The 144,179-nt window shown below is 44.0% G+C and overlaps 2 protein-coding genes, 2 long non-coding RNA genes and 1 pseudogene across 4 annotated transcripts; 3 read left to right on the top strand and 2 right to left on the bottom strand.

Moving 5' to 3' along the window:
• Window positions 1-23,853: 23,853 nt before the first annotated feature.
• Window positions 23,854-28,198, bottom strand: LOC109781514 (HIPL1 protein). The gene is made up of 7 exons (XM_020340110.4): window positions 27,716-28,198; window positions 27,452-27,618; window positions 26,201-27,004; window positions 25,902-26,118; window positions 25,256-25,434; window positions 24,671-24,912; window positions 23,854-24,498 (listed from the first exon to the last, which is right to left on the bottom strand). Exons 1-7 carry the CDS (start codon window positions 27,873-27,875, stop codon window positions 24,099-24,101), a joined length of 2,169 nt encoding a protein of 722 aa, XP_020195699.1. The 5' UTR covers window positions 27,876-28,198; the 3' UTR covers window positions 23,854-24,098.
• A 12,327-nt stretch (window positions 28,199-40,525) lies between these two features.
• Window positions 40,526-43,053, top strand: LOC109781503 (ent-kaurenoic acid oxidase 1-like). Its single transcript, XM_020340102.3, has 5 exons — window positions 40,526-41,141; window positions 41,757-41,906; window positions 41,978-42,499; window positions 42,586-42,704; window positions 42,812-43,053. Exons 1-5 carry the CDS (start codon window positions 40,542-40,544, stop codon window positions 42,906-42,908), a joined length of 1,488 nt encoding a protein of 495 aa, XP_020195691.2. The 5' UTR covers window positions 40,526-40,541; the 3' UTR covers window positions 42,909-43,053.
• Window positions 43,054-46,365: 3,312 nt separating this feature from the next.
• LOC109781515 (uncharacterized) lies at window positions 46,366-48,503 on the bottom strand. The gene is made up of 2 exons (XR_002237317.3): window positions 48,020-48,503; window positions 46,366-47,923 (listed from the first exon to the last, which is right to left on the bottom strand). It is a non-coding gene; the product is annotated as an uncharacterized lncRNA (long non-coding RNA).
• A 22,032-nt stretch (window positions 48,504-70,535) lies between these two features.
• On the top strand, window positions 70,536-73,700 carry LOC141022252 (uncharacterized). The gene is made up of 2 exons (XR_012183543.1): window positions 70,536-71,360; window positions 73,081-73,700. It is a non-coding gene; the product is annotated as an uncharacterized lncRNA (long non-coding RNA).
• A 9,030-nt stretch (window positions 73,701-82,730) lies between these two features.
• Window positions 82,731-84,083, top strand: LOC109781505 (1,4-dihydroxy-2-naphthoyl-CoA thioesterase 1-like; annotated as a pseudogene).
• The last annotated feature ends 60,096 nt before the right edge of the window (window positions 84,084-144,179 follow it).

Raw genomic sequence — 144,179 nt, forward strand, 5'->3', positions numbered from 1 at the left:
GATACTTATTGATACGTCTCCAACGTATCTATAATTTTTGATTGTTCCATGCTATTACATTATCCTTCTAGGATGTTTTATATGCATTTATATGCTATTTTATATGATTTTTGGGACTAACCTATTAACCTAGAGCCCAGTGCCAGTTTCTGTTTGTTTTCCCTTGTTTTTGAGTATCGCAGAAAAGGAAAACCAAACGGAGTCCAATTGACCTGAAATTTGACGGAGATCATTTTTGGACCAGAAGAAACCCACGGAGTATCGGAGATGGGCCAGAAGAGTCCCGAGGCACCCACGAGGGTGGGGGCGCGCCCTACCCCCCTGGGCATGCCCCCCTACCTCGTGGCCGCCTCGGAGACCCTCCTGACTTGTTCCCGACACCAAAACCTCTTATATATACCCAAACTTCTAGAACATAACCCAGATTGGGAGTTCCGCCGCCGCAAGCCTCTGTAGCCACCGAAAACTAATCTAGACCCGTTCCGGCACCCTGCCGAAGGGGGGAATCCCTCTCCGGTGGCCATCTTCATCATCCCGGCGCTCTCCATGATGAGGAGGGAATAGTTCACCCTCGGGGCTGAGGGTATGTACTAGTAGCTATGTGTTTGATCTCTCTCTCTCTCTCTCGTGTTCTTGAGGTGGTACAATCTTGATGTATCGCGAGCTTTCCTATTATAGTTGGATCCTATGATGTTTCTCCCCCTCTACTCTCTTGTAATGGATTGAGTTTTCCCTTTGAAGTTATCTTATCGGATTGAGTCTTTATGGATTTGAGAACAATTGATGTATGCCTTGCATGTGCTTATCTGTGGTGACAATGGGATATTCACGTGATCTACTTGATGTATGTTTTGGTGATCAACTTGCGGGTTCAGTGACCTTGTGAACTTATGCATAGGGGTTGGCACACATTTTCATCTTGACTCTCTGGTAGAAACTTTGGGGCACTCTTTGAAGTTCTTTGTGTTGGTTGAATATATGAATCTGAGATTGTGTGATGCATATCGTATAATCATACCCACGGATACTTGAGGTGACATTGGAGTATCTAGGTGACATTAGGGTTTTGGTTGATATGTGTCTTAAGGTATTATTCTAGTAAGAACTCTATGATAGATCGAACGGAAAGAATAGCTTTGTGTTATTTTACTACGGACTCTTGAATAGATCGATCAGAAAGGATAACTTTGAGGTGGTTTCGTACCCTACAATAATCTCTTTGTTTGTTCTCCGCTATTAGTGACTTTGGAGTGACTCTTTGTTGCATGTTGAGGGATAGTTATATGATCTAGTTATGTTATTATTGTTGAGAGAACTTGCACTAGTGAAAGTATGAACCCTAGGCCTTGTTTCAACGCATTGCAATACTATTTGTGCTCATTATCATTAGTTACCTTGCTGTTTTTATATTTTCAGATTACAAAAACCTATATCTACCATCCATATTGCACTTGTATCACCATCTCTTCGCCGAACTAGTGCACCCATACAATTTACCATTGTATTGGGTGTGTTGGTGACACAAGAGACTCTTTGTTATTTGGTTGCAGGGTTGCTTGAGAGAGACCATCTTCATCCTACGGCTCCCACGGATTGATAAACCTTAGGTCATCCACTTGAGGGAAATTTGCTACTGTCCTACTAACCTCTTCACTTGGAGGCCCAACAACGTCTACAAGAAGAAGGTTGTGTAGTAGACATCGAACAGTTTCTGGCGCCGTTGCCGGGGAGGTGAGTGCTTGAAGGGATATCTTTAGATCTTGCAATCGAATCTTTTTGTTTCTTGTTTTATCACTAGTTTAGTTTATAAAAGAAAACTACAAAAAAATGGAATTGAGGATGCCTCATATGCTTCATCTTTTTAATGTCTTTCGTGAAAATAAGGATTCCGATAATTGTGCTCAAGTGCTAGAGAGAATGAAATTATTGAAACTGATAATATTGATGAAAGTGATGATGAAGATTCTCCCCCTAGATATGAATAGCCTATGCGCCTGAGGGTTATGTTATGGATGAAGAAACTGCTAGAGATTTTCTTGCTTGCAATGATAGATATGATCTTAAGAAATTATTAGCTAAGCTGAAAGAAAAATCTTTGAATGCTAGAGTGAAATATGACCCTGGTTTTGCTACTTCACCTATCTGTGTTACTGATAAGGATTATGATTTCTCTGTCAATCCTGAGATAATTACTTTGGTTGAATCTAATCTTTTTTATGGCTATGAATCTGAAACTGTTGTGGCACATCTTAATAAATTAAATGATATAGCTACCCTATTCACTAATGATGAAAAAATTCGTTACTATTATATCCTTAAGCTATTTCCGTTCTCATTAAAGGGTGATGCTAAAATATGGTTTAATTCTCTTGATCCTGGTTGTGTGCGTAGTCCCCAGGATATGATTTATTACTTCTCTGCTAAATATTTCCCCACTCATAAGAAACAAGCTGCTTTAAGGGAAATATATAATTTTGTGCAAATTGAATAAGAGAGTCTCCCACAAGCTTGGGGGAGGCTTCTCCAATTACTTAATGCTTTGCCTGATCATCCTCTCAAGAAAAATGAAATACTTGATATCTTTTATAATGGACTAACCGATGCTTCCAGAGACCACCTGGATAGTTGTGTTGGTTGTGTTTTCAGGGAAAGAACAGTTGATCAAGCTGAATTGCTATTGAATAATATGTTGACTAATGAAAATAATTGGACACTCCTGAACCAACTCCTAAGCCAACTCCGAAGAAAAGGGGTATTCTATTTCTCAGTCCTGAAGATATGCAAGAGGAAAAGAAATCTATGAAAGAAAAAGGTATTAAAGCTGAAGATGTTAAGAATTTACTACCTATTGAAGAAATACATGGTCTTGATAACCCGACACAGGTAGTAAAGGTAAATTCTCTCTATAGATTTGATGAAGGTGATATTCCTCGTTATAAGTCTGCTAGCCAATGCTTAGATGAGTTTGATAATTTTATTGTCAAACAAGAAAACTTCAATGCTTATGTTGGTAGACAATTGAAACGAAATGCTTATATGATTGAACACTTGAGTGATTATATGTCTAGAGTTAAAGGTGAACTTAAACTTATTAGTAAACATGCTTCTATGGTTACCCTCAAGTAGAACAAGTGCTTAAAGCTCAAAATGATTTGCTTAATGAACTAAATAATAAGAAAAATGATAATGTTGTTAGAGTTATGACTAGAGGGGGTAAAATGACTCAGGAACCTTCGTATCCTGAGGGCCACCCTAAGAGAATTGAGCAGGATTCTCAGAGAACTAATGTTGATGCGCCTAGTCCTTCTAGAAAGAAGAAAAAGAAAAATGATAGCACTTTGCATGCTTCTAGTGAACCTATTGTAGACACACCTGAGAATCCCAATGATATTTCTATTTCTGATGCTGAAACACAATCAGGTGATGAACATGAACCTAGTGATAATGTTAATAATGATGTTCATGTTGATGCTCAACCTAGCAATAACAATGATGTAGAGGTTGAACCTGCTGTTGATCTTGATAACCCACAATCAAAGAATCAACGTTATGATAAAAGAGACTTTGTTGCTAGGAAGCACGGTAAAGAAAGAGAACCATGGGTTCAGAAACCCATGCCCTTTCCTCCTAAACCATCCAAGAAAAAGGATGATGAGGATTTTGAGCGCTTTGCTGAAATGATTAGACCTATCTTTTTGCGTATGCGTTTGACTGATATGCTGAAAATGAATCCTTATGCTAAGTATATGAAAGATATTGTTACAAATAAAAGAAAGATACCGAAATCTGAAATTTCCACCATGCTTGCTAATTATACTTTTAAAGGTGGAATAACTAAGAAACTTGGAGATCCAGGAGTACCAACTATACTATGCTCCATTAAAAGAAACTATGTTAGAACTGCTTTATGTGATCTTGGAGCCGGTGTTAGTGTTATGCCTCTCTCTTTATATCATAGACTTGATCTGAATAAGTTGACACCTACTGAAATATCTTTGCAAATGGCTGATTGATAACCCACAAGTATAGGGGATCAATTGTAGCCTCTTTCGATAAGTAAGAGTGTCGAACCCAACAAGGAGCTAAAGGTAGAACAAATATTCCCTCAAGTTCTATCGACCACCGATACAACTCTACGCACGCTTAAAGTTCGCTTTACCTAGAACAAGTATGAAACTAGAAGTACTTAGTAGGTATTTTTGGATAGGTTTGCAAGAATATAAAGAGAGCGTAAATAAAAACTAGGGGCTGTTTAGGTAAAGAAGCAATAAAGTTAGTATAGCGAGTGTGGAAAAGTGGTGGTAGGAGTTGCGAAATTGTCCCTAAGCAATTGACTACGTTACTAGACCGATAGCAAGTTTTATGTGGGGGAGGCCACTGCTAGCATGCCATCCCTGACTTGGAATTCTATGCACTTATGATTGGAACTATTAGCAAGCATCCTCAACTACTAACGTTCATTAAGGTAAAACCCAACCATAGCATTAAGATATATTGGTCCCCCGTCAATCCCGTATGCATCAATTTCTATGCTAGGTTGAAGCTTCTGTCACTCTTGCCCTCCAATACATAGTCCTATCAACATACAACTAACTCTATGGTGTGATCCACGCGCGCGCTCATATGATGGGCACCAAAGGACAGCATAACCACAAGCAAATTAAATCAACCATAGTAATTCACCAATCACCGATAGGACATCAAAAATCTACTCAGACATCATAGGATGGCAACACATCATTGGATAATAATATGAAGCATAAAGCACCATGTTCAAGTAGAGGGTACAGCGGGTTGCGGGAGAGTGGACTGCTGTAGATAGAGGGGGGGAGGTGATGGAGATGTTGGTGAAGATGGCGGAGGTGTTGGTGTAGATCGCGGTGATGATGATGGCCCCCGGTGGCACTCTGGCGCCACCGGAAGCGAGGGGGAGAGAGCCCCCCTTCTTCTTCTTCTTCTTCCTTGGCCTTCTCCCTAGATGGGAGGAGGGTTTCCCCTCTGGTCCTTGGTCTCCATGGCGTGGGAGGGGCGAGAGCCCCTCCGAGATTGGATCTGTGTCTCTGTCTCTCTCTGTTTCTGCGTTCTGGGATTCTGCCCTTTCACCGTTTCTTGTATATCCGGAGATCCGTAACTCCGATTGGATTGAAACTTTCGCCTAGATTTTTCTCCGAAAATTAGCTTTCTTGCGGCCAAAGAAGAGCAGCAACCGCCTTACGGGGGGCCCACGAGGGTCAGGGGCGCGCCCAGGGGGGCAGGCGCGCCCCCTGCCTCGTGGCCACCTCGGGCACCGTCTCGCGGTTATTCTTCTTCCCATATTTCCCAAATATTCCAAAAATATTCTCCGTCCATTTTTATCCCGTTTGAACTCCGTTTGATATGGGGTTTATGCGAAACATAAAACATGCAACAAACAGGAACTGGCACTGGGCACTGGATCAATATGTTAGTCCTAAAAATAGTATAAAAAGTTGCCAAAAGTATATGAAAGTTGTATAATATTGGCATGGAACAATAAAAAATTATAGATACGACGAAGACGTATCAGCATCCCCAAGCTTAATTCCTGCTTGTCCTCGAGTATGTAAATGATAAAAAAGATAATTTTGATGTGGAATGCTACCTAGCATAATATTGATCATGTAATCTAATCATGGTATGAATATTAAGACACGAGTGATTCAAAGCAATAGTCTCTCATTTGACATTAAGACAATAATACTTCAAGCATACTAATAAAGCAATCATGTCTTTTCAAAATAACATGGCCAAAGAAGGTTATCCCTACAAAATCATATAGTTTGGCTATGCTCCATCTTCACCACACAAAATATTCAAATCATGCACAACCCCGATGACAAGCCGAGCAATTGGTTCATACTTTTTAACGCGCTTCAGCCTTTTCAACCCTCACGCAATACATGAGCACGAGCCATGGACATAGCACTATAGGTGGAATAGAATATGATGGTGGAGGTTGTGTGGAGAAGAAAAAAAGGAGAAAGTCTCACATCGACGCGGCTAATCAACGGGCTATGGAGATGCCCATCAATTGATGTCAATGCGAGGAGTAGGGATTGCCATGCAACGGATGCACTAGAGCTATAAGTGTATGAAATCTCAAACTAGAAACTAAGTGGGAGTGCATCCAACTTGCTTGCTCATGAAGACCTCGGGCATTTGAGGAAGCCCATCATCGGAATATACAAGCCAAGTTCTATAATGAAAATTCCCACTAGTATATGACAGTGATAACTCAAGAGACTCTCTATATGAAGAACATGGTGCTACTCTGAAGCACAAGTGTGGTAAAAGGATAGTAACATTGCCCCTTTTTCTCTCTTTTTTGGCGGGCTTCTTTGGCCCCCTTTTTTTATTTAGGCTTCTTTGGCCTCTATTTTTTTCTTTGGGGCAATGCTCTAATAATGATGATCATCACACTTTTATTTACTTACAACTCGATATTACAACTCGGTACTAGAACAAAGATATGACTCTATATGAATGCCTCCGGTGGTGTACTGGGATGTGCAATGATCTAGCGTAGCAATGACATCAAAAAACGGACAAGCCATGAAAACATCATGCTAGCTATCTTACGGTCATGCAATGCAATATGACAATAAATGCTCAAGTCGTGTATATGATGATGATGGGAGTTGCATGGCAATATATCTCGGAATGGCTATGGAAATGCCATGATAGGTAGGTATGGTGGCTGTTTTGAGGAAGATATAATGAGGCTTACGTGTGATAGAGCGTATCGTATCACGGGGTTTGGATGCATCGGCGAAGTTTGCACCAACTCTCAAGGTGAGAAAGGGCAATGCACGGTATCGAAGAGGCTAGCAATGATGGAAGGGTGAGAGTGCGTATAATCCATGGACTCACATTAGTCATAAAGAACTCATATACTTATTGCAAAAGTTTATTAGCCCTCGAAGCAAAGTACTACTATGCATGCCCCTAGGGGATAGATTGGTAGGAAAAGACCATCGCTCGTCCCCGACCGCCGCTCATAAGGTAGACAATCAATAAATATCTCATGCTCCAACTTCGTTACATAACGGTTCACCATACGTGCATGCTACGGGAATCACAATCCTCAACACAAGTATTTCTACAATCCACAACTACCCACTAGCACGACTCTAATATCACCAACTTTATATTGCAAAACTATTGCAATGAATCAAACATATCATATTCAGTGATCTACAAGTTTTATGTAGGTTTTTATGACTAACCATGTGAATGACCAATTCCTGTCATCTCTCTAAATAGATATAAGTGAAGCATGAGAGTTTAATTCTTTCTACAAAAGATATGCCCACGCTCTAACAAGTATAAGTGAAGCAAAAGAGCATTCTACAAATGGCGGTTTTCTATATGAAGAGAAACAGGCAATCCAAACTTCAAATGGTATAAGTGAAGCACATGAAGCATTCTATAAAGCCATACTCAAAAGATATAAGTGAAGTGCAAAGAGCATTCTATAAATAAACCAAGGACTATCTCATACCAGCATGGTGCATAAAAGAAAAAGTGAAAACTAAAAGCAAAAGACGCTCCAAGATTTGCACATATCGCATGAACGAAACGAATCAGAAAACTTACCGATACTTGTTGAAGAAAGATGGGATGCCTTCTGGGGCATCCCCAAGCTTAGACACTTGAGTCTCCTTGAATATTTACTTGGGGTGCCTTGGGCATCCCCAAGCTTGAGCTCTTGCCTCTCCTCCTTATCCTCATATCGAAACATCCTCGATCTTCGAACACTTCATCCACACAAAACTTCCACAGAAAACTCGGTAAGATCCGTTAGTATAATAAAGAAAATCGCTACTCTAAGTACTGTTGCAAACCAATTCATTTTTTTTTGCATTATAGCTATTGTAGTATAACTTTTCCATGGCTTAATCCACTGATAGGAATCGATAGTTTCATCAAAACAAGCAAACTATGCATCAAAAACAGAATCCGTCTAAAACAGAACAGTCTGTAATAATCTGAACATTCACCATACCTCTGGTACTCAAAAACTTCTACCAAAATTAGGAAAAATAAACAATTTGTATAGAAAGACAGTGCAAAAAGTTTCAGAACCATTTGATGTTCCAGTAAAAAATGTAAAATCGCGCACTACAGCCAAAGTTTCTGTCCACCGCACAACCCAACAAGCATTGTAAACATCCTAAAGGAAAACCTTGGCACATTATTTTTATAATACAATGGAATTGTACAAGGGGATAATTATTTTTTTTGAAAATTTTCTATAATCAAGATTCACAAAGTTTCCGTGAGCATGAACAAAGTTCAAGGAGCTCCCCCACTTCAACAATGCTTGTCTTTCTCACTTTCACTTTCCTTTTTGAAAAGTTTTGGGTTCCCCTCTTTATTTTTTTCTTTTTAAACTATATAAAAGCACACAACAGAAATAAATGACTCTCTAAAACTTCCGGGTTGTCTCCCTGGCAGCGCTTTCTTTAAAGCCATTAAGCTAGGCATATAGTGCTCAAGTAATGGATCCACCCGGATCCCAAGGTATATCAAAGCCAATTTTAATTAATAATGATTTGTGATTTAGTAGTGAGCACAAAGTAACATATATCATGCAACAACGAAGTCTAACTCTCTTCCTATGCATCGGCATGTCATAAAAGAACAATTCATGCGCACATAGTAAAGGCCAATGCATAGTATAAACAGTTTCTTGCAATTTTATCATATTGGAAACATAGAGAGGTGGAGATAGAGTTCCTCTCTCATAATAATTGCAAGTAGGAGCAGCAAGCACATGCATATTATATCTATCAAAATCATCATGTGTAGTAGTAAAACGCAACCCATCAATATAATCCTTAATAAAGGCAAACTTCTCCGATATAGTGTAGTTTGGAGAATTCAAAAAGATAATAGGACTATCATGCGTGGGTGCAATAGCAACAATTTCATGTTTAACATAAGGAACTATATCAAGTTCATCTCCATAAGCATAATTCATATTGGCATCTTGGCCACAAGCATAGCAAGCATCATCAAAAAGGGATATTTCAAAAGAATCAACGGGATCATAACAATCATCATAGCATTCATCCTTCGGTAAGCACGAAGGGAAATTAAACAATGTATGAGTTGAAGAGTTACTCTCATTAGAAGGTGGGCACGGGTGATCAATCCGCTCTCCCTCCTTTTGTTTTTCGCTCTCCTCATCATCTTTTTCATCCAATGAGCTCACAGTTTCATCAATTTCTTCTTCCATAGACTCCTGCAAAATATTAGTCTCTTCTTGGACAATGGAGGAGTCCTCAACATATGGTTTAACATAGGCATTAGAAGCATAATTATCATAACAATATTTAAGTATGGCAAAAATTTCAGATTTATAAAGAGTATCATCATATTTTTCAATCAAAGAAGCAATTTCATAAGCACCCTTAAAAGCAACAAATTCTTCAATTTGTTGAACATCATAGTAATTATAAACACCCTTAGCATAGAAAGATACGATTCCATTATCACTAAACTCACATTGGTAGGGAAGGTGTTTCTTAGGGTTTTCAGAACAACAAGTAACATCATATAGTTCACATAAATTCCAAGCATAGCATTGCAAACGATGAATTTGATCTAGTAAAAGTTTCCTTTTTTGAGATAAGTGGTGTCGCACATAACAAGCATGCTCATCTAAAGATTTGCCCTCAACTAAGCTAGTTGGGGTTTCGGCACGAGCACATAGGGATAGAAGATGATCCAAGTAAAAAGCATCAGGAGTGTGATAGATTTTGAGTGGTTCTTCAACCATTGGTTCAGTAGGTACAACTAATTTTTTTGGTATTTTGCGTTTCCTACCCATAACTAAAGATAGAAAACAACTTAGAACAGCAAATAGAAATTACTTAGTGATAAAGCAAACAAGCACACATGAGAATATTCACCCCACGGAATGACTCCCCAGCAACGGCGCTAGAAAAATGTCTTGATAACCCACAAGTATATGGGATCAATTGTAGCCTCTTTCGATAAGTAATAGTGTCGAACCCAACGAGGAGCTAAAGGTAGAACAAATATTCCCTCAAGTTCTATCAACCACCAATACAACTCTACGCACGCTTAACGTTCGCTTTACCTAGAACAAGTATGAAACTAGAAGTACTTAGTAGGTGTTTTTGGATAGGTTTGGAAGAATATAAAGACAGCGTAAATAAAAACTAGGGGCTGTTTAGGTAAAGAAGCAATAAAGTTAGTATAGCGAGTGTGGAAAAGTGGTGGTAGGAGTTTCGAAATTGTCCCTAAGCAATTGACTACGTTACTAGACCGATAGCAAGTTTTATGTGGGAGAGGCCACTGTGAGCATGTCATCCCTGACTTGGAATTCTATGCACTTATGATTGGAACTATTAGCAAGCATCCGCAACTACTAACGTTCATTAAGGTAAAACCCTACCATAGCATTAAGATATATTGGTCCCCCTTCAATCCCGTATGCATCAATTTCTATGCTAGGGTGAAGCTTTTGTCACTCTTGCCCTCCAATACATAGTCCTATCAACATACAACTAACCCTATGGTGTGATCCACGCGCGCGCTCATATGATGGGCACCAAAGGACAGCAACATAACCACAAGCAAATTAAATCAACCATAGTAATTCACCAATCACCGATAGGACATCGAAAATCTACTCAGACATCATAGGATGGCAACACATCATTGGATAATAATATGAAGCACAAAGCACCATGTTCAAGTAGCGGGTACAGCGGGTTGCGGGAGAGTGGACCGCTGTAGATAGAGGGGGGAGGTGATGGAGATGTTGGTGAAGATGGCGGAGGTGTTGGTGTAGATCGCGGTGATGATGATGGCCCCCGGTGGCACTCCGGCGCCACCGGAAGCGAGGGGGAGAGAGCCCCACTTCTTCTTCTTCTTCCATGACCTTCTCCCTAGACTGGAGGAGGGTTTCCCCTCTGGTCCTTGGTCTCCATGGCATGGGAGGGGCGAGAGCCCCTCCGAGATTGGATCCGTCTCTCTGTCTCTCTCTGTTTCTGGGTTCTGGGATTCTGCCCTTTCACCGTTTCCTATATATCCGGAGATCTGTAACTCCGATTGGATTGAAACCTTCGCCCAGATTTTTCTCCGAAAATTAGCTTTCTTGCGGCCAAAGAAGAGAAGCAACCTCCTTACGGGGGGCCCACGAGGGTCAGGGGCGCGCCCCCTGCCTCGTTGCCACCTCGGGCACCGTCTCGCGTTGATTCTTCTTCCCATATTTCCCAAATATTCCAAAAATATTCTCCGTCTGTTTTTATCCCGTTTGGACTCCGTTTGATATGGGGTTTCTGTGAAACATAAAACACGCAACAAACAGGAACTGGCACTGGGCACTGCATCAATATGTTAGTCCCAAAAATAGTATAAAAAGTTGCCAAAAGTATATGAAAGTTGTATAATATTCGCATGGAACAATCAAAAATTATAGATACGACGGAGACGTATCACCGATAAATCAACCGCTATACCTGTCGGTATTTGTGAGGATGTGCGTGTTGTGGTTGCAAATGTTACTATTTTAACAGACTTGGTTATTCTTGATATTCCCGAGGACGATAGTATGTCGATTATCCTTGATAGACACTTTTTGAATACTGTAGGGGCTGTTATTGATTGCAACAAAGGCAATGTCACTTTTCATGTTAATGGTAATGAGCATACGGTGCACTTTCCGAGGAAACAACCTCAAGTCCACAGCATCAATTCTATTGGAAAAATTCCATCGATTACTATTGGTGGTTTTGAATTTCCTCTTCCTACTATCAAGAAGAAATATGATATTCTTATTATTGGGGATGTGCATATCCCCGTTGAGGTAACCTAGTGTTATTCAAAATTTCTCCGCTTCCATGTTATTCGAAAAGTGTTGTTAACAAGACTTGATCAACCTTGTTAGTGGATTCCTTTTGATGAGCATGAGATGGATGAAGTTAGAAAGCACAACCTTCTGTACCCTCCTTTCACTTTCTGTTATTTAGATTAAATAAAGCAAAAATAGTATTTTCTGTCTGTTTTCTGAATTATCCTTGCAATAAAAAATACCTTGAAAATAAAAGTTCTCCAAATGCCTAGAAAATGAAATATGATTTTTTTCTAGAATATCTGAGAATATCTGGCACTGAGAACACATCAGGGGGAGCCAGCACCTGGCCACGAGGGTCCAGGGCGCGCCCACCACCCTAGGCGCGCCCCCTGCCTCGTGGGCCCCTGGTGGCCCCCCTCCACTTATTCCAGCACCCACACACTCCTTCCTCCCAAAAAAATCACCAACCAGCTCAAGCACGAGTTCTAGCTCATCTTGCTGCCATTTTCGATCTCCTTGCTCAAAGCTCCACTCACAAAACTGCTTTGGGGGATTGTTCTTCGGTATGTGACTCCTCCAATGGTCCAATCAGTTTTTGTTCTAGTGCTTTATTCATTGCAAATTTTTGCTGCTTAGGTGACCATGTTCTTGAGCTTGCATGTCAAATTTAATTGGTCCCAAGTAGTTCTAATGCATGATATAGTCTCTAGGCACTTGTGGGAGTAGTTGCTATCAATTTTGTTGAGTTTGGTTCACTTCTATTCTGAGTTGCTAAAAATTTCAGAAATTTTCAGAAAATGGTGAAGAGATTATTGAGGGGCTCTTCGAGCCGAAGCTCGAAGGATAAGCAAAGTGAAGAGGATAAGAAGCCCAAATATAATCTCCCTCGCACCGCGGAGGTTCGGCCGTGTGAATGGCCTTGTGATGATTTCTTAAGAGCAGCCGGGATTCATGATGATTTTTGTTATTTGGCTGAGAATGCAGGCCTCACCGACTTCCTTCACGACTAGCTCGATCAGTATCTCCTACTCACTAATATTTTTGTGAAAAAATTTCATTTCCATGCTAGGAGATCACCACCTTCGGTGGATTTTTATTTATATGATGAGTATAAGGAGATGTTACTTTATTACTTTTGTGGGGTTTGCAAGTTGCCCTTTGAGGGCAGCATAGAGGAACCACATCGTAACGATGTGGAAGGGTTTACTGATATGATTGTTGTAGGGGAGACGAGGAAGGTTTCCGATGCAAGAATTACTAGCATACACTTTCCTGTTCTACGTTACTTTGCAATATTTGCTAGTAGATACTTAATTGGTCGCGGGAACTGTGGAAACCTTAGTGCCCCTGATATTGTTATTTTGTGACATGCTTTGTTTCGTGATAACACTTTTAGATTAGGCGCTATTGTTGCCAAGCGGTTAAATCTGAACCGTGCGAAGGGTCCCATCTTTGGAGGTATCTTTGCTTCACGGCTTGCTAAATATTTTGAGATACCTATTAGACACTCTGAGAAAGAGGAAAAGTTGCTGCCTCCTATTTTTCTAGACTATAAGAGTATGGTAGCACATGATTTTCTTGTTAAGAATAAGAAAAGGATGTTTAACTATAGACTGATATTTGATAAAAATTACTTTGAGACTATCACCTTGCCTGCTCCTTCTTTGTTCAACTTATCTTCAGGCATGTACCTTGTCCTGCCGGAGGCCATTCATGCCTACCGGGGCCTAACACTAGCTCCAGAGCCCGAGCCGGATCCACCACTTGATCCACACAGTCAGTCTATTTATCAGTGGGATCCGGAGGAGATCACCAACCAGTGGCACCCCGAGCATCCTCCTCAGTACACCGGAGAGAGTAGCTTTGATCCTTGGGCATAGACCAACTTAGGCCAAAAGCCTAAGCTTGGGGGAGTACGTATTTCTCACCGACATTACATTCATGTTCACACACTCATTCTAGTTGTCGGTGCTCATACTTTTTCATTGTAATATCCATGCTAGTTTATTTTCCTTTTTCTAGCCTTCTTCTTGTGTGTTTGAAAAACCTAAGAAAAAACAAAAAAAATTAGTTGTAGCTTTTAGCTAGTTTACTTTCCATGCCTGTAGTAGTAATAACTAAAAGAAAACCCAAAAAGATTTCTCGTTCTTCTTTTGCTTGTTGGGAGCTTTCCCGTGTCAATAGTTTTATTTATTTCCTTTCTTTGGGGGTCGAGATGAGAAGACCATAATTAAAATGTTAAAGTGGCTCTTATATGCATTATTGTTGATTTAACCAAGAGCCCATATTATCTTGTCTTCTCCTTTCTATTGAATGCCTGCAGATTCCAGCTTAGTCCAATGCACGTGCACTATTATTATTATCCACATCGTTCAGTCGTGCAAGTGAAAGGCAATAATGATGATATATGATGGACTGATTTAAATGAGAAAAACTGGTATGAACTCGACCTCTCTTGTTTTTGTGAATGTGATTAGTTCATCGTTCCTGATTCAGTCTATTATGAATGAAACATGTTTGCAATGACAATTAGAGATTATAGTTGCTTATGCCATGCTTAATTTTCTATGAGCTTATAATGGTTTACCTTGCGTGCCAACATGCTATTAAAATGGTTGTGATGTGGTATGATAGGGTGGTATCCTCCTTTGAATGATTCGAGTGACTTGACTTGGCACATGTTCACACATGTAGTTGAAACAAAATCAATATAGCCTCCACGATATTTATGTTCATGGTGCATTATATCCTACTCATGCTTGCACTCAATGTTTATTAATTTTAATGCATGTTCATGACTGTTGTTGCTCTCTAGTTGGTCGCTTCCCAGTCTTTTTCTAGCATTCACTTGTACTAAGCGGGAATACTGCTTGTGCATCCACTTCCATAAACCCCAAAGTTATTCCATATGAGTCCACCATATCTTCCTATATGCGGTATCTACCTGCCGTTCCAAGTAAATTTGTATGTGCCAAACTCTAAACCTTCAAATGAAATTCTGTTTTGCATGCTCGAATAGTTCATGTATCAACTATGGCTGTATGTATCTCCCATGCTAGGCGGGTTATTCTCAAAAGGAGTGGACTCCCCTCCTCACTCACGAAAAATTGCTGGTCACCGGGATGCCCAGTCCCATGCTCAAATCAAAATAATTGCAAACAAAACTCCCCCAGGACTGTTGTTAGTTGGAGGCACCCGTTGTTTCGGGCCAGCCATGGATTGATGCTTGTTGGTGGTGGGGGAGTATAAACTTTACCATTCTGCTTGGGAACTGCCTATAATGTGTGTAGCATGGAAGATATCGAGATCTCTCGGTTGTTATGTTTACAATGGAAGTATGCCGCTCAAAATATTATTTATCTCTATTTCAAAACCGAGCTTTGGCACCTCTACAAATCCCTGCTTCCCTCTGCGAAGGGCCTATCTATTTACTTTTATGTTGAGTCATCCTCTTCTTATTAAAAAGCACCAGTTGGAGAGCACCGCTGTCATTTGCATACATTACTATTAATTTATATTGAGTATGACTATGATTGGATCTTTTTACCATGAATTACAATGTTTAGTCAGTCCTTGATCTTCAGACGTGCTCTGCATTTATGTTTTGCGGTCTCAGAAAGGGCTAGCTAGATACCATCTTGTTATATCATATTATGATTGTTTTGAGAAAGCGTTGTCATCCGAGATTTATTATTATTGCTCGCTACTTGATTATGTCATTGATATGAGTAAACATGAGACCTAAGTGTTATTGTGAATATGGTTAGTTCCTAATCTTTGCTGAAAACTTGAATGCTGGCTTTACATATTTACAACAACAAGAGCAAACAGAGTTTGTAAAAGTTTTTCTTTATCACTTTCAGTTTATCAACTGAATTGCTTGAGGACAAGCAAAGGTTTAAGCTTGGGGGAGTTGATACGTCTCCATCGTATCTACTTTTCCAAACACGTTTGCCCTTGTTTTGGACTCTAACTTGCATGATTTGAATGGAACTAACCTGGACTGACGCTGTTTTTAGCAGAATTGCCATGGTGTTATTTTTGTGCAGAAATAAAAGTTCTCGGAATGACCTGAAACTTCACTTAGAATATTTTTGGAATTAATAAAAAATATTGGCGAAAGAATCAAGGCCAGGGGGGCCACACCCTGTCCACGAGGGTGGGGGCGCGCCTACCCCCTGGGCGCGCCCCCTGCCTCGTGGGCCCCCTGGTGCTCCACCGACCTCAACTCCAACTCCATATATTCATGTTCGGGGAGAAAAAAATCAGAGAGAAAGGTCCATCGCGTTTTACGATACGGAGCCGCCGCCAAGCCCTAATCTCTCTCGGGAGGGCTGATCGGGAGTCCGTTCGGGGCTCCGGAGAGGGGAATCTGTCGCCATCGTCATCATCAACCTTCCTCCATCACCAATTTCATGATGCTCACCGCCGTGCGTGAGTAATTCCATCGTAGGCTTGCTGGACGGTGATGGGTTGGATGAGATTTACCATGTAATCGAGTTAGTTTAGTTAGGGTTTGATCCCTAGTATCCACTATGTTCTGAGATTGATGTTGCTATGACTTTGCTATGCTTAATGCTTGTCACTAGGGCCCGAGTGCCATGATTTGAGATCTGAACCTATTATGTTTTCATGAATATATGTGAGTTCTTGATCCTATCTTGCAAGTCTATAGTCACCTATTATGTGTTATGATCCGTTAACCCCGAAGTGACAATAATCGGGATACTTACTGGTGATTACCGTAGTTTGAGGAGTTTATGTATTCATTAAGTGTTAATGCTTTGGTCTGGTACTCTATTAAAAGGAGGCATTAATATCCCTTAGTTTCCAATAGGACCCCGCTGCCACAGGAGGGTAGGACAAAAGATGTCATGCAAGTTCTTTTCCATAAGCATGTATGACTATATTCGGAATACATGCCTACATTACATTGATGAATTGGAGCTAGTTCTGTGTCACCCTATGTTATAACTATTGAATGAGGAATCGCATCCGGCATAATTCTCCATCACCGATCCAATGCCTACGAGCTTTTCACATATTGATCTTTGCTTAGTTAATTTTCCGTTGCCACTGTTACAATTACTACAAAACTGCTATTGTTACTTTTGCCACCGTTACCGTTACTTCCATGCTACTTTGCTACTAAATACTTTGCTGCAGATATTAAGTTATCCAGGTGTAGTTGAATTGACAACTCAACTGCTAATACTTGAGAATATTCTTTGGCTCCCCTTGTATCGAATCAATAAATTTGGGTTGAATACTCTACCCTTGAAAACTGTTACGATCTCCTATACTTGTGGGTTATCAGTCGGCAGGTGCTACACACGACAGATCTCCTAGAATCTTCGCGTCTGGACGGACGAGTGCGGGGCGGTGGAGCCGTTGCGCCGTGGTGGCGTTGATGGATGGACGGACTAGCAAGGATGATGCAAATCTCTCTCCTGAAGATGGGTCAGCGGTTCGATGATGATGGCGGCGTCTAAAACGTGTGCATGTGGTGTACGCTTTAGGTCTGCTGCACTGGCTATGGGTTTCGATAAGTCATGTGGATGAATCGGCGACGGCACCGGTTTTAGATATGTGGAGTGATAACACTCCACATTATCGAGTTTTGTAGGTGCGAGTGGTGGCTTGATGTATGTTTTTGTTGGATCTATGATTGAACAATAAATAAACATGATTGTATGCATTGATTGATGCACAGGCTAGGAATCTTAGCCTCCTTTTCCAAAAAAAAAAGTCAGTTTTATATCTTGTGTGTACTAGTAGTAGTCTACTACACCCTTTCAATTTAAACTGGCAAAACGTCTTATCTTTAGGAAAAGAAGTAGTACTATATACGATGGTCGCAATCAAGCCACTAGAATTTAATTTCTCTACTGTCAACTGATTCCATGCATCAGCGCACTTGAGCGTGCATCGAATATGATGCGTGTGTTCAGCTCGATGATAGGGTCGCACGATATGATCAGTTGAACATAGCATATCACTAGGCTAGCACGATATAACCAGTTGCCATAGCCATTGATCCTAAGGTAGTGCCATCCGACAGAGGTTTGTGTCGATAGAGCAGAGCAAAGCTGAGGTTGGTCCATCCAATCTGAGTTAGTTGAGCTAAGCATCTCCTTTGATGGATGCCTCGTGCGTGGCTTTTTTAAATGCTTCATTAGTTTTGCCTCCGTTTTCGGGCTTCTACCACTAAAACTGAAAAAATTCTTCTGTTTATGTTATTAAAACTGAAAATTATTTTCAAACGTGGGCTTAGAGCATCTTCGATGCTGACTCTTGAAAAATAAACAACATAAAAAATTAGCTGAAGTATGGCTACAATGAGTATTGTGAGTTCAACTCTAGATGTTTTGTTGTGGAGCGCCGAGTTGATCTCAAGGTAGATAATGAGGGGAGGGGACATATGCCCTCCACCCTACCGTAAGAAGTGGATTTGGATGTATGTATATACACACACACAAACGCAACATATATAACAGTAGCATTCAGTTATCTGAACTGTGAACAATATCCAGTCAGATATGTATCCCCTCATGTCCTCCCTCGATTCCCAAGCATGCATAGTGTGTTGGTTGTTCCTATCGTTGAGCCTATATAAACAGGGGAGAGCAAATGTTTTGTTGGAAATCGCGGCGTAGTATTGTATTTATATTTATATCCCCACCTTAGGCGATCGATAGAGGAATCGACAGGGCCAACATAGGAAATGGATACAGCCGTCAACATGGAGAGGAAAACTAAGATCTTCTCCAATGAGGAGGATGGTGATGGCAAGGCCAACTCGTCATCTTTGGACAACGGCAACGGTGAGGGCGTCGTCTACAACCACCGCGGCTGGAAGGCCATGCCTTACGTTGTATGTTTGTTACCACACCATGTTTTTTCTATACCAATGTTGTACTAGACTCAAACATATCTATATCTATTGAAGGCAAGAAAATATATACCTTTATTGGTCAAAATTTGAGAATAAGTTCCCATATAATCAATCAAAGCTTTTTAGCACAATAGAGCGAACTAAACTAGTCAAATATTTAAAAGTCTTCAATAAAAAGATACTCTAGATGTTTTCTGGCTGACGTCTCAGTATGGCTACAATGAGTATTGCGAGTTGAACTCTAGATGTTTCGTTCTAGAGTTGATGTTGCTCTCAAGGATGATAATGTCAAAAAAAGGATGATAATGTCGGTAGGGGGGCACGTGCCCTCCACCATAACATAAGAAGGGGGTTTATACGTGTGTGTGTGTGTGTGTTTTGTTTCCCTTTGTTTTTCATTTCGTTTTTTGCCTTTTATTGTTTTATTTTCTTTTTTCCTCATTTAAATAATTCGAATTCTGAAACAGCTTGAAATTCAAAAACTAATTTTTTTTTTTAAGAAATCATAAATTGTACACTTATTCAAGTTCACTTACTCAAAACTATTGTGAATTTGAAAAAAAGATCGCGAACTGGAAAAATGTTCATGGATTTTAAAAAGGGATCACAAAATTGAAAAAATGCTCATGAATTAAATAAACACATTGATTTGAAATATATTCGATGATTAACAAAAAGTTCATGAATTCAAAAATAATCATGCATTTCAAAAAAGGTTCGCCAAAAGAAAAATGGTGAATTTCAACAATTGTTCCTAGTTTCATAAATGATTCATCGATTCAAAAGATATTCATTGATTCCAAAAATGTTATAATTTTAAAAAATTGATCATAAATTTGAAATTGTTCATAATTTTACGAAAATGCCCGCGAATAAAAAATAATGATTATAAAAAACCAGGAATTCAAAAAATGTTCACAAATTTTAAAAATGTATATGGGTTAACTTAATCTGCAAGAATTTGTAAAAAAATGTTCTTGTATTTTTTTACCATTTAATAAAAATGTTCATGAATTCAAAACAAATCACAATTTAAAAAATGATCACGAATTTGAAAAACTACTTGCAAAATGAAGAAAATAAGGGAAAAATGATAAGAATTGAAAATAATAAAAAAATAAAAAAATGAACATAAAAAAGAAAAGCAAAATGGAAATGAAAAAAGAAAGGAAAGAAAGAAAATAAAAAATGAAAGAAAAGAAAGGTCTATGAAGGTTCTAGAACATTCCCAAAACGGGAGAGGAGCTAGTTGGTCCTACCGGTAAAGTCGCGAACACTCCCAAAACCGAACAATATGCAAATCTGTGCCTCTTGTGAAAGAAAAAAGAAAGTCGTGAATTTTTTTTCCCAGAGAAACAGTTCTGCTTCTCCCGGAAACAAATCTGTGCCTCAACGAGAAGTAAATATGCGCTTCTCGCGGAAGAAAAATGTTGGTTTGCAGCCTTACCCGATCGCTCGCATGGGTAGGCCAGCCCATTAGTGATGTACAGCAGCTTACTCACGTCCCTCTCGCTTTCACCTTTTCTTTCAACGTTGGTTTACTATGGTAGTATCTGCAGAAAACAAAAGGTTTACTATGGCAGCATTTGGATAGTGAAGAATTCAAAAAAATATTCAGTAATTTGAAAAATGCTTATGAATTTGAAAAAATGCAAAAATAATTGATACATATATTCCAAAAGATTAAATTTTATCAAAATTTTGAAAAGCTATGATTTTAAAAAATGTTAAACGAATGTACAAATTTTGTTAGCGTAGTTTAAAAAAGTGTTGATCGCATTAAACAACATTTCTGACAAAAAATGTTCGCGTGTTTAATAAAAATGTACATGACATTATAGAAAAATGTTAATCATGTATTTAAGAAGTGTTAAACATGTATAAACAATATTTATGATGTATACAATAAATTTACAACATGTATTAAAAAGTTAGAAATTAAAACATATATTGGAGAAAATATTAATCAGCTATTTAAATTTTTTAATCATGTATAATATTTTCCTGATATATATGAAAACTGTACAATGTGTATACAAATATATGTTGAAAAAATATTAATTATGTAGTTGAAAAATGTTAACCATGTATAATGTATAAGAACAATGTACAACGTACATGAGGAAAAGTAGACACCAAAACATATATCAAAAAAACATATTTAGTTATGTATTTGACAAATTTTAAACATGCGTAAATAAATTCTGTTGTATATGAAAAATGCGCATTGTGTGTGTAAAAAAGTAGACATCAAAAATATTTGAAAAAAAGCATGTTAATTATGTAATTTAAAAGATGTTAAACATGTATTGAAAAATGTTCCTGATGTATACAAAAAAAATGTACCATGTGTATTACAAAAATGGATCATCAAATGTATGAATGAAAAGTGTTCCTCTCCTCCCTGGCGGCTGGAACTCTAGTCGCCGCCAGGAGAGACCAATCTTCCAGCGCCGTCCTCCGGCGGCTCCTCTCCGCCGGCGACCTCAGTCGTCGGTGGTGAGGGGGGTCGCCGGATCCACGTGTGTGGATCGTTTTTACTCCTCCGTATTCTAGGTTTTTAGACTGTTCATCGTCTTGGCTTTGGCGATGACGATGAAGGCGCTGAATAAATATTCTTCGGATACTTCCCTGACGAGGCAATCTGTAGTATGGTCGGGGATGGATCTAAAAACCAGTTTGTTCAAGTAAGGATGGCGTGGCGGCGACAGCATCCTCGTGGTGGACCTGTGTCCTGAGCTCCGTCGTTGCGATGGCGTTTGCTCCAGTGTCGGCGTGGAGCTTGGGAGGTAGTCCAGGAGCGGATGCAGATTGTGGTCTGCATCAACGACATCTGGAAGACAGAACGTGTGCTGGGTTTGTGGTTCATGGATGGCAGGTTTGGTTTCCTCCTTCGGCACCTTAGTCGTGGTGGGATGCCAGATCTGGAGTTCGATAGCGTGTCGGAGATGTTGCCCTGGTCTGATTCGTTCAACGGCAAAGGCTTCACTCTTGGCGAGCCACCTTGAAGGTCCGCAAAGCTGCATATCAGTGATGGAGCCGCGTCGAGCTTGGTGAGGAGGTGATCCGTCATTATTTTCTTTGGTGGCTGCTGTGGTGGTGCCGAAGGCAGGTGATGGGCGTTGGTGTCAAGCTCAGAGATGTTTTGTCATGTCGGTCTTTACGTGACTTGTATTTTGATCTTTATGATATGAATGAGACACGTATTACCATGCAAAAAAATTGCACAAACAAAAATAGACATTTATTGAATAAAAAGGAAAAGGAAAAAGAAAAATAAAAAGGAAAAACCCCAAAGGAAACCATAGACAAACATAAAAAGCGAAGAAAACCAGAGAAAAAAAAGGAAAAAACAAATAAAGAAAGTAGAAGAAAACCTGTTGAGAAACGTATAAATGAAGAAAACCCATGAAAACCAAAAGAGGAAGAAAAGGGAAAAATGAAAATATAGAAAAACCATAGAAACCCGATAGAGAAACATAAAAAAGATAGAAAAGCGATGAACGAAAGAGGAAGAATAAGAAAAAAAACAAAGGAAAGCAAAGAAAACCGGTGCCACTGTCACGGACTGTTGTAGGGCAAGATAGACAGTCCTCCACTCTTCCATTGGAGAGCGCTGTGGTCCATCGTATGTGCTGGAGAAAACTGTGCCTAGATCGCTGGAGAGAAAGTCGCGGCGGGCAAAAACGATGGCCCTTCTGACATAGTATACATTTGATTTGGTGCAAGAACACCAACTGCAATGGTGATCAACACCAAGGGGAGAGATAGCAACCAGGGAGACGGTTGCCTCCCTTGCACTGGAATCAAGCTAGGGATTCGATCAAAATTGGACCATGACAAGAATAAAATTAATTAACAAACATTCGATGCCCTAACTAATGACCATGACAAGAATGATAGAGAAGGAGCAAATTTGTCTTTGCCTCTTGTCACTCTCTGACGTGATGATACATGGCAGATGACCAGATTCAGTAGACCTTTTAAGTATAGTTGAAGTCAAACCAATACACGACCATACATAGATAGATACATTAATACATAGGTGGATGGATCTAGGCATCATGCATGACCTGGCATACATATACCTACATAAAGAAGAAAAGGATGGATATGGTCCACTTGCATGCATGTAGTGCAGTGGGTTTGGTTGGTTGGGGATCCATGCCTCCTTGCCTGCTGCTAGCTAGCATCCTTGAGCTCACTGCAAAAACTACAAGATCAAGCATAATAGTTCCCAATTAATCCCTTAGGACCAAACTAAACATATATAGCAGAAGATTAAGGTTCATGATGCCTTCTTTCCCTGTAAATTAACCTTGGCACTGTGACACAAGAGCTTCTTCGACAATCACAGACCGGTAAAAATAACAGGAGTGATCGTGGTTTACACCTCCTAAGTTTAAGTTACGATCCCCGGCTTCACATTGGTCTAAAGTAACCCCTCCAACTCCGAAAGAGAATCATAGATTATGGAAATTTCTTCAGAAGTTTTCCCCTACTTTGTCCTTGCCAACAAAGAGTTTGAAATACCTCGACCTTTTTCGCGATGATTTGAAGCACTTCCTTTTCCCATTCCGTTCAAAAAACACTCAGTCAGCCCTGTTTTGACCGGTTTTAACAGTTTACAACCGGCCAACATGGAGTTTAGAGTTGTAACTTAGATCAAGTACAAGTTAGGGGGTAAATTGAACTTATCTATCAATCAAAACATATGTAAGCCACGCAATACATTCCTACCAAAGTTTGGTAAGTAAAAATGTAAAATATGATGGACATGGAGACCCACTACAAATAACCAATAATCAATTCTGCTTTTGCAGAGCGCCATGGTCGTCGCCCATCCCCATGAATGGTATGTAGATTGCTGGAGAGGAACATGGAATATGGACATGAATAGAGTTTCCTTCACTATTTGGCCCTCTTGCGAACATCGAGGTATCCATATGCACATCAAGACACTGATATGAACATATGCCACTGCAACAGGCTGCGTGAGTGTGTGTTCTTGGTAGTGAATTGTGCGTGTGTTTGTCCTCTTGTTAACAACAATATAATGCTACGGACTGGTTCAAGCCTTAAGCAAGAAAGAGTAGAGGGCAAAGGGCCATTAATCAAGGCAATCGAAAGCAAGCCCAGTGGCTTCAGAAATATAATGTATAACGAGGTATTATGCTCATACAGAGATTGACATTTAGTTTCAGAATCTAATCCTCGTAGGCCCATGTGTCATGATTCATACTCCTAACTGTACAAGGAAATATTGCTGACTTATTATTGTACTGCTAATACATGCTAAAATGCGAGGATTGATCTTACGGCATACCAAGACATAATCGACGTAGTAGGATCCTCCTATCTCATCAAAACAAAGGACGTGGCGGCAGACAGCAATAGAGCTCCCATTTTCATGCCCATTCCCATTGCTGCTGGCGCGTTTGATGAAGGACCTGCGGGTGCCTTCCCATTGTTCGTCTCAGGTTTCTCTGTCGGGCAAGTGTAGCTGCAGAGGCTGGGCCGGACAACCCGGTAGACACCTTTGCTTGCCAAGACGTAGATGTCCTTGTTGTTATCCTCTCCGAAGGAATATATGTAACCGAGCGACGGGAGAGGGCTCCCAGCGGCGCTGTCACAGGGGATGGGAGAGTTCTTGGAGCAGCTGAAGGAGATCAGACTGGAGGTGTAGTTCCCACTGCCCTCCGGGGTCTCCGTGCCAGTCCACATGGCTGATGCGTAAAGGTCAGCATACAGGTACCTGAAAGCACATCAGCAGATGCATCCAGTAAATACAACTTAAAAAATGTGCTCAACATCGTCGTAGTAGCTCCACACAATCTTCGAGTTCAAAATCAGTGCAAGATGCAAGATGCCTTTCGACGAAGCTTTGATCAATGCAGAGGCCGAGGGTGCTTCACCGAAGCAAATACCTTCCATACAAGCAGGGGTCGGTGGATCCTCGGTAGACATAACCACCCATGATCGACGCAGATCCAATGTTTTTATTGACGTCAGAATGGCTGTATCCCATAATAGGAGGAATGACATTTACGGACTTGAGTGATGTGTTTCCTCCAGGTGTCCACGGTGGATTGTACACCAATGGACCCTCATATATACGCCATCCATAGTTTCCGGCCTTGGAGATCAAATCAACCTCTTCGTATTGGTCCTACATTGTTGGGACAATATACAAAAAGAGTTAAATAACAACTAATTATTAAACACTGTACCAACCTACACCAGAGAAACAAAACAATAGCATGGAAAAATCGGAGGACGAGAATGAAAAGTTGAGTTCTATTAATATTATGCATATCAGACATAACGCTTACGAAGTTTTAACTATCGTGTGCTACATGCCTATCATGTCAAGTTCAGAAAGATAGTAAGATAGCTATCAAACTTGATCCCACTGAAGTGCACTACAGCCCCACTAGGATATCGGACCAATAAAGCCAATATAAACTTAGCACCTCGCAAGTTAGAACTGTTTTAAGATCCTGAAATGATACCTGACCAGTATCTGCACAGTAGAAGTAGGAAGGCCTGTCAAGATCAAAGCTGCATCTCCAAGGGTTTCTAACGCCCAATGCCCAAATTTCTGGTGCCAAGCCACTATCGTCGGAGAACGGGTTGTCTTTTGGAATGGAATAGTTACCCCATAAGCTTTGGTTAGTGACTTTACCGAGTCCTGAAGATACCAGTGCAAAATCTTAGAAAGTGTTAAGGGCCAAAATAACGAATTATGAATTGAGAGCATATACATAACGCTCTTATATTATGGGACGGAGGGAGTAACATACTACTTCGGCAAATATGGTTCCACTATGGAGGTTTTGAACTAGATTTGACTAGCCCATTCTTTAGACAGGGAAATAATGTGTCCAGTGGTTTCCTTACTAAATACAATTGAACTAAAAGCGATATGTCGTTAAAGAAGTCTCACTGAAGCAGTTAGTTAGAACCAAGAGCAAGAACCATGTTACTCTATAGTACCGACTTAAATTTACTTAAATGTTTCGTAACTGAACCTTTCAATACTAAAACAAATCAGAGCAGCATACAAAGATGCCGCATGAAAACTAAAGGAACTTAAGTGAAAGAGATAAAAATTGCAAATCTAACAAATGACAAAAGACGCCTTCTCGAAGAATTTACCCGGCGTACTGTCGATGTCAAGCCTCATAATTTTCCCCAGAAGCGACTTTTTGTTCTGCGCAAAATTAAAAGGATCTCCTTTCTGTCCACCGTCACCCATCATGAGATAGAGGTATCCATCCGTAGGCCCAAAAAGTATCTGACCTCCATGGTTATTTGTGTAAGGCAACCCCATAGTAAAAATCCTTTTGACTTCAGTTGGATCGGCAGATGTAACCTGAAGAAGAATGGCATGAATAGTGTGAATGGATGAGGTTCAAGGCATGAATGGAAGAGTGTACGTATCCGGACGAGCAAACCTCAGAAACATTTGACGACGAGCCTTTAGCAGAATATTCTGACACAACGACTTGATACTGGCATGGTTGGGCGCCATTATCGGTGCCAAGCTTCGAGGGATCACAGCCCACATCAGAATTGCAGGAACACCTACCAGAACAGCTGGGTGACTTTGTCCTGTCACAGTTGTAGGATGCGAAGAAACGCCCGTTGGTCGCAAAGTCTGGGTGAAACGCCATGCCCATGAGCCCGAACGTCGAGTCGAAATGCACCTGGTCAGTCAGGTCGACAAACAGGCCCGCCTCACTGAACTGCAGCGTGCCGCCGGAGCCCTGATCCGGGACGGTTGCCAGCACTATCTTCCCAGCTTGGGTGCCCAGGAAGACCCTGTTAGACCCATCAGGGTGAGGAACCATGTTGAGGTAGGCGTAGGACCCGTTGTCGATCCTCTCTAGGCATACCCCTTTCGGAGACGCCGAAGGCTGGGTAGCGTTGAATGACACTGTGCTCCCGCTGAAGCACACGGATCGGTTGCTGGGCGCGCCACCAAACGACGTGCAGAAGTCGCTCTCGGACTGCCAGGCATCGGTGAGCTTCGACGATGAGCTAGGCAGTCTCCCACCTCCTTGCAGGGGAGGCTGGAAAGGGGAGTTGTGTATCGTCGCGTCCTTGCAGGTGTCCCAGACTATCTTGCAGTAGTCCTGTACGGTTGATTCCTTGGACTGATGAGCAGAGGTCGCCGAGGAGGCAGAGCTGCACAGGAACGGGATCGTCCGGATCTTTGGCCCGGCATCGAACAGCTCAGCAGAATACGGATTGCATTTCTGGAAAAATCATGAAATGTAAGTTAGATTCAGTAGATCTGCTGCCAAGTTTATGGATTGCATTTCTTGAAAAAAAAAAAAGCATGACATATAGGTACAATTCAGTATATCAGCTGCCAGGTTCAGGAACCTGGTGGTAATCCAATTCTTGGTTTGTTAAATCTTAATATCTTTTCCAAGTAGAGCGGTCTCTGTTGATTCATTCAGTTAGTTATCTCTCACATGGGACGGAGGAACCCACATACATGGCAACATGTGAGGTGCAAGACAAAATCAGCATGCGAATTCGTGTGAACCAGGCGACTGAATTACCAACAGTTGTTGTCATGATGTGCATGCATACTTTGAGTAGTAGAGCCAGGAGACGGTATAACCAACACTATATAATAAAAATAACTGATGAAACGCCCAGCGAGGCAAAGCGTCGAGCACATGGCGGGCACTCACCGCGCAGAGGAGGGACTTGAGGACGGCGGCGCAGGCGGCGTCGGAGACGTTGGCGGCTTGGAGCTGGCCCCGCAGGGCCTTGTCGGCGGCGGCGTCGCAGCAGGTGGCGCCGGGGGCGTTGCCGCAGAAGGCGAGCGTCCCTGTCCCGTTGAGCGGCAGCGGCGCCCCTGATCGAAAGGAGCAAAACAAGAAAACATGTATAAGTAGCAGAGAGAAGCAGAGGCCGAGCAGCAAGCGACGGTGTGCTGGGTACTGGGCACTGACTGGCGTCGGTGCAGAGCGGGAAGGCGCGGCAGGCCGGGAGGAGGATAAGCAAGATCAGGCAGCAGCAGCAACGGAGGAGGACGGCGGCAGGAGGCATCTGAGCTGCGGAAGGGGGCCGGAAGCTGCTCGGCGGCCGGCTGCCAGTCGGCGTCGTCGGCATCTGAGCTGCGGAAGGGGGCCGGAAGCTGCTCGGCGGCTGTGGCTGGGATCAATCCATGTGCGATGAGACTAGTGTAGTACGTATACTACAAGTGTTTCCCTTTCTTATTGCAGGCAGCTGAGCTGAGGTAGCCTCGCTCGCTCTCCAGTGATCTTATTGCGAGAGTGATCTCCCTACCTCCACTGAGCTGAGCTGAGAGTGAGATCGATTCGAGCATGGGCGCCGCACATGTTTGACCAACCCACTGACTCTGCTGGTCGGATGAATTGCGGGTTGGGTCGGACACGATGGTCGTTGGCTGGCTGCTACTACTAGTGGGTGGTGGGTGGGGTAGGGTGGCTCGGCTCATTGATTGCCTCCCTAGTGTCTTTGTCAAAATTGTCAAACCCTCCCATAGCCAAGCCATGTCAGCATGGGCTTCACATAGTCATAGCCCTTGTCTGATAATTTAACTTTCTATCCCATCTCCTTCAATTCCTTTTTCTTTGATGATGGAAACTTAACCCCTAGTAATTAATTTCAGGTCAAAAATGATTTCTCGCGCTTCGGGTTGGCGGGAACTCAGCACCCCCATCCATCCCCTTAGTCCAACTCTCCGTAGGTCCGAGACCCACCTTTACGAGGATATGACGCCCCGGCATGCCGGTTCCACCCTATTGTTTGCCAAGGAGCCGAGTGGGTCACTCGAGCTAGGCACCACGTGGACGCTGAGAGCTTGTAACCCAAGAAACGGATCTTCCCAGCGACCATCCCGATCATCGGAGAGCACCATCCAAGGCAAGAGTAGGGTGTTACCTTCTATCAGAGGGCATGAACCTATGTAAACCGCATGATTCGTGTCTCACGATCCCGAGCAGTGCAGGTGCCTAAATTTGTGGGCCAGGATCGGGCGGTCAACTTGTCAAGTAGGTGCTCACGGAGTTCTATGTATTTAGTTAGGAGTCCGTTCCCACAGCAGTGTGGTCGTTGGAGAAGGTGGATGGAGACCTTACACGGTGGTTTGGCGGAAAGGGTGGCTATTTTGCCAGGAATTGAGGAGCCGAGAGATAGTTTAGGAGTGTGGCCTTTTTTGCGGACGCAGAGTTTCTGCTCCCGAACTCATGTAAAATCGAAAAACATTAAAAAAAATCATTTTTTTTGGGAGAACATTGACAAAAGTTCTAAGTGCTTGCAAAAAATTCGTCATGAAATCACATTCCTAAAAGGCGTGGCGAAAAAAACAAAATCGGTACTCTGAAAATGCTACTCCCTCCGTCCAAATAACCTTGTCACAAGCTTATCCCTCAAATGGATGTATCTAGCTCTAACTTGGTGCTAGATACATCCATTTAGGGACAAGCTTTTCACTAGTAGAAAACGCACCTAATGTGAGACACATTAGTCCCGGTTCGATTTTGACCCGGTACTAATGGTACCATTAGTACCGGTTCGAACAGCCATGCATTAATGCCGGTTCGTGTTGAACCTTTAGTACCGGTTCGTGCCACGAACCGGTACTAAAGGGGTGGTGGCAGGCTGGCGTCAGACCGGGGCCCCACGATCACCTTTAGTACCGATTCGTGGCACAAACCGGTACTAAAGGGCTAACCTTTAGTAGGGACTAAAGGGCTAACCTTTAGTAGGGACTAAAGGGGTCTGACCTATAGTCCCGGTTGGAGACACAAACCAGGACTATAGGGCAATTTTCAAACTCAACCCTCCCCCCCCCCCCCCCCCCCGTGTGTCGCCATTTTAGTTTTGATGCAAATTTTTAGAATCCTCAAATTCCAAAAGGAAGAAAAGATATGCTCAAATTTCAGTTTTTTTAAATTTTGGTTAAATCTGGTCAAACTATGGTCAAACTACTTATTCAAGAAGTACTAATGTTACTACATAATTATTCAAGAATATTAGTGTTACTAAATAATTATTTCAAGAATATTAGTGTTACTAAATAATTTTGGTTAAATCTGGTCAAACTATGGTCAAACTACTTATTCAAGAAGTACTAATGTTACTACATAATTATTCAAGAATATTAGTGTTACTAAATAATTATTTCAAGAATATTAGTGTTACTAAATAATTTTGGTTAAATTTGGTCAAACTATGGTCAAATTTTGGTCAAACTTATTCAAGAAATATTAATGTTACTAAATAATTACTGTTTTTTAGAATAATAGTTTTAAACTCAAACGGTGAAACGTGTGACCTAATGCTCAAGCTAAACTGCTTAGGGTTAATAGGATTGACAGCTTACATTTGTCAGGAAAACAACAAGTGCAGACTTGGAAAGTAGGGGGAATAGAACTCCTAAGTTAAGCGTGCTCAGGCTAGGGGAGTGAGAGGATGGGTGACCGGCCGGGAAGTTAGACGATTTGGAATGAGTGATCCACACTTGAGTAGTTAAGAGGGGTGATTGGAGACTAAATCATCAAAATTCAGATAATTGAATATAAAAAAATCAAATTTTTTTTCCAAAATTTTCAAAAAAAAAAATACCTTTAGTACACCAACCGGTACTGGTCCCCCATACCACGGCGCGAGCTCACGCCACGTGGTGGGCCTTTAGTGGCGGTTCGTGCCGAACCGGTACTAAAGGGGGGGTGTCTTTAGTCCCCACCCTTTAGTGCCTGTTGCAGAACCGGCACTAAAGGCCCTTACGAACCGGTTTTAAAGCTCCGTTTTCTACTAGTGTTTTCGGATGGAGGGAGTACTTTCAAAAGCATTTTGGAGCACTAAATTTTTTATTTTTGCCACGCCTTACAAGAATGTGATTCCATGACGAATTTTTGCAAGCACTTAGAACTTTTATCAATGTTTCTTCCAAAAAAATTATTTTTTTCTTAATTTTTTTAGATTTTCTTTTTTCTTTTACTGTTCACTGAGCTCATTTGAGCTCGGGAGGAGAAAGGCACTTTCGCTTTTTTGCCTGCTTTTGAGGACAAAGGGGCTAATTATTGGGATGTTCCAAAAAAAGTTCGTGATTATAGATGTTTAGAGCTAGGTTAGTCTAGTAGAACTACTAATATATTTTTGGCTTTAATTTTTAGTACTCCTTCCGATAAAAAAAAGTGCCGTGGCCACTTTTTTTTGCATCGAGGGAGTAGTAAAGAGGATTTTAATTAGAGGAAGAACTATAAATGCTCCAAGCTTGCATGAATTTGTAGCAAGCAGGCAAGAAGGCATGGACAATGGATCCCCATCCAACCCATCCCTTTCTTTTCTTATGTACGCCAGGTCATGGATGATGATACTCAGATCCATCGACCTGCGTATACGTCGTGTATACTATGTGTGTATGGCTGAGTATTGGTTTGACTTGCAAATACTTTACTAGAGGTCACGTCGACTGAATCTGGCCATCTACCATCTACACAAAGTGACAAAAGAACAAAGCCAAATGTGCTCCATCGGTCTCTTTCATGCTTGCCGTACCTGATAGCCGTCTGTCTACCAATAGCTTGATTCTAATCCAATATTAGTTTCATGCTAATAATCACTGCGCGCTGTTTCTTGCGATTTTTTTTTAGACAAACCCCGAGGGTCTTTAGTGTCACAATAGTTTTCTCTTTTTTTGTGGGTAAGTGTCACAATAGTTAAAGGAACAAAAGGAAGATTACTGGGTTGGCCTAACCAAGCCTGACGACCAACTCCTAAAAAAAGGGCATATGCTTCGCGAGGTTGTGAGCTTTGACATTCGAACGCATGAACAAAATTGCAAGTAATAAAATTCCTAGCACGTTCTGTGATTTCTTGGATAATGGCTCTGTAGCTATCATAACTTCCCTTGATGGACTCCACCACAACCCTGCAGTCGCAGGCCACATGAATGTGTTGAACATAAAGATCCCCAGCTAGAAACAAGGCTTCTCGAGTGGCCAGAGCTTCGAGTGTAGGAGGGTCAGAGATGGCACCAAATACAACTGCTGAAGCTCCCAAAAAAATTCCCTCATGATCTCTGCAAAACGGCCCTTAAGCTCCATATTTACTCCCGCGAGAGACCGCCGCATCCACATTAAATTTTATCATATTCACTGGCCGAGGTCCATGATTCAGCCTTTGCGTGGGAGGTTGCGCTGCAGTTGTTGACAGTGTATGTATTAGCTCCAGCTCAGATAGAAAGCTTGCGAAGTGGGTCGACATAGGGCTCTGAATCCTCATGGATCTCTTTCCTCCGAGTGCTCCAGATCAACCACAGGGTGAAACCATCCTAGTGAACTCTTCTCACTAAAGAGAGTCATGAAATTCAGTAAGGCAGGTGATACGTCTTCATCGTATCTATTTTTCCAAACTCTTTTGCACTTGTTTTGGACTCTAATTTGCATGATTTGAATGAAACTAACCCGTACTGACGTTGTTTTCAACAGAATTGTCATGGTGTTACTTTTTTTTGCAGAAATAAAAGTTCTCGAAATGACCTGAAACTTCACAGAGAATATTTTTGAAATAAATAAAAAATATTGGCGAAAGAATCAACCAGAGAGGACCCACCACATGTCTACAGGGGGGGCGCCCCCTGGCTTGTGGGTCCCACGAAGCTCCACCGACCTCAACTCCAACTCCATATATTCACGTTCGGGGAGAAAAAAATCTGAGAGAAGGATTCGTCGCGTTTTACGATACGGAGCCGCCACCACCTCCTGTTCTTCCTCGGGAGGGCAGATCTGGAGTCCGTTTTGGGCTCCGGAGAGGGGAAATCGTCGCCATTGTCATCATCGACCACCCCCCATCACCAATTTCATGATGCTCACCGCCGTGCGTGAGTAATCCCATCGTAGGCTTGCTGGACGGTGATGGGTTGGATGGCATTTACCATGTAATCGAGTTAGTTTTGTTAGGGTTTGATCCCTAGTATCCACTATGTTCTAAGATTGATATTGCTATGAATTTGCTATGCTTAATACTTGTCACTAGGGCCCGAGTGCCATAATTTTAGATCTGAACCTATTATATTTTCATGAATATATTTGTGTTCTTGATCCTATCTTGCAAGTTATAGTCACCTATTATGTGTTATGATCCGGCAACCCCGGAGTGACAATAGTCGGGACACTTCCCGACGATGGCCGTGGTTTGAGGAGTTCATGTATTCACTAAGTGCTAATGCTTTGGTCCGGTTCTCTATTAAAAGGAGGCCTTAATATCGCTTAGTTTCCATTAGGACCCCGCTGCCACGGGAGGGTAGGACAAAAGATGTCATGCAAGTTCTTTTCCATAAACACGTATGACTATATTCGGAATACATGCCTACATTATATTGGTGAATTGGATCTAGTTCTGTGTCACCCTATCTTAAAACGGTTGCATGATGAATGCTATCCGACATAATTATCCATCATTGATCTATTGCCTACGAACTTTTCACATATTGATCTTTGCTACTTTACTTTGCTGTTGCCACTGTTACAATTGCTGCAAAACTGCTAATGTTTCTTTTGCCACCGTTACCGTTACTTTCATACTACTTTGCTACTAAATATTTTGCTGCAGATATTAAGTCCTTCAGATGTGGTTGAATTGACAACTCAGCTGCTAATACTTGAGAATATTATTTGGCTCCCCTTGTGTCGAATCAATAAATTTGGGTTGAATACTCTATCATCGAAAACTGTTGCGATCTCCTATACTTGTGGGTTATCAGCAGGCCTCCAAGTATCCTCCATGCTGTAAAACAGACAAGTCCGTGTATCTGACTTGTTTCTATGATAAAAATGTTTGAAATGTAATAAATTTCGTCCTGTTTATATGAAAATCCGCCGTGTTTGCATGAGTTTCGCCGGGTTAGTTCAAACAATGATTGAAATGTATGCTGCTAGCGTTAGATGGCCGGCTCCCGCATCCGTGTCCGTGGACTGACCACCCTGTCCGCGAACGGATGCCGGAGCAAATTTGCAGGTTAGGGTTGGAGATGCCCCTTGGGAGCCAGCTTGTGCCCGACTATTGCTTCTTGCGATAAATGAAGTGCATATTTGCATCTACTTAGGGACCAACTCATGGCCCATTAGGTACACATAACATCTTAGGCCTCGGCCGAATTCGGGTCCAAATGCACAAATTTATGCAAAGAAGGATTCAAAATTACCTGGGAGCAACAAATCAAGGAGTACTCCTGGCGCAGGGGGGGGGGCTCCACAAGGGTCAATTTTGATGGGTTGTGAGTGCGCCACTTAGCGCGCTCTCAGCCGCCGCCACATGTCATGTGTAGGGCGCTCCCTCCCGATTTTCATTTTTATTTTCTGTATGCGTTTCCAGATTTTGGATGACCTTTTTTGTTTTTTTGTCAGTTTTGGGGGTTTTGCCCGGTTTTCTCTAGGTTTTCGACAAAAAAACATTTCAAAAAAAAATTGCGCGAAAAATTTGTTTACCTTTTGTTTTTCTTCCGTGAGAGACACATATTTACTTCTTGCGGAGGCACGGATTTGCTTCCACGTGCCTTTTGAAAAAGAAAAAAAAACATGTTTTTTTGCCACCGTGAGAGGCACACATTTACTTCTCTTGGAGGCAAATTTGCTTCCATGATAGGCACAACAACTGTGCCTCTCGGAAAGGGAAAAAAACACGCATTTTTTTCTTCTGCGAGAGGCACCGATTTACTTCTTATGGACGCATAGATTTGCTTCCGCGAGAGGCACAACTGTGCATCTTGGAAAAGAAAAAAACACGGTTTTTTCCCTTCTGCGAGAGGAACAGATTTACTTCTCATGGAGACACAAATTTACTTCCGCGAGAGGAACTCGGAAAAGGGAAAAAACACATTTTTTTCATGGGAGGCACATATTTGCTTTTAATGGAGGCACATATTTGCTTTTGAGAGTTGTGCCTCTTCGGAAAAGGGAAAAGAGGTGAAGAAAAAACCATGGTTCCGGTTCGGTTTTTTCATATGTTTTTTTGTGTAAAATAGTTTGTCGAAACCTATCAACATGGGATCTAATTCTGAAGATCTCAACTTGAGGAATCCAATGATAAAAATGGTTCAGGATTTGGATGCACGGTTAAAGAGATAAAACATTTTGAATAAACGAATCTACCAAATGTTGCAACAAGTGACACACATGCAATATGCCGCTTGTCACAACATGTGGAGGTGGGAGTGACCTTTTCAAAGAGTACTCCTTAGTGATTTCGAAATACTAAAAGTTTTAGTGTGTATTGTGTATAGGTCGGTCTCAACGAGTTACCAAGCCTGATTTCTAGGCCAGACTGAATGCCAACACTTTTGTTTTCTACCGGGCATACCCCATTTTTCATTAACTGCTCACATGACAATACGTTGTCTGAAATACAAACAACACCTAGAGGAGATAGGAAAAAGAGAGCGAGTTGGAGCAGCTGGTAGGAAACCCACTACGAGCAACCGATATTGAATCACTCGGTACATGCAAAGTTCTCAGATGGCAAAAGACAATAGCCAGCAACAACATGCATCCAACATATCCTCAGAACATAGACGATGAAACTACAACACATGAGCGCCACACCAAACATAAGCAACATCACTTCAGATGCTTGCATCAGAGCTTTTTTTTTTTAAAAAAGGAGGATGACCCCCGGCCTCTGCATCTGGGAGATGCTTGCATCAAAGCTTGACCTTGTTGGTTCATTATTTCAACAGTAATCTCAATGGTTGTCACGCGTAGCAGGAAAACCAGATGGAATTCACATAAGGCAATTTACCTAGGTTGGCCCCCTCATGATAAGGTAATACCCTACTCCTACTTTGATTGTATTAATGATCAGCATCGTATGAGAACTAGTATATGGTGTACAAATGCAGAGGCCGCTAGGATCACGCGGGTGTGAGATTAGATTAATATCTACTAAGCTAGCCCTAGCATTACCTTATTTAGGGGTCAAATGCTAGGGTTTACAGTACTCCAGGGTCTGGCAAGATCCTTCAAGACAACTCGCCTATTGCGAGTCCTTGGTCACGCTCACCTCTGCCTCCTCTCAACATGGGTCGTCGTGCAGTGGCGAAGGGACTAATCATTTTCCCTTGAAAAACACATTTTGTGCACTGGTTTCTTATTAGTTTCTACGGTTTAAAATGTGAAACAAGTTCTCGTCTGATTTTTGTGCGTTTATGCTTACCATATTTTCTGATTTTTATGTATTTTTTTTATTTTTTATATTCACATATTTCCTTTTTAGAAATTCCATGATTTTTTAAAATGGGTGAAAATGATTTTTTGTTACTTTATTTTATTTTATTTTCATTCTTATTTCTTTATTCATCATGTATAAGAAGTTCACAGTGTTTTAAAGTGGTAATATCACCAGTGGTGTTTAAACTTGCCATCAATGCTCACTTGACACAAGCATGTAAATTCGATGCTAATCTAATCCGCAGAAGTGTAATGCATTGCCGTGGCACTGTATTTTCATATATATATATATATATATATATATATATATATATATATATATATATATATATATATATATATATAAGTGGGCCCCACATGTCAATATAAAGGGAAAATCAATGTCAAAAATTGGAATCATTGTGATTCGAACTTGTGATGTGGGGCTAGCAAAGGCCTGCCTGAGACACTCCGCTATATACTTTTGCATGACCAGTAATGATAACTTTCTTAATGTCTTGTGTAGGAACACGTTCATGGCTTTTATGTTTTTTTAGCAAGGTTCATGGCTTTTAAGTGAGGTACAGTCAGTGCAGCCCATTTCGCACATGTTATTTTTTCAGAAATTTGTAAAGAAGTTTGTAAACGAATATTGCAGTAAACATATTTTGACTACTTACGTGTTATAAATACTATACGTACAAATAAAATACGTTATTTAAAATATATTTACTTGTTTACATGCGGATTATATTGAAAACATATAGTAAATACAAAACTGTTAATTATTTAGTAAATTTACAAAAAGATATACCTCGTGGATAGCTTTCACTCGTGGCATATATTCTTAATTTCTATATAACTTAAATATAGTCATATGTATGTATTTATAAAAACTTAAATATGAAATAATAATGAATGTTATTAAATTACTCAAAATTCTTAAACAGCAAATTTATGAATTATTAAAATGTGAATATAATTATACAAATATTTGTGTAATTTAAATAATGATTATAAATTGTAATTTGGCAAATATTTGTATTATTATAAATTATATTAAAAATTTATAATCAGAAATTCTATTTTATTTATATTATTTTTTTCAAAAATAAAACGTCTATACTTTTTAAGATTACATGATTTCTTTCCTAAATAAGTTGTTTTTTGTATGTATAATATTTATTACACATGAATGTTTGACCGTTATTTTTATTACTACCATTATAGTTACGTACTTTTTTCCCGCAAAAAAAAATAGTTACGTACTTTTTAGAAATACTAATTTTTTTGAGAAAGCTAACAAGTGCAACATGTGCCGCACAAACAGCAACTCATTTAAAACCACACGAGTGTGTTCGTTTATAATATAGAAAGTCATTGTCTTTAGTTGGCATGAGTGGCGTATTTGTATGGGTCTGCGTTAGCTAGCTTCTCTTTGTAAGTTCGAGCCCAGGAGGGAACCTTTTCTAATCATTTAATTTCCCTTTTTTCTTACATGTGGGGCCCATTGGTCATGTAGACGTACATTAATGCTAATCAAAATACGGTGTCACATCAACGCATTATACGTCTGCGGATTGGATTAGCACCGTATTTACAAGCTCGGGCCAAGTTCTATAACCAGTTTGGCGTATTTTTCAAGTTTAGGCACTAAAGTGAACATTGGTGGCAAGTTTAAGCACCACTGGTTCTATTACTTTTTTTAAAATATTCATCATTTAATTTTCAAAGATTCACTACGTGGTTCAAAATTTTCAAAATTATTCATCATGTATATTAAATTTCCATCCTTTAATGTATTTAAAAAAATGTTTACAGTGTATTAATAAATAATGACTGTATATAAAATGTTGTACCTCGTCTCTAGAAATTGTTCATTGTGTACTATAAATTGTTCACCATGTATCTAAAAAAATTTCACCGTGTATTTAAAAACTGTTCATATTTTATTTTTCAAAAATGTTCATGGCGTTGTGTATCTGAAAATTATTCACCGTGTATTAAAAATTGTTACTATGATATTTTAGTTAGCGTGTATAGTATCACCGATATGAGGCAACCAGAAAGCCAATTCTTCGGTTGGCTACAAACTGAGTTGAGCTAGCCAATTGTAGCTTTGTGGTTGCCTCGTGTCCAGAGAAACACCTGGAAGAGTTCCTAGAAATAAAGTTACCAGATACTTTAGTTTAGTGTGTGCGAGCCATAAGTCATTGGTCCTTGTGTTTATGGAAATAAAAAAACAAAAAAATTGAGTTGACGTTGTCGCAGGGGCTGAGAATATAACTGTAGTATGGGTATCCTCATCATCCATCACACATATTCATTATTACCAATAACAAGATCAACTTTAGCACCTAAATCAACATGAACCTCAGAGCTAGTAGTAGCAGAGCAGTTACCTTAGGCTCTCGTGATCTCCAGATTCTATTTCATCTTGTACTCTTTAGCTTTCTTCCTAATAGAGACAACATTGAGCCCTCCTGCTTTGGCCTAGGAGCCATGACAGGCCCGCATTGTTACCTCTTAAGATCATTTTTCTTCTTAGAAGCAGCAACATCTTCAAAGTTGGGGAAGCTATTCTTCTTGACATTGTCCAAGTCTTCCACTCCGGGCCTCAAGGGATTGTGTTCATCATCAACTTCCCCCTCTTCATAAATTGTTTTCCTCGGGGTGAAGAAGGACATCAGCATGGTAGCCACTGTTGGTAGACTTGGGCATAATGGATTGTAGATTTTCCTCCAAAGCAATGGAGGTTTCAAATATGTGTTCCACAGGGTTAGTGATAGCAGGAGAGCGACAAGTAATTAAATTACCAACATCACCATCAGAGGCGTAATCAAAGTGAACTAGAAGTTGTTCCCGAATGTGGATTGCCTCTATAGTTATCTGTAGCACAAAAAATAGATGATCGAAGAGTCTTAGAACCATTTCTGACAACCCTAGGGTTGTTAGTGCAGGCCTCCCTGCCATGGGTTTTATCAGTATCCATGGCATTGTTTGGATCAGATAGAAGATCATCGTCAACGGGGTCTTCATTGGGGTCCTCAAGGTCATCAGATCCCCAATCCCCACCACCGAAACCAGGCGGTACAAACTATAAAAGACTTGACAAAGAAAGTGATGTTGAGCCTTCTTGAAAGTTGACGAGTCTAATCATGCACAAGTTGATATATAGGCCAATAAGGCTTGACAAAGAAAATGATGTTGAGCCTTCTTGAAAGTTGACGAGTCTAATCATGCACAAGTTGATATATAGGCCAATAAGGCTCAGTTTGTGCCAATCGGAATGGTGACAACTGAATCATGTCTTAGTGTGATGTGATGGCATTGGGGACACCGCCCACAAGATTAGTAAAGTAACCACAGTTTGGAACATAGTAAGTTACTCGTTCGCAGGGTGCCAAAGCAGCAACAAGATAATGCCCTTAATTAGTTAGTTAGTACTCCCTCCGTTCCTAAATATAAGTCTTTGTAGAGATTCCCCTAGATGGACTACATACGAAGCAAAATGAATGAATCTAAACTTATAATGCATCTATATACATCCGTATGTGGTTCATAGTGGAATCTCTAAAAAGACTTATATTTAGGAACAGAGGGAGTAGATAATTGTCCGTGTGTGGAAATGGGGGTATAAATATTTTGGACGTTAGCCCGTGATTTACATGCGCATATTAATAAGGTTTGTATAAAAAATGATTTCATTTGATGAACATTTATTTAGAAGTCATTTATCGGCTTATCAAAGACAACATTATTTGGTAAATCAATAAGAAGTGAGCCTGTTGAGGCGGTCTTAATGGAAACCAATGATGAAAATCAAAGATGGGGGCAATTCAAAATAAAGAAAGAAAAGACATACATATATAATTTTAGACACAAGACGAACGCATGACTAAGCAGTAAGGATAAACAATTAGGCATCATTGGTCGGGCTCAACATTGGACCAATGACCTAAAATGTTACATACTAGATGATACCCCGCGCATTGCTGCAAGAATCGGTTGCAATACATTTCAATGATATTTGATGTGTGGAATAAAAATATTTAGATTAATAATACCTGAACCAAAATTTTAAATAGATACAACTTATCGTATTTGATTATATATAGTTGTAAAATATTTATTGAATATAAGTACAATAATAGAATAAAAAATATTTTTCCGGTTACCTGTGATGGTGGGTCTTTCCCGATGCATAGTTGCATGTTGAGGTTATCCCATCCATAATGATTTGGCGATGTGGCATTTTTACATGTTAAGATAAATAAGTTAATGAAGATCATTCTCTTAAGTACTATATAGGATTTGCTTATAGAGGGAGTATCAGCGAGTACACATGGGGCATCCACCGGTCGGAACAATAACACTAACTAGCTAGCCATCAAGCGCAGCAGCCAAAATCACTTTTCTACTCAATGCAAGCAGCCAAAATCGGTTAATCGAGCATGCATAACTTTGTTCCCTTGTGCCTCGCCTCGGTAATGGATCAGCAGCTCGGAACCTATCCCAGCCCACTCTCGCCCTCGCCTATATGTATACCTCACCTCCATGGGTCATCGTCTCCAGTTCTCCAACAAGATCAGTCCATCTATCAATGGCGATGGCCGGAGGCGGCGGAGGAGGTGTACTGGGCGAGTGGGGCTGGTGGCTGGGCCTCGTTTTCGGTGCCGGCCCGCTGCTCTGCCTCGCCGCCTGGCACGCCATGGACGCTTGGTACCGCGCTGCCTTCTTCCTCAAACACGGCAGCCAGCGCCGCCTCCCGCCGGGCCACATGGGCCTGCCCTTCCTCGGCGAGACGCTCTCCCTGATCTGGCACTTCAAGCTCGCGCGCCGTCCTGACGAGTTCATCGCCGCCAAGAGGCGAGCGCACGGTGGTGCCGGGGCCGGCCTCTACCGCACGCACCTCTTCGGCTCCCCCGCTGTCATCGCCTGTTCGCCGGCCGCCAACAAGTTCGTTCTTCAGTCCCCAGACAACTTCGGTGCGCGGTGGCCCGTGCCGGAGCTTGTGGGCATCACGTCTGTGGTGAACGTTGAGGGTGCCGCCCATGCCAGGCTCCGCGGGTTCATCACCGCAGCCATCAACCGGCCCAGCTCGCTTCGGACCATCGCCGCCGTCATGCAGCCCCGCATCATGGTGGCGCTGGCCTCTTGGGCCGACATGGGGACCATCGTCGCTGCCACCGAGATCAAGAATGTAAGGTTTATTAGTCCCATCGTATTTTTAGTCGATGTTTGACCACACATTTGACTAGTAAAATGTTAATGCATGTCGTAAAAATTATATTGTTTAATTCATAATTGTTTTTACTAATATTATTTTTGCTATGTACTCCCTCCGTAAACTAATATACGAGCGTTTAGATCACTATTTTAGTAATCTAAACGCGCTTTAGTGATCTAAACGCTCTTATATTAGTTTACAGAGGGAGTATAACTTATATTTTATAAGTTAAAATCATGGTAAATAATATGACCTAAAATACAAGAAGAGCTAATAAATCAGAATGAAGGTAGTAATCTATTTTTAATTAAGGTGAAGAGGGTAAGAAACTAATCCATTCATAATCGCTGAAGTTGTGAATGTGCTCCAGGCACACTCTCTATCTAGGCTCTGAGTTTGTGTTCAGACCCATGCATTTAACTTCCTTTCTTTTTGTTTCTCAAAACGAACAAAATATTTGAATATGAAACTTTGCAAGTTAGCGCCATGCGAGTACTATAATGTGCATAAATGTTTCTTGATGCCAGCTCACGGTGTGCTCACGTTTTCTTCTGTCTCTCGGCATTGATTTCTCTCTAAATTGGACAGGTGACATTCGCCAACATCTGCAAGATGTTCATTAGCATGGAGCCTTCTCCATTGACGGAGAAGATCGACAAGTTGTTCCGTGACTTGGTTGCTGGCCTTAGGTCATTCCCCTTGGATTTTCCAGGGACAACATTTCATAGTGCTCGCAAGGTATTATGTTATGTTTGCTCTTTCTACAAGCTGTTTTCAAAGTGTACTACTAAATTTAGCGGCTTGTGTAGTGTCGTCGGAAGCTAAACGCTATCTTTCGAGAGGAGCTGGAGGCGAGGAAGAAGGTGGGAAGGGAGTGTGATGATCTCATGGGTGGGCTGATGCACATGGAGGACGAGCAGGGGAGGAAGTTGAGGGACGAGGAGGTGGTGGACAACATCGTCTCCCTCGTCATCGCTGGATACGAGTCTACCGCCAGCGCCATCATGTGGGCTACCTACCACCTTGCCAAATCCCCGGTTGCCCTAGCCAAGCTCCGGGAGGAGAATATGGCGGTGAGCAAAAGCAAAGGGGCTTCATCAATGATCACCCATGACGACCTCCCGAATATGAAGTACACCGCGAAGGTAGTGGAGGAGACAATTCGGATGGCTAACATATCGCCGATGTTGCACCGCGTGGCGAACAGGGATGTGGATCACAATGGGTACACGATACCGGCGGGTTGGTCGGTGCTAGTGTGGGTGAGGTCGCTGCACACTGATCCCGGCAATTACGAGAACCCCCTCACCTTCAACCCCGACAGATGGGATGTAAGTTTCTAGTTAATCTTCTCATTGATCACCATTTTCATGCATGCAACTAAGTTTCATCAATCCTCAATGATATGAACCTGTAGGAGCCAGCAAAGCCAGGGACGTACCTTGTGTTCGGAGGCGGCTACAGGATCTGTGCTGGCAACATGCTCGCTAGGTTGCAGCTCACCATCATGCTTCATCATCTCTCCATTGGCTATGAGTGAGTTAAAATCCTACATAGCCACCGAGATATATGAGATCCTGTTTATTTGCTGAATTTTCTTGTGGCATTTTGATCATAGTTTGACATATGAGCATTTGTTTCAGATGGGAGTTGCTGAACCCTGATGCAGAGATTGATTACGTCCCAAACCCAAGGCCAGCGGATGGTGCAGTCATGTCCTTCCGTAAGCTTAGCACCTGATCAAGATGTGATCAATGACATTTCTCTCTCATCTAAAAATAAACCATTGTGGTGGTTGTGGTGCACACATTGTAGTTAACAAGATGATACCCCACACGTTGTGGTAATGTTTTGCAATATATTTCAATGAGACATGATTGTATGGAATATGAATATTTGGATGATAACATGATAACTAAAGCTGAAAATACTAGATATACAGATTTGGAACCTTGACAGTACTCTCTGACCATCCTTATATTCAAATAAATGAACTAAAGGTTCATAATTCATATCACTTTTGAAAATATAGCTCATTTGGTTGAAGGGCATTCCTAACCAATCCCCCATAACCGGTTAGTGGAGTATATTTAGCTTTTTACTCCACTAACCGGTACCTAGCCGATCCCAATCCGTCTTAACGGAGTATAAGTTTACTCCACTCCCTAAAAATTTCCCTATTTTTACTCCTTTTCTCCACCGAGTAAAATAACGTGGCTCTCCTCTGCTACCTCTGCCTCCCATCCTGTGCCGCATCTTCGCCCCCGCCGCCCTTCCTACCCCTCCCCCTCCCCACCGGCACCGGCCGGCCGCCGGTGAAGCCCTGTAGGCCTCTGCCGCTGTCTTCCACCACCTCCTCATCTAGCCGTCGGATTTGGCGTTTCCGGCCACCGGCGACTGCACCTTGCCATGGATTAGCCGGGAGGCGGCCCACACAGCCCCGGCAAAGCCTATGCGCCGCATGCAGGTGCCGTCTCTTCATCTAGCCACTCTAATTGCTCCTGTTGTCTGTCCGCCAGCAAGTACACGACGACCGTCGCCCGGGCTCCGCGCTCGCGCAGCGGCTCACCTGCTTGCAGCTGCCGGTCATACAGTGCGACGACTACACATGGCAAGTGGTGCGCCGAGTTTCTACCACACCGCAACATCCCAGATGGGTGTTCTTCAAATGCACAAACGATGGGGTATGTGCTTGTTTTGATTTGGTTTTTCTCCGGATTCGTTTCAATTTTGGTAGCTCATTGATGCTAATCTATGTGTGTAGGATGATGGATGCTCGTTTTGGTATTGGGAATAAGAATACATCGATCTATTGATAGCACGAAAATCAGTAGATGTTCGTGCACTCGTTGCTAGAATTGAGGCTAAACATGAGACAAGATGTGATATTAGAGAAAAATTAGAGGGGAAGCAATGTCTACTTCTTTAGAATCAAAGAAGAAGAATGAAGTATGCAAGATCGAGAATCCACGGATCAATAATAAAGGCATCGAGAAGATACTAATTAATCCAACTAGTGGGAGCAGTTATGAAGTTGGATATTTTTCTAAAATATCTAATTGTGGTTCTTGTTTTCTTTGGTCTTACTCTTCTAGCAAAGAAATGATGAATTATTATGTAATCCAATGTCGCTGAATGATATAAAGAAGCAAAGAAATGTGTTTCGGTGGCCGAAATTGAAATGCAAATGAAAAAAAATTACTCCGCTAAGTTTAGGGGATCGGCTAGGTCCGGCCAAAACTTAGTGGAGTATATATACTCCACTAAGCCTTTTACTCTGTTAACTTTTAGGGGATCAGTTAGAGTTGGCCTAAGAGGACCGGATGATACCCTAAAGGTTCCAAAATTGCATCTCTAGAAAATACATATGGTTATTCTGTTTGATTATTGTATAGTTGTAAAATACTTACTTGATATAAATAGCATAATAGAATGGCAATTAGCTATTGAGCTCATGGTCAGGTGATATACTTGCATGTCGAGAGAAATAGGTTAATAGGGACTGACTATTTACATATAGAAGATTAATTCTGTGATGCAGTATGAATGATCTATAAGAAGCACATCTATAGCCTATGTTTTCTTTAAAATTGTACTGCTGACACGGCATTTTCTTGTAAGAAAAGTTAGTTATGATGGGACATGGATTACCTCCTTTCAAGCTCAAATGCACCTGCATAAATAGTAAATTTTAAAAAATGAAAAAAATCACATCAAAAAAATGTTCTAACATCCGACAAAACTTCACCTTCAAAAGACATCCGTGGAGGCCTGTACCGATAAAAAATTGAGACTCAAAAAGGCACATTTTGGATCACTTATTTTTGGTTCTTCTTGCACACACCTCTATGGATTTCTTTTCGTGGCGAAATTTTGCATGATGTTAGAACACTTGTTGATGTTCATTGACAAAAAAAAACAGATTTTTTGATACATTTTAATATTTTTAGAAAGTTTACTGATTATGTGGGCGAATTTGTACTCAGGATGAGAGTAACACTTGTGGTTATGATGGCTCTCTGTAATGGACAATAAATAAACCATATAAATACAAGTCCATCTAAGTAGCAGTATCAATCACGAGAAATCGCATGTGGACATGCAGCCACGCGAGGTCGTTATCATCACCACTCCTTCCTTCGTGATTCGTGCTACTCCAATACATGGATGCCGTATAACATTTTCTAGCCAGCGTTCACGAACTGGTATAGTTCTCGTATTGCCTCTGCGCCCCCAGTAAATGGCCGACATGGCAGCCTCATGCATTGAATAGATGGGCGCGTTGATTAAAATTGACTAGATCATCGAAGGCGCGCGTTGCCGCGCCCGTCTATTTTGATGATAGAATGATAGTGACTTCTAACAAAGCCTATCATAAATGAGCGGATGCTACATGATCAACTACTCAACTTATGAAGTCCTTAGAATTCGGTTGTGCTTCTAGGCAAATAATGCTGCGAGATAGCATTTTCGCTCATATAACTGCTCACAACTTGCAAAGTCTGTGATAGCACATGGCAGAAAGATCTAACCATCAAAGCAGCAAATTTAACAAAATACGACATCTCTGGATTATCCATAGAAAGTGAGACCAACATGTAAATTTTGATAGTAAACTGATTGATTTCTGAGGCCTAAAATCCGTTTGGACCCATTCAATCGATTTCAAGCCTATATATGAAACTATAAAATGAACTGCATGAGTTGTACGGTAAAATCAATGTAAATGCAACCTATCCAGATTCAATATCAATTGACTCATGACTGTTAAGTAGTAGCAGCTATGTGTTGGTTGTGCACGCCATCTCTTATAGTTCTTGTACCATTTAGTGTACGGATGGTACATATATGTTAGAACAATTATTGACTGGTCAATTTATTTTGTTAATCAACATGTTGCACATATCAAGTTGTATAAGCTTCAGAGATAGCATCAAGTAAACTGCAAGATGTAGCTTAAAATAAGATGCAAAGAAATACTTACCTTTCCAAGATCAGATTGTTCGAATATCAAGATTTTTTTACAAAGAGAAGTAAACTTTTGGAACGTTCGAAAAAACACCAGCTTTCAAAATGCATATGAAGATGTGTGTTTTTTTGATCGGGGTGGTCCATAATTCTATACAGCCAGTAATGCATTCAAAGGAGCTTAGTATACTGGGGAAAAGTATTCCAAATAACAGAACCTGTAAAATGACAAACTTGTATGCACAAGTTAGCAGGTAATCTCATTGCTGTATAAGCTTTTTCTTAAACAGAGAAAAGCGTCGAAGGCGACAAATTCATCCAGCTCAAAAGCATTGTACACTGTACAATATAAAGAAAAACACCCTTGAGATTTAGAGAAGAGAGGAGAGAAATTACATGGCACGTTCTATACCTATGAGCTGAACCAAAACAGCTAAAAACGGGTTCAATGGAACGATTCAGAACCTAATGAGCTACATTATGAGCAATACCATTGATTTCCCTAGAGATGTGAAACACCTGCAGCTGCAATTCTTGGGTGGTCCTGTAGAAATGCGCAAGATGCTTTCTGACCGCCCAAGGAACAGTGTCAGCAGTGACATTCCTAGGTGCCGCCTCCTTGGCAAGGGTGAGATTATCTGTGAGAAAAGTTGGCTGCTAGACCTGGAGGAGCTGGGATATGTTGGCTGCAAGAAGAAGTGTTTGCGCTTCTGCCTGGAGTGGTGAAGAAGTGGCTGGGGTAGATGCTTGAATCTGTACCTGAATGTTTGCTTCTTCCTGCAAAAAACCGAGAAAAAACACCAATGCTCGTGGCTGTGTTGCCATTAGTTAAACCCAAGATTTTTGAGCTTTTGAAAGATACACCAGAGTAGATCTTAGCTCTTGAAAGAATAAGGTCAGTTCTAATGGTGTATCCCTGCTGCAACCTCACAATAGCCATTGCTGTGATACACAAGCATAAAAACCAGTTGGTACATCCAAATTCAGATACAAGAAAATCAAGACAATCTGTAGGCTTAATTCTGATAGGTCTGATATGGACATCTATATGAACTTAGAGCTGGCACATCAAAATGAATTTCTCTATATGGATGCTTACGGCAAAACAAAAACCATTCCCATACTTATTTGGAGAATATACGATGGGTGAATCTGCATAGATAAATTTAACTTACAGCATGATTAGATCAACAAATAAATAATTTTAGACCAGAATTAACAACCGTTATCCATTGAAGATGGGAAACTGAAGAATTCCCAAATGCGCCTAAACTGAAGAACTCCCCAAATTGAAATGCCAAATCAGTGCATACTCCTCACTAAGAGGCAATTCTATGGCCAGTGGCATCACGCAGTGGCCCTGATTGTATTAATTTCTTCTATCTTCTGAATTTAATACGGGCGAGACGATTTTCATTTGAATGTTGCTTTGGGTACTTAGGGAAAAAAATTATCCACAGAATTGGACTTTGCTCGTTTATTAGTACAGGCAGAAGATGTCAAGGCTTCGGCTCCCCCTACGACGGAATGGCTACATTTTTTTGCGCATTGTAATACTACTTTTCTAATTCACTTGTTCGATACAGCAGCATGATATGAATACCAGAGGAATATATTGTTTAAGCAATTTGTGCCGTAGTAGTAAAATTGATAGCAAAACACGAAAGAATAATGTGCGGAGTAATTACCTGTCCAAAAGCCATTTGAGAGATGATGAACAGCTGAGCACAAAAATGGACAGTAGGAATCTGCAGAATCTGCCCAAATCAATTGTGCATGAACATCACCTGCACATATTTTTGTTGGCAGAGGGTATGAATATCTTTTATGTGAGACGAAATGAGGACATTGTAATTGTTTGATGCAATTTAGAGGCAAAATACCTTAGCATGGTGCTGAAGAAGATGAAGATGCGGGAGTAGTGTGTGCATACAGTCAGGGAGGGCAGCATTATATAGTACCACTGGGCATAAGAAAGGTTTGCGAATTTACCAGCCATGAATGAATAATACGCCATGATTGCGAGCTTCAAGGAGAGGAGAGCAGTTCCAGCAGAGGAGGGCCATGATTGCGAGCTTCAAGGAGAGCAGAGCAGTTTCAAGAAGGGGAGGCGCCTGCCATTATCTCCCTCGCCCCCACATTTCTTGCCTTGATCCGGATCCTGCTCCTCCGATCGCTGGGATCGACCGGATGCATTCGATCCCATCCGGCCGCACTGGCTACTCCTCACGACGCCCCACCTTTCTTGCCTCGATCCGCATCCTCCTCCTCCGGTCGCTGGGATCGACCAGATGGATTCCATCCCATCCGCACCGGCTGCTCCTCACCTCCGGTCGCTGTTCCCCTCAGATTCGATCGGGAAGGGAGAGTGGAGTCGAAGCCGTCTTGATCGCGAGTGGATGGACCACACGCGGTCGCAGGCCTCTCTCCTTCGAATGGGCCGCCCGCTCGCCGAAGGCCCAATGCATCAGAGGCCTCCGTTTCGGTCCGGGGAGCAGCAGCCCACAGGACAGCTGGGCTAGTTAAAATAGACTGCGGGACAGATCACATTAGAAACGAGATCTGACGGCCAAGAACTCCCAGATCAATAAAACGGACAGCTGAAAACCCAAATCGCTGTGAGGACAGGGATTTGGTGCGGTTATACTCTCCTTAATTACACGGTAGTGCCATAGGCTAGCTGCACCAGGCAGGAACGAGCCGCGCGTTGATTACACCTCAGCCATAAAGGCTAGCTGCATGCGCGTTGATCCAGGAGACACAGCTCCATGGCAAGAGAGAGCTATTTGCACCAAGCTGCCAACCAAACTAATAATAGGTCATGAAGCATTGGCTGAACTAAACAAACATGTTGATAATCAACTGGTGGACATTGCAAGCTACTCCCTCCGTTTTTCTGTCTGCATATAACTTTTGTCTAAAGTAAAAGTATCTTTACTTTGACCAAAGTTATAGAAAAACGTGTCAACATTTGCAAGGCCAAAGGGATATCTTTAAATTAATTATGGAATGTAGTTTTATATTATGTATATTTGATATTGTAGATGTTGATATTTTTTAATACAAATTTGGTCAAAGTTGGTGAAGTTTGACTCGACGGAAATCTTATATGTGGAGTAAAAAGAAACGGAGGGAGTACTGTTTTGTACTAGGATCCCAACCAGCATAGGAAAGGTCTCGCCAAAGTAGTGAATATTAACGAACATCTAATCTTTCGCCGTCGCTGGAGCTTGATGCCATGGCCAGCCTTTTCTCGCAACGCCAGGTTGGACACGTGGGTATAGTGTATTCTTCTTCTTATGTGGGTATAGTGTATTAGGATTTAGGAGTAGATTGCAAGTGTTAAGTACATTTAAAGCATGCACTCTGTCCTTAATCACACCAGCTCTCTCCACCCAGCATTATTCAATTTGGAGTATTTTAGTTTCGTCACATGTTTCAGACTACTGATTTACAACTACAAGTCCTTGCATGTATCAATTTCTTACCCAAAAATAATCAGTTGAACATCATTCTTCATAGTTAATTCAAACCATGAAAGAAAAAATCAGTGCGCCACTAAATAAAAAAATCAGGCAAAAAATTACTGGAAAGTAAAAATATGTGTACACGGCCTATAGAGAATATTGAGGGCTCACCAATATGAGTGAATGGGTTTTTATTTCACTGCTTTGGTTGATTGCAACTCTGTTCTATCTATTAGTATTGTATTACTCGACAAATTAGGGCTAATCATCGTATGAAAGGTCTATTTAATCAATGCACCAGGTATTAGCTATGTACCAATAATTAAGGCTAATTACAGTATAGCATTCAGTTTGTCCTGGAACGATTATTATGAATAAAGCTTGTTGTGTCAGCATTTTATTTATTCATTTGCCTATTGAGCACTAGTAGAAAAAGGGTCAAATGTGAGACACATTAGTGACGGTTTGCATTTGAGCTGGCACTAATGTGTCCATTAGTGCCAGTTCAAACGGCTAGGCGGGAGGAGATCTTTAGTACCGGTTTGGGGCGAACCTTTAGTACCGGTTCATGCCACGAACCGGTACTAAAGAGGCTGGGGCCTGGCCAGCCCGTTTAGTACCGGTTCGTGGCATGAACCAGTAGTAAAGAGGTTGTGGCAGGCTGTTTTTAGTCCCACCTCGCTCCCATAGCAAGATTTTGTTGGGAATCGTAGCATAATTTAAAATTTTCCTACGCTCACCAAGATGCATCTATGGAGTCTACTAGCAACGAGGGGAAAGGAGTGGATCTACATACCCTTGTAGATCGCGAGCGGAAGCGTTCCAATGAACGTGGATGACGGAGTCGTACTCGCCGTGATCCAAATCACCGATGACCGAGTGCCGAACGGACGGCACCTCCGCGTTCAACACACGTACGGTGCAGCGACGTCTCCTCCTTCTTGATCCAGCAAGGGGGAAGGAGAGGTTGATGGAGATCCAGCAGCACGACGGCGTGGTGGTGGATGTAGCGGGTCTCGTGCAGGGCTTCGCCGAGCTTCTACGAGAGAGAGAGGTGTTGCAGGGGAGGAGGGAGGCGCCCAAGGCTGTTGTATGCTGCCCTCCCTCCCCCCCTTTATATAGGCCCCTAGGGGGGTGCGCCAGCCCCAAGAGATGGGATCTCAAGGGGGGGCGGCGGCCACAAGGGGGGGAAGGGGTTGCCTTGCCCCCCAAGGCAAGGGGGAACTCCCCCCTAGGGTTCCCAACCCTAGGCGCATGGGGGCAGGCCCAAGGGGGGCGCCCCAGCCCACTAGGGGCTGGTTCCCTTCCACTTTCAGCCCACGGGGCCCTCCGGGACAGGTGGCCCCACCCGGTGGTCCTGGTACAATACCGATAACCCCCGAAACTTTCCCGGTGGCCGAAACTGGACTTCCTATATATAATTCTTCACCTCCGGACCATTCCGGAACCTCTCGTGACGTCCGGGATCTCATCCGGGACTCCGAACAACTTTCGGGTTTCCGCATACATATATCTCTACAACCCTAGCGTCACCGGACCTTAAGTGTGTAGACCCTACGGGTTCGGGAGACATGCAGACATGACCGAGACGCCTCTCCGGTCAATAACCAACAGCGGGATCTGGATACCCATGTTGGCTCCCACATGTTCCACGATGATCTCATCGGATGAACCACGGTGTCGAGGATTCAATCAATCCGTATGCAATTCCCTTTGTCAAACGGTATGTTACTTGCCCGAGATTCGATCGTCGGTATCCCAATACCTTGTTCAATCTCGTTACCGGCAAGTCTCTTTACTCGTACCGCAATGCATGATCCCGTGACTAACGCCTTAGTCACATTGAGCTCATTATGATGATGCATTACCGAGTGGGCCCAGAGATACCTCTCCGTCACACGGAGTGACAAATCCCAGTCTCGATCCGTGCCAACCCAACAGGCACTTTCGGAGATACCCGTAGTGCACCTTTATAGTCACCCAGTTACGTTGTGACGTTTGGCACACCCAAAGCACTCCTACGGTATCCGGGAGTTGCACGATCTCATGGTCTAAGGAAAAGATACTTGACATTGGAAAAGCTCTAGCAAACGAAACTACACGATCTTTTATGCTATGCTTAGGATTGGGTCTTGTCCATCACATCATTCTCCTAATGATGTGATCCCGTTATCAATGACATCCAATGTCCATAGTCAGGAAACCATGACTATCTGTTGATCAATGAGCTAGTCAACTAGAGGCTTACTAGGGACACGTTGTGGTCTATGTGTTCACACATGTATTACGATTTCCGGACAATACAATTATAGCATGAACAATAGACGATTATCATGAACAAAGAAATATAATAATAACCATTTATTATTGCCTCTAGGGCATATTTCCAACAGTCTCCCACTTGCACTAGAGTCAATAATCTAGTTACATTGTGATGAATCGAACACCCATTGCGTCCTGGTGTCGATCATGTTTTGCCCTAGGGAGAGGTTTAGTCAACGGATCTGCTACATTCAGGTCCGTGTGCACTTTACAAATATCTATGTCTCCATTTTGAACACTTTCACGAATGGAGTTGAAGCGACGCTTGATATGTCTGGTCTTCCTGTGAAACCTGGGCTCCTTCGCAAGGGCAATAGCTCCAGTGTTGTCACAGAAGAGAGTCATTGGGCCCGACGCATTGGGAATCACCCCTAGGTCGGTAATGAACTCCTCCATCCAGAATGCTTCCTGTGCTGCCTCCGAGGCTGCCATGTATTCCGCTTCACATGTAGATCCCGCCACGACGCTTTGCTTGCAACTGCACCAGCTTACTGCTCCTCTATTCAAAATATACACGTATCCGGTCTGTGACTTCGAGTCATCCAGATCTGTGTCGAAGCTAGCGTCGACGTAACCCTTTACGACGAGCTCTTCGTCACCTCCATAAACGAGAAACATATCCTTAGTCCTCTTCAGGTACTTCAGGATATTCTTGACCGCTGTCCAGTGTTCCTTGCCGGGATTACTTTGGTACCTTCCTACCAAACTTACGGCAAGGTTTATATCAGGTCTGGTACACAGCATGGCATACATAATAGACCCTATGGCTGAGGCATAGGGGATGACACTCATCTGTTCTATATCTTCTGCCGTGGTCGGGCATTGAGCCGTGCTCAATTGCACACCTTGCAATACAGGCAAGAACCCCTTCTTGGACTGATCCATACTAAACTTCTTCAATATCTTGTCAAGGTATGTACTCTGTGAAAGACCAATGAGGCGTCTTTATCTATCTCTATAGATTTTGATGCCTAATATATAAGCAGCTTCTCCAAGGTCCTTCATTGAAAAACACTTATTCAAATAGGCCTTTATACTTTCCAAGAATTCTATATCATTTCCCATCAATAGTATGTCATCCACATATAATATGAGAAATGCTACAGAGCTCCCACTCACTTTCTTGTAAACACAGGCTTCTCCATAAGTCTGTGTAAACCCAAACGCTTTGATCATCTCATCAAAGCGAATGTTCCAACTCCGAGATGCTTGCACCAGCCCATAAATTGAGCGTTGGAGCTTGCATACTTTCTTAGCATTCTTAGGATCGACAAAACCTTCCGGCTGCATCATATACAACTCTTCCTTAAGGAAGCCATTAAGGAATGCCGTTTTGACGTCCATCTGCCATATCTCATAATCATAGTATGCGGCAATTGCTAACATGATTCGGACGGACTTCAGCTTCGCTACGGGTGAGAAAGTCTCATCGTAGTCAACCCCTTGAACTTGTCGATAACCCTTAGCGACAAGTCGAGCTTTGTAGATGGTCACATTACCATCTGCGTCCGTCTTCTTCTTAAAGATCCATTTGTTTTCTATGGCTCGCCGCTCATCGGGCAAGTCAGTCAAAGTCCATACTTTGTTTTCATACATGGATTCTATCTCGGATTTCATGGCTTCTAGCCATTTGTCGGAATCCGGGCCCGCCATCGCTTCTTCATAGTTCGAAGGTTCACCGTTGTCTAACAACATGATTTCTAGGACAGGGTTGCCGTACCACTCTGGTGCGGAACGTGTCCTTGTGGACCTACGAAGTTCAGCAACTTGATCTGAAGCTTCATGATCATCATCATTAACTTCCTCCCCAGTCGGTGTAGGTACTACAGGAACATTTTCCCGCGCTGTGCTACTTTCCGGTTCGGAAGGGGTGACTGTCACCTCATCAAGTTCCACTTTCCTCCTACTCAATTCTTTCGAGAGAAACTCCTTCTCCAGAAAGGACCCGTTCTTTGCAACGAAGATCTTGCCTTCGGATCTGAGGTAGAAGGTATACCCAATAGTTTCCTTAGGGTATCCTATGAAGACGCATTTTTCCGATTTGGGTTCGAGCTTTTCAGGTTGAAGTTTCTTGACATAAGCATCGCATCCCCAGACTTTTAGAAACGACAGCTTAGGTTTCTTCCCAAACCATAATTCATACGGTGTCGTCTCAACGGATTTAGACGGTGCCCTATTTAAAGTGAATGCGGCAGTCTCTAAAGCATAGCCCCAAAATGAGAGCGGTAAATCGGTAAGAGACATCATAGATCGCACCATATCCAATAGAGTGCGATTACGACGTTCAGACACACCATTTCTCTGAGGTGTTCCAGGCGGCGTGAGTTGTGAAACTATTCCACATTTCCTTAAGTGTGTACCAAATTCGTGACTTAAATATTCTCCACCACGATCTGATCGTAAGAATTTTATTTTTCTGTCACGTTGATTCTCAACCTCACTCTGAAATTCCTTGAACTTTTCAAAGGTTTCAGACTTGTGTTTCATTAGGTAGACATACCCATATCTACTTAAATCATCAGTGAGAGTGAGAACATAACGATATCCTCCACGAGCCTCAACACTCATTGGACCGCACACATCGGTATGTATGATTTCCAATAAGTTGGTTGCTCGCTCCATTGTTCCGGAGAACGAAGTCTTGGTCATCTTACCCATGAGACATGGTTCGCACGTGTCAAATGATTCGTAATCAAGAGACTCCAAAAGTCCATCTGCATGGAGCTTCTTCATGCGCTTGACACCAATGTGACCAAGGCGGCAGTGCCACAAGTATGTGGGACTATCGTTATCAACTTTACATCTTTTGGTATTCACACTATGAACATGTGTAACATCACGTTCGAGATTCATCAAAAATAAACCATTGACCAGCGGGGCATGACCATAAAACATATCTCTCAAATAAATAGAACGACCATTATTCTCAGATTTAAATGAGTAGCCATCTCGAATTAAACGAGATCCAGATACAATATTCATGCTCAAAGCTGGCACTAAATAACAATTATTGAGGTTTAAAACTAATCCCGTAGGGAGATGCAGAGGTAGCGTGCCGACAGCGATCACATCGACCTTGGAACCATTCCCGACGCGCATCGTCACCTCGTCCTTCGCCAGTCTCCGTTTATTCCGTAGTTCCTGTTTTGAGTTACAAATATGAGCAACCGCACCGGTATCAAATACCCAGGAGCTACTACGAGTACTGGTAAGGTACACATCAATTACTAGTATATCACATATACCTTGGGTGTTGCCGGCCTTCTTCTTGTCCGCTAAGTATTTGGGGCAGTTCCGCTTCCAGTGACCACTTCCCTTGCAATAAAAGCACTCAGTCTCGGGCTTGGGTCCATTCTTTGACTTCTTCCCGGTAACTGGCTTACCGGGCGCGGCAACTCCCTTGCCGTCCTTCTTGAAGTTCTTCTTACCCTTGCCCTTCTTGAACTTAGTGGTTTTATTCACCATCAACACTTGATGTTCTTTTCTGATCTCTACCTCAGCTGATTTCAGCATTGAATATACCTCGGGAATGGTCTTTTCCATCCCCTGCATATTGTAGTTCATCACAAAGCTCTTGTAGCTTGGTGGAAGCGACTGGAGGATTCTGTCAATGACCGCGTCATCCGGGAGATTAACTCCCAGCTGAGACAAGCGGTTGTGCAACCCAGACATTCTGAGTATGTGCTCACTAACAGAACTGTTCTCCTCCATTTTACAGCTGAAGAACTTGTCGGAGACATCATATCTCTCGACCCGGGCATGAGCTTGAAAAACCAGTTTCAGCTCCTCGAACATCTCATATGCTCCATGTTTCTCAAAACGCTTTTGGAGACCCGGTTCTAAGCTGTAAAGCATGCCGCACTGAACGAGGGAGTAATCATCAGCACGCTGCTGCCAAGCGTTCATAACGTCTTGGTTCTCAGGGATTGGTGCTTCACCTAGCGGTGCTTCTAGGACATAATCTTTCTTGGCTGCTATGAGGATGATCCTCAGGTTCCGGACCCAGTCCGTATAGTTGCTGCCATCATCTTTCAGCTTGGTTTTCTCTAGGAACGCGTTGAAATTGAGGACAACGTGGGCCATTTGATCTACAATACATAGTGTAAAGATTTAGACTAAGTTCATGATAATTAAGTTCATATAATCAAATTATTTAATGAACTCCCACTCAGATAGACATCCCTCTAGTCATCTAAGTGAAACATGATCCGAATTCGACTAGGCCGTGTCCAATCATCACGTGAGACGGACTAGTCAAGATCGGTGAACATCTCCATGTTGATCGTATCTTCTATACGACTCATGCTCGACCTTTTGGTCCTCCGTGTTCCGAGGCCATGTCTGTACATGCTAGGCTCGTCAAGTGAACCTAAGTGTATTGCGTGTGTTCCGAGGCCATGTCTGTACATGCTAGGCTCGTCAACACCCGTTGTATTCGAACGTTAGAATCTATCACACCCGATCATCACGTGGTGCTTCGAAACAACGAACCTTCGCAACGGTGCACAGTTAGGGTGAACACTTTCTTGAAATTATTATAAGGGATCATCCTACTTGCTACCGTCGTTCTAAGCAAATAAGTTGCAAAAACATGATAAACATCACATGCAATCAAATAGTGACATGATATGGCCAATATCATCATGCTCCTTTGATCTCCATCTTCGGGGCACCATGATCATCTTTGTCACCGGCATGACACCATGATCTCCATCATTGTGTCTTCATGAAGTCGTCACGCCAACGATTACTTCTACTTCTATGGCTAACTCTTTTAGCAATAAAGTAAAGTAATTTACATGGCGTTTATTTAATGACACGCAGGTCATACAAAATAATAAAGACAACTCCTATGGCTCCTGCCGGTTGTCATACTCATCGACATGCAAGTCGTGATTCTTATTACAAGAATATGATCAATCTCATACATCACATATATCATTCATCACATCTTCTGGCCATATCACATCACATAGCACTTGCTGCAAAAACAAGTTAGACGTCCTCTAATTGTTGTTGCAAGTTTTTACGTGGTTTGTAGGTTTCTAGCAAGAACGTTTTCTTACCTACGTATGACCACAGCGTGATTTGCCAATTTCTATTTATCCTTCATAAGGACCCTTTTCATCGAATCCGTTCCGACTAAAGTAGGAGAGACAGACACCCGCTAGCCACCTTATGCAACTTGTGCATGTCAGTCGGTGGAACCAGTCTCACGTAAGCGTACGTGTAAGGTCGGTCCGGGCCGCTTCATCCTACAATGCCGACGAAACAAGAAACGACTAGTAGCGGCAAGAAGAATTGGCAAACTCAACGCCCACAACTGCTTTGTGTTCTACTCGTGCATAGTAACTACGCATAGGCCTGGCTCATGATGCCACTGTTGGGAATCGTAGCATAATTTAAAATTTTCCTACGCTCACCAAGATGCATCTATGGAGTCTACTAGCAACGAGGGGAAAGGAGTGGATCTACATACCCTTGTAGATCGCGAGCGGAAGCGTTCCAATGAACGTGGATGACGGAGTCGTACTCGCCGTGATCCAAATCACCGATGACCGAGTGCCGAACGGACGCACCTCCGCGTTCAACACACGTACGGTGCAGCGACGTCTCCTCCTTCTTGATCCAGCAAGGGGGAAGGAGAGGTTGATGGAGATCCAGCAGCACGACGGCGTGGTGGTGGATGTAGCGGGTCTCGTGCAGGGCTTCGCCGAGCTTCTACGAGAGAGAGAGGTGTTGCAGGGGAGGAGGGAGGCGCCCAAGGCTGTTGTATGCTGCCCTCCCTCCCCCCTTTATATAGGCCCCTGGGGGGTGCGCCAGCCCCAAGAGATGGGATCTCAAGGGGGGGCGGCGGCCACAAGGGGGGGAAGGGGTTGCCTTGCCCCCCAAGGCAAGGGGGAACTCCCCCCTAGGGTTCCCAACCCTAGGCGCATGGGGGCAGGCCCAAGGGGGGCGCCCCAGCCCACTAGGGGCTGGTTCCCTTCCACTTTCAGCCCACGGGGCCCTCCGGGACAGGTGGCCCCACCCGGTGGACCCCCGGGACCCTTCCGGTGGTCCTGGTACAATACCGATAACCCCCGAAACTTTCCCGGTGGCCGAAACTGGACTTCCTATATATAATTCTTCACCTCCGGACCATTCCGGAACCTCTCGTGACGTCCGGGATCTTATCCGGGACTCCGAACAACTTTCGGGTTTCCGCATACATATATCTCTACAACCCTAGCGTCACCGGACCTTAAGTGTGTAGACCCTACGGGTTCGGGAGACATGCAGACATGACCGAGACGCCTCTCCGGTCAATAACCAACAGCGAGATCTGGATACCCATGTTGGCTCCCACATGTTCCACGATGATCTCATCGGATGAACCACGGTGTCGAGGATTCAATCAATCCGTATGCAATTCCCTTTGTCAAACGGTATGTTACTTGCCCGAGATTCGATCGTCGGTATCCCAATACCTTGTTCAATCTCGTTACCGGCAAGTCTCTTTACTCGTACCGCAATGCATGATCCCGTGACTAACGCCTTAGTCACATTGAGCTCATTATGATGATGCATTACCGAGTGGGCCCAGAGATACCTCTCCGTCACACGGAGTGACAAATCCCAGTCTCGATCCGTGCCAACCCAACAGGCACTTTCGGAGATACCCGTAGTGCACCTTTATAGTCACCCAGTTACGTTGTGACGTTTGGCACACCCAAAGCACTCCTACGGTATCCGGGAGTTGCACGATCTCATGGTCTAAGGAAAAGATACTTGACATTGGAAAAGCTCTAGCAAACGAAACTACACGATCTTTTATGCTATGCTTAGGATTGGGTCTTGTCCATCACATCATTCTCCTAATGATGTGATCCCGTTATCAATGACATCCAATGTCCATAGTCAGGAAACCATGACTATCTGTTGATCAACGAGCTAGTCAACTAGAGGCTTACTAGGGACACGTTGTGGTCTATGTGTTCACACATGTATTACGATTTCCGGACAATACAATTATAGCATGAACAATAGACGATTATCATGAACAAAGAAATATAATAATAACCATTTATTATTGCCTCTAGGTCATATTTCCAACAGATTTTTACCACCTTAAATATGTTACTTCTCAAACTATCACAAGCACTTGGTCTTCATTGAACTCTATGTGTAGAATTTGTGGTCGCAATATGAGTCTTCACCGGTTTCTAAACCGTTGAGGACTCATATTGACAATTCAGATTGTACACAAAAAGATCATTGATAATCAATGTATTTTTTATGATAATCAATGTTTTTTAAACTTTTTTGAACTCCAGCCTATTTTTGCGTTCAGTATGCAGCATTTAAAGCGACGTCATCAATTTCCAACATGTTCTGACATCATTTGCTGTTTTTCAGTCATTTACCGATTTGTTTAGAGAGCTAGTAGAAAAAGGGTCAAATGTGAAGCACATTAGTGCCGGTTTGATTTTGAGCCGGCACTAATGTGTCCATTAGTGCCGGTTCCAACGGCTAGGTGGGCGGAGATCATTAGTACCGGTTCGTGAGCAACCTTTAGTACCGGTTCGTGTCACGAACCGGTACTAATGAGGCTGCGTCAGGCTGTGGTCAGGCTGGGGCCCCACGGGCACCTTTAGTACCGGTTCATGCCATGAACCGGTACTATAGTTTCTTAGTAAGCTGTTTTTTAGTCCCACCTCGTGAAGAGAGTGGCACTAGGAGCGGTTTATAAGCCCTGAGTGCAGAGACGATGAAGGAGAGGCGCAATGCTCATCTGCACGTTCCTTAGCTTTAAGCCTTGAGGAATAGTGTAGACTGCACGGAGCTATGTGCAGTGCAGTTTGCACTATTCCGAAAGGCTTGAAGCTAATTAACGAGCATTGTGCCTCTTTTTTATGGGCACTTCATTTTTTAAAGTATTGAACTACGGTCACATGTATTTAGGAAAGATTGTAAGATTTTTACTATTAGTCCTCAGTGCATCTTTTGCATACATTATTTTTCAAGCTAAACTTTCATTGCTAAGTATATTAATTACTATACGATGTTCTTCAACAGGGACTCCCGATGACAGTTGTGCCTCAGTGGATCGAGACTAAAGGTCGCATGTCAATTGTTAGCTTACGGCCAAGATATCCTACAGTGCACATGAGTGCATTCAGGATTTCTGAAAGCGATGAATGCTTAATAGTGAAAGATTGGAGCAAAATTGTTAACGATCGCAGAGAAGTACTAGGGGGCAGTAATCAGAAGCGCAACCCACGATTAGGAGACAGGTTCATCTGCATGCTCCAATATGACGAATCAGGAGAGCTATACATGTTCTATGCTATTTTACCTGAGAGAGAGCAACAGGAGTGATTTAGCTAGTTATCATGCTCTTAGTACTTGTTGTCCTCTCATGCGTGTCCGTGTTCTTCGTCCTGAACTTAATCTCAAAGAGTGATTTGCTTTTGTGGTGTTATGAACGCTTATAATATCATGACCATGTTGAACTCGATGATATCTTTGCTAGCTAGTATATACTGTTGTTGGTGATGATATGATGCAAGAGTTTTTATATTAATATGATGATGATGATGATGAGTTATTATATCATTTATGAAAGAAACCGCGTATTAGTTTCAACTGGATGGATCCTAGCTAAGTGATCAAGTATATGCCATATCCATATTACTTAGATCACTAAGTGATCAAGTAATATGGATATGGCATATACTTGATCACTTAGCTAGGATCCACGTGCATCCGGTCGAAACTAATCTGCGGTACTTTCACCTAATGATTTAACAACTCATTATAATGTAAAACAATCACTAAATTAAATTGAAAACACAAAACTAAAGAAAAAATAAAAATTAAAACCAAAACACACCCAAACATTTAGTACCGGTTGGTACTAATGTCCTACACGCACCCGGGCCTGGCTCGTGCCACGTGGTGGCACGTTAGCGCCGGTTCGGTACTAAAGGGGGGGGGGGGCTTTAGTCTCCACTCTTTAGTGCCGGTTGCAGAACCGGCACTAAAGGCCCTTACGAACCGGCGCTAAAGCCCGGTTCTGCACTAGTGTGATGAGTGACATATAAATGGAGGCCTGGCCACCTAATCACAAGTGCCATAAAATAGTGGTGTGCACGCATTGATACAAGTCTGCAACGCAATGAACACACTGCATGCATTGATCGCATTGTTGAGCCAGGGACCATGAGACTTAGTATTCACATTTGTATTCACTGTCGTATAGCCCATGTTTGTTACGTATTGAAAATAATGCTATATTAAATACAGATCTCAAAGCACAAACATACGGATTGGATATGCTCCTCGCGTGGAACCATGTCTCAAAAATCCGCGTCCTATCAATCATTATTACTTCCTTTTCAGAAAAAAAATATAAAACATTATTCCTTAACAATATAAATGCAAAGTCCATATTAGCCAATAGGTATCGCCTGACGTGAGATAGAGATCACATCGGGGTTGCTATGAATGGGCCGGCTCAGGTAGGTTCTAGGTTAGTTCATCATTTTTCCTGTTCTCACTTTGATTCATTTTTTGCTTTTTCTTCTTATTTTCGTAAATATTGTAAATACATATTTTCCAGAGCAAAATAAATTTTAAAATGGTGAACTCAAAAAATGTTAACGCAATGTCAAAACATGTTAGTTTATTAAAAAAATATGTTTGCAGTGTACAATTTTTTTTCCTTATATTTAGAAAATACTCATGCATTAAAAAAAAAGGAACTGACATTATCACCATGTATTTTGAAAATGTTAAATGTGTATAAAAATTTCTTCTTGATTTACATAAAATGTACAAATGTGTATGAAAGAAGTCGATATCCAAAACATAAATTTGAAATTTTTTAATTGTTTATTAGAAAAAAAGTTAAACATGCCTAAAAATGTTCCTGATTTATATAAAAAAGTACAATATGTATACTAAAAATGTAGACACAAACATTTAGAAAATGTTAATCATGTTTGATATATTTTGAACATGTATAAAAAATTTCTACAATGTATAGGAAAAAGGTAAACTTCAAAATATAAAATTTTAAAAAATTGATTATGTATTTGAAAAAGTTTAAATATGCCTAAAAACATTTATTTCAAAAGAAAATGTTGATAATGTATTTTACAAATATTGAACGTGTATAAAAATGTTTCTACTTGACGTTGTCCTGAACTTGGTGCTAAGCACGTCGACTCCCCAATCATGGGCTGGACCGACGAACCCAGGCAACTGATAAGTGGGCCAAGTTTTCCATGCCCCCCGGCATACTCAAGATGGAATCCTCCGAAGACTTACGCATACTCTAGGACACATTTGAATCATCGGCATGTTTATTCCTTGATGTAACCGACCTACATGTAACCCTAGGTACCCCGGTGCCTATATAAGCCGAGGAGTTTTAGACCATAGGGCTAGACTCGTTCACATGCGATCTCAAGGTAGATCATCTTGTACTTTGTATCCGATCCACAATCAATACAAAGAAGCATGACGTAGGGTTTACCTCTTGATGAGGGCCTGAACCTGGGTAAAACACAGTGTCCCCTTTCGTCATGTTACCATCAAATTAAGATCACCAACTCGGGACCCCCTATCTGACGTCTGCTGGATTCAACTCTGACATTGGTGGGCCACACTTGTTCCGCTAAGTGGTAAAAGCGGCTTGATGGCATCATCGTTCGACGATCGGATCTGCATCGGTGTAGATTCTATGTCGGGGTGCTCAAATCTCGGTTCAACCGAAACACCAGACCTTGAAGCTCCAACACCCCTCGTTGGGATATCGACCACGACGACCTAAACTCGGTGGATACACCCTCTACCATGACATCCTATATTCTTAAGAAATTGATCCCCACTACTACCAGTTTTCTCTACATGCACACTGTCCACATCACCATGCATGACACATCAGCGGTACACTGTCGATGTCAGCATGCATGACACATCAACGCTCAATTCCAAACACCGGCCAGTTTTCTTTTTATATCGTAATCAAAACACTAATTACTCAATCCACCACGCGGCCCACCTGCAATTAGTACCAACGTTTCTGCGACCCTATGTATCCCCAATCAACTCCTCCACCGATTGATTTTCCATGAAGTATACGGCATAAAATCTCCATCATCTCATGTCAAAAAAAAATCCATCTCCCCAATTAACTCCCCCACCAACTGGCTCTCTTTATCTCCATCTTCTCCACCAAACAAATGTAACCTGAAGATGCGGACCTTCAGGCCATGCGCCACCGAGAGGATGGTCACCAACTCATCATAGGTACCTGACGGCATAGCCCTCCACAAACTCGAACCTAAAGAACCTGCACAAGATGCCCAGCACCATCTTCATCTCCAGGTACGCCAGGTCCTTGCCTAGGAAGAGCCGCAGCACTGTGGAACGCCATGAACTTGCTGCGGAACCTGTCGTTATCGTTGGTCCACCGCTCAGGCCGGAAGCTAGCGGTGTCGGGGGCCCAATTGTACTCGATCCGCCCCATGGAGTAGAGCATGTAATTTCTGAAAAAAATAGCGCGCTATAGCGTCGCTAATAGCATGCTATAGCGTATTAAGAATTGCCTCGTTAAATATATCGGTGTATAATGTCTCGCTAATAGCATGCTATAGCGCGATATAACACGCTAATAGCATATTTTGAGATCGCCACTATTTTACTCTAGCGCGCTATTTTTTCCATTGCATGTAATACACCGTCCGCCCGCATGCATCTTGGTGTCGTTCGGGAGTACCTTTCCTTTGATGGTCCCAATAACTAGCCCATGAGATGGTAACTAATCACTTACCTTAATACCTAATTATATCTGACAAATTTACCTCGCGGGGGATGTCGTTAATTTAGTTTTATGCATGTATGTTTCCGCTCATACAAGTTATAATGTTGGGCGAAATTTGGAGTTCCTTATGTATCTCCCAATATCAGGCCATCTTATTCATGTCAGCTACTTCCTGATTCCTCCATGGCTCCATTCATAACCCTACTCTACTATCTTACTAACCATCCCTCCATGGTTTGCTGATTGTTTTTGGACGCCGATAACTGCCACACGTGTGGTATATATGACATGCACCTATACATCGTGTATGGTGTGAGCAGGAGGCAGTCCACACGGGCTGTGTGTGGGCGGACATTAGAATTGTCCATACATGTGGGCGTGGCTACTTCGTGCCACACGCCTAACAAGTACTACTCATCTCCATCCCGTGCGTGTGGCACGAAGCAAAAATGCCCACACGTCCTGGCGCAGCTACGTTAGGTACCCCGCGGGATGACGATTTAGTTGCCATCCTGGTTGGCAGATGTAGTTATTCGGGATGGCAAGTATAGTTGTAAAAGCATGGCAACTATATCTGTTTTGGTTAACTATAGTTGCCATGTCTAATTTATGGTAGTTGCCGTGTGTAATCAAACCGGAGTTGCCGTGTGTGATTAACTACTTGCCACGTGTGGTCCAACCATAGTTGCCATGTATTGTTAATCACAGTTGCCATGTGTGTTTATCTGGTTGCCACATACGCGCAACTGCAGTTGCCGTGTAGCAAAGAATCACAGTTGCCATGTGTGTGTACCGAGTAGCCACGTTTGCGTAACTGCAGTTGCCATCCACAAGATAGGAGTGTCGTGTGGGCGAAAAGCAGTTCGCCCACACGCGCATGACCTAGGTGGTGGCTGTGTGGGCGAAAAGCAGTTCGCCCACACAGCGTAGCTGGCAAACAGCGTGGTACGGGCGTGTGGGCAAACTCTCCAACGCCCACACACCAGCCCCGTCCTACGTGGCACACCAAATCCACCTTTTCGTGTCAAGATTCGTGCAAAAGATAGTGAACGACGATACAGACGTGTGGGCGTTAGTGTTTTCGTTGTTATTTGCCAGGCACATAGATGAATGGGTGTTTGTACTATTTGCTATCCCAACGATGCACGGTAATTAGTTATTCTTCAGGACTGTTATCAATTGTGTTATCTAATTTCGTATTCATGCTGGTTTGTAGGGAAGTGCTTATTAAATGACTCCACACAAGCTTTGAAGCCCTGGAGTGAAACCAGGAGCGTAATTAGTTTTCTCCATTAAGCATTTGATATAGCTATCAGGTGGTGCTATTTCCACTGAACTTTCAAAATTTGATTTGTGGTACCCTTGCCAATTGTCTCAAGGCTTCCTTCTCTAAACTTATGTAGCACCTACTTGGCTATACTTCGTAGAACTTATGTACTAAGATGCAGAAGACTGATTTACAACAGGGAGCCATATACATAAGTATCTCAAAAATACAATTTTTACATGACCTTCCGTGTCGTCTTCATTTTAGAATATATTGTGTGTGTGTATATACATTGGTTTGTGTATAAATCATATGAGATTAATTATGTCATATATTTATTAAAGTATCAAATAACAAACAGTTTGCTATCTTTATAATTAGTTAATTACACTCCAAAACTGTGTCTATTTTATTTATTTTCATCTTAAGATCATACATCTACTACGCAACAAAGATATTCAATTTATGTATTATCATATGCATAGGACTAAGAATTTGCGCAGCAACGCGCGGGGCGTCATCTAGTTAGATCTGGACGAGAAACCACAAACGATCATCCACCAAGTGCCGGTTTCACGCTAGCTGTGGGGTGGAATTTACACTTCACCGGACCAAGCTTGGAGCTCGGATGAGATGTAACCTATTAATATGAATGAGATATAATATATTAACAAGGTGGAGATTATGATGATCATGGGAGACGAGCCGCAAAGGTAAGTTACCGAGGTCATCAATGACGAGCCAAATGCCTTTAAGAATCGGGCTCTGTAAGTAGCCTTCTCTTTTAAGTTAGGCCGTTCGTTTTGCTGATTTCATCATTCCTGGCCGTCAGATCTACTTGATGTAGAAGAAAAAAGCAAGGCCTCTGGTTAATTGGGCCGCTTGAGGCAGCCCATTTCCACTCCGATCTGTCTCTGGATCGCTGCAGTTGTCCCTTGTACGTAAAAAAAGAAAAAGCGGTCGATAGGATGCAGGGGACTCATGCTCTGGATTTCGTATATATTCTTCCTCCCACACTGTTCGCTCATCCTCTCTAGCTTCCGGTGCCGATTGGGCGTCATGCTCTGGTAGGGTTCCTTCTATCTCTTTTTGTTTCATGTATGATTCATTTTTGTGCGAAGCAAGTAGATTATCCTCTTATGCCAAAAACTGTGCGTACAGGTGATGTTCATATTAGCTGTGCTCCATTGATTTCATTTTGGAGCGTGGCATTGGAATTGTTTTTGCTTAGCAGTTGCGTGCGCCACAACGACATTGGTCGCCAGCATCAAGCTGCCAGGTAATTCCTCGCCTCTAGGCCGCCGTTGCTCCGGACAAGTTCTGCTGCCCAAGTGTGAGACATTCCTCAACGCCTCTCTGCTCCAATCGCTTATCAAATTTGAAGTTGCCCCGAGGCAAATTGGAAGATGCAAGGAAGTTCTGTGCTCTCAGGCATCCCTCAGTTTAGCACAAACACAATTTTTATATGTGTATCATTCACACCATTGTGTTATTAATTATTGTGTTGTCAATAGTGGGCCATAATATGGAGGACTAAGATGCAGGAGGCATCCTTGGAGAGTGGAGATGCATGAGGAAGCATTGATACAGTGAGAGATACGACCTAAACTAGGATCATGTAAGGCAGCAGAGATCAACACCAAATCCGATAATAAAATAGTATATGTTTATTTCTAATCAGGTTTTGGTTCTAAACTTCAGATTGGTTTTGGAAAAGGGTTCTTGCTGCTGCTGGTGCAAGATCAATGTTATGGTAAACCAACTAAGATTCGTGCTTTGCATAGGGGTTTAGTTGGTCAGAGAGCTATGAACTTTATAGCATCACTGTTTGCCTTCTACTGTAAATCTGCAAAAGAAGGAATATATACAAATATATTTATTTCATATAGACTTGATGGTTTCCAACTTGATGAAAGAACAATGGATGAGAAGGGTTTATTTACAACTTAATGTTTTCCATACAACTTCCTTGCATAGGCCAACACATGACATTCCAATGCCTTGCTCCAACGGCTTTAACCATCTTGATTTGCTAAATGGTGACTCGTGTTCTCTAGAGATTTCTAATAGTAGATTTAAGTGCATGATTGCCGATGGGGATTGATCCCTCATGAATTCAACAAATATGGATTCTTCCTTCTCCATATTTGTGCCTGCCACTTATGAGTATCATAAGCATTGCCAGGCCAGTGTATCATGTCTTGCGAAGCTGGACTTTCTGCTTTCCAGTTGGCCCGCTGATGTGCAAATTGAGTTTTTTTGCTCTCAAAAAGATTGTATAATAAGTTTTTGAGTCTGAAAATTTTTGGTCGTGAAGGTTGGGGAGAGTGTCAGTTATTGAAACAAGAAAGTCTGCTGCTAAATAGGTTATATTCGCTTTCTATAGCCAGCATATGAAAAAATGTACTAAAGAACTGAGCATTATTTCTTATGGATTGTCATACTGTTATTCATGATCTCCTATAGTATGATCAGATCAATATAAAGTGTGTGGCTTCCATTTTTTAACAGGCTCTCATATTGAACTGTTACAGTGTTTATATTGGTTAGTGTTGGCTCATATGAAACTATCGCCAAGTGTTTATATTGGTTAGTGTTAACACCTACCTGATGGTTAGGTGGATATTTGATGAAAGCAGGAACTTTAATGTACATAGACAACCTAGGACCGCAGAGGAACGTCTCACCTAAAAGTTGGACCGTTTTTCTTATTTTACAGGATTTTGTAAATTTTCTGAAAGATGCAAATTTCAACATCCAGTTGATGGGTCTGCACCTGATTCCATTTCAAAGTGGGAGCCTTCTCAGCAACCTGTGATGCTTACTCTTGCTGGCCTTCCAAGGAGAGAGGTAACATCCAGAAATAATCGTACTAGCCTGTTGATAATTCAGGATTATAAATGCGTTTGTGGTTCTTTGTTGCTAAAACATTCCCTTCCCATGTCGGGTTGGTGAATCAGCCGTTGTATTGTAGTAAGCCGTTGGCAGTAGTCCTTTCACCATAAGGATCTCTCAATTGCTGAAAACTAACTAAATATCACTATGAGCTTTTACGGTGAGGAATGATGAATATTACCATGCTGCTATGCATGGTAGGATGCCTCTCACTGCTGAATCATAATTTCATGAAATGTTGTTGTCAAATGCAAATACTGAGTGTGTTCTATAGTCCACTTTGCATACCTTTTGTCTTTGCTTTCTTGGATAGTTATTCATTAGTCGGTGTCATCGGTTATAACTTCACATCGTCAATGTTCAGCTTCTTTTTCAAACACCCGTGGAAGTTGCTGCAGGACACATCACGGGACGGACGCAAAGGCTGTCACAGGCAGAGTAGAGCGAGGTCGATGCAGCGGCCGGGCGTGGTCTAGAGAACCGGTGGCCGGTGGTGCGTGAGTTGGAGGCGAGGTGACGGCGTTGACTAGGACGCGTCGTAGATCCTCATCGTGCCTCCGGGAGAGGAGCTCGTCGAGGATCCCCTCTTCTCCATGGATCCACGACGGAGGGTGCTCGTGCCTTTCATATTCCATTCCAGTGCTGGAAACATACATCTTTCCATTTGATGGACTTCTGTTCTAATGTAATTCCAGGGTCATATGTGGAGGAGTGGATTTGAAAGGAAAGAATTCCAATTAGTTGCTTTTGAGGATGTTCCAGAGGCACTAAAGAACTGCCGGTCTCATCATATGACGGTATGTATCTATTTGGTCATCACGTATATTGTATAAACATAAAATGATGCACTCAATGCACTGCGCTCTTTCCTATTTTTGTTGTGTCTATTCCTATCAATCAACTAAGATAAATATCACAACTCAAAGTTTTAATCCTGAAGTTACATTGTCATGGTAGTAATGTTTGCCTAAAGGTGACTTAACAGAGCTAGATGTTTGCTAGAATACATTAAACGGCTGATTTATACCTGTTAATGTATGTGTCATCGCTTGTTCATACAAATGTAGTGTGCTAATGAATTCAGTCTATAAGGCAATAGCAGTACACACTAGTAGAAAACAGGGCTTTGGTCACAGGGCAGTATTCACATTAGTCCCGGTTCAGTCACGAACCGGGACTAATGTGAGCATTCGTCCCGGTTCGTGCGGCTAAGGCATTAGTCCCGGTTCACCTGGGCCCTTTAGTCCCGGTTGGTGCCACCAACCGGGACTAAAGGTTAGACCTTTAGTCCCGGTTGGTGCCACCAACCGGTACTAACGGGCTTTGAGGCATTAGTACCGGTTCATGGCACGAACCGGTACTAAAGGTCCCATTTTCAAACTCTACCCCCCTGGACCGCCTTTTCAGTTTTAAAAAAAACAAAAGAAAATGATGAAAATGTCAAAAAATAAAAAAAAATAAGTTTCCCATGTGATATGTGGTCTAGTTGTTGGGGAAATTTACAAATATGAATTTCGACTTTATTTGCAAAATCTCTCTGGAATTTGAAAAATGGGCATAACTTTTGCATACGAACTCGGATGAAAAAGTTTTTTATATGAAAAATCATCTACTCGAAAAGTTACATCCGAATTTAACCGGGGAACTCTGTTTAACATTTTCAAAATCCTCAAAAACCTAACAGAAAAAAAGTTACAGGGCTTTTAAGATCTAGAGTGGAAAAAATCGAAAAAATTTCAAACTTACTAGTGGTGCGCCACTAGTAACAGAAAAAATATAGTTTCAATTTTTTTTTGGAAAAAATGTGGTCAAATATGGTCAAACTATGGTCAAACAATGGTCAAACTAATTATTCTAGAATATTAGTGTTACTAAATAATTATTTCAGTTATTTTGAATTTTGGTCAAATCTGGTCAAACTGTGGTCAAACAATGGTCAAACTAATTATTCTAGAATATTAGTGTTACTAAATAATTTTTTCAGTTATTTTGAATTTTGGTCAAATCTGATCAAACTGTGGTCAAACAATGGTCAAACTAATTATTCAAGAAATATTAGTGTTACTAAATAATTATTATTTTTTAAAACAATAGTTTCAAACTCAAACAGTGAAATGTGTCACTTCATGCTCAAGCAAAATTCCTGAGGGTTAATAGGATTGACATCTTACTATTGTCAGGAAAACAACAAGTGCAGACTTGGAAACGAGGGAGAATAGAACCCGGAAGTTAAGCGTGCTCAGGCTGGGGGAGTGGGAGGATGGGTGACCGTTCGGGAAGTTAGATGATTTGGAATGATGAGGGGTGATTAGAGATTAAATTGAGCAGTGATGAGGGGTGATTAGAGATTAGAGGTTAAAATAATTCAGAAATTTGAAAATCGGGAAAAAAATTCAAAAAAAATTTAGAAAAAAAATTATTTAGTACCAATTGGTGTTACCAACCGGGACTAAAGGTGGACCTCCAAGCAGCAGCCACGTGGAGGGCCTTTAGTCCCGGTTCGTATAAGAACCGGGACTAAAGGGGGACCTTTAGTAACGACCCTTTAGTCCCTGTTCCAGAACCGGGACTAAAGGCCCTCTAGAACCGTAAAGGGAATATGATATTGGTCGCCAATGGCAACAATACCGCGCTTAGCTTCGGGAGTTTGATTTCTCGTTAAAAATCCATCATAATAATAGCCACTCTTCCAACACGTAGATAGACACTTGTTTTTTGCATGAGTCCTAAACAGACACTTGTTTGACAAGTGGATGCAGATCCATACTCTAACCCGTGCCGTGTAGTAGAATAGTTTATCATCCCGAAGATATGGGTTATTCTAATTAAAAGCATTAAACAGTTCCTCGCCAAATAAATCATTAAACGGTAGCCGAAAACAAGCGTGAGACTTTTTCAAAAAAAAAAGAAGCAGCGCAATACAGAAGACGGTCGCCTTTTAAAGGCTAGACATATAGATAGAGATAGATAGGTACACACGGTGAGCTGTTGCATCATCATCGTCTGTTGATCGCACGCAGTTCACCGGAGCTGGGGCCAAAAAGCCCCTCCCTCTGCTCGATCAGGACAAGCCAGAGGAGGAGAAACTGGAGCGTGGAGGCGCCGCTCCGGGGCCACACAACCACAACCCGTCACGCCCATGACTCCACGTACTCCCCAGGCCACGGGCTTCGCGCGTTGTCTGGCTGTAGCGCGAGCATTACCGCTCTATGCTTGGCTCCGCCATGAGCCAGGCCACGCGTCCGCCCTGGCATGACATGCGTCGTACTAGGCGGCGTCCACCTCCCTCTTATACACCTCGAAAGCACAAGGGGGGGGGGGGGAAGAGGAGCAAATTGTTTGTGTTGCGAGAGAGCATCTCCTTTCTTCCTCGTCATGTGAGGCAGCATGGAGTAGAGCGGAATAGCACAACACCGCACGGGACATCAATGGCGTCCACCTCCCTCCTCGACTGCGCAATCCTCGTAATCTTCCTCCTCCTCCTCCTCCTATGTGCTCGTTTCTCTCTCTCTCTCTCTCTCTCGCTTCCTGTCATGTGTCATGAGTGGCTGGCCTGAATTGTGCTTGGTTCTTGTCCCTCCCCATGGCAGGTTCTTCACTGACGAGCGCAGGAGCTTCCTCTATGAGCAAGTGAAGAAGGAGTCTATGCGAAGCTTCATTCGTCTGACTAGTGACCAAGTGACCAATACGCGTGGCGCCAATGGAGAACTACTCGAGGGACTTGCTGTGCGGCATCGGTTGGGGCGACGACGGTGAGCACAAGGTGCGGCTCTTGGATTCGCGGGCCGAGGTGGTGGATCTTAGCCTCGGGCTGTCGCTCGGGGGAGGGGGGCAGTTCAGGGCGGAGAGGAGCGGCGAGGGGCTCGCCAGGCCCTTGTCCGTCGCGTGCATCCAGGAGGTCTACGCCAACTATGTTGGATGCAGAGGCGGGGAACGGTGCCGACGTGCAGCCTTCGGCGACCCCGCAGCCGCAGCGCACTGGTTTCCTTCTGAACGGTGTCTTCGTTTCTGGGAGCACTTTCCTTGGGAGCACCGTTGCCACTGAGGTCCAGCCCTCGGCGGCCCCGCAAAGGAGTGGGAGTGGTTTTCTTTTGAACAACATCAAGGAAGAGGAGGAGCCCATGGCAACGCTTGGGCGAGCTTGTTCCCCTCCCAAGGTGATGTTTCCATAATGTTATATGTAATTCTGTATTTGTCTTTATAATAGCGTGATCAATTAATTTTATGCTCAGTAATGGTCTTTTTTTAGAACAGACACGTGCCAGCTCAAGCATGGCTCTCGTGCCCTGGGTGTGCATACATCTCATTGCTAAATATTTTGCTAGTTAGGTCAGGTTTAACGGATATGATTATTTTTATTTATCCGAGCATGAATAAAACAGTCATGGCCGTTACACCAGCTGACCTAACTAGCAAAATATTTACGAGTGAGATGTATGCACACCCAACACACGAGCGCCATGCATGCGTTGGCTCGTGTCTATTCTTAAAAAAAAGACCATTGTTGAGCATGAATTTAATTGATCGTCCTAAATAATAAGGACAAATACAGAATTACAGATAACATTATGGAAACATCACCTTGGGACGGGCACAATCTCGCCCTCAGCCTTTCCCTGGGCTCCTCCTCCTCCTTGATGTTGTTCAAAGGGAAACCACTCCCACTCCCTTGCGGGGTCACCGAGGGCTGGACCTCAACGCCAGCGGTGCTCCCAAGGAAAGTTCTCCCAAAAACGACGACGCCGTTGAGAGGGAAGCCACCGCCCTGTGGATGGGGGGTCACCGAGGGCTACACATCAACGTTGTTCACCGCCTCTGCATCCACCATAGTTGGCGCCACCTCTTGGATGCACGCAACCGACGAGGACCTTGCGAGCCCTCCGCCGCTCCTCCTCTCCACCCGAACTGCCCACCGATCGACAACCACATGCTAATGTCCACCACCTCGGCCCACGAATCCAAGAGCTGCGCCTTGTGCTCGCCGTCATCGCCCCCGCCGATGCCGCGCAGCAAGTCCCTCGAGTAGTTCTCCATCGGTGCCGCATATACTGGTCACTTGGTCACTAGTCAGAGGAAAATGAAGCTCTCGCACGGACTTGGTCGTCACTTGGTCAGAGAGGAAGCTCCCGCACTCGTCAGAGAAGAACCTGCCGCGGTGAGGGACAGGAACCAAGCACAATTCAGGCTAGTAACTCATGACACACGACAGGAAGAGAGAGAGAGAGAGAGAGAGAGAGAGAGAGAGAGAGAAACAAGCACATAGGAGGAGGAGGAGGTGGAAGATTACGAGGATTGCACAGACGAGGAGGGAGGTGGACTCCATTAATGTCTGGTGCGGTGTTGTGCTCTTCCACACTGCTCGACGTTGCCTCGCACGATGCTGAAGGAAGGAGACGCTCTCTCGCATTAAAAAAAATTGCTCCTCGGGGCCCCCCTTGTGCTTTCGAGGCATATAAGAGGGAGGTGGACGCCGCCCAGTACGACGCACGTCATGCCAGAGCGTGTCTCGCGGTGGAGCCAAACCGGAGTGGTAACGCTCGCGCTAGAGCCAGACGGAGGGAACGTGGGGCTACAGACGCGAGCGGCTGCGGCTGCGGCTGCGGCTGCATGGCCCCGGAGCGGCGCCTCCGTGCTTTAGTTTCGCCTCTGGCTTGTCTTGACTGAGCAGAGGGAGGGGCTTTTTGGCCCCATCTCCGGTGAACTGTGTGCGACCAACAGTCGATAATGATGCAACAACTCGCCGTGTGTACCCATCTATCTGTATCTATTTGTCTAGCCGCTTAAAAGCCGACCGTTTTATGTCTCACGCTTGCTTTTTTTTTTCTTTTTGCGAAAAAGTGTCACGCTTGTTTTCAGCCACTGTTTAATGCTTTTAATTCGAAGAACAACACGTATCTTGTGGATGATAAACTATTCCACTACATGGCAGGGGCTAGAGTTTGGATCTGCATCCACTTGTCAAACAAGTGTCGTAGTCAAAAATAATAATCAAGTGTCTGACTACGTGTTGAAGTGGCTAGGATTATGATCGATTATTTTTTGCGAGAAATCAAACTCCAGAAGAACAGGGCATCTCCAAGGCGACTCGTAAATTTCCTCCCGCACCCGTCCGCGGACATGGATGCGGGAGGCCGCCATCCAACCCTAGATGCATACATTTCAAACCCTTTTTCAACAAACTTGATGAAATTCATGCTAATCCATCTGGATTTCATATAAACATGACGGAGTTCATACAAACCGGACGAAAACGATTACATTTTGGACATACTTTCAACTAAAAAGGAACATACTAGTTTACGTCCGGCGGCGGCGGATATCCATTCCGACGATATGATACCCTTGACTAGTCTACTGTCGGCCGCGGCGGTCTCCAACGTCGTCCCCATGACTAGCTGCGGTGAGCCCCGGATGTATACGCTTCAGCGCAAAGAACAACTCGCTTCCCCACCGCTCATCAGAGTAGAACCGCCACCTGATACTTTAGCCGGATCGGAATGGTTCCCTACGCTGCACGAACCAAAGTTGGTTCTTGGGTAAAGGGACAACGCTAGCCGTCGAGAGGGCAAGACATCGGTTCTGTACACCGGCGGTGCCTCAGCGGTGGCCTTGATGGGACCCAAGCGGCCGTGTCCTCCCGTGTTTTACTTCTCCACGCTGATGGCGGAAGGCGCGGATGTGCAGGCCGCCACCTCGTCGACATTTGCACTGCCGGCTTCTTTCTCTGCTTGCATGGCGCGGCTACGCATGTGTCAACGGTGGATGGCGCGGTCGCAAGCACTGACGTGGTACGATGCGGTGTCATCGACGATGCTCATGCCACAATGCTCCCCATCGTGTCGGCCTGTACGTAGCAACTCGCCACTCCTCCGCGAGCTAGCTTGGAGCAGCGAGTTGCTGAACCACGCACCGGCTTGGGGCGGAAACTTGCTCCGTGAGGCTAGGTGAGGGAGATGGAGTAGCGAGCTTCCTCGCTAGTATGCGACGGGCTCGGCGGGCTACATAGCTGGAGAATTACTCTTCCTGCCCATCGGATGCCATCTTAAGAGTGGAGAAAATGGTGGAAGGAGAGATGGGGACCGGCGGAGTGGTGCGATTCTTGCATGGCGTTTGACCTCGTTTAAATAGAGGGAGGACGGGGGGACCTTGCCCGACGTTGCGTTTAATGCGGGCACGCTCATGAACAGACGTGTGGTCAGAGTATGTTTCTCGGCTTCCGCGCGGGTTTAATGAAGGAGTTTGAATGCGGCGACGAGGCGTGTTCAGCCCGGCGTGCAGCGGGCGGCACCCTCGGACGGGGCGCCGCTTCAATGGCAGAGGCGGTAAGAGGTCGCATCCACCCTGAACCACCTTCAACGTGGAGCGGCGCGCTCTACAGCGGCATGAATGAGGGCAACTGGCGACGGGTGGGAAGCGCCCTGGGAGGGGGGAGGGGTTTTGGTGGGCTATGGCGGTCAGAAACGAGCGTGACAGCATTCCGGACTCCGGCAAACCTTCCCCATGTTTGTCTCTGGTTTGCGGGAGAAAACACGTCCGGACCGTGCCGCGGACCGATACAGGACCGCGTTGGATTTCTTCCGCGTCTGGACTGATGCGAAAGTGCGGTATTGTTACCATCGGCAACCGATATTACAAATATTGTATTCCTTTACCGCATAATCGATACTGTTGATGTTGATTGCATATGGTGCCCATGCAAGTGGCAAAGAATCTTCCCCTGTTCAAAATATATTTGATCCATAATGGGACTAGACAGAATGTGATAAGTGTCACCGACTTATACAAATAATAGTCTAATGTTGATTATCTTCAAATAATGTGGTACTTTGACTTAAGAAAATAATAGTCTAGCACTAATTATTTTGAGATAACTGGCCAGCTTTAAATACTTCTAGTTAGAATCACATATACCTTCAAACTGAAATTTTATTCTACCCGTAAATTGTAGATTTTGTGTGAGACTATATGTGTCTATCTACATGTTAGGGAAGGAACTATGGTGAAAATCTCACCCAACTGCATCAACTTAAGTTTTAAGAAAGACTCTAAAAATAAAATATTCACCATGTGATCTGTCCCCCCACACCCACGCACACAGAAAGTAGAAGAGAAAAAGTCATATCGCGACTTCATCGTCGCCATCACCAAGCACCGGCCGACCCCGTGAGTCCATTACTTTCAACTTTCTGTACCGCCTAATGAGCATTGATGTTGAGCGTATATACCGTGAGCATGAAAATGACGGAGTATGTTCACCGTTTTACAAAAAAGTACAATGTGTGTGTGTGTGTGTGTGTGTGTGTGTGTGTGTGTGTGTGTGTGAGAGAGAGAGAGAGAGAGAGAGAGAGAGAGAGAGAGAGAGAAGGGGGAGTTGGCCCAAAATTCTAATTTCTGAATGTTTTTTTTTCATAAATGAATGTTGGGTTATCTGTATGAGCGCAACTGGTATGTGGGTCCTCTCCCGTGATTGGTGGTATAGTGAACTAAAATGGGTAATTAGTGGCATGAATTTGGTTAAATTGGACAAAAATGTGAAAAATCTTCTGAATGAGGTATTTTCTGTCACAATTGTGAAACTAGGGGGTGAAAAGTGAAATCAGCTCAATTTATTTATTTTGAATGCTGAATATTTGTTTTTGTGAAAATGAATGTTGAGCATAAATGAAACGATTAATACAAGGATAGTTCATTGCATGACCACACTCACCAATTATAATGTTCACATTTATTTATGTGTGACTCTTTGATCTCCTTTTACCTCGACACTCTTGCCTCTTGTGGCACTGCTCTAGTCATGTGGCACGCGCTACACCAACGTCCCCTTCCCTTTGCAGCATTCACGCATGGACCACCCCGCACTGATCACCTAGGACCACGCTCGCGGCATCAGCCACCACGCCGCCCCGTCGTCGTAGCACCATCTGCAACATCGCCACACTCATCGCATCATCGCCTTGCAGTAGCAGCTCCACTCGTCCCCTTCGCAGCAACAACTCAACAACTTCCCTTGCAGCATCGATTTGCCTTGTCGCCGGCGGCCATCATAACTGCAACTCATCTGCTCCCTCGCAGCACCAGTAATGGTCGTCGCAACACCGCCTTACCACATCCCGATGACCGTCGATGGATCTCCAATGAACGCCATCTTGCATGACCATCATAGATAACCTCCACTGGCTTTGTAGCAAAGTTCTCAAGGTGATGATTGAGAACATAATAATTTGGTGCGTATTTTCTCTTGATTATAGTTATCATCTACGTCATTGCATATACTCCATAATTTCAATAGTTGCTAATTTGAGCAAACAAAAGGTTCAGCTACCTTAAGCATAGTTCACACTTACTAAATCAAGCAAGTTCACCTCACACTTACTAACTAAAAAGATCTAGTAGACCTAAACATAGCTCTAAAAAAAGACGGTCGTTCTAAACAAAGATTACTAGTATGCATAATTAAGCATAACCACCGCTGCATCGCCCTATGCCTTGCCGTCGCCTGATGAGATATTAACAACTTCTCCGGTCGGCGGGTCCTCCATGCTGAGCCCATTCTCATCGCCAAGCACTACGTTTGTTGTAATGCTTGAAGTAGTGGCGACACCAGAGTTCGTGTTGGTACTCCTGCTCCAAATCCTCGATGACCCACTACAGGTCCTTCTCGTGAGGAGCCACCCCACACATCGTCCTGACGCTCGGTCTCGAGGGAGATGACAAAGGCGTCCACAATCTATGTCTCCACGATCTCCATCTTGCGCTTGTCGATCTGTGCGGCCGGAGAGACTTCTCCCTCGATTCCATCTGTGAGCGCCGTCGTTCGGCTCCACCGATGTGCATTGTATACCAGAAGACGTTGGTCCTTGGGATTGTATGTAGGACATATCTGGTTCGTTGAGCCAGGGTGCCACACATTGCACACTGGTGGGTGGTGGGCATGGATCGCAGCAGTGGTGGTCAGGATGAACATGCCAATGAAGGAGGGGACGGTGGCGATGGCAATAATGGCGGCGATGGCGGTGTAGCGGCCGAGCTAGGTGGTAGGTATCACTGACGTAGGGGCCAAAGACGGTGGCGAGATTGCCCGAGCTAGAGAAGATGTTGAGGAGGGTGGTGATGCTGGCACTCGGCATGTGGTACACCGTCCTCAGGTACACAACACATGTTCGACAGTGTTTCGATCGTCCCTAGCTTCTCGAACGTCTCGTTCCCTGTGACAACAAGTCCATATTCGCTTTGTTTTACTAGTTCAACACTAAATCTAAAGAAATGGATGGTATTCATATTTTGTGAAATTCAGTTGCCCCTTGCCAAATCGTTTCTATTGCCCATCTCGTTGAAAATTAGACATATCAGCGCCTGTAGCTCAGTGGATAGAGCGTCCGTTTCCTAAGCGGAAGGCCGTAGGTTCGACCCCTACCAACAAAACACATCTGCTGCCTGTACATACATTACATAGACAGAAAATAGCAGCAGCGAGTCCTCCATGGGCCCCTTTTGTGAAGGAGCCGCCCAGAAAAATGCAGCTAGCTGTAGCTGGATGCACATTATGGAGGGAGCCGGCATTTTTGGGTGTCGATTAATGAATCGACTGAATTCTAGTTCTTACCCGTTGGTTTAACTTTTTCACATAAATTATCCCCATTTGCATCAGAAAACCCATTCTTTTTTTTTTGCGGGTGATCCAGAGTACCCATTAAGGAAGGTTTTTCGAGTTTTTACCCCATTTAATGAAAAGTTTCTTCAGTTCTTTCCCCATTTAGCGATATATCATATGATTCTTAGCCGCTAGATACATGCGGCATGCCACGTCATAATTTTCCGTGTCTTGTCTATAGCCAAACACAATTTTCTGTTCTATAATGGTCGTCGGGTGTACACACCGCTTCGACTTTATGTGCTTTTTTCTTCATCACGCAACTCTTTGTTTATTGGTTCCACCTCATTCTTCATCATATTTGTTGTGAGATGTTGGATCGACAGTTTTTGTAACAAACTATTGGGGGAGGGGGTTACAGTAGACACTCTGCCTCTCTCATAAAAATGAGGACGATGTCTCTACACATACACTGCACATGGTTGAAACAAAACCAACCATGCATAATATTTTTGCAAAGGTGTGATTCACTTAATAAACAAAATAAAATAAAAATAATACACAACAGAGTCTAGGCCACGCCAAGTGTCCAAAATCACAAGTCACAGAAAAATTCAAGCAAGCGCACATGCTTAATTAGGTCCAATGGTCTCTCTCTCTCTACACACACATGTGCTCCTAGCAATTCTAAAATAATGGGAGGCTCCCCCATATATGTTGGTCCCATCCTCACACTCCTAGCTAGCGGCTAGCGGTATGGTAATAAAATTGACGATGCCCCCACACTAGGGGTATCCAGGACGCCGAAAGTCGGCCCGGGGCCCCCCTGGGCCATTGCATGGCCTAGGCCCACAACCTGGCCTCGGGACCCTCTAAAAGGAAGGCGCCAACTATACTTGATGTTCAAGACTAGTAGGTCGGATGTGAGGAGGACTCTTCGACCACCTTAGAACTGACTAGTACTCTGTAACCCTACGACCTCGGTATCCTTTATAAGTCAAGGTTGGGCTAGTCGATAGAGACATTATTCGTCATCCCTTGATGTACCTATGATCCGTGAGATCATCCTTGTACTCTGTGCACCCCATCCAACCAATACAACACGAGTGTGAGTAGGGTTTGACCTCCGTAGCGAGGGCCTTAACCTAGCTAAATTTGTCTCATGTTTTCCCTCTAGGCTTTCTAGCAAGGCTCAGCGCCCTACCGAGGGGTATACTGGATTTCACACCGACAGTGGTGCGCTAGGCACGGGTCATGCTTGCCAAAACCTAGATTCAGATGGGATCTAACTTCAACCATGCCATCTTCGCTCACCTTCAGATCTTTGCCTTCGGAGCGATGAATTTCATCCCCAACTCGGCGGGGAAGATCTAAGCCATTGACACCTATAATCCAGACCAGATTCTCTTCATCGGGGATTTGGAATTCATTGCCGATTGCGGCGAGCTCTGCCTCTACAGCCTGACGCCCTGCGGAGGACATGAGCTGATCTTCGTCAACCCACCCACCGCCCACTTCATTCCCAATGTGGAATCTCTTTACGACGTCCTTGAGGAGGTGAGGTGGAGGAAGAGGAGAGCAACAATAGTTCTCAGTGGCCATCCCGGCCGGCCCACTCCTGGCCTTAACAGGCAACTGCTTGCTACATGGTTGATAATCTCAACGGTGACAGGGATAATGCCAATGTCGAGAACGAGTCGCTACCGCCATAGGCAAGGATGATCTAGCCCTGCTCGCCACACCCATGATAGGCACTGACGAAACTTTTAAGAAATTCGAAGCAAACCAAAAACAAAAGATGCAATGCCTACACTTGTGCCAGGAGCGGAAGCGTGAATGCCTTCTCCGAGAGCAGGCCTAGGTTTTGGCTCCCATGGATCCGATCCGAAACCACAATGAGCGCCATGTACCGACTGAAAAAAGACATGCCTTTGGATGCACTAAGAACTCATCACAATTATGTGCTCACCTTTTATTTGTAAATTCATTGCTTAATTAATAACTCATAGCAAACGTTACTTACTGAACATAACATAACTCAACAAAGTACATGCTTGTTCCCAGCAATAGTGACATATCAGTGAACAATCAGCCCTCCATCCATCAATCCCTCCAAAGGCCGGAAAATCATGGACCACAGCCAAACCTTTCCCAGCAAAAATTCTCTCGCGCCACCTACCGTACAAAATCCTCTCTCGCTTCACCAAACAATATGGGGAAATGGGCGGAACTGAAATTTTACCAAGGATCATGTTCAGTATTCTCCCTAGTGTCCAAAAGACGACGCTCCGTAAATTAGTTCTGTACCGAGTGTCCAGAGAATGACTTGTTAACAACACACATGGATTTACTACTCAGGATCTCACAATTAGATTACAGAAGGATACATGTAGAGGGTTCATGGAGAGAGAGAGAGAGAGAGAGAGAGAGTTCATACAAAGAAGGTAGATGATGTCAGGGAAAGAGCTTTCTAACGGTTCCGCCACCTTGCATGGTCCCTAATGAGCCAATGGGAGAAGGACAATAGTTCAAAATAAAAGAATGAGCGTACGAAAACACATAGAGCTTCTCAATACATGAGGGGCATTCCACTCATTTCTTGGGTTCTGCATGGCTCATATTTTTGAAGCCAGGCGCAACCACGTGCTGATCCGGTTGACTGAGAGTAGGACAATGTTCAAAAAATGTTAAATGTGTATAGAAAAAATGTTTCCCATGAATACAAATCATGTATACAAACAATATACAATGTGTATGAAAAAATGTTGATCACATCAAAAATCTTAATCAAGCATTTAAAAAATGTTAATCAAGAATTTGAAAAACGTTATGTGTGTATAGTAAAAAATGGTTTCCATGTATACGCATAATGTATACAAAACATATACAATGTGTATGAGAAAATGTTGATCATGTATTTAAAAAATGTTAAACATGCATAAAAACTATTCCTGATGTATATGAAAAATGTACAACATACATTAAATAAATTAACATAAAAACATATATATTTTTAAAATTTTAATTCTGTATTTAAAAACTGTTCACCATGTATTTGTAAACTGTTGACCATGTATTCATAAAACTGTTCAAAAAATTTATTTGAAGGGAAAAATGTACATCATGTTTTAAAAAATGTTCAACGTGTGTCAACAAAAACATTTCACATGTACACTAAAAATATATTTTGCATAGCGAGAAAAGTAGTCATGTGTTGAATAAAAAATAATTGATGAAAACCGACAAAGAAACAAAGAAGAAAATAAGAGAATAAAAAAGGAAAATAAAAACAGAAGAAAATCAATGCAAAAAAGAGAGGAAATGGTGAAAACCGACAATGAAACAAAGAGAGAAAAAACAAAAAAGAAGCAAAGAAAACAAACCCAAAACCAATGCCATCATGAAAACGATGAAAACTGAGAAAGAAAAAAATAAAGAAAACCAATGAAAACGAGCAAGAAACAAACAAAACCAAAGAAAAAATAAAGACAAAAGAAAGGAAAAAAAGCTAGCAAAAACCAAGAAATATACAATGAAATACAGAGAAAATAGAAACAAAAAATAATAAACTTTGAGAGAGAAACAAAGAAAACCAGTGAGAAGAAATGGAAAAGAATTTAAAAACCCTAAAAATCGATGAAGAAAATAAGGAAAATCATCAGAAAGAAAACAACAGAAAATAACCGATATAACCAGATAGTCGGGCGACGACCCAACGGTATAACAACTACATGCGGAAAAAAAAACCAACACGACTATGACGATTGAACGAACACAGCAAGCAACTAGTGAGGCAAAGTGGACAAGCTACCCATACAAAGTTGCCATGCAAGGCTTTATAAAATGAAACACAAATTTGCCTTTTTTATACATAGTCGATTTTTAGTCATGAGCCACGAGTTTGTGTGTTTTGATAAAAAAAAAGGGGGAAAGGAAAATAGAACTAGATGGTGTTGTATGCAGAAATAGCAAAGTTCTTGCATTTATATTTGCAAAGGATTTTATTATTATTTTTATCACACATATAACAAGTTATTTTACCAACTCGGTACATTAATCATGTAGACCTTTGATCATTGGGCTGTGTGGGCTTGCAGAGCTATGCATTTTTTTTCATCACATTCTAGGGCAACAGCCCAACACACCTCATTGTCTCGCTTCACGCGCGAGAGCCAGGGAACCCTTGCCAGGCATGAGATGGGCCGGCCTAGGCGCGCGAGAGGACACAACCTCATTTTTTTGCAAGTTTTTTATGTTTGTTTGTTTTTTTCTTTTTTTACTTTTGTTTATACTTCCCAATATTGTAAATAAATATATTACCAAAATCACTTTACCTAAAACATTTGAAAAAATGTTATCCAAGCATTTGAAAATGTTAAATGTGTATAGAGAAAATCTTTCTCATGTATACAAAACAAATATAATGTGTATGAAAAGAGTTGTTTATACCTCCATATATTCTAAAGTTATATATTACAAAAACACTTTTACATAAAACATTCGGAAAATGCTAATCAAGCATCCGAAAAATGTTAAATGTGTATAGAAAAAATGTTTCTCATGTATATGGAAAATGTATACAAAAAATATACAACGTGTATGAAAAAGTTGACCATGTATTTAAAAATATAATCAAGTTGTGAAAAATATTAATGAAGCATTTGAAAAATACTCTCATGTATATGAATAATGTATACTCAAAATAAACAATATGTATGAAATTTTTTCATCATATATTTCAAAACTATTAATCAAGCATTCGAAAAATGTTAAATGTGTATAGGAAACATGTTTCTGATGAATACGAATAATACATACAAACAATATACAATGTGTAGAAAATGTTGATCATGTATTTCAAAAACTTTAATCAAGCATTTGAAAAATGTAAATCAAGCATTTCAATTTGTTTACTCAAGTACTTCAAAAATGTAAATCAAGAATTCGAAAAATGTTAAGTGTGTATAGTAAAAAATGTTTTCCATGTATACGAATAATGTATACAAAAAAAATATAATCTGTATGAAAGAAATGTTGATCATGTATTTAAAAAATATTAAGCGACATTAAATAACTATTCCTGATGTATACGAAAAAAATATTGACCATCATCCAGCTACAGCTTCAGCACTGTGCGTACTACTGCAAACAATCATTGCACGGCTGGCCCTGCTTCTTCTTCATCTACGTAGAGGCGGCCGGGCTGCGAGGTGCTCCTACGTAGCAGCCATGGCGGCGGCGAAGCCCGGTAGTAGCCATAGCGACATCGACATGGCGGAGCTGGACCGGGTGCTGCACGCGGTGGGCTTCCAGATCGAGACCGTCTCCCCCGCGCTGCTCGCCGGCAGGCTCCCCGTCACCGAGTGCTGCTGCCAGCCACTCAAGGTGCTGCTATGGAAGATGTGGGTGGTGAAGCTATATATGGAAGACGGACCCGTCGCCGGAGATGAAGAAGGGGCCGCAGATCGCCGAGGCGAAGGTGACGCTGCTCTGCAACCTGCCCGTGCCGGACAACCTACACCACGCCGGCGACGCCCTCAAGAAGTACGCCGCCGATGGCGCTGCACCAACCACCACCGCCACCAGCAAACTGTGAAACTAATCACATGTGTACGGTATGTCGAGTAATCAAACCAAACTCTATCAGTTAGTGCGTGCTGTGTTGATCCGTTCGTTGGTCGATTGCAAAAATTAATGTTCTGTTCTTGAGTGGCTTTAGTTAGTTTGTCCATCCATTTACACACATTGATGCTCTTTTGATTGATTGATCAAGCAGTTGGATCAGTTGGGGGGGTTCTCCAAATCAGCACGATCAAAAGCGTGGCCAAGAAAAATCAATGATAATCAAACACAGAATGTGCTCTCACTGTCTGTCGTGCAGTTGCTCACTCCTGTAGCATTAACTTCAAGATATTTGCTTCTTCTTTTTTACTGGAATTAAAATATAGTTTTTTTTAGAAAAGGAGGATGTACCCCCGGCCTCTGCATCTGGACGATGCATGCAGCCATATTATTAATTATTCACAAAGACCATACAAGATGATACATCAATAAGCCAGAAGCCACCATCTTGGCAATGTTGTTGCTACTCCTATCCCCTTGATGAAGGCGTGCCGAATGTCCGGGCCTAATACCAAACATACATCGCACCAAAGCCTAACATCTAAAGCCGGGTGTCCCATCCAAGCCACTACCTGGATTGAGTCCCACACCGGTCTGGCACACTCCGAGTGAGCAACGCACGCTGCAAGGACCGTCACCTCCATCTTCCCGCGGTCCATCCTCAGAGCAGAACTGATGCACCGACCTTGCTAGGCCTCTCTGCCATCAACGCCACCATGACGCCAGACAGCTTCCTCCTCCTGCGCGAGTCCATCTCCAATACGCGCCCATCGCCGAACCTCCGCGGCGCCATGCCGCCAGGATCCGCGTCGGCCTTGCGGTAGATGTAGCACCACTCCTCCAGTAGTCCCCTCCAACCAGCACTTGCTCCAAAACGATGTCCCCAGAAGGGAGAACGACATCAAAGGCGCCGTCATCGTCCGATCCGGGAGGCCCAGATCTAGAGTTTCACCCGGAGCATCCCGAGCATGATGACGCAAACTGCAACGACGATGCCTCAACAAGAAAACGACATCGGAGACGCCGCCATCGTCCGCCATGACCGAAGTCGGCGCGATTTTCATCGGCAGTCGCGCCACCAGGCCGTGCACCGCCAGCATCGCTGGTCCCTTGAACCTGAGCAAACTCCAAAAATGATGCCCTCAAGAGGGACTACGACGCTAAAGCACTGCCATCGCTCGATCGCAATGAGATCTAGGGTTTCCCCCGGTGTTGCCCGCGGTGTCAAGGACCCAGACAAGGGCGTCTCCGCCCAGTTGCCGGCGTGGCGCACCCGCCATCGCGCCGTCCGCAACCCGGCGACCATGGCCGGTAGCTAGCCACCGGGCCTCACGAACACGTCCAACCACCGAGGGAGCCGCGCCGCCGCACCCTGTTCCGCCGCTGCACGCACGTACCAGGAGCACCGGGCCGACGGCATCCGCCCGCAACCAGCGCCGCCCCCTCCACCTCAGAGCTCGGCGACGTGCGCCGGGGCAGCGCCGCGCCGTCGGCTACCACCCGATCCCCCAGTTCGAGAGGTGGCGATGCCCTAGGAGCCGCGGCCCGCCACCGCCAGATCCGAGCGGGCTTTGCCCGGGGATGCGTTAGGCGGCGGCGGATGGGTGAACGCTGGGAGGAGGCCTTGCGCCGGGGGCTGAGACGCCCCGCCCGAGTCGCCCTGGAGGAGGACGATGCGAGGGGTGAGATGCGATCTGAGAGGGATTAAAATATAGTGGTTATACTACTCATGAGTAAGTGATCTAATCCAATAATGCATGTCATACTACTCGTGAGTAAGCGATCAAATCCAAAAGTACCGGTGAAACTACTCGTGAGTAGGGAGTTAACCACAAGCGAGTATGTTGCGCGACTGTCAATGCGGAATGGACAAGCTAACCAAACAAGAACGTCATATATGACTTTAGCAAAATGCATTTGCCTAGGGCTCTCATCACATATCTTGGCGCCGCTGTGGTGACAGGCTACCCATGTGTCATACTACTCATGAGTAAGCGATCGGATCATCACAACGAAGGTAAGCAATCGAATCCAAACATACTGGTGAAACTACTCGTGAGTAAAGAGTTAACCACATGCGAGTATCTTGGCGTGACTATCAATGCAAAATGGACATTCGAAACAAACAAGGATGTCATATATGGGTTTGTGAAAATGCATCTGTCTAGTGCTCCCGTCATATATCTTGCCACGATTATCGAGTCGGAGTGGACAACCTACCCACGTTGTAGTACTCGTGAGTAAAGTGATCAAATCTGAACATACCAGTTATACAACTCGTGAGTAAAGAGTTAACCACAAACGAGTATATTGATGCGACTACTGAGGAAAAGTGGACAAACTAGCCAAATAAAATTGCCATGTATGGCTTTATAATTTAAAAAACACATTTGCCTATTTTTATAAACAACCGATTATTTAGCCATGAGCCGCAAGTTTGTGTGTTTTGAGAAAAAAAGGGGAAAGGAGAAGCATGCGCTACTATCGAACTAGATGGTGTTCTATGTACAAATAGCAAAGTTCTCACATTTATATTTTCATAGGATTTTATTACCTATTTTTTCACACATATAATGGGTTTTGTACCAACTCAGCACATTAAGCTATGTAGACCTTAGATCATTGGGCTATGTGGGTTTACAAAGCTATGCGCTTTTTTTACCGCATCCCAGGCGAAGCCCCACATTACTGGGCACCTCTATGTCTCGCTTCACGCGAGACGGAGGGAAGCCTCGCCCGAAGGGAGGCACGAGATGGGCCGCCCTAAGGCGCATGAGAGGACACAACCACGTTTTTTTGTTTTATTTTTCACATTATTTTTGTCTTTTGCTTATAGTTCCAAATATTCTAAATAAATATATTAGCAAAAACATTTAACATAAAACGTTTAAAAAATGTTATCCAAGCATTTGAAAATGTTAAATGTGTATAGAGAAAATATTTCTCATGTATACAAAAATTATAGTGTGTATGACAAAAGTTGATCATGTATTTTTTTTAAATCTAGCATTTGAAAAATGTAAACAAGTACTTAAGAATATTAATCAAGCATCTGAAAAATATTAAATGTCTATAGAAACATGCTGGCAATTTATTCAAATAATGTTAAACAAGTAGGCAGGCAGGACTCGTTAACCTATTTCTGCCCCAAATAACACGTAGGTCGCCACTACTACTTAGCTACCAAATGCACACCCTTGAAAAGGCGCATGTATGCTATCCAGTTCAGTACAACCTCCCCTCCCCCCACCCCTCCAGTTTTGGGACTGTTCTAAAACGTTCTTTGTTGGATTTTTTCTTTTCTTTGTCGGTTTTACCGGTTTTCTTTTTCCTTTCGGTTTGATTTTCATTTTCATTTTTTATTTTTTTATTTTTGATTTTACAAACATTTTTTTGAGTTCAGGGACATTTTATAATTAATGCATGTTTTCTAAATTTGAAAATATGATTAGATACATGATTATAGTTTTAAAATTTTGAATATTTTAAAATTTTGGATTATTTATTAAATTTTAAAACATTTGGTAAAATTCATGAACAATTTTTAAAATTTCCTAAGGTAGCTGATACGTCTCCAACGTATCTATAATTTTTGATTGTTCCATGCTATTATATTATCTGTTTTGGATGTTTTATATGCAATAATATGTTATTTTATAATATTTTTGGAACTAACCTATTAACCTAGAGCCCAGTGGTGGTTCCTGTTTTTTCCGTGTTCTTGACCTTTTTCAAGTAAGAATATCAAACGGAGTTCAAACGGAATAAAACTTTACGATGATTTTTTATGGAACAAAAGAGACACCCGGTGCTTTGGAGGAAGGCCAGAAGAGCCACGAGGGCACCACAAGCCTAGGGGGGCGCCCCTGGCTTGTGACTCCCTCGTGGGCACCCCTGACTTGTTCTCAACGCCAAAAATTCCTATATAAATACCCATGACTCCAGAAAGAAACCGAGATAGGGAGTTCCGCCGTCGCAAGCCTCTGTAGCCACGAAAAACCAATCGGGAGCCCGTTCCGGCACCCTGCCGGAGGGGGAACCCATCACCGGTGCCCATCTTCATCATCCCGACGGTCTCCATGACGAGGATGGAGTAGTTCACCCTCGGGGCTGAAGGTATGTACCAATATCTATGTGTTTGATCTCTCTCTCTCTCTCTCTCTCTCTCTCTCTCTCTCTCTCTCGTGTTCTTGATTTGGCATGATCTTGATGTATCGCGAGCTTTGCTATTATAGTTGGATCCTATGATGTTTCTCCCCCTCTACCTTCTTGGAATGAATTGAGTTTTCCCTTTGAATTTATCTTATCGAATTGAGTCTTTAAGGATTTGAGAACACTTGATGTATGTCTTGCATATGGATATCTGTGGTGACAATGGGATGTTCATGTGATTCACTTGATGAAGGAAATATGCCCTAGAGGCAATAATAAAGTTATTATTTATTTCCTTATTTCATGATAAATGTTTATTATTCATGATATAATTGTATTAACCAGAAACATAATACATGTGTGAATACATATGCAAAACAGAGTGTCACTAGTATGCCTCTACTTGACTAGCTCGTTGATCAAAGATGGTTAAGTTTCCTAGCCATAGACATGAGTTGTCATTTGATAAACAGGATCACATCATTAGGAGAATGATGTGATTGACTTGACCCATTCCGTTAGCTTAGCACTTGATCGTTTTAGTTTACTGCTGTTGCTTTCTTCATGACTTATACATGTTCCTATAACTATGAGATTATGCAACTCCCGATTACCGGAGGAACACTTTGTGTGCTACCAAACGTCACAACGTAACTGGGTGATTATAAAGGTGCTCTACAGGTGTCTCCGATGGTACTTGTTGAGTTTGCATAGATCGAGATTAGGATTTGTCACTCCGATTGTTGGAGAGGTATCTCTGGGCCCTCTCGGTAATGCACATCACTATAAGCCTTGCAAGCAATGTGACTAATGAGTTAGTTGCGGGATGATGCATTACGGAACGAGTAAAGAGACTTGCCGGTAACGAGATTGAGCTAGGTATTGAGATACCGACGATCAAATCTCGGGCAAGTAACATACCGATGACAAAGGGAACAACGTATGTTGTTATGCGGTTTGACCGATAAAGATCTTCATAGAATATGTAGGAACCAATATGAGCATCCAGGTTTCGCTATTGGTTATTGACCGGAGACGTGTCTCGGTCATGTCTACATAGTTCTCGAACCCGTAGGGTCCGCACGCTTAACGTTCGGTGATGATCGGTATTATGAGTTTATGTGTTTTGATGTACCGAAGATAGTTTGGAGTCCCGGATGTGATCACGGACATGACGAAAAGTCTCGAAATGGTCAAGACATAAAGATTGATATATTGGACGGCTATATTCGGACACCGGAAGTGTTCCGAGTAGTTTCAGAGAAAACCGGAGTGCTGGAGGGTTACCGGAACCCCCCGGGAGAACTAATGGGCCACATGGGCCATAGTGGAGAGAGAGAGGGCCGGCCAGGGCAGGCCGCGCGCCCCCTCCCCCTCTGGTCCGAATTGGACTAGGGAAGGGGGGGGGCGGCGCTCCCCTTTCCTTCTCCCTCTCCTCCTTCCTTTCCCCCTCCTACACTACAAAAAAAAGACACATCCGTGACATTTTGGGCCGAACGAATTTTTTTTCTGTCATACTTATGACACTTCTATGACGATAATTGTGACAAAACCCGGTATCATCATAGATGTGGTGGGGTCCTACTTCTATGACAAAAAAATCATGACAGAAAATGGGCTTTTCGTCCTGGGCGGGCCGGAGACGCAGCTGGATGACATTCTTTGGGCCGTCCATGATGGAAAAAACCATGGTAGAAGCGAGGGCGAGGAAAATATCGGGGTGTTCCCGGTTAGGGTGGGTGGTCGGGGCCGAGCGATGCGCGTTTCTCTCATACACACACGCGCGTGGGTGCGAGGCGTTGGGCACTAACTGAACCCGAGCGAGGCGTTGGGCTCTAACTGAACCTGAGCGATTGCACTGCAGGCTACGCGTTACTGAACCCGAGCGATCGATCGATGGCTGTTAACTGAACCTGATCGAGCGATTCCTTCGCTACTGCCGCTAACTGAAGCCGTTCGATGCTGCCTCTGGATGAACAGTGAGCGTTGCTGGGGGGGGGGGTTTGGATGAACAGTTTCCGGTGGGGGTGGATGAACAGGACCCCGTGGTGTTGCCTCTGTATGAACAGGACCCTGATCGATCAAGCCGGTTGGGGCTGGATGAACAGGACCCCGTGGAGGGCAGGATGAACAGGACCATCCTGTGGAGGGCAGGATGAACAGTAGACGGTGGAGGGCTGGATGAACAGTAGCCCGTGGAGAGGGCTGGTTGAACAGTAGTCGATAGAGTAGCGCGCGGTGGAGGCTGGATGAACAGGAGCCCGTGGATGAATAGTCACAGGTGGAGGCTGGAGGAGGTCGACGGTGGATGAACAGTAGCCCGTGGAGGCTGGAGGGGGTCGACGGTGGAGATGAACAGTATCCCGTGGAGTTTCGTTTTGCGGTACGCCACACCCCTCCCGATGAACAGGACCCCCGTTTTGACCGTAGCGCTCCAACACAAGTCCGTTTCCTCCGTTTTGCGGTACGCCACACCCCTCCCGATCAACAGGACCCCCGTTTCGACCGTAGGAGGTCCGTTTCCTCCGTTTTGCGGTACGCCAGACCCCTCCTGATGAACAGGATCCTGTTTCGATCGTGGCCGGTCGAACACAAGGCCGTTTCCTCCGTTCTGCGGTACGCCAGGCCTTGTTTCCATCGGCTGTTCCGTCCAAGCCGGTTGGCTCCCACGCGTTCCGTTGCCTCTCAATGAACACGACGCATTCCGTTGCCTCCCCATGAACACGACGATGACGCAGTTTCTCCGTTCCGACCCAGCCATGTACACGAGCCCTGGCCGTACGTATGCGCGAGTAGGCGTTAGAGACCCTGCCCGTATGTACGTACGTGGCCGTATTTTCTTTCTTGCACACTGGCCGCTGTACGTACATGTACATGCTACGTGCGCGCCTCTACTACGACACGTGCGCGCCTCTACATCGACCAGTATGTACGTACACGTTCGCGACCAGAATGACAACGCTACTTACGCTTCGACCAGGTGGGTCCCGACTGTCAGGCACTTCCTTGCGTGCGAAGATGTAGCTGGTGGGTCCCAGCAGTCAGGGGGGCGAATCGTTTTTTTGCCCGGACGCACTTCCTTGCGTGCGAAGATGCAGCTGGTGGGTCCCAGCTATCAGGGGAAATGTTTTTTTCGCGAAACACGGTGGCCCGTCCGTTGGGTCCCCGCTGTCAGGTGGAGGAATAAATGTTTTACGCGTAATAAGGAGGCACTTCCTTGCTGCGGCCGTGGACCCAACTGTCAGCCTCTCCACGTACAGTCCATGTCCGATGGAAGCCGTTCCTTGACCACGTTGACCACGCCGCGCTGAGAGCACCAGGGCGGTGGACGACGGCGAGGCCTAGGAAGGGGACAACGCGGAGCCGGTGAAGACGCGTCAGTGGAAGCCCGCGCGGAGAGGAGTACGAGGGTTCACTGGTTTGGCTGCAGTGTGAGGCTGCCGTCGCTGCAGGGCCTGGCCAGCGGTGGGAATAGTAGGGGGCGGTGAGGCCTCCGCAGCAGCACAGCCGGCCACGGGAGGCAGGAGCATGTGGCACGACCGGCGCTGCTTTGGGCGGCTGGAGCAAGAAGACCAGAGGTTGAAGAAGCACCACGGCCGTTGGATGGGCATTGTACGGTCACTGGAGCTAGAATCGTTCATATTGACTAAGTTGACAAAGCCCTCCGTCCCCGTCAACTTAGTAGGCCCACAAGTCAGCCACCCACCAAGGTGGGTCCCAACTAGCAGGGGAGTATTCATTTTTTTGTGCGTAATAAGGAGGAGGCACTTTCGGTGGGTCCGAGCTGACAGCGGGGGGAACATTTTTTTCGCGAAATACGGTGACCCGTCCGGTGGGTCCCAGCAGTCAGGGGGAAAACGTTTTTTTCGCAAAATACGGTGGCCCGTCCGGTGGGTCCCTGCTGTTAGGTGGAGGAATCGTTATTTTCCGCATAATAAGGAGACACTTCCTTGCTGCGGCTGTGGACCCAGCTGTCAGCCTCTCCACGTACAGTACACTTCCGATGAAGTCGTTCCTTGACCACGTTGACCACGCCGCGTTCCGTTGCATGCATGCGTCCATGGGCGTGGTGCGTCCCCACTGTTAGCCTCTCACGTACAGTCATCTTCCGATGACTCTCAGTTGTTGACCACGTTGACCACACCGTGCCAAGCGCACCCAAGGCCGGTGGACGACAGCGAGGCCCTAGACTGGAACGACCCGTAGATGGGGAAGACGGGGCAGTGGAGTCGCAGATGGAGAGGAGTGGGAAACTTGACTGGTTCGGGTGCGCGGCAGCACAGCCGCGGTGCCGCCCACGGGAGACAGGAGCAAGAACATAGGTTGAAGAAGGAGCACGGCTGTTCGATTAACATCCAACGGTCCAGCTGCTAGAATCATTTGTTGATTAAGTTGACAAAGCCCTGCGTACACATCCGCTTAGTAGGCCCACAAGTCAGCCACCAAATCTGACGGGTCCCAGCTGTCAACGGGAGGAATAATTTTTTTCGCATAACAAGGAGGCACTTCCTTCCGTGCGAAGATATAGCCGGTGGGTCCCAGCTGTCAGGTGGAGGAAACATTTTTTTCAGCTTAATAAGGAGGAACTTTCCTTGCGTGCGACCATGGACCTTGTGGGTCCCAGCCGTCAGGCTCTCCACGTACAGTCCTCTTCCGATGACTCTCATTTTTTGACCACGCCGCACCGAGCGCAGCGAGGTGGTGGACAATGGTGAGGCCCCGGACGGGAACGACTCGGAGATGGGAAGACGCGGCAGTGGAGTCGCAGATTGAGTGGAGGAGATGGGTTATAACTGGTTCTGGTGTGGTGTGGGGCTGCAGTCGGTGGAGAATAACAGGAGGTGTGGAGGGGTGGAGGGATAGCCTGGCCGGCGGTGGGGTAGCGCTTCGCAGCGATGCGTGCTAAGCAGAGCCGCTAGCTGCCGGAGGCCGGACCAGGCGGTCCCGGCGACGTTGGAGGAAGAAGACGAGAGATTGAAGGTGCATGCCGGCCAAGTTGACAACGCCCTGCGTAGGCTTCGACCTATTGGCCCACATGTGAGCCTGCAAAAATGTGGCATATATTTAACCCATGTTTTCTAGAATGTCCAGTCCATTTGCTGGGCTGGGTGAACAAATAATTTCGCGTCAATGCGGCCCATTTATATTATCTAAGAAATCCCAGCCCATTTGCACTTCCCTCAAATACACGAATTAGCCGGGCTCGTAATATATATAATGTTATGTTAGAAGGAGCAATTAATATCAAAAATAAACCGGAGAGGCACATTTTTTATATACATAATTAACAAATTAGCTAGTTATTTCTCAAAATAAAAATGAGCGTGTTACTATTACATTGGTCCTTAAAATCTTCGCAAGCTTTTGTACGCAATCACCAGGATTTTCCTTGCCTGTGAGTCAAAAACAACCAGGATTTTACTTGCCAACTTCTGTTAAACATTTACTTTTATAAGTTAATAACACGTGGGATGTTTTTATAATGTATATATAAGTCTCTATAAAATATACGATAATAGTAATAATATAAATATATATAATGTGGTTAAAAAAATACATTGGGCTGCCGATCTTTAAGAAAAAGCCCATAGGCCGGTATGGACCTCAAAAAATAAGTTGAAACCACTGTCACCGTATGTCGTGGGCTACGCATGTTAAAATACAAAACCTAGGCCTAGCTGATACTTGTTCGCCCTCTGGAAAAAAATGATACCAGATCCCCGAGTGAACTGGATTACAGAGGGGGCCGGCGGCATGAGTAAAGAAGCACATTAGGAGCGATTTTTTTTCTTCAGTGGATGGCTCTCGATGGCTTTTTTTACTTGCCTCTGCACCATACAACTTGTATTTTTAGCCTCCCAGTCGATGGTGGACCAGCAACCCATTTGCTGGGTGGGCCAACCTACATAAACCAGCACTCGATTTTTCATCAAGCCCTAAAAATAATGCAGTACTATGTTTGTTTTGAGGCCGAAAACATTACGGCAGGGGTTGAGTGGGGGAGGGGGCAAGACAGAGCAAAAAGATTAAAAAGAGCTGATGCGCCGTTGCTACCTTAACAAAGCAGGTGCAATTCTTCTCGGGAAGAAGGTGTGCCGTTGACACCCACACGTCACATACCCCACAGTAGGCATACTAACAAGTTCACACACAAGCACAACAGAAAAGGTAAACATTCGTATCAAACTCAGGTTCACAGGACACGTTCATATTCATAGCCAACATTCACTATCAACAACTCAAAAGATTCATATACACAAGTTCAGCATGTCTATGGATCCAAATGATTGATAGATCACACAACAATATTCATAGATAATTCACAAAAAGATTCAGATATACACATGTTCAGTATGTTTATGCATCCAAATGATTGAGATCACAACCAATATGATCCATGGACGAACTTTAATTACCTAGGGTACAGACTGGTAAATGGTGTTCAGTCGGAGGTACTTCTTGCTAAAATTAATGCTTGTATGAGTAAACTTTCGAGTACATAAGAGGCAGCACAGACAATCTGAACTTTGCTTGTAGGTTTATCCTCAAATAGTGGCCTCATGCCGAGGGAGGTTTGAGCAACTTGGCCACTACTTTCATCCAACTAGTTTACTGGCTCATCTTGGTCCTATAGCTCGCCAAAATTCTACATTGCAGACTGGTAAATGGTGTTCAATTGGAGGTACTTCTTGCTAAAATTAATGCTTGTACGAGTAAACTTTCGAGTACATAAGAGGCAACACAGACAATCTGAACTTTGCTTGTAGGTTTATCCTCAAATAGTGGCCTCGTGCCGAGGGAGGTTTGAGCAACTTGGCCACTACTTTCATCCAACTAGTTTACTGGCTCATCTTGGTCCTGTATCTCGCCAAAATTCTACATTGCAGACGAGAAAGGAGGCGGTTAAGAAAATGAACCACCCAAATTTTTTGTGCAGTTCAACTGAAATGGAGCATCCCTAGCGTGCAGACTGATTAAGTGCCAGATGAATATACGCGTCAACCAACTTGTCTGGAATCTTTAGACTCCATGCCATACAGTTCGCTACCATATGTGCCGATAACCAAAAGGCACAAGTTGGGACCAAAGACTGGACTGCGTTTTTCTGGGCTATGTGCCAAGCAATATTTTTGGCGTTCACTCTCCTAATACTTGGAGTTTGACAATTGGTTGACGCCGGTTGATACTCGAATGAATATAGGCACTTCTTCTTGTCAACATCGATGCTTGTCTGAGTGAACTTTGGAGTACATAGCAGCAGCATAAATACATGTCCATCTGATCTTTTTGTGCAGTTCTACTGAAATCACCCGATGTAATGATTTTCCTGCGAGTTCAAGCTCCAAGTTACTCCTTTATGAAATCGGCAAACAATAGCACAATACCAAATTACCAATACATATGACAAGCACAATAATCAGGATACAGACCAGTACCAACCTGTGTGAGGTAGCATATCAATTACTATTTCCTTTGACTGGAAGCCGAGATAAGCCAAGCGACTGACAGCAAAGGAAGAATGCAAGCCGAGATTAGCGACTAATGATACGTCTCCAATGTATCTATAATTTTTGATTGTTCCATGCTATTATATTATCTGTTTTGGATGTTTATGGGCTTTATTAAACACTTTTATATTATTTTTGGGACTAACCTATTGACCCAGAGCCCAGTGCCAGTTCCTGTTTTTTCCCTTGTTTCAGTGTTTCGAAGAAAAGGAATATCAAACGGACTCGAAACGAAATGAAACCTTCTGGAGAAGTTATTTTTGGAAAGAAAGCAACCCGGGAGACTTGGAGTCCACGTTAAGAAAGCAACGAGGAAGGCACGAGGCAGGGGGCGCGCCCTCCACCCTCGTGGGCCCCTCGTGGCTCCCCTGACGTATTTCTTCCTCCTATATATATCCATATACCCTAAAACCTTCGGGGAACATAATAGATCGGGAGTTCCGCCGCCGCAAGCCTCTGTAGCCGCCAAAAACCAATCGGGACCCTGTTCCGGCACCCTGCCGGAGGGGGGATCCCTCACCGGTGGCCATCTTCATCATCCCGGCGCTCTCCATGACTAGGAGGGAGTAGTTCACCCTCGGGGCTGAGGGTATGTACTAGTAGCTATGTGTTTGATCTCTCTCTCTCTCTCTCGTGTTCTTGATTTGGCACGATCTTGATGTATCGCGAGCTTTGCTATTATAGTTGGATCTTATGATGTTTCTCCCCCTCTACTCTCTTGTAATGGATTGAGTTTTCCCAGAACACTTGATGTATGTCTTGCCGTGCTTATCTGTGGTAACAATGGGATATCACGTGATCCACTTGATGTATGTTTTGGTGATCAACTTGCGGGTTCAGTGACCTTGTGAACTTATGCATAGGGGTTGGCACACGTTTTCGTCTTGACTCTCCGGTAGAAACTTTGGGGCACTCTTTGAGGTTCTGTGTGTTGGTTGAATTGATGAATCTGAGATTGTGTGATGCATATCGTATTATCATACCCACGGATACTTGAAGTGACATTGGAGTATCTAGGTGACATTAGGGTTTTGGTTGATGTGTGTCTTAAGGTGTTATTTTACTACGAACTCTAGGGCTGTTTGTGACACTTATAGGAATAGCCCAATGGATTGATCGAAAAGAATAACTTTGAGGTGGTTTCGTACCCTACCATAATCTCTTTGTTTGTTCTCTGCTATTAGTGACTTTGGAGTGACTCTTTGTTGCATGTTGAGGGATAGTTATTTGATCCAATTATGTTATTATTGTTGAGAGAACTTGCGCTAATGAAAGTATGAACCCTAGGCCTTGTTTCCTAGCATTGCAATACCGTTTACGCTCACTTTTATCATTAGTTACCTTGCTATTTTTATATTTTTAGATTACAAAAACCTATATCTACCATCCATATTGCACTTGTATCACCATCTCTTCGCCAAAGTAGTGCACCTATACAATTTACCATTGTATTGGGTGTGTTGGGGGACACAAGAGACTCTTTGTTATTTGGTTGCAGGGTTGTTTGAGAGAGACCATCTTCATCCTACACCTTCCACGGATTGATAAACCCTAGGTCATCCACTTGAGGGAAATTTGCTACTGTCCTACAAACCTCTGCACTTGGAGGCCCAACAACGTCTACAAGGAGAAGGTTGCGTAGTAGACATCAAGCTCTTTTCTGGCGCCGTTGCCGGTGAGGCTAGGTAAGCGGCACTCACACCCCGTCAACTAAGCTCTTTTCTGGCGCCGTTGCTGGGGAGGTGAGTGCTTGAAGGTATATCTTTAGATCTTGCAATCGAATCTTTTTGTTTCTTGTTTTATCACTAGTTTAGTCTATGAAAGAAAACTACAAAAAAATGGAATTGAGTTTGCCTCATATGCTTTATCTTTTTAATATCTTTCGTGAGCATGATGGAAAGGAAAATTGTGCCAAGGTGCTAGAAGAGGAAGTCTATAATTTTTTTGGCACTAAATCTTTGAATGATGAGCATGATTGCAATGTTTTTAGTATGAACTCTTTGAATATCCATGGTACTAATGATGATTGCACTAGTCATGATGAAATTGTTTCCTATAAGCATGTCGATTTCTGTGGAGTGCATAGAGTTTGCAAATACATACCAAAAAGGGAAGATAGATTTTGTAAGAGGCACAAGTACTTAGAAACTAAATGGTTGCAAGAGAGGCTAAATATTAGTGCTGAAAATTTAAAATATCTTAGCCATACTTGTGAACTTTGCAATGAACATGGTCATTTAAATATCAAATGCAAATTGTTTCATGATCGAATCGTGTCCAAAAATTGTGATGACTTGATTTCCCTTGCACATCATAATGAACTTAGTCTGCTTTTGGGTTATGAAGAATTGAAACGTCAAACTAAGTTTATTCCAGAATATAACCTCGAGAAATTCCTCGATATTGATCTAGAAGAAATTTATATGTATTGTGCGGTGAATTGCATTGAAAATCCTTATATTGCCAATTACATAAAGAAAAGAAAACAAATAGAAGATGAAGAGAATACTAATGAAAGGGAAGAGACTTCCCAATATCCTCCTATTATTTCTTATGACGAACCAGGTAACGAGGAGGAGCTTTCTATTCAACCAATCTCATTAATAAGGAGCTCCAAAAAGAGGATTGAACCCACACATGATGTGAAGAAGAAAAAGAAAAGACGGAGAAGCAAAGGTAGAAAGGTATCTCCCCCAAATGATGTTGCTCCTATTACTCATCGTGATGATGATAATTGCTATACTATTGGTGCTATCTATACTATTAATGATGAGAGTGATTATGCTTATGATATGAAAAGGCCCAAGCTTGGGGATGCTATGTTTGATGAAGATGATGTTTTTGAGAATATATTTGCTGCAATTAATGTTTGTCCCAAGCTTGGGGATGCTACGTTTAATGAAGATGATAGTTTTAGTCTCCCAAGTTTTGATATGCAAATTTTATAATGATGATAGCATGCCTCCTACTTATGATGATTATATTGATGAAAGTGGGTTTGGAAGAGTGCCAACTTTAGGAAGTAGTGATCCCAATATTTTGGAGGATGTTGAATCTTATTGTGATAATTATGAAAGTGGATTTGGAGAGGTCATGACTTGATTTAGTGATGAATCCACTATTTCGGAAGAGGTTTCAGTTGATTATGATGAGAACAAAGTTGCTACTTATGATGATTATTGTGATGAAACTTATGCTATAAAGAGTAGTGATGATTATATTTATAAAACTTGTCATGATTATGATTACCCTTTTTCTGAACATTACTCATTTAATGTGGAAACAATTTATAGTATTCGAGTCTCTTATGATACTCTCACTATTCCGAATCAGAAGAATTTTGCTTATGTGGAGAGTAGTAAATTTTCTATGCAAGTAGATCATGAAAAGAATGCTTTAGGTGCTAGTTTTATTGTTGAATTCATTCATGATGCTACTGAAAGTGATTATGAGGGAGGAATGTATGCTTGTAGGAATTGCAATAATATCAAGTTTCCTCTCTATGTGCTTAAAATCTTGAAGTTATGCTTGTTTTACCTTCCTATGCTAGTTGATTATTGTTCCCATAAGTTGTTTGCTCACAAAATCCCTATGCATAGGAAGTGGGTTAGACTTAACTATGCTAGTCATATTCTTCATGATGCTCTCTTTGTGTTTCAATTCCTATCTTTTATGTGATCATCATTGAAATCATCATGCCTAGCTAGGGGCATTAAACTTTAGCGCTTGTTGGGAGGCAACCCAATTTTATTTTAGTCTCTTGCTTTTTGGTTCTGTTTAGTAATAAATCTTTGATCTAGCCTCTGGTTAGATGTATTTTTATGTTTTAATTAGTGTTTGTGCCAAGTTAAACCTATAGGATCTTCTTGGATGATAGTTATTTGATCTTGCTGAAAATTCCAGAAACTTTCTGTTCACGAAAACAATTGTTCAAAATCACCAGAACGTGATAAAATACTGATTCCAATTGCAGCAGATCAATAATCAAATTATCTAGGCCTTCCTATTTTCGTAGAATTTTTTGAGTTCCAGAAGTGTGCGTTAGTTACAGATTACTACAGACTGTTCTGTTTTTGACAGATTCTGTTTTTCGTGTGTTGTTTGCTTATTTTGATGAATCTATGGCTAGTAAAATAGTTTATAAACCATAGAGAAGTTGGAATACAGTAGATTTAACACCAATAAAAATAAATAATGAGTTCATTACAGTACCTTGAAGTGGTGTTTTGTTTTCTTTCGGTAACGGAGCTTACGAGTTTTCTGTTAAGTTTTGTGTTGTGAAGTTTTCAAGTTTTGGGTAAAGATTCTATGGACTATGGAATAAGGAGTGGCAAGAGCCTAAGCTTGGGGATGCCCAAGGCACCCCAAGGTAATATTCAAGGATAACCAAGATCCTAAGCTTGGGGATGCCCCGGATGGCATCCCCTCTTTCGTCTTCGTTCATCGGTAACTTTACTTGGAGCTATATTTTTATTCACAACATAATATGTGTTTTGCTTGGAGTGTCATTTTATTTTATTTTGCTTGCTGTTTGAATAAAGTATCAAGATCTGAAATTCTTAAATGTTAGAGAGTCTTCACATAGTTGTATAATCATTCTACTACTCATTGATCTTCACTTATATCTTTCGGAGTAGTTTGTCATTTGCTCTAGTGCTTCACTTATATCCTTTTAGAGCACGGTGGTGGTTTTATTTTGAAGAAATATATGAACTCTCATGCTTCACTTATATTATTTTGAGAGTCTTTAGAACAGCATGGTAGTTTGCTTTGGTATGATGGGCATCCAAGATGGGTATAATAAAAACTTTCATATAAGTGCATTGAATACTAAGAGAAGTTTGATACTTGATGATTGTTTTGAGATATGGAGATAGTGATATTAAAGTTGTGCTAGTTGAGTAGTTGTGAATTTGAGAAATACTTGTGTTGAAGTTTGCAAGTCCCGTAGCATGCACGAATGGTAAACGTTGTGTAACAAATTTGAAACATGAGGTGTTATTTGATTGTCTTCCTTATGAGTGGCGGTCAGGGACGAGCGATGGTCTTTTCCTACCAATCTATCCCCCTAGGAGCATGCGCATAATGCTTGGTTTTTGATGACTTGTAGATTTTTGCAATAAGTATGTGAGTTCTTTATGACTAATGTTGAGTCCATGGATTATACGCACTCTCACCCTTCCATCATTGCTAGCCTCTTCGGTACCGTGCATTGCCCTTTCTCACCTTGAGAGTTGGTGCAAACTTCACCGGTGCATCCAAACCCCGTGATATGATACGCTCTATCACACATAAACCTCCTTATATCTTCCTCAAAACAGCCACCATACCTACCTATTATGGCATTTCCATAGCCATTCCGAGATATATTGCCATGCAACTTTCCACCGTTCCGTTTATCATGACACGTTCATCATTGTCATATTGCTTTGCATGATCATGTAGTTGACATAGTATTTGTGGCAAAGCCACCATTCATAATTCTTTCATACATGTCACTCTTGGTTCATTGCATATCCCGGTACACCGCCGGAGGCATTCATATAGAGTCATACTTTGTTCTAGTATCGAGTTGTAATCATTGTGTTGTAAATAAATAGAAGTGTGATGATCATCATTTTCTAGAGCATTGTCCCAAGTGAGGAATAAAAAAAAGGAGAGAAAGGCCATAAAAAAGAGAAGGCCCAAAAGAAGAGAGAAAAAGAGAGAAGGGACAATGTTACTATCCTTTTACCACACTTGTGCTTCAAAGTAGCACCATAATCTTCATGATAGAGAGTCTCTTGTTTTGTCACTTTCATATACTAGTGGGAATTTTTCATTATAGAACTTGGCTTGTATATTCCAACAATGGGCCTCCTCAAGTGCCCTAGGTCTTCGTGAGCAAGCAAGTTGGATGCACACCCACTTAGTTTCTTTTGTTGAGCTTTCATATATTTATAGCTCTAGTGCATCCGTTGCATGGCAATCCCAACTCCTTGCATTAACATCAATCGATGGGCATCTCCATAGCTCATTGATTAGCCTCGTTGATGTGAGACTTTCTCCTTTTTTGTCTTCTCCACATAACCCCCATCATCATATTCTATTCCACCCATAGTGCTATATCCGTGGCTCACGCTCCTGTATTGCGTGAAGGTTGAAAAAGTTTGAGATTAGTAAAGTATGAAACAATTGCTTGGCTTGTCATCGGGGTTGTGCATGATGAGAGCATTCTTGTGTGACGAAAATGGAGCATGACTAAACTATATGATTTTGTAGGGATGAACTTTCTTTGGCCATGTTATTTTGAGAGGACATAATTGCTTAGTTAGTATGCTTGAAGTATTATTATTTTTATGTCAATATTAAACTTTTGTCTCGAATCATATGGATCTGAATATTCTTGCCACAATAAAGAGAATTACATGGATAAATATGTTAGGTAGCATTCCACATGAAAAATTCTGTTTTTATCATTTACCTACTCGAGGACGAGCATGAATTAAGCTTGGGGATGCTGATACGTCTCCAACGTATCTATAATTTTTTATTGTTCCATGCTATTATATTATCTGTTTTGGATGTTTATGGGCTTATTAAACACTTTTATATTATTTTTGGGACTAACCTATTGACCCAGAGCCCAGTGCCACTTCCTGTTTTTTCCCTTGTTTCAGTGTTTCGAAGAAAAGGAATATCAAACGGAGTCGAAACGGAATGAAACCTTCTGGAGAAGTTATTTTTGGAAAGAAAGCAACCCGGGAGACTTGGAGTCCACGTCAAGAAAGCAACGAGGAAGGCACGAGGCAGGGAGGCACGCCCACCCCCCTGGGCGCGCCCTCCACCCTCGTGGCTCCCCTGACGTATTTCTTCCTCCTATATATATCCATATACCCTAAAACCTTTGGGGAATAGAATAGATCAGGAGTTCCGCCGCCGCAAGCCTTTGTAGCCACCAAAAACCAATCGGGACCCTGTTCCGGCACCCTGCCGGAGGGGGGATCCCTCACCGATGGCCATCTTCATCATCCTGGCGCTCTCCATGACGAGGAGGGAGTAGTTCACCCTCGGGGCTGAGGGTATGTACCAGTAGCTATGTGTTTGATCTCTCTCTCGTGTTCTTGATTTGGCACGATCTTGATGTATCGTGAGCTTTGCTATTATAGTTGGATCTTATGATGTTTCTCCCCCTCTACTCTCTTGTAATGGATTGAGTTTTCCCTTTGAAGTTATCTTATCGGATTGAGTCTTTAAGGATTTGAGAACACTTGATGTATCTCTTGCCGTGTTTATCTGTGGTGACAATTGGATATCACGTGATGCGCTTGATGTATGTTTTGGTGATCAACTTGCGGGTTCAGTGACCTTGTGAACTTATGCATAGGGGTTGGCACACGTTTTCGTCTTGACTCTCTGGTAGAAACTTTGGGGCACTCTTTGAGGTTCTATGTGTTGGTTGAATAGATGAATCTGAGATTGTGTGATGCATATCGTATAATCATACCCACGGATACTTGAGGTGACATTGGAGTATCTAGGTGACATTAGGGTTTTGGTTGATGTGTGTCTTAAGGTGTTATTTTACTACGAACTCTAGGGCTGTTTGTGACACTTATATGAATAGCCCAATGGATTGATCGGAAAGAATAACTTTGAGGTGGTTTCATACCCTACCATAATCTCTTCGTTTGTTCTCCGCTATTAGTGACTTTGGAGTGACTCTTTGTTGCATGTTGAGGGATAGTTATTTGATCCAATTATGTTATTATTGTTGAGAGAACTTGAACTAGTGAAAGTATGAACCCTAGGCCTTGTTTCCTAGCATTGCAATACCGTTTACGCTCACTTCTATCATTAGTTACCTTGCTGTTTTTATATTTTCAGATTACAAAAACCTATATCTACCATCCATATTGCACTTGTATCACCATCTCTTCGCCAAACTAGTGCACCTATACAATTTACCATTGTATTGGGTGTGTTGGGGACACAAGAGACTCTTTGTTATTTGGTTGCAGGGTTGTTTGAGAGAGACCATCTTCATCCTACACCTCCCATGGATATATAAACCTTAGGTCATCCACTTGAGGGAAATTTGCTACTGTCCTACAAACCTCTGCACTTGGAGGCCCAATAACGTCTACAAGGAGAAGGTTGCGTAGTAGACATCAACTAACAGGAAAGGAAGGAAGCTGTCGAGGCAATGAAGCACCCAGAGTTTTTGTGCAGTTCCACCAAAATCGAGCATCCCTGTTGGCACATATATTGAGAGAGTGAGATTACTGTAATAGTGGGACTAGTTGTTGAAACATACACTAACAAATAGAAGCACCCTCATTATCTTAATGGGTAAAGTTAGCATTCCCTCCCTGCTCCACCACATGATTCACCTCCATAGACAAACATACACACGTACAAGATTCAGCATAGGGTGCTACTAAAGATTTGTTTAACTCTGACAGGAAATTTAGGCAGCAATAAATTAGTGGTACTTAAGTACTCCTAATTAATTAAGTGAGACAACAGAAGTGGAAGGGCTCCCTGGAGGATCGTCTCACATGTAAGGTAGTCGTTGCCGGAGCCCTTGAATGACCTCGACTGAGGCCTCTGGCTTCAGCAAGATTGCCTTGGCACTGTTTACTCTTCTTCTTCTTCTTCTTCTTCTTCCTCTTCATGCTCTGTTTCTCATTCTCCTCACCAGTTGGTGAAACCAAGTACATGATTGGCCTTCTATTTCATAATTGGTTTTGTCAGTGAGGGAGTACAAGTGTACTAGTAAAAAATAGCATTATTTTCTCATGGCAGTCGCAAAATAGAGATGAACACATGCATTAAATATCATTCTTACCTAAAGGAAGGTTATGGTGCCAATATGGATGATGAGGATTGGAACACAGATCTCCCTTTGTGCAGTTCCACCGAAATGAACCAACTGTTCCATTCTGACATTCCAGTTAAACAACACAAAAGTCACTTATTTTAAGAAGAGTTTTGTGCAGTGCACCAAAAGGTCACAACAGCAACCAGGTGAAATGGATATCCCTGTTTGCACAAAAAGCTACAGAGGAAACAGTCAGAGTCTCAAACAATTACAGGCAAAAACATTTGGCTAAACTTGTCATGCTTATAACAGTGGCATGGCTTCATTTTTACCAGGGGCATCAGATTAAGAACAGCTAAATATTTGGTATAAGGGCATGGGATAGTGGGTGCACCAGCAGTCCAGCACCATGTACCTAAACAGGGGCATAAAGTGGTGATTCATAGTTTGTTGCCCCGAGAAACAAACATCCAAGAAACATATTTGGGTTGGTCCCATTTTTGTTCACTCTAGCCACCTACTCCTATGTGTGGATAGCAAATCTAGTCCTGGTCATACCACTGTGTACAGCGTTACCCCTATATTTCCCTTTTCGACCATGAGACCGGTTGGATGACCAGTCTGTACTACTTTCACCCCCTTTCCTTCCTGTTTGTACCATCTCCGATGTACTACATACTACTAAATTCCCCCACCCCACTTTATTTCTAGTTTGAACCAAGTACAAGATTCGACTCCATGAAGTAGCTTTACCTCTAACAATAGAAGAAAAAAAAATAGGTGACGTTGGACCATCCGATCGAGAGGGGCTGAGAGGTAGAAAATGATGCACATGGAGCGACGTAGCGAGCTGGGGAAGTAGAGCTAAGGAGGTTTCGAAGGAAGATATACCTGAAGGTCGTCGGGATGTGGATAGGTGGGCGGCGGGAGGCCGGATCCGCCCACACTAGGGCAATGACGAAGGGATCGGAGGACCTCCCGCGCCGGCGCTCGGCCAGAGATAACGGTGCGGACGGCAGTGGGTCTCCTCCCTCGCTGTCGACGACGGCCTAAACGCTGCCCCTCCTCCCCTTCACCGGCGGAGGGGGGATACGTCTGGATCTGTAACCAGTAGTGAGGATAGAAAGACAATGTTTTTTGAAGGGATAAAGACAGTGTTACCACCCCTATCTTTTTTAGATCTGGAGAGGATGAGAGTGTGTGAATAGAGCAACCCTAGCAAGCAAGCGCGGAGGCTCCGGCCTATATATACGTAGTGGGGTAGTTTTCCTTTTTCACTCCATCAAAACAATCGTTTAAAATTGTGTACTACGTTCCAGGTCGCCATTTTTTAGTTGTTGATTGTATTTTGAGATAGCTACCCGCTTGTTCCAAGTGGTGTTACGGTGTGCCAGGTCACACTTTGTATCGTTCAAGTCTGGTACAAGTCCCTCCATTAAATGAACAACCACCCCCTCGTAAAAATTGTGAACAAGCCCACGGCTAAAATTATCAGAAACGTGGGTTGCCCCAACATGCATTATTATTTATATTTTCTACTCCCTCATTCCTAAATATAAGCCTTTTTTATTAGCCACACCTAAGACAAGAATTTTTTTATTAGCACTGAACCCCACGTGTCATAGACACAAAGAGTGGGGCAAGATTCCCTTAGGCAAGCCAAAGTGTGTCTAACAATTTGAGCAACTCAAGTTAGGCAAGTGTGGCAAGTGTGGGAAAAATAATGTGGCAACATAAGACAAACATAGTCACAATCCAAACAGCCCCGTAACTTTTTGTGACATGCATGAAAATTTGGCTAGTTAAATTTATAGTCAAAATTTGGCAAGGTGCATCAAATCAACACATGCAAGTATCAAAAGGGAAGTCACGGCATGCATGCATGCGTTGTACTCCCTCCGTTTCCAAATATAAGTCTTTCTAGAGATTGCAACAAGTGACTACATACGAAGCAAAATATGTCTACATACATCCGTATGTAGTAGTCCATTTGAAATGTGTAAAAAGACTTATATCGAGTGCAGCGCTTTGATGTGTCGCGTCAACTCGTACAAGACCGAGAAGTTTGATTACTACAACGCCCTCTCCCACGCGGACTGAGCTCCGGTGCCTTAACTGCACCTGCCTTTGGCTGCATGACAGGTGGGCCAACCACCTATTGGGCCCACCTGTCATAGACGCAAAGGCAGGAGCAGTAAGTCAATGAAGCTGCGTCCCTCCCTCGCGCATGAGCATGGTGGCTGGCAGGACTAGTAGGAGCTTTCGCTACACGCTTCTTGATGGCGGCGAACTTGCGGATGGAGTTGACCATCATGTCGTCCATGCGAGAGGCGAAGCCGGCGTCGGCGAGGGCTACGACGCCGGCGGTCGCCAGCACTGTCTGGAAACGCTGGGCGGTGCGGGGCCGCAGGCCGGCCTCTTGGATGATTTGGCACAGCCGACTGCCGCTCGCGACCATCGCCTCCATAGGTGCTTCTGGCTTCTGGTCACTTGGTCTTGGATTGGAGTGAGCAGTGTTGTGCAGTGATTGAGAAAGAACATTTATTGTCAATCTAACCCTGCCATCGATACACCTCTTTGGTTTAGAGTTAGTTCAGGGTTAGAATCTTACTCTAACCTCTAACTGAGTTAGTAGAGTTCTCCTCGTCTCGGTTCATCGCCATCATACTTTCCCCATTTCTGTGTTTTCAGTATCCTGCGAATCAAAGAGGCCCTTAGACTGGTTTAGGTCCGGTAGTTTTTTTATAAACGTGTTATGTCCAAAATTTAATGAACGTGCTCCGGTTTCTACGAAAATAATCCAGTTTCATGCAGTAATTCATTTATTTATTTATTCTTCCACGGGGGGTTTGCATGTAATTCGTGAGGTCTGAAATGTAAAGTACCCCGGCATATGCTCCGAGTCGTGCATGCACTACGACCCAGATGCTCTATGTCCCACATGTCGGCGAAAGGGAGCACGTGGAAATAGCCTAGGAGTACATATAGGAGGATAAATGCGTGAAAAAACATGTACAGTGAAGTGTAGCTGCGGTTCGAAAAGGAGACCTAAAGTGATGACAGGTATAGGTCGCACGCACCCAACTAGTGGTAATACTAGACATACGACTGCTTTTTCCCTAAAAAAAGAGGTACGAGTGCTCAGTACTCCTATTCTATCAACGCGAGTCCCATCTGACAACAGCGTCTGTGCTACAGCTAGCTCTTCTCCCTCATTTCTCTCTTCTAATTCTAAACTCAGCCGACGCCCGGTGGGCGGGGTGGGGATTTGCCGATGGTCGGTTTGCTCAACTGCGGCCCCACCTCACAGTGAAAACGTTACTACTGAAATAAAAATGCCATATACTCCTATACTAATAAAACATTAAGACCACGAGGCGATGCAGTGCTGGTTACAGGAGGCAAGAAGAAGAGATGCATCCATCAACGACGTCCACCTCCTCGACTCAGGGCGCCGGCCCACCGAACGATGGCTAAGTAGCAGCAGCTTTCGTGGCCAGGTCGACGTGATTCTGAACAATGGCGTCCAAAGATTCCAGCCGCTGGAAGAAGGCCAACGTCTTTCTGTCCTTGCTGGCCTTGTAGTGGCCTATGTAGACGATTTCCTCGTAGACGTGGATGTGCAGGTCGACGGTTTCTTGCATGGCGAGGTGCAGCGCGACGAGCGCGGCCTCGTCGTGCACATTCTTCATCGCGACCTCCGGCAACTGCAGGGCCACCAGGGCTTGAAAGAGTTCGTCACCATGGAGGCCGATGAGGGTGGCAGGCAATGAGGAGCCTGGGCACGCGGGCTGGAGCAGTACGGCAAGGTCCTCCGCGCGCTTCTTGACGGCAGCGAAATTGTGGATGGAGTTGACCATCATGTCGTCCATGCGAGAGGCGAAGCCGACATCGGCGAGGGCTATGATGCCGGCGGTCGCCAGCACCGTCTGGAAACGCTGCGCGGTGCAGGGCCGCAGGCCGGCGCCTTGGATGGTTTGGCACAGCCGACTGCCGCTCGCGTCCATCGCCTCCATAGGTGCTTCTGGCTTCTGGTCACTTGGTCTTGGATTGGAGTGAGCAGTGTTGCGCAGAGACTAAGGAGTAGATGGATTGGAGTGGTGGGGCGCCTTTATATGAGAATCCAAACTCTGTTGCATTCACATCGTGCTGGCTCGATTCTGCTTCTCCAATTAATTCCCTCTACATGTAGAGTAATTTGAGGATGCATCATTGACCGTTCAACGTCTCGGGAACCGCTACCCTCTCCCTCCTTGGCATTCAAGCACCTATGGAGGCGACTACCGCTCGGGTCTATCGCTCGTAAATTTCAAGATGATAGTACTAGTATACTCAATATTGTGCACCGCGACCAAGGCCGAGAGGAAAACGAGAGAACTATGTATTTATTTATGGTGTAGATTCACTCATTTTGCTCCATATGTACTCCATCTCGGTGTAGTCTAGTCACTTGTTGAAATCTCTAGAAAGGCAAATACTCCTTTCTGGTTTACAGGGCTATACTAGCAAGTACTCCCTCTGTCCAAAAATACTTGTCATCAAAATGGATGAAAAAGATGTATCTAGAACTAATATACATCTAGATACACCCCTTTTTATTCATTTTGATGACAAGTATTTCCGAACGGAGGGAGTACCACAATAGTGGGCTCACATAGCAATGTTGTCTCATGCAAGAGCCTGGCTATATGCGTGCTCCAAGGTTCGCAACTGCCACATTCGGGTTGCACTTGGCTCTTCGCCTCTTCGAGAAGACGAACAATGATGTTACTACTACTGCTTCTACAGTATCGAATCCACTGCTGCATGTCCGTCCACCGCCAGCGGGAGGAATAGCTTGTTGTAGTACTATAAGCAAAAGCGTGTCCTCGTCTGCGAGCCACCGCGCGCATGGGCGAGGGAGAAGGCGTGTAGTAGTAAAATCAAGCTTCTCCTCGTTGTACGAGTTGACGCGACACATCATAGCACTGGCCCCACATGGTCGCCTCTAAACTTGGCTGAAAGACCTGAAGTGTACAATACTCCATTTGCTGCAACCTCTAACATTTACCCCACCACAAATTAAAATATATATTCCTGTCTTGACCAGATGAGCGTGCAAACTAGAATCACCAGGACGATAGGTAGGGCCAGAAGATTATTTTAATAAAAAAAATATAGCATGGAGCCGATCCCAACGATTTTAAGCTTACAGGCACGGTATACGCTATCCTAGACTACTCTACACATGAAACTGCCACACGAGCGTCCGGGCTGTGCTTGGCTCTTCGCCTCTTCGTGAAGTCGAACAAAATGATGGAGTACTACTGTAGTGGAGGAGTACTACAGTATTCTTCTGGCCATCTGACACCGATTGAACTGCTGCATGTCCACCACGTACGGGAGGGACAGCGTGTAGCGAACGAAAGCTTCTCCTAGTCCTGCCAGCCACCATGCTCATGGGCGAGGGAGGGACGCAGCTTCATTGACTTACTGCTCCTGCCTTTGCGTCCATGACAGGTGGGCCCAACAGGTCGGTGGCCCACCTATCATGCAGCCAAAGGCAGGTGCGGTTAAGGCGAGAGGGCGTTGTAGTAATCAAACTTCTCGGTCTTGTATGAGCTGACGCGACACATCAAAGCACTACACTCGATATATTTCAATAAATTGCGTTTACCGATGCATTAATTACAACGCATGCATGCATGCCGTGACTCTCCTTTTGATACTTGCATGTGTTGATTTAATGCACCTTGAAGTAGTATGAATATGTGACGGTAAAGCTTTGTAATGCCCTGGCCCTAATAAGGCGAGAGATGGTTGTGCACGAGGAGGGCGAGATCGTGCAGACGGAACAGGAACCGACGTTGGAGCTCTCCATATCAACCATTTTATATTGCGTACGTGTCATTGAAGAGTGAAATGATGGTTGCTTCTTCCGACTAACTTACTGTGTGATTTGACTGCTCCTTTAGTGGCCCCTACACGTACTCCCCCTACGTGTATGCAACAGTCACACGTACACATGGACGCAAAAACGCGCGCGATGCCCTAATGCATGCATGTCCGAGCACACGACAGAACACACACGGTCACGCTCAAGTGCTCAACCACACGTGCATGCACACACATACTCAGCCAGGGTGAGCTAGTGACCGTATAAACACCGGAAAATGTATATATTGAGCGCAATGAGCGTATTATGAAGTCCACTGACCGTATTTTTACAAATATATAGTGACAGGCGGTGTATTTATCTCGTTTGAAATTAAGCCATATTAACCGGAGAGAGGAGGCAGTATGGACTAGCATTACTTTGTTGTGTCCCGTCAACTTGCCGAACGAGGAGAAGCTTGCAGGACGGGAGGGCTTGCGCGCGGTGGCTCGCAGGACAAGGAGAAACTTTTGACTAATGCAAGCTGTCCTTCGCTCACGACGTGCAACAGTTAATTCGGTGTCAGATTGCCAGAAGCATACACTATACTAGTACTATTATTGTTGCACTTCCCGAAGAGGCGAACAGCCAAGCGCAAAGTTTACTAGTACTAGTACTACTACTATAGTCTATAGAGGTATGTACTACTATACTAGTACTAGGAACCGGATGGAGGAGCGTCTGCACTCTTATTATATTTTTAAAATGTGATAAAGCAATCTTCAACACATTTGGTTCTCTTTGAGGGTTCTCGCATGTGATAATGGAAGTTGATTGCATGGAACACTCGCCACAATTCTCGCTTAATTCTGGCTCATATCCTGTTACAAATAGGAGCGCTCGGTAATATTTCCTCTTTTTTTGTTATTCAGCATGTAAACAGGTCAGCAAACCTTGCGGCGCATCTTTGTGTGAACCGTGCTTGCTGCACTTTGAATGTGGCCGAGAGCTGGCTTGATGAAACACCTTGCTTCCTACTTCTTTTTTTGTGGGGTACCTCGCTTCCTAGTGACCAGTGTCTTGGCTGATCGTCCTAAGAATGCTTATATATGAATAAAGCTCTCTCATTTACCCGCAAAAAAGATTAAGCCATATTAACCGGAAAGGAGGGAGTATGGACTAGCACTACTTGTTGGTGTGTCCCGTCAACTCGCAGAACGAGGAGAAGCTTGCAGGACAAGGTGAAGCTCGTTTACGCCTTTTGACTAATGCAACGTACCCTCGCCCAGGCGGTGGGCATGCATCAGTTCATTCGGTGTCAGATTGCCAGAGGCATACACTATAGTACCGAACATGCGGAGTACCATCATTGTTCGACTTCACGAAGAGGCGAAGAGCCAAGCACAAGGTTTAGTAGTACGAGTAGTACTACTACTAGAACCGCATGGTGGAGCATCTGTACTCTTATTTTTATTAATCTCTGATAAAGTACACATTTATTCTGGAGAAGGGTGGAAAACGGCAGCCCAACATGTAATGATGATATCGATCAAACATGCTCGAATATATCTTGGCCATTTTGCCGTCAATTGAGATCGGTTTGCTCACACTCTGGTCCCACATGTCAGTGATATGCCAAGAGGAGGTGCGTTGACCGACTGGCCATACGCGTACTTGGTTTTGCACCTTCATACTACTCCTCCCTCCGTCACAGTTTACAGGGCGCGCTTCATCATGATGCATTTCTCTCAATGCATTTCCACCACCAGAGAGACTTTAGACGCGTTTGGTTTAATGCTCAATTAATTAGGGCGTGGTAACCGCAATTTTCTCTCGATGTAGTACTATGGAGTGGAGTAAGTGCATGCATGTGTGTACCCGGGGTGGAAGCACTGCATGCATGTGTGTACGCATTATTTCCTCTATTAATAGACGCCGTGCTATAACTACCAATGCTATTTTCAGGCCGATCGCTAGTCGCCTTGGTCCCAGAGAGTTTGTCTTTTTCTGAAGCGTGCTCTATAAACAGTGACGGATGGAGTAGTATGAGCGGATTCAAAGAAGAGCGTATTAATGGTTGCTTCTTCCGAGCAACTTACAGTGGGAAAGGTGGGGCTTATGATTTGACTGCTCATTACTCACTATTAATGCGGCGCAACGACTGGTCTGAGTCTCCCATGCGGCTGTGCACTACCCCCTCGGTTCTTAAATATACTCCGGAGTATTTGTCTTTCTAGAGATTTCAATGAGTGACTACTCAAATATTTGTCTTTTTAGAGATTCAAATGGACTACTACATATGGATGTATATAGACATATTTTAGTAGATTCACTCATTTTGCTCTGTATGTAGTCACTAGTTGAAATCTCTAGAAAGACAAATATTTAGGAACGGAGGGAGTACACATACGAAGCAAAATGAGTGAATCTACACTCTAAAATATGCCCATTTGAAATTTGTAAAAAGACAAATATTGTTGATGACAGTTGCGACGACAAAAAAGAAGCATATTCCTTGTCCTAAGGGAAGATAACAACACGGTTGTGTTTGTCTAAAACGGTATGAGGACGAGATTGCAATATGGAAAGTACGCCGGATGAGCTACGTTTTGTGCAAAGAACTATGGAAGATCCACATGCAGCGACGTGGGAAGACGGGCAGTGGAGCAAGGCCGGAGGGGATACCTGGAGGTCGTCGGGATGTAACAAGGTGAGCTGCGGCGGGCGGAATCTGCCCATACCGCGGCAGCGAGCAGGTGGCGTAGGCCCTACCGCGCCGGAGCTTGGTCGGAGAGAACGACGTGTACCGCAGATCAGGACGTGCTGCCTCGGCGCCGTCGAACGGAGAAACGATGCACGTCCTCCCTTTCCACCGGCGGACGGGATGTGGTCGGATCAGTGACCAACGGTGAGAGAGAGAGAGAGAGAGGCCACCGCAGCCTTGTGTGAGATACTATGAAGAGAGACAAACCAGGCAGGGAGGCTCCATTGTATATAGTGGAGCGGACTACCTTTTTCTCCATAAAAATCATTTTATATTCTGTGTACGTGCCATTGAGCGATATAACTTTATTTAAAAATAACGCGCCAACGCATCAAGTCGAACTTTGTTTCGTGCATGCGTGGTACACGACCTCCGTAGGTAAACAACCACTACACACGTTCAAATTAGCACGTGGGCTGCCATTTCGTACAGAAATGAGTGTGTACCCGCGCAGGTGTGGCTGGGCACGAAGCGTGAGTACATACACGGTGCACCTATTCTCTTCTTGTATACGTACACCACCTACGTGGGGTTGTGTGAGAGAGATACAAACGTAGAGAGATATAGTGTGTGGGTTCATGAGAGTTTTTTTTGGGGGGGGGGTCAATCAAAAAATGTAACATATGCAATGTGTGTGAAATAGAGTCCTGGATATATCATATATATAGAGGGGGTGATCCACGAGAAGAGAGTGGAGGTATCATCGACTTGAGGTGTCCATAGAATCGAAGAGAGGGATGGTGTGTGTGTGTGTGTGCGTGCGCGGTCGATAAAGAGTGCCATCGAATTTGTGTGTGCCCACGTCAAAGATATAGAGTGCCTGGCCTACTAGAATGAGAGAGGGGACAGGTGCAGTTTGTCTCTGTGGCATGGATACCTACCTACAGTGCTCGACTATCGGTGTGTGGTGGTGGTGGGGGGGAGGAAGGCCTAATTAACTATAGAGGTACAATGGCTGGTATATGTGTGGAGGAGGAGAGAGGCCTACCTCGTGTATTAAGGGAGATCGATCTACCTCATGTATTAAGGGAGATCGATCGGCATCCATGCATATGTGTAGGAGAGGAATAAGGTTGGGAGAGAGACAAAGCTAGAGTGTTGGAGGGGGTGGTAGTGGAGTTGCTTCTAACAAATGGTGGGATAGTCTTGCTAGACAACCGAAGGGCACGCCTGCAATATCAATAAGAGAGGGGATGGCTGCCTGTCTGTGCACGTGCGTGTGAGAGACGGGTCAGGAGGCATGCACGAATGATGAGGGGCGACGATATGGCTGTGGTAAGCAGACATAACTACATAGGAAGATCAATCGTCCTTTGTCAGAGAAAGGAGAGACATAACTTGTGAGGTACATCGATCGATGGGGGGGCAATAGTTAAAGTCGACCTAGGTATATGTTGGGAGATCGATCGGTATACATGCATGTGTGTGTTAGAAGCAAATGAGGCACGGGGAGAAGGATAGAGAGAGAGGGGTGCATCTAGGAGGTGGTCCGAGAGTCATACTATATCGAGGGGGAAGGAGTGTGCGAGTACGAGATCGATGAAAAGAGGTGGTGGGAGTGAGTTATGGACGGTGATAAGAGAAGAGGGGAAGCTTGTGTTTGTGCTAGGCACACCTGGCTAGAGAGGCATATCGATCGATGTGTGCCGTAAAGAAGGAGCTGGGGGGGCCTACACACACCGTGGGTGAACGACCTAAAGTGAAAAGACAAATTTGCATGATGGAGCTAGAGAATGCTGTGGGAGGGTGAGAGGGATGCGGGCGTCTGCATGCATGAGAGAAAGTTAGCGCTAGCTAGCTACAAAGATAAGAGGATTGTGTGGGTGTAAAAGACGAATAGAGATCATACTTCATTATAAAAAGCGAATTCAGATATTTGAAGAATTTATCATAATGTTTTAAACCGGCGCATGTGTGAATATATATAACGGTGATACACATGGTGTGGTTATGAACATGTTATACTACATATAATATATTTTATCTCTACTCTTATAAAAAACGGAGTTGTTGATGATGGTGCCATCCTGAAATATAGGCCGTCCGATTTATATCTGACGGATAGGAAGGAAACTATGGCAATTTTGAAAAAAGATACCCACACCCCTCTCCATATTTCCAAATTAGGCCTCCCCTTGATCATGTTGATGTTTTGTGGAACGCATGGGCATCTTTCTAGTACTACATATAACATATAGAACATTGATCATAATTTGGGCTAATGTGTGGCTTTTGCAGCTCAGGTCTAAATACTTGTCATAATGTAGGGGGCGGGCCACTATAATACGTGTGATAAACACGCTGTACACGTATGGAACATGGTTTAGATTATGAATATATAGTTAGTACATCAAATGTACTATTATTTGGAATCAACATCAAGTGTATTCAAAAAATAGAATTCGAGTTCATGTAGTACACATAGTTCATATCTATCTCTATAGTAATCATGTGGTGTGTTATTATGGTAATACACGAATGATGGTGGAAGTTGGCAACAATCATGATTGTAGATTGTTATTGAAATAGAGAAACGAATTCAAATTCAGCTCGAATTGCAGCGGTAGTATAGACATTTGGAATGCACTAAAATGTTGGTATGAGTAGGTTACATGCATTATACAGCAAGCGAAAAAATTTAATTGGACATAACATGGATTCATACTACCGAATAGCATTTAATTGCACTAAATTGTTGGTATGAGTAGCTTTAAATAGCATTTTTATAGTAAAACGGGGCAAGACTCTCTCTTTGTGTGGTGTGAATAGTTTTATTTTTTTTGTTTTCTTTTTGGTTGAGGGAAGTGCGCATTGATTTGGTACGTACAAGTACAATATTACACGTTAGGCTTGTCCCTAAAATTCAACCCGCGCCTTGTTATATCCCGAAAATTCAGATATCGTGCTCCCAAAACTGGCGCCTTCACAACCCGCGCCTTGCTATCCCGAAATTACAATGCGCGCGAAAACTCCCTCCAGCTGCCAAATCCCGACACGTGAAATCCCCCTTCTAACCCTGAGCCGAAAGGGCCGCTAGTTCAAATCGGTGGGGGGTACTTTTGTAACACACCCTACATTTTGGACAAGCGCGTCCCTAAGTCATGGTTCACCCCTTCCCATCGCCTCCTTTTTGCATTTGAAATCCCAGGCCGCCATAACTTCTCCGTTCCAGCCGTGAAACCCCACCCTCCTCCGTCGGCCACCTCACCACTGCCCAGCCGGAGCCTCTTCCCCGACGACGTCGTCCATCGCAACAGCTCGACGTCCCTCGTCCACCTCCCCGGATGAGGATCCGTCGTCCATCTCGTCGTCCCGCTGGTTCAGCCGCCCCGTCCTCCACCTCCAAGGAGCTGCTCTGACGATCGCCTCGTCTATCACGGCTGCTCCATCCCCACAGCGCCGCCTTAACCTGCTCCACCGGAACCGCAGCATCCTCACCGACTCCTCGGACGAAGCCGAGGCCTACTCGGCGCCACCAAAGAGGTTGTACACTCATCGCATGGCACCTTCTCCTTAGCTCGACCTCCCGGCACCGACGGTGCTCCATCCTGCACCCCCATGGAGTGGCTACCTTGAAGCCGGCGCCGCGGGCGACATCTACATGGCGGCTCTCCCCCAGTGCGAGGCCCCTTCGGCGGCGGCGTCCATACCAGCTGGATCTGCTACTACTGCTCCGGCTCTCGCTCGATCGCTCGCTCGCCCAGCTGCTACTGCTCTGGCTCTCGCTCGCTCGCTCGCGCTGCTGCTGCTGCTCTCCCCCTCGCTCATGCTGTTGCTCTGCTCCGATTTAGCTACACTTTAGTCGACTGAATCGACTTTTGGGTCAGTCGATTTTCAGGAGGTGGGGGGCTCGCCGGAGTTAAGGAAGAACCACCCGCAGCGGGGACGGGGGCTTGCCGGAGAGGTACCCCACTATCTATCTTAGGGTTCAGGGTGGGGGCGGGGGCCTATAGGGTTGGCCGGGGCGGCGGCGGACCGGCGGTGGGGAGTTTATTTCGGGGAGGCGAGGCGGCGCTGGGGCCGGCGGTTCGGCCGGTGGTGGCTGGCGGCTCAGGGGGTGCAGGTTGAAGATGAACTGCAGGTCCTCCCTAAACTACATGTCAAGTGCCACTCTGCTACCACTGCGTTCAGTTTCGATAGTAACATTCAGATTCCACAGTAAATTTCAGTTTCGACAGTTAAGTTCAGAGTCAACAGTTTTTACCTCATCTGTTATAGTCAGGTGGTTTTTGGTGATGTAAATTTTACATCTATTTTACATCATCTATTGGAGATGCTATTAGAATCCCACTTGAGATTGACGATGTTTGTCTTGTGCTGCTTCAGCCTTGACGACTTACGACTCACCAGGGCTGCTCCAACAACAGAACGATCCATCACAACAGAGCAGTGCCCTCGATGCCGTCTACAGATTCCTCAGATCTTCCTCCACACCTCCGACAGCCACCTCTGCCTCAACTGCTTCAGCGACCAACCCAATGATGCTGAGGTCGACACAGCTACGGCAAAGAGGTTGTACACTTGTTGCATCACTTATTACTATACATTCATGTCGATCCATTAGGGCTATTTTGGTTTGACGGAAAAACATAGCAATGGGGAATTTTCCAATGGCACTCTACTATTCAATTATTCATGCATTTTGTTGAAAGGAATGAAGCAAAACATCCACCTGGACCTACTTTTCAAAATCCTATGCATGAAAACAAGACCAAGTGCATTAGTGGCAGAATAACATTCTAACTGTACACGCTTTCATATGGTTTCACTTTATTTTGGCCATGTTTCTTTGCATTCCTCTGCTCTTCCAATTCCTGTAAACCAAACACCCAAGTTGACAGAAATCCTGTGTTTACAAATGCTCTATTTACCATGTGCATTCCAATCCTATTCCGGTGTTTTTCCTATCCCTGCGTTTTTAGAATCATGCAAGCCAAATGAGCCCTTACAGAATTACTTCATTTACAGGTAGGTGTCGAAGGGAACTTTGTGTGGTTTGTCCTGCTCCTGCCGCGACGTCGTCCACCTCACCTGAGGTGCTCCATCGACAGAAACATCCACCAAACCAGACATCACGACTCCTGACCGTCTTTCGCCGCCTCAGATCTCCTTCCATGCCGCCGGCACCCACCGCAATGGCATCACCATCATCGACTCAACAGATGAACCTGAGGAGTACACGGGTCCACAAGAGAGGTCGCACTCTTTTGATTCTGCTTATGTTATGCATTGCTTAAAGTTACCTGCTACTTTATCTTCCTGTTCACCTCTTGGACTCCAAGTCAGGTCCAAATTAATGTTCAAACTTGAGTTCTAAATTAGTTGTGGGGCACATATCGAGGAAGCAATGAATAGTATCTCTGTCTAATATCTGGTTCACCTAGGGTATGCCTTTGTTGTTCATCTTGGGTGGGAAACAAATAGTAAAGCAATCATCATCTGTCTTTTTATTAAATTAAAGCAATCATCAGCCTGCTATCATTATTTTTGGATCCATCCACTGGTTGTTACCATCACTATAAATTTCTGCATGCTCTCCTTACATAATCTCACCATATATTTTTCGTATGCATGTCAGATATTGTACACAGTCATGCTGAACATGTAGAGAAAAAGAGAAGAGTTTTGCACGGAAATACAATGTCATGCAGACATCGCTCCATGGTGGGTTCAATGGCAAACCCTCCCCACCCCTCTCCAGATTGTAATCCAGAGGAAGCTATCTGTTCTGAGGCGGATTCAGACGCCGCTAACCACTCCTATTTACCCCCAAGGTGTTTGCTCTACCTTGGCATGATGATGTTAGTCATATCATGCATATGTTGCCTTGCAGTGCCTACTTTTGACATCATATATGTCATCTGCTTAGTTTAGACATATTCTATCGCCACCTGTTTAGTTTTTATATCATATATGGGAATTATGCATTCTCAAGTCTTTTAGCCAGCCATAATATATGTGAAATGTGCAATGCCATCCCGCTAACCAGGCATCATATCTTTGAATGATATCTTGCCCATCCTTTTCTTCATTACATTTCCATTTGTCGACAATGTTTGTACATTAAACTACTCTTCCTGTGAATCAGCCATTTGGGTGGGAGATTGAAAAATCCGGAGTGAAAACAAGGCCTTCAGAGCAGACAGTGCTACCTGTCGAAGCAGATCTCTTGTTGGGTCCCGATAGTTCCTCAGAGATGGATTCAGAGACAGATGACCAGTCCTATTCCCCCACCGAGGTGTATGCTCTAACTTGGCATGGCGTTTTAGTTATTCATCATATCTTTGAATTATGTTATGCTATGCTATCCAGTTTATATAGACATCATATATGTGAAATTATGTCATGCTATCCGTTTTAGTTAAACAATATACATGTCAACTATTTCATGTCCTCTTTTTTCCACAATATCTATTGCATCTATCTCTCATACAATGTCTGTACATTCAACTATGTTTCCTGTTTATCAGCCATTTGAATTGGAGCGGGTGATGCCAACATCTAGCGGACTAAAAACACGGTCTTCAAATAAAACAGTGCTACCTCTTGGTGGAGATAGCACCGCATTTGTACATGCACGAGAACCAGCCCTACCACACATAAACCAAACTCTCGCAGATTGTGCCCCTACTGCGATGGACAGAGAACCAGCTTCACCCAATCTAACCCCAACCCCAGCAGATAGTAACCCAGTTCCTATTGACACAGCACCATCTCCACCACAGAGCTCCCAAACAAGAGCAGTTAGTAAGGCAGCTCTAGTGCCCAAAGGGCCAGTACTACCACGGCGAACCCCAACTCCACCAGTTAGTACGCCTACTCCTGTGGAGGAAGCATAACTAGGTAGTCGTACTTTAGCATCTATCACATTTGATGTTGTTAAATCGTATGTGCGTATCTTCCCATCTTGGAAATATTATACTGAAGATGAAGGAAAATGCCAGTTGCAGGTGTTTGTCCAGGAGTTATGTGTAAGTAATGTTATTCATGGCAATTACTTTGCTTTTTCCCATACATCCTACCTCCATGATGGTTATAATACAACAAATTTTCCCATTTTTCTCTATAGAGAAGGATCGATCTGGAAACTCAGGATGAGGTAACCTGTGCTAATACCTCTGCTATCTTCATAAATGCTTGGTGGCAGTATCGGAATTACCTGAAGAAAACGTACTTCACCGGCAAAGAAACTCATCAAATTCCCTTACGTTCTCCTGAGACACATTTACTGGACGATGACTGGGAACGCCTTGTTCTGTACTGGTCCCAAACCAAGAATGTGGTAAGGTCTATGAGCTCATTTTCTATTTTTAAGTACTATATTCTTGCGTCTTACTGTACTCTGTTCATGTAGAACAAGTGCCTAAACCTGAAGAACAACTGTTCTAATTTAAGATTCCATTGCTATTATAGTTCCAAAAAGCGCTAGACGTTAATTGTGCATTTTGCCACCGCCTTGCGCTTTACTGACCAAAGCGCATGCTTATGCGCAGTTATGCACAGATTAAGCGTAGTTATGCGCAATGTGTTTCGCCAACGCCTAGAGCCTAGGCGCGCTTAAGCGCTCGCTTAGGCGCGCCTTTTTAACTATGATTGCTATCGTGCATACTGCTTTGCTCTTGTATCACTGTATTTACTCATACAAACTTATTTTTAAATTGAAGGATCCAATCGAAACTCCAATGGCACAGCAGGTATGTTCACGCATGTTTCTTTAACAGGCTTGCTCTTATCAATAGCTCTGTTGATTTCAATTTAAATTGTGTATACAGTTGACTTCTCATATCATGCACATTACTAGCATCACAACAAAGCAAATAGTGTTGTTGTACATGTAGACCCGTGGTACCCATCTGAAATCTTGTTGTGCCGTGTAGTTTCCCACGCTTTGTATTCTTTCACTGCTGCTTTGTCTTGAACTGATATGATTTGAACCGTGTCTCTATTTTGATTTGGTAAGACAATGCAGTGACCATAGGACATAGATATATGTTTGTTTGATGCTTTTATTATGTATTAGTACTTGGCAATAGAAGACTTGGTAGTTTAATCTTGTCCACCTTACTAATGAACTGGTTCACCGAAATGAGTTTCATATACTAGTACATGCTAAACTGTTATGTGTCTGCTTGTTTCTTCTTTTAGAATGCTGACAGAATATTGGGGAAGAGTGCCTTATTAAGCAATGGTAAAGGTAGTAATGCAGATAAGGTTCTGGATAGTGACACATCCTTGTTGGTCTCCAACAAAGCTGATAAAACAGCTAAGGAAGACTATCTCGAGGACAGTGAGACAACCCCAAAGTCCTATCTTGGTTTAGTGTTGGAGTTACTCGCCACTACCGCTTGCACAAGCTATTCAAACTCACTGTCTAAATCAGTTCGGTTTCTTGAGTCTCAACTACAAGCTGAAAGACATCGATCAGCTGTGCTGCGACAAGAAGCGGAAGGACTGCGGAAGTCCCTGGAGCATTCAGATGCATACTTTCTGGTGCAACAGCAAGCGTTGGAGGATTTTAGCGCCAAACAGGACAAAGCTAATAAGCTTGCTAAGCTTATTGCCAGCATGGTGGATACCATGTTTCCTGAGCTCTTCTGAAGTTGTTTCAGCTATGCTCTTGTTTTGCTGCCGCATTTATTTGCACTGGTGGCCAATTTTGACGGCCAGTGTATGTAATATGCTGCTTTGTTCCCTATATTTTCACTGGTGGCGAACTTTGATGCCTAGTGGATGTAATATGTGTAAGAGCAGTATATAGGCTAGCGTTAATTGCTTGCTTATTTATTTCCTTATTGTCTTGTTTAGTTGTTTGCTTGTAGTCACTGCAGTTCTTTTTCTGTGTTTTTCTAGTGGCCACAATATCCTATCTTTGGAAACTAGGCCAGACTAATCATGGCAACACACGGACTGTTGTAACCATGGGCCTCCTGCGGGCCGTATGATCCATGGGCCTTCTACGGGCCGTAGGATCCATTGGCCTTCTATACGGACCGTAGGATTCATGGGCCTTCTACGGGCCGTATGATTCATGGGCCTTTTATAGGCCGTAGGATCCATGGGCCTTCCACGGGGCGTATCATCATTTCGCCAATTATGGGTCGTACTATTCGTGGACAATAACGGGCCGTTAATAGGCCATATTTGATAACTCTATGAAAATGGCCCAACGGGTTTTTTTGACATGAAAACGGCCCAACGTATTATCGGGCCACAAACGGGCCGACTGTAACCACGGGCTGAATTTGGCCCACAAGCAGAAAATGACAGTAACGGGCCATAAGTAAACGAATGTGGAAATGAGCCCAAGAATAAATGGGCCCCGAGAAGGCCGAAAGATAACATGGGCTGGAAACTGCCCAACGGAATAATGGGCCGTTAATGGGTATAAAGTGATACACTGTTCATTACGGCCCAGTTTCACCATGTGCCGTTAATGGGTATAAAGTGATACACTGTTCATTACGGGCCAGTTTTACGACGGGCCGTTAGTGGGCCAAGAGTAATAAGGGCCTCATATGGGCCGAAAGACGTCATGGGCCATACATGGGCCGGAAGTTAAAATAGGCTGGAATTATATTGGACGGCCTAGATGACGCTATTGGGCCTAATTCGGATAGGCCGTAAACGGGCCCTGGGTTAGCGGGCTGTAAATGGGCTATATGCGAACAGGCCGTTCACAGGCTTGCCGTGGGCCGGCCCGCCACCTTTTGACCAAGTCAAACGGGCAGGCCTTTTCACAGGAATGGGCCTCTGTTGGGCCGTGCCACGTGTCGACGTATCATAGGCGCTTTGGGTCCAATGAGTGGTTGACATCTGTCCCAACGGTGATTCCTCCAGCCAATGATGATTTTACACGTGGAAAATCCCCATTGGTCGAGGCTGTTAACGGGTTATCGGATCCAAAACCGGACCCGATAGCTTAACGGCGTTCCGTTACGGTGGATGCCACGTGTCGGTCACCCTTGAAGAAAGCACTTCTGTCACGCGCGATTTATCGTCATGGAAGTGGACACTGCCGTGATGATAATTTTGGTAATGTCATGAACACTTCTACGACAGCACAGGTATGACTATCTTGATTCTGTCATAAATTTGTCATGGATGTACATGCATGACAGAAAACGTGACCTACTGTGACAAACACGTATCATCACGGAAGTGTATTTTTTTGTAGTGCTAGTAGGAGTAGGAAAAGGGAGTCCTACTCCTACTAGGAGGAGGACTCCTCCTCTCCTGGCGCGCCCCAAGGGCCAGCCGGCTTCCCCCCTTGCTCCTTTATATACAAGGCAGGGGGCACCCTAGAACACACAAGTTGATTGTTCCAAGCCGTGTGCGGTGCCTCCTCCACCATAATCCACCTCGTTCATATCGTAGCGGTGCTTAGGCGAAGCCCTGTGTTGGTAACTTCATCATCACCGTCATCACGCCGTCGTGCTGACGAAGCTCTCCCTCGAAGCTCTACTGGATCGTGAGTTCGTGGGACGCCGCCGAGATGAACATGTGCGGTCCGCGGAGGTGCCGTACCTTCGGTGCTAAGATCGGTCGATCGTGAAGACGTACGACTACATCAACCGCGTTGTCATAACGCTTCCGCTTACGGTCTACGAGGGTACGTAGACAACACTCTCCCCTCTCGTTGCTATGCATCACCATGATCTTGCGTGTGCGTAGGTTTTTTTTTGAAATTACTACGTTCCCCAACACTTGATGTATGTTTTGGTGGTCAACTTGCGGGTTCCGTGACCTTGGGGACTTATGAATAGGTGTTGGCACATGTTTTCGTCTTGACTCTCCGGTAGCAACTTTGGGGCACTCTTTGATGTTCTTTGTGTTGGTTTGAATAGATGAATCTGAGATTGTGTGATGCATATCGTATAATCAAACCCGTGGGTACTCGTTGTGACATTGGGGTGCCTAGGTGACATTAGGGTTTGGTTGATGTGTATCTTAAGGTGTTATTTTGGTACGAACTCTAGGGTTGTTTGTGACACTTATAGGAATTTACATATAATTCAATTATGTTATCAATAGAATGAGTAACTTTGAGGTGGTTTCGTACCCTACAATAATCTCTTCGTTTGTTCTCCGCTATTAGTGACTTTGGAGTGACTCTTTGTTGCACGTTGAGGGATTTACATATGATTCAACTATGTTATCATTGTTGAGAGAACTTGCACTAGTGAAAGTATGAACCTAGGCCTTGTTTCTAAGCATTGCAATACAGTTTGTGCTCACTTTTATCATTAGTTACCTTGCTGTTTTTATATTTTCAGATTACAAAAACCTATATCTACTATCCATACTACACTTGTATCACCATCTCTTCACCGAACTAGTGCACCTATACAATTTACCATTGTATTTGGTGTGTTGGGGACACAAGAGTTATTTTGTTGCAGGGTTGTTTGAGAGAGACCATCTTCATCCTACGCCTCCCACGGATTGATAAACTTTAGGTCATCCACTTGAGGGAAAATTGCTACTTTCCTACAAACCTCTGCACTTGGAGGCCCAACAACATCTATAAGAAGAAGGTTGTGTTGGGGATATTATCACTGGGCGTCAACCGGCCAGGAGAAGCCGGGTTAACCCCATAAGTAGTTCATCTGTTTCTAAAGTCCATGAAGACAGACGGTGACGCTTTTACGAAAGCCCAGGGCCCAAAGCCGGTTTAAGGCCTGTAGACATAAACCGGCGTTGATATGTAAACTTGTGTTGTAAGATAGAAGTAGCAGAGACCGAGCCGGACACGATTATGAGCCGGCCTCGGGATTCTGTAAACCGACGGGCGTCAACCCATGTATATAAGGGGACGACCCGGCGGCGGTTCAAGAACAACAGACAACAACTCGAGACTCAGGCAAAGCATATTCGCTCCCTGGTCATCGAAACCCCATCAATTCCATCACAACTAGACGTAGGCTTTTACCTTCATCGTAAGGGGCCGAACTAGTATAAAACTTTCTTGCGTCCCTTGTCCGCTTTAACCCCTTTAAGCTAACCCGTAGCGATGGCTCCACGACTAAGTCCTTTCTCTAGGACATCTGCCGTGACAAAACCACGTCAGTTGGCGCCCACCGTGGGGCTATCGCACGATGGTTTCAAGTTCTTGGAGGGCAACTTCGAAGGACTTAAGGGTTACGCTGTGGGCCGGATGACCAAGAGTCGTCGCGGCAAGCTCTACATCGACGATGCAGGCTGGGGCCCCGAGGCCGGCTCAATCGAGTACGGGTACCGGGTCCCCTTTGGTGGCATACACGTTTTCATTGGCAAGATCGGCGAACCGGGCCCTGAGCCGGACATCTGCACCGACCTCGTCGAAACGGCTCAGCGTGCGAGATCTGCCCGGGTCAAGCCTATCATGAAGCGTGCCTTCGTGGGAGTTATCCATGGAGGGGAAACTGAGGATAGATCGGAATTTGGTGGTGAGACCGTCGTTTATTCCGGCGACGAGTCATCGACCGGAGAGACCGAGTCGTTATATCAGTTACAAGATGGCCGGATTGGGAGCTGTTCCGATGGCGACAGTCATCCGGACCCCTTTGATCTGCCAAACCGGGTTGCGATCTTCATGGCCGGCACGCAACCGGCGCTCCACTCTTCGACCGCAGCGGCGATGATTTCCGGATCGGCAGCGGCGGCAGCGGCTGGGGCAGGAGGCCCAGTGCGACCGCCAGCTCAGGTTCTATCTGATTTGTTTGACGCGTTGGCAACGCTGATGGCGGAGGTTAACCCGGCAGATTAGGATGCACACAATGGGGAAATTGCGAAAGTGAAAGATCAGATCACCCAGGCCAAAGCAGACTTAGCAACTGAGGATACCAGGATAGCCGCAGAGCGGGCCGCTTTGGATGCACAAGCTTACCAGATTATGCTGGATCAGAGTGCGTCGAACGAAGTCCTGAAGAGGAGGCACCGATCTCGCCTGCCGCCGGTTTATGACGCTAGAAATCTCTTTAACACCCCAGGAGCAGGGACCAGTAATCCGCCGGTGGTAAACCGGGCGGAGGCACCTGGAGCAGGGGCGCCGGTTCAGCCACGTTTGGCGGATCCGCCTCGTCAGAACAACATTGTAACACCGCATGTCCCCACGCCGCCGGGTCATTACTCTAACCCGATGGACAACATTGTCGCTGCCGCTTCACGGCTGGCGGCCATCCCGATCGAAGGCGATTCTCCAGCGGCGGTCGAGACGCGTCGGGTTAAGGACCTTCTTCAGACAGCCTTGGTTCAACAGGAGGCTTATTCATATAGTCGCGATCGGATTCATTCCACTCCCCGTCCAAGCCGGAGTTACAGCAAGCGTATGGATGAACCGGCAGTGTCAAGCAATGCGCGGAACCGTGATCCGCCCCATGGCAATAACCCGGCGGGTGGTGCTGGTGATGCTCAGGAGGTGGTGGACCGGGCTCGGGCACGCAGAGAGGCCGAGTTAGCGGCGCAGCATGAAGCCCGTCAGCTTACTCCGGTTCATCCAACCACATCGGTGGAACCACGAGTTACCTCTAGTTCTTTGGGAGTGCCATGTCTTGTCCCAGCGTTGCGCAATGTGCGCCTGCCCAAGGATTTTAAGGGCCCGCGCAAGGTGCCGAATTACACCACCGATTTATCCCCTGAAACATGGGTCGAAAGCTATGAGATGGCCATGGAGATGCTGGATGTGGATGATGCAGCATGTGCGAAATACTTCACCATGATGCTAGAAGGGACAGCCCGCACTTGGTTAAAGAGCTTACCGGCTAATTCTAGCAGGTCATGGGCCGAGTTGAGAGCCCGGTTTATTCACAATTTCAAGGATACATGCAAGAAGCCCATGTCAATTGTGGACTTAGCTGCCTGTGTCCAGGAGGAAGGAGAGTCAACAACCCATTGGGTGCGCCGGGTTTCGGAGATTTTGCATTCATCGGACCGCATCAACGCTGACACCGTAGTTTTAGCATTGGAAGGCAATTGCCGGTTTGAACCCCTGAAGTTGAAGTTGGGACGGCACAAACGTCATAGTAATGACATGGGAACCCTCATGGCTGCACTGATGAAGTATGCCGACTCTGATAGTACCAAGGATCCCGAGTCTGACGATGATAAGACAGGGAAGGGAAAGAAGAGCGGCAACGCCAAGGGGTAGCACCACAACCCGACGGGTCATGGAAACGGCGGCAAGCGTAAGGCGGACCACGGTTTAGACTTTGTGGCTAACACTAATACACATGACAAGGGCCAGCGGCGTAAGGGTGAACCGCCCCAGCGCGGTGGAAGGCCAAGTCCTAATCCGGACCGTTTGTCTTATCTGTTGAACCAGCCCTGTCCAAAGCATGGGACGAAGGAGGACCCGTCCACGCACCTCTGGAAAGATTGTTACATCATGCAAGAGTTCAAAAATTCTGATTCTTTTTGGTATGATCATGGACCAGGAGGCGGTTCGGGCCCCGGCTCTCATGGGTCGGGTTATGGCGGAGGAAATTCCGGTTCAGGCTTCCACGATAATCAGGGTGGACATAACAATCAAAGTAATCAGGGTAACCAAGGTGGCTACAATCATCAGGGCAATCAGCAGCAGTCGGGTTACCAGAGCAACCCGAAGCAGTTGAATAGCGGACAGTATCATGTCTTCACCACTAGCTTGGACAAGCGCGATCAGAAGCTTCATAAAAGGGCAGTGAATGCCGTTGAACCGGCGATGCCCCGTTATTTGCGTTGGTCCGAGTAGCCGATTGTGTGGAGTAGAGAAGATCATCCACCCCGGGTTGACAATCCGGGTCATCTGGCTCTGGTGGTGGCACCTCAGGTGGGAGGTTATAAGTTCACTAAGGTACTCATGGATGGAGGGAGTAGTATCAATATCCTTTATTATGAAACTTTCCATCGCATGGGGTTAACAGATAAAAATCTTAAACCGTCCAATACGGTGTTCCATGGTGTGGTGCCTGGTAAGTCGGCATATCCTGTTGGTAAGATAGCTCTGGAGGTGGCTTTTGGAGATGAGCATGACTTGAGATCAGAAACCTTGACCTTTGAAGTGGTGAAAATCAGCAGCCCGTATCATGCCCTATTTGGACGGCCAGCTTATGCTAAGTTTATGTCACGGCCTTGTTATGTCTATCTACAGCTCAAGATGCCGGGTCACAAGGGAACTATAACCGTGCATGGGAGCCGCAAGATTGCTCTAGAGTGTGAAGAAGGTGATGCGGCTTATGCTGAGTCGGTTTGTGCAACAGAAGAGTTGAAGTTTTACAAGGGCAATGTTGATCCGGCAGATATGACTTCGTTGAAGAAACCAACTACAGAGCATGATCCGGCCCTAAAGTTTAAATTGGCTGATGAGACTAAGCTTGTTGACTTCGTGCCTGGCGATTCGTCCAAGCAGTTTAGCACCAGCGCTAACTTGGATCCGAAATAGGAAAGCGCGCTCATCGAGTTCATCCCTGAGAATCGGGACATCTTTGCATGGAAGCCTTCTGACATGCTAGGTGTACCGAGAGAACTCGCTGAGCACACTCTCAATGTTGATCCCAAGTATAAACCGGTCAAGCAGTTTCTCCGCCGGTTTAATGAAGAAAGGCGCAAAGCTATTGGAGAAGAAGTAGCCAGGCTCTTGGCGGCTGGATTTATCGTTGAAGTATTCCATCCTGAGTGGTTGGCTAATCCGGTGCTGGTCCTCAAGAAGAATGGCACTTGGCGTATGTGTGTGGATTACACAGACCTCAACAAAGCTTGTCCAGCAGATCCTTTTGCCCTTCCCCATATTGATCAAATTATTGATGCTACGGCGGGTTGCGAGCGTTTAAGCTTTTTGGATGCATATTCTGGATATCATCAGATCAAAATGGCACTTAAGGACCAGGAGAAGATAGCCTTCATAACTCCCTTTGGAGCCTTCTGCTATGTGTCCATGTCCTTTGGGCTCAAGAGTGCCCAGGCGACTTATCAACGGTGTGTGCAGAATTGTCTGCATAAACAGATCGGCCGCAATGTTCACGCCTATGTGGATGATATTGTGGTAAAATCAAGGAAGAAGGAGACATTGATTGATGACTTGAAGGAAACCTTTGATAACCTGCGGGTTTATAAAATGATGCTTAATCCGGCCAAGTGTGTCTTTGGTGTACCTGCAGGCAAGCTCTTGGGATTTTTGGTGTCTAACAGGGGCATTGAAGGTAATCCAGAAAAGATCAAAGCCATCACCTCCCTGGCTAAACCGAAGTGTATCAATGATGTTCAACGCCTGGCAGGCCGGATTGCCGCGTTGAGCCGGTTTGTCAGTCGCCTTATCGAGAAGGCCATCCCTTTATATCAGATGCTGAAGAAAATGGATAACTTCGTCTGGAGTGACGCCGCTAATGAAGCATTTGAGGACTTAAAGCGGCAGCTGGCTAATCCGCCAATTCTCGCTGCTCCAGTGGACAAAGAACCATTGTTGCTATATGTGGCAGCTAATGCTCGGGCTGTTAGTGTGGCTATCATGGTGGAGCGCAAGGAGGCAGGAAAGGAATATCCGGTTCAGCGGCCGGTTTACTATATCAGTGAGGTACTTGTTGAGTCCAAGCAGAGGTACCCGCATTGGGAAAAAATGGTGTATGGGGTTTTCATGGCAAGCCGAAAGCTTAAGCAGTATTTCCAAGGTTATCCCATCACGGTGGTCAGCTCTGCTCCTTTGGGGGATATAATCCAGAACAGGGAAGCAACTGGTCGGATTGCTAAGTGGGCTATCGAGCTCGGGCCTCATGGGTTGAAATACATACCCCGAACGGCGATCAAATCTCAGGCACTTGTGGATTTCATCAATGATTGGACAGAATTACAAGTGCCAGAGGAGAAGCCGGATCACACTTATTGGACTATTCATTTTGATGGGTCCAGGCAATTGGAGGGCTCGGGGGCCGGAGTCGTATTAACTTCCCCACGAGGTGATAAGTTTTGTTATGTTCTCCGTTTAATGTTCCCTTGCACTAACAATGCAGCTTAATATGAGGCTTTACTCCATGGTCTTCGGATGGCTAAGGAGATGAACCTAAGCCGAGTTAAGTGCTTCGGTGACTCGGATCTGGTGGCTCAACAAGTGTCCGGCACTTGGGATTCCAAGGACCCACTAATGGCAGCATATCGTCGTGAGGTGGATATTGTTGCAGGTCACTTTAAAGGTTATCAGGTGGATCATGTGGACCGGCGGAAGAATGAAGCGGCGGACGCTTTAAGCCGCCTGGGCTCCCAACGTAAACCGGTTCCACCTAATGTCTTCCTGGATATTTTGCATAATTCGTCCGTCAAGCTCCCTGGTGAAGAGGATTTGGCTATTCCTGATCCGGAGGCTCAGTTGGTGGCGGCTATTCATGTTATCCCGGATTGGACGGTTCCATATCTGGCGTATATAAACCGGGGCGAGTTACCAGAGGATGAAACTTTGGCCAGGCAGATAACCCGGCAGTCCAAGTCCATGACTATTATCAATGGAGAGTTACATCATTTCAGTGTGACAGGGGCGTTTCAACGCTGTGTGTCTCCTGAGGAAGGCCATGAAATTTTGTGTGAGATCCACGAAGGAGATTGTGGTCACCACGCCGGTTCAAAATCTTTGGTGGCCAAGGCGTTTCGTCACGGTTTCTATTGGTTGCCAGCTCATGCTGATGCCGAGGACTTGGTCAAAAGATGTGATGGCTGTCAGAAATTCTCAAGGCGCGCTCATGTACCAGCTCAAGAATTGAGGATGATTCCAATCACCTGGCCGTTTGCAACTTGGGGGCTGGATATGATTGGGCCTTTCAAGAGGTCCAAGGACAAGAAGACCCACCTTTTGGTGGCGGTTGATAAGTTTACGAAGTGGGTGGAGGCAGAGCCAGTTAGTAAGTGTGACGCAGCCACGGCGGTTCAATTCATCAAAATGGTGATCTTCCGGTTTGGCTTTCCACACAGCATTATAACAGACAATGGTACCAATCTGTCAAAGGGTGCCATGAAGGAGTTCTGTCAACGTGAGCACATCCGGCTTGACGTGTCATCAGTGGCTCACCCCCAGTCCAATGGTCAAGCGGAGAGGGCCAATCAAGAGATCTTGAGAGGTATCAAACCCCGGCTTATGGTTCCTTTGCAACGGACGCCGGGTTGTTGGGTTGAGGAGTTACCTTCTGTGTTGTGGAGCATCAATACCACACCCAATAGGTCGACAGGGTACACACCATTCTTCATGGTTTATGGAGCGGAAGCAGTTCTTCCTAGTGACATCCGTCATGACTCGCCTCATGTAGTGGCATATGTTGAAGCTGACAACGAGAAGGCACGGCAGGAAGCTCTTGACCTGTTAGATGAGGAACGTGACATGGCGGCAGCCCGTTCGGCGATTTATCAGCAAGATCTGCGTCGCTATCATAGCCACCGGGTTAGAACCAGAACCTTTCAAGAAGGTGATTTGGTGCTTCGGCTCATCCAGGATCAGACGGATATGCACAAGCTATCCCCCCCTTGGGAATGACCCTTTGTGGTCAGCAAGAATCTACACAATGGGTCGTACTACCTAATCGATGTTCGAGAGCGCAAAGACTCACGTAAATCGAAGGAGGAGACCAACCGGCCGTGGAATATTGCTCATCTTCGGCCTTACTATACTTGAGCTATAGGCTCTGCTTATGTACATATTATGCCATTGTATATATTATGATCAATATAATAAACCGGAACCTCAGCTAAAGCGGGGTATCTGTTGTTTTTCTTACATCATGTGTGGTTACATGGAGCTTACAAAGTGGCGTCCGGTTTAGCCCTTGATTTAGCTTCTCAAAGCTTCATATTAGATCACTTGGGGGCTTGGTCGTATCCGAACGATAGCTACACCTCTTGATCGGCGCAATGCCACAGCATCACTTGGGGGCTTGGTCGTATCCGAACCATAGCTACACCTCTTGATCGGCGCAATGCCACAACATCACTTGGGGGCTTGGTCGTATCCGAAGCATAGCTACACCTCTTGATCGGCGCAATGCCACAGCATCACTTGAGGGCTTGGTCGTACCCGAACCATAGCTACACCTCTTGATCGGTGCAATGCCACAGCATCACTTGGGGGCTTGGTCGTATCCGAACCACAGTCACACCTCTTGATCGGCTCAAAGCCACATCAATCCGGGACCAAAGAGAGTGTTGTAAAACAACAGCTCAAACATAGGCACCCACTGAGCACAGCTCACAATGTTGTGTGGAGATTTTTTGCTGTCGAATTTAGGGCCTGGCAGCCCGTGAAAAGCCTCGACTACAACGGTTTTATTTGCCTTTTGCCAAGTTTCTCTTTCTTTTGATAAGATTGGTGATGTTTTCAAACCGGTGTTTATCAACCCGGTTAGGCTGTCAACTACAAGTTGTCAGTACATGATCAAGTTATAATCCGGAGACTATCAGCCCGGTCTGGTTTTGACTCAAAGTCACTAGTATGGAATAAACCGGTGTTTATCACAACCCGGAGCGGTTTTATTGTAAACCGGCATCGTATAACAGGAGTTACTTTTACTCTGGATTAGGGTTATTACCCTCATTACAAAGTTGGTCAGCCAACACTATGCCTAAAGGTCACAAGTATCATATATTTCCATATTTGGTTGTCTTCTACAACTTTGGTTTTAAACCTTGGTCATGTATATATTTGGGTATCATGACCCGCCCGGTGGTAAACCGCCAGGGCGCTTTAAGCTTCTTATCTGCAGGAACAACTTGAATAAATAGCTATGGATTATAAACATTGTATCTTAAGCATGGTGGATTAACACGCATCAGTCGCAGATAAATATGCACAAAGGCATAACAGACCAAGTGTTTTAACTAGCCTATTACAAGGCATTTTAGTGCCCAAAGGGATAATTGTTTCTCAGTAAGCATTGCAGCAAGTGGAAGACTAAACCGGCCCCCGGATTATGATTGCTTATCAGCTTGACCTGACGGCTGCGCATCATCTTGCACCGGTTCATCTTCTTCGTCTCTACCCAGCGGCTGGAAGTCAAGAGTTGTCTAGTCGATCCCAGTTAAAGCTTGGAACACAGCTTCGTCGCTTATAAGGGTTGACGGTTCAATATCAGGGGCATAAGTGTGCTTACGGATTGGAGGGATCAGATTTTGCGCTTCTGGAATTGGCGCCGCAACCCGTCTGTTCTTATCATCATAACTTGCCTAATAGTATGAGAGATCAACTTCTTCAGCCAATTGACAAGCCAGTGGACGTACTTCCCGGTTTATGGCGCGAAGATCCTCCTGGCCAAATTCTGATCCGTCTTCTTTTAAGCTTGGAGAGCCTTTAGCCACGTCCACCGGATCAAGATCAGGCACCCACGCCTTTGCCCGGGTTAGAACGGTCAGAGCTCCGGCCCTTGCCCCAGCTTTCTTTAGTTCTTCAACCTGGGCAGGCAGCATGGATAGCCTTTCTAAGGTGTCCTTGATCAATGTTGGAGGAGGTTTATTGTGTGAAGCGGTACAGATGATCCGCTGCGCGCCGGTATACAGCTGCTCTATCAGAGTATAGGCCGCTTTCAACTTCTTCTGTACATCAGATCCCAGATGGCTAATGCGAGTTCCTGCATCATTATAAATGTCAGTAAACCAGCCACACATGGGAAGATATGTTGAAAGTATAAAGCAAGGATGCTTACCAAACACAGCAGCGGTCATAGCATGTACTTGCCGCTTTACACCAGTCAGCTCGTCTACCACTGGTTTGAGAGCTACTTCTGCGTCTTTAGCTCTTTTTCGCAAAGCGGATTTCTCTGTCTTCCAATCCGCCCGCTCCTTGGCGAAGCTCTCCTTTAGCTTTTCCATAGCGGCTAAGGCGCTCGTCAGCTCATCTTTTGCTTTGGAAGTTTCGACCTGTTGGGACTTGATGTTCTCTTGCAGATCAGCGGTTTGACTTTCCTTCTTGCTCAGTCCAGCCTATAAAGAGACAGATACATAATGAGTTAACAGTACATTTGAAGTACCAAGCACATAACAAGTTATGCCCTTGATACTTGGGGGCTAATGCATATTTGCTCCTTATCAGAAATTTCTACAAGTCCCAAGCACAATACAAGTATTAATCTTGGCACTTGGGGGCTAATGTGTGTTTGCTGAAAAAACTGTTGGTATGGGAATTCTTCTACAGTCCCGGTTCATCTTTATAAAGTTAAACCAGCCCTTGGGGGCTATACCGGTGAAAGAGCAGTATGGCAAATTTTAAGGAACCGGTTCATCTTAAAAAGGTAATCCAGTCCCTGGAGGCTAAATATGCAAAGTTAAGTTATGACAAAAGTCCCGGTTTAGATTGATATCATAAACCGTTACTTGGGGGCTACTAGGAGTTGATAAACTTCAATTGGACAAAAGAGAAAAATAGTAGTTACCTCATATCGCCCCTTCATCAAGTTTACCAAACTAGCTTCATAGTCACGGCTGGTATACAGACGGTTCAAGAAGCCAGAGTGAATGTCTTGAGCATTGAGATGGGCGTAGCTTGATAAATCGGCATTCTATTTGCCTTTTCCGATAGTAGAGAGCTCATCCTTGGCAGTATGTTTTGACAAAGCGACAGGATTGCCAGGAGTGGTGTGGCCAGTGCCAGTAATCATAATGTCATCATCTTTGTCATCAGCAGCCTTCACTGGAGTTGGCGGTTTGTCAGTATCCTTAACTGGACTGACCGGTTTATCATCAGTTCGGACAGGGCTGGTTGGCCGGTCTGCATGGCTTGTAGCGTCAACTTGCACTTGTTCGTCAAGGAAGTCATGGTCTTGAGGCGGCGGATCATTAAGCATGGCGTCAGCGTCGGTTTCTTCCGGATCTGGAGTTGTTTCCGGTTTAGCAGCTACATTATCATCAGCCGGTTTGCTTAACCGAGCCTTCTTGCTGGGTCTTGGCTTGGCGCTGAGAAAAGATAGACATAAGGATCAGTACAGTATGTAAAGATAACACATCAAGAATAAAGACACGTGCATAGCTCACCCAGGAACTGTTTTGAGGGGTGGAAGCTGTGTGGCCGATGACTCGCCAGAGGATGAGTGAGAAGTACCCTGATAATTTGAATCAGACGGGTTAAGAGGCTGGCGGAAACAACCTGCTTTTGGGCATGAAGTATCAATGGGATAAGAGACCTCTGATCGGTGTTTCTGAACCGGACTGTTCGGTAAACCGGCGGAGGTAACTACCTGGCCGCTGTGCCGGTTTGTACGGCGAGCCTCGTGCTGCTGCATCTTCAAAAGAAAGTTTGGGTCCAAGTAAGCAAGAGGGTGAGAAAATTTTACTTTCCGGTTTGCTTGACGGATTTTTGATGTTGGCAGAGGATCTGAATCGGAGGAAAGAATGGTTACCTCTACGTCCTCAGCATGATTGCCTTCAGCGTCGTCCTGATAATAATCATTGTCAATGAGATGTACGAAAAATGAACCAAGAGAGTCAAGTTCTACCTCTGGTTCTGGATTACCCACATCGTCATCAGCTGGTGGATCGGAGGATGCAGTGGTCCTTCTCTTGGCAGGTTTTTTAACAACCTTGGTCTCTGGACGAACTGGCTTGACCGGTTTGTCTTGCGGCTTTGCCGGTTTGTCTTGTGATGGTTTCTTGTTCCAAAACGGATCATCACCCTGTCAGAAATAATCACACTTTCAGAAAATATTTGGACAGAAGCAACTTCAGATAAAAAATTATATGATTCTTACGGCTGGTTGCGTAGTAGACATCAGTAGCCGGCTTTTAATGGAAAATTGACTCAAAACCGATTGGCACAACATCCTCTAGATGCAAAACGGACCAAAAGTAAGTGAAACTGGCAACTGGGCCGGCTCACAACACCCATGCCAGGTGCACGCTTGGTGGCTGACGAGGAAATGCGAGGTGCTCCTAGAGGACATGATGGGGCACGATGACATACGACCCAATTAAAGGCCTATGCCCGTGCAGATTAGAGACCATGGGACGACTAGTGAAAGGCGACTTTCCAATTGAAGTCAGGCCTCCAGTCGGGCAAGTTTCCTCTAGTCCCTGGTCATCCTGGTTTGAGAGAGGACTAGCAAAAATACCCGTGCGTTGCAATGGGAGAAACAAATCCTTGCATGCCCATTTGCCTCCGAACATGAAACTGGTAGGACAGAGTATTTGGCAATGTGGTCACAAAAAAGAGTAGACTTGTGGATAGATAGGAGGAGGCAGTGGTGGTGGTAAGATCGAATGATGTGTATTAGAATAATGCGGTACAACATCCTCATTACCTTGCTCCTCCTCTCCCATTCTTCTTCCTCTTGCGGCCTTTCTCCTCCTCTTCCTCTTGGGGCCATCCAAAGGTCCTAGACCCTCCCACCTTCTCCTCCACCTCCACCTCCACCACTTGCATCTCCGCCGCATCTGATCCTGCTATCGAGCCTTCGTCTTCACATCTACTTGTTGCTTCGGATCCTCCTCGACTTACAATAGCTGCCCCGACATCCCTGCCACCCAAGACCCCTTGGTCCTTCACATCCCGTAATCCATCATTATCGCCCCAAAGTTTGGATCAATAAAAATATTAACAATCATAATGAATTACTAACATGAGAGCAATGGCCTACCTCAGTGTGTCAGTGCCGAAGCAACATTTATGTATGGTCAACTGTGTCGTATGATAGAGGACCTGATGACAATCCGGGTGAGCCAGAAGAAATAGCTCTTTTTAGGGCTAAGAAGAAATAGGTATGCAGCTGGCAACAGATCGATCCCTCCGTTGGACTCCTTAAATAAACCAGGCGAGTCGGGGGAAACGCTTACTCACTGAACCATAGATCGAAGATTGATTTCTCCGCTTGACAGGTAGCGTATCCCTTTCTGTGAGTAGTATAATAATTTGGTAATGTTTAAATCATACGTATATGAAACCTGTATTGGTGCAAAGGGGTTTAGTTTCTTAGTTTATTTTTTATATTTTTGAAAATCTGTTCATAGGCCCAATTGATTACTGAGGTACAAACGAAGAGACCCGTTTGGTGGGATCCTATTTGATGCCCGCGTGCGTCCAGGAGCTCCGGCATCGCTAAAGCGAAGTAAGCGACAACGCCACAAGCCAGCCCACTTCAAGGAGAAACCAATCTTGGAACCTTCTAGAAGGTTCCTTGTACCGGTTTTCTCTAGCTTTTCACAATTTCTTGGAAAATTTGTTCACCATACAATAAATTCACTTTTCTAAAAACTGTTCAGGAATCAAAATTTGATCACAATTTTCTGTTCATGTTTTCAAAATTGTTCATGTTTTTGAATATTGTCCACATTTTCAAAAAACACATTTTATAAAATTCTTCATTTTTACAATTTCATTAACTTTTTAAAAAAGGTTCATCTTTTAAAAAATCATGTTTTCAATTTTCATCACTTAAAAAAACAATGCTAGCCAGTAGGATGGATAAGAGCTAGTTAGGATCTCCAGTCGGTTCGACATAGACCAACGGCTAGTCAGCTATCGAAGGGGTCGCCCACGATCTCCACTACACATTAAACACATGTGTTAGTACCAATGAAAGTATGGTTATTGGCCCAATAAAAGTTATGGGTAGAAATAGTCAGTCGTTAATGAGCCATTATTACCAGTCAATCGTGGAACCCCTCACATGTGTATGTAGGATCGCGACACCTTGATCAACATGACAGCTATATGACCAATCGAAGAGCACGCCGGTCGCGAAAATGCGTTGTAAAGGACAAGCATCTCATAGGACTTAGAGTATCTCTAGCAGACCCCTTGAAGTCGCGGCCCTTAAACCATAGATAAGGACTGAGAAAAACACGGTTTAAAGGTCAAAATCGGCTGTGCTGAACAGAGCCCCCGATATTCTCTTTTACCGCTCACGCTTGCGGCTCTGTTTCGTGCGCTGCCAATTTTGGTACTCAAACCGTAAAACCACACAAAGAAAATGACCGCATTTTTAACAAATAAAACACAAATTTCGAGAATTGAAAAAACTTTTGGCGACATTTGAACAGAGTTTTTGAAGGAAATATGTCCTAGAGGCAATAATAAAGTTGTTATTTATATTTCCTTATATCATGATAAATATCTAGTATTCATGCTAGAATTGTATTAACTGGAAACTTGATACATGTGTGGATACATAGACAAAACAGTGTCCCTAGTAACCCTCTACTAGACTAGCTCGTTAATCAAAGATGGTTAAGTTTCCTAACCATAGACATGTGTTGTCATTTGATGAACGGGTTCACATCATTAGGAGAATGATGTGATGGACAAGACCCATCCGTTAGCTTAGCATAATGACCGTTAAGTTTTATTGCTATTGCTTTCTTCATGACTTATACATGTTCCTTTGACTATGAGATTATGCAACTCCCGAATACCGGAGGAATACCTTGTGTGCTATCAAACGTCGCAACTCAAAAGGGTGATTATAAAGATGCTATACAGGTAATCCAAAGGTGCTTTGTTGGGTTGGCATAGATCAAGATTAGGATTTGTCACTCCGAGTATCGGAGAGGTATCTCTGGGCCCTCTTGGTAATGCACATCAGAATAAGCCTTGCAAACAATGTGACTAATGAGTTAGTTACGGGATTATGCATTACGGAACGAGTAAAGAGACTTGCCGGTAAATAAATTTAACTAGGTATGAAGATACCGACAATCGAATCTCGGGCAAGTAACATACCGATGACAAAGGGAATAACGTATGTTGTCATTACGGTTTGACCGATAGAGATCTTCGTAGAATATGTAGGAACCAATATGAGAATCCAGGTTCTGCTATTGGTTATTGACAGGAGAGGTGTCTCGGTCATGTCTACATAGTTCTCGAACCCGTAGGGTCCGCACGCTTAACGTTCAATTACCATTTGTATTATGAGTTATGTGTTTTTGTGACCGAAGTTTGTTTGGAGTCCCGGATGAGATCACGGACATGACGAGGAGTCTCGAAATAGTCGAGAGGTAAAGATTGATATATTGGACGATGGTATTCGGACATCGGAATAGTTCCGGAATGTTTCAGGTATTTTTCGGAGTACCGGGAGGTTACCGGAACCCCCGGGGAAGTAATGGGCCTTCATGGGCCATAGGGGAGAGAGAGGGGAGCCCGCAAGCGGTGGCGCCCCCCAAGGGAGTCCGAATTGGACAAGGGGGAGGGGGCGCGGCCCCCTTTCCTTCTCGCTCTCGCTCTCCCTCCCCTTCCCTTTTCCCCCTTTGAAAGAAAGGAAAAGGGGGGCCGACTAGGATTGGGAGTCCTAGTCGGTTCCCCCCCAATGGCACGCCCCTTGTGGCCGGCCTCCTCCCCTCCTTTATATACGGGGGCAGGGGGGCACCGCAAAGCACAACAGTTGTTTCTTAGCCGTGTGTGGTGCCCCCCTCCACAGTTTACTCCTCCGGTCATATTGTCGTAGTGCTTAGGCAAAGCCCTACGCGGATCATATTACCATCACCGTCACCACGCCGTCATGCTGACGAAACTCTCCCTCGACACTTTGCTGGATCAAGAGTTCAAGGGACGTCATCGAGCTGAACGTGTGCAGAGCTCGGAGGTGCCGTACTTTCGGTGCTTGATCGGTTGGATCGCGAAGACGTTCGACTACATCAACCGCGTTAAGCTAATGCTTCCGCTTTCGGTCTACGAGGGTACATGGACACACTCTCCCCTCTCGTTGCTATGCATCTCCTAGATAGATCTTGCGTGATCATAGGAATTTTTGTGAAATTACATGCTAAAGTACCCCAACAGTGGAATCGGAGTCAGGTCTATGCGTAGATGATATGCACGAGTAGAACACAAAGAGTTGTGGGCGATGATAGTCATACTACTTACCACCAACGTCTTATTTTGATCGGCGGTATTGTTGGATGAAGTGGCCTGGACCAACCATACATGACCGCGTTCATGAGACTGGTTCCACCGACAAACATGCATCTTGTTTTGCATAAAGGTGGGTGGCGAGTGTCTGTTTCTCCAACTTTAGTTGAATCGAGTTTGACTACGGCCGGTCCATGTTGAGGGTTAAAACAGCAAACTTGACGAAACATCTTTGTGGTTTTGATGCATAGGTAAGAACGGTTCTTACTAGAAGCCCGTAGCAGCCACGTAAAACTTGTTTTTGCAGGGCATGTTGTGATGTGATATGGTCAAAACGTGATGTGATATACATTGTTGTATGCGATGATCATGTTTTGTAAAAAGTTATCAGCAACTGGCAGGAGCCTTATGGTTGTCGCTTTATTGTACGAGATGCACACGCCATGTAATTGCTTTACTTTATCACTATGCGTTAGCGATAGTTCTAGAAGTAATAGTTGGCGAGACGACCACGATGCTACGATGGAGATCAAGGTGTCAAGCCGGTGACGATGGAGATCATGACGGTGCTTTGGAGATGGAGATCAAAGGCACAAGTTGATGATGGCCATATCAAGTCACATATTATGATTGCATGTGATGTTTATCTTTTATTATCTTATTTTTCTTAGTACAGCGGTAGCATTATAAGATAATCCCTTACTAAAATTTCAAGGTATAAGTGTTCTACCTGAGTATACACCGTTGCGACAGTTCGTCATGCCGAGACACCACGTGATGACCGGGTGTGATAAGCTCTACGTTCACATACAACGGGTGCAAGATAATACACGGGTTAAACTTGACGAGCCTAGCATGTACACACATGGCCTCGGAACACTAGAGACCAAAAGGTCGAGCGGTAATCATATAGTAGATATGATCAACATAGAGATGTTCACCATTGAAAACTACTCCATCTCACGTGATGATCGGACATGGTTTAGTTGATTTGGATCACATGATCATTTAGATGACTCAAGGGATGTCTATCTAAGTGGGAGTTCTTAAGTAATATGATTAATTGAACTTAATTTATCATGAACTTAGTCCTGATAGTATTTGCATATCTATGTTGTAGATCAATAGCTTGCGATGTAGCTCCCCGTTTATTTTTTATATGTTCCTAGAGAAAAATAAGTTGAAAGATGATAGTAGCAATGATGCGGACTGGGTCCGTGATCTGTGGATTATCCTTGTTGCTGCATAGAAGAATTATGTCCTTAATGCACCACTATGTGATGGACCTATTACAGGAGCAGATGCAGACGTTATGAATGTTTGGCAAGCTCGGTATGATGACTACTTGATAGTTTAGTGCGCCATGCTTTACGGCTTAGAACCGGGACTTCAAAAACGTTTTGAACGCCATGGATCATATACGATGTTCCAAGAGCTGAAATTGGTATTTCAGACTCATGCCTGAGTCAAGAGGTATGAGACCTCTGACAAGTACTTTGCCTACAAGATGGAGGAGAATAGCTCAACCAGTGAGCATGTGCTCAGAATTTCTGAGTACTACAATCTCTTGAATCAAGTGGGAGTTAATCTTCCAGATAAGATAGTGATTGACAGAGTTCTCTAGTCACTATCACCAAGTTACTGGAACTTCGTGATGAACTATAATATGCAAGGGGTGACGAAAACGATTCCCGAGCTCTTCCGATGCTAAAATCGGTGAAGGTAGAAATCAAGAAAGAGCATCAAGTGTTGATGGTTAACAAGACCACTAGTTTCAAGAAAAGGGGCAATGGAAAAGAAAGGGAACTTCAAGAAAGAATGGCAAGCAAGTTGCCACTCCCGTGAAGAAACCCAAAGCTAGACCTAAGCCTGAAACTGAGTGCTTCTACTGCAAATCGAATGGTCACTGGAAGAGGAACTACCCCAAATACTTGGCGGATAAGAAGGATGGCAAAGTGAACAAAGGTATATTTGATATACATGTTATTGATGTGTACTTTACTAGTGTTGATAATAACCCCAGGGTATTTGATACCCGTTCAGTTGCTAAGACTAGTAACTCGAAACAGGAATTGCAAATGAATAGAGACTAGTTAAGAGCGAGGTGACGATGTGTGTTGGAAGTGATTCCAAGGTTGATAAGATCACCATCGCACACTCCCTCTACCTTCGAGATTAGTGTTGGACCAAAATTTGGTGTTTGCGTTGAGCATGAATATGATTGGATCATTTTTTGTTGCGATATGGTTATTCATTTAAGTTAGAGAATAATTGTTGTTCTGTTTACATGAATAAAACCTTCTATGGTCATACACCCAATGTAAATGGTTTAATGAATCTCGATCGTAGTGATACACACATTCGTAATATGGATGCCAAAAGATGCGAAGTTGATAATGATAGCGCAACATATTTGTGGCACTGCCGTTTAGGTCATATTGGTGTAAAGCGCATGAAGAAACTCCATGCAGATGGACTTTTGGAATCACTTGATTATGAATCATTTGATGCTTGCGAACCATGCCTCATGGGCAAGATGACTAAAACTCCGTTCTCCGGAACAATGGAGCGATCCACGGAGTTATTGGAAATAATACATACCGATGTATGCGGTCCGATGGGTGTAGAGGCTCGCGGCGGGTATCGTTATCTTCTAACCTTCATAGATGATTTGAGCAGATATGTATATATCTACTTAATGAAACACAAATCTGAAACATTTGAAAAGTTCAAAGAATTTTGGAGTGAAGTGGAGAATCATCGTAACAAGAAAATAAAGTTTCTACGATCTGATCGCGAAGGCGAATATTTGAGTTATGAGTTTGGCCTTCATTTAAAACAATGTGGAATAGTTTCACAACTCACGCCACCTGGAACACCACAGCATAATGGTGTGTCCGAACGTCGTAACCGTACTTTATTAGATATGGTGCGATCTATGATGTCTCTTACCGATTTACCACTATCATTTTGGGGTTATGCATTAGAGACAGCTGCATTCACTTTATATAGCGCACCGTCTAAATACGTTGAGATGACACCGTATGAACTGTGTTTGGCAAGAAACCTAAGCTGTCGTTTCTTAAAGTTTGGGGTTGCGATGCTTATGTGAAAAAGCTTCAGCCTAATAAGCTCGAACCCAAATCAGAGAAGTGCGTCTTCAGAGGATACCGAAAAGAGACTATTGGGTACACCTTCTATCACAGATCCGAAGGCAAGATATTTGTTGCTAAGAATGGATCCTTTCTAGAGAAGGAGTTTCTCTCGAAAGAAGTGAGTGGGAGGAAAGTAGAACTTGATGAGGTAATTGTAACTTCTCTTGACATGGAAAGTAGTTCATCACAGAAATCAGTTCCAGTGATGCCTACACCAATTAGTGAGGAAGCTAATGATAATGATCATGAAACTTCAGATCAAGTTACTACCGAACCTCGTAGGTCAACCAGAGCACGTTCCAAACAAGAGTGGTACGGTAATCCAGTTATGGAAGTCATGTTACTAGACCATGACGAACCTACGAACTATGAGGAAGCGATGATGAGCCCAGATTCCACAAAATGGCTTGAGGCCATGAAATCGGAGATGGGATCCACGTATGAGAACAAAGTATGGACTTTGGTGGACTTGCCCGATGATCGGCAAGCCATAGAGAATTAATGGATCTTAAAGAAGAAGACTGAAGCTGATGCTAATGTTACTGTCTACAAAGCTCGACTTGTCGCGAAAGGTTATCGACAAGTTCAAGGAGTTGACTACGATGAGACCTTCTCACCCGTAGCGATGCTTAAGTCTGTCCGAATCATGTTAGCAATTGCCGCATTTTATGATTATGAAATCTGGCCAATGGATGTCAAAACTGCATTCCTTAATGGATTTCTTAAATAAGAGTTGTATATGATGCAACCAGAAGGTTTTGTCGATCCTAAAGGTGCTGACAAAGTGTGCAAGCTCCAGCGATCCATTTATGGACTGGTGCAAGCCTCTCGGAGTTGGAATATACACTTTGATGAGGTGATCAAAGCATATGGTTTTATACAGACTTTTGGAGAAGCCTGTATTTACAAGAAAGTGAGTGGGAGCACTACAACCTTTCTCATAAATATATGTGAATGACATATTGTTGATCGGAAATGATGTAGAATTTTCTGGAAAGCATAAAGGAGTGTTTGAAAGGAGTTTTTCAAAGAAAGACCTCGGTGAAGCTACTTACATATTGGGCATCAAGATCTATAAA

Source organism: Aegilops tauschii, chromosome 5, assembly GCF_002575655.3.
Source record: "Aegilops tauschii subsp. strangulata cultivar AL8/78 chromosome 5, Aet v6.0, whole genome shotgun sequence".
In the NCBI taxonomy this organism is placed as follows: Eukaryota; Viridiplantae; Streptophyta; class Magnoliopsida; order Poales; family Poaceae; genus Aegilops; species Aegilops tauschii.

What these genes read in the sequence shown, in the direction of transcription:
- LOC109781514 (XM_020340110.4), bottom strand. Translation starts at nt 27,875, where the DNA reads ATGCCGACGACGCCGACTGGCAGCCGGCCGCCGAGCAGCTTCCGGCCC. An exon ending in CCCGCTCTGCACCGACGCCA is followed by an intron (nt 27,619 to 27,715) that starts GTCAGTGCCCAG and finishes CCTTTCGATCAG; the next exon opens with GGGCGCCGCTGCCGCTCAAC. An exon ending in GACCCCTGCTTGTATGGAAG is followed by an intron (nt 24,499 to 24,670) that starts GTATTTGCTTCG and finishes ATGTGCTTTCAG; the next exon opens with GTACCTGTATGCTGACCTTT.
- LOC109781503 (XM_020340102.3), top strand. Translation starts at nt 40,542, where the DNA reads ATGGCGATGGCCGGAGGCGGCGGAGGAGGTGTACTGGGCGAGTGGGGC. An exon ending in CATTTCATAGTGCTCGCAAG is followed by an intron (nt 41,907 to 41,977) that starts GTATTATGTTAT and finishes CGGCTTGTGTAG; the next exon opens with TGTCGTCGGAAGCTAAACGC. An exon ending in TCAACCCCGACAGATGGGAT is followed by an intron (nt 42,500 to 42,585) that starts GTAAGTTTCTAG and finishes ATGAACCTGTAG; the next exon opens with GAGCCAGCAAAGCCAGGGAC.